Genomic DNA, 144,179 nt, shown 5'->3' with positions numbered 1-144,179 from the left:
CAGGAGGGGCTCATGCCAAACCCAGCCTCCAGTGGGAAAGCTAATCACCATGTTTTTCTGCAACTCTTGCAGAAGCAAATCCAGAGTATCTTTTAATTGGGAGTCTTTCTTTATGGTCTTCAGATGTTTATAAATATGCACAACCTAATCTGATTAGGGCCAGACTCTACATGCTGCCTGCTCTGACAAAAAGGGAGAAAGTTCTTGCCTGCAGCCTGTGAATTCTGTTCCATCCTCATCTCTTCTGGTATTAGAGTGGCTGAGCATTTTTAATAAAGTATTAAACAACAGCCAATTCTTTGTTCCTCCATTTTCTCTTGGAGAAATTAGTGTGTGCAGTAGTAAGTGGGTAAAGCTAATAGGAAAACCTTTGAGGAAACAATTTTTTTTTCCTCTTCAGTTGAAATAAAAATATTTGATGCAATGATATCAACTTTAAGGAGAATATGGAGCAGAAGGAAAGTGTAAGAAGGGATTCTTACAAAGCTAGCAATGCATAAGCTCTCATTTTTGAAGTGGAGACCTTTTAAATTTATGCTGCTTTCAGTATTGCAATAACCAAACCAAAATTTTTCAATGTAGGTGAATATAATATTTCAGTTGGTTAAAGGAAAGTCACGAGGAGCTTCTAATTTTTCTGTGTTTCATCCCACATCTGAATTTAATCATATTTTAAAGTAGCATATTCCTTCATGAAACAGAGTGTCTCTCCTCCACACAGGCTGTGCCTGGGGAATTTCAGTTACTGCTGAGCAGCTCTGGGCGATATTAAAATTACCTGACTAACTTCCACACAGGGCTCAGATCTGCTGCCTGGCTCCCTGCCTGCTGAACTGGCCAGCCAGTAGGAAACAGTAGACTTCGAGTACAAGTTTAAATTCGGGCTGTCTGGATCCATCCCTCCATCCCCTTTGTAAGGTTCGCTCTGTGCTCACTTGCACTGGGTGTTATTAAGTCCTGGAACAGCTTCCAAATGAAACTTGGGCTTGTCTGGTTCAATGGCATCTTGTGGAACAAAAAGGACACGGCTCGAGGTGTCCATGTGCAGTTTGGGATCTCTTTCCACCTCCTCACTTCTCCTCCCCAAGAGGTACATAATATGACCAAGGGTTGGTGTTGAAATCATAAAAATTCATCACTTGTTCACAGCGTGGAAGTCAAGAAAGAATGAATGGTCAGGAAGACAATTTTTTAGTGTAAGGTAATGTTGACCTTTGCAGGAATAATTTGTGCCCTTCAGCATCTGCAGCTGTGTAATAGTCACCGGGGAGCTGTCTGACTCTGAATATATATATATATTTTACAAAGTGTCAGCCAAGTCAGAGCTCCAAATGCAAAATGTATTGCTCAGGAACACTGGGAGGATTTGTCTCTCCCTCTGAAAAGCAGTGGTGCAGAGAGCAGTTACAGCTACAGACACAATTGGAACATTTTCCTAGCCTGATGAGGACAGGCTCTTTGCAATGCTGCTCAAGTTAGGGAAGAGAAAATTGCTCCCTTTTCCTCAGACCTGCATCTGCAATTTCACAGGAAGGAAAGTGTCTCTGAGCAGAAATATTCTGAGCAACTTCTAGAGGAAATACTTCAGTTTTCACCCAAGATAAACCAATTCTGCAAAAATAAATGGTGATACTGCATGATATAAATAGATAATGGTATTGCCTTGTAAAGCTTTATTAGGTTGGATAAAACAGCCTTTAGAGCATTACAAATGAACAGAAATACTTGTCTATAAAATTCAGTAGGGTTTCTACAGACTGAGGCATGTCCAGGGGTGTTATTTTGCTCCTCTGGGGCTTTCAGCTTCCTCACCCCAGAGTTTCTGTGCTGCAGCCCAAATTGGGATTTGATGTGGCACCCCTTGGTGTCCATTGCTGGGTTTGGCACCTGGATACAGAGGAACCACTGGAACTCCAGAACATTCTGCAGTCAGCTGGAGGGACATGGGATGCACCCCCTTTCAAACAGCTTTCTCTCCTGAAACTCACCTGCCTGTGGAAGGCTGACAAAGTCCATGTGTGATCTAAATGCACAATAATCACACAGGCCTGTCTGTACAAAGCTGCCTCTGTCTCAGGAATCACAGTGCAGGTTCAGAGAGAAGAAAGGGGGGAGGATCAGGGCAGAAGTGGCTGGTGCTCATCAAGGGTAAAGCTATGACTCTTGTCCTCTACCCAGAAAAAACAGCGAGACATTGAAGAGTCATTTCTGTCTCACCTGTGCCATCCAGGTTTGTCAGACTTTCTCTTGACTCAGTACTAACAACTTTAGGAGAATTCCAGTTCCAACACCCTGTGTGTAATATCACTCCTTTCTGAAATTCAGTGGCTTTCTTATGGTCTGCCTTTCTGCTTACTCACACTCGTGATCCCTTTCTGATTATTTTTGGCCTGTCCAAGGAAAATTGGTGTGCTACATTAGCACAATCATGAGTTTGTTAAAAGCTGTAGTGTTTCCTGCTTACAAATGTATTCCCTGGCAAAGTTATCCAGGCAGATAATTCTGTACATCCTTACAAAGGCACCACGGTTATTCAAAATCACGGCAGGTCCCAGTCAAGGCTTTTGAAAGAGTGTCAGCCATACATTTAGAGCAGGTCCATAGCTGCTGTATGACTGCCCTGAAACGAAGGAAGAATCATCTCCTGCTTCATTTTGTGGGCATAAAAATATTAATTTCCTTGGGCAAGGCAAAAAGGATCCCTGCATCAAGGGCACAACACCTTCACGAGAAACCCACTCTCCTGGGCTCGCAGGAGGAGCTGTGCACCATGGTAAGGACAGAATTCCTCACAAATTCAGTATAAATACTAAAGCATTGCTTTCCCTTCCCTTGATTGTTCTGGTGAGACCAAAAAATCATCAGAAGGTGTATCACTCTTGCAGCTGATACTTGCCAAGACATGAAAAAATGGGGATGGCCTGTGAAATAAGAGGCAGGGGGAATAAGAGTGAAAACAAAGGAATTGTTCAAAAATACTAGATGCTATTGCATGATAATGGAAAATACCAAAACCTATGAATGTTGCATCTGGATTGCTGTCTGCCCTTGTTTGGAAATTCTTATGTGTGTTTAAAGTGGAAATTAATGAAGATAACATTAAAACACTTGTAATGTAAAATATTACATGCTTTCTCATAGGATTGAGACATAGCACTCAAGAGGATTAGCTTATAAAAAGTCAGATAATCCTCACTGGTGGGATAAATATAACTTATAGAAATTCCTGAAGCATGCTCTCCAGAAGCATTTCACTAAAATTAATTTAGCAAGAATATTATAATTCCTTTAGACATATTTTTCAGAAGTTGTTAAAGATCCATCCAAGTCATACAAAGCATTATTTTCTAATGTACCTAAATGTCTTTACTCACTCAACAGCACCAGGTGCCTGCTTGCAGTTCTGCTCATCCCAGCAGAATTGTGATGGGAGGAGTAAGCAAAAGATTTCATGCCAGAAATCTTCTTGTGACCTATTCAACTGATAGAGCAGAGAGGTAAATATACACATTTCTTGTTTGCTGTGGAGGAAAGAGAGTGCAGCAGGTGGGAAATGGGGTTTGGCTGCAGCTTTCAGTGTGCTCTGCCCCTGGGATGTCTCAGTGGGGAATGGGACAGAGATTCTGAGCTGGAGAAAGAGTGAGGATTCCTGCCTGGGGCTGACAGCTTCTGTCCTGTTACCCATTAAGGATGAGGGAGTGGACAGGCTGATTAGTTTAAAACTGAAGAAGCCCCCAAAGCTGAGTAACTAAGCAGGAAAACATCTGGGGAAACTCATGAGGAACAGAGGGAAATCTTTTTGCCTCCCTTAAAAGCAGTCCTGGGATGTGGATGTGGATGTCGAGCACACACAGCAGCAGAACTGGGTTTGGACAGCAAGAAATAACTTTAATGTTGGCTTAGTGGTACCAGGAATGAACAAAATGAATGCACTTGTTGCAGAACATTCCTGTTTGTGATTCAGCCCAATTGCTCCCTCCTCACAGGCTCAGTGGAAACAAAAAAGTGATTCAGTTTTACAGATGCTTTTGGTAGGTTGAGAGGACTTTGAACAGACTGTGAGAGGGTCAGGAAATAAATGGCAATTCAGTTATTGTGAGTTTATATCACATCTTCATTCAATTGCAGGGTAAAACCTAATGCCAACTTCAGCATTTCTGCTTAATGAAGAGAACATATTTGTAGAGCTGGGATGACTTGAATCCAGTGAAATCTTAATTTTGTGTAAATAAAAGTTAACAAGTGGCTGGAATGTGTGTTTTTAAGTCAAGGGGGAAAATGTCACAGGGAATTGCTCTGGATTTACTTGGTTGGATGATGCATTGTCTGGAAAATATGACTTATATCAGCCAATTTAAAAATATCACACTGCTTAATTTACCCAAAGAAAAATTAAAAGGTGATTTATGAAATGCCTGCATGGGGAAAAAAAGCCCTGCTCTTGAAATCCAGTATTTTAGCAAGTTTCAGAGATATCTCATGTTTAGAAGATGATGCTGAAAAAATCCACGTGAGAATGAATGTGAAACCTCTTAAGCAAGGAAGAAAATAGTTTGAACAAGTGTACTCACACATGAAATTCATGTTTAGAAGCATTATCAACCAAATCATTACTTTTCCATTAAGCAAGGGTCACAGCCATTCCTGGCTTATTATTTGCAAACTTTCTGATTTTCAAATATACTTTATAAAACAATTTGAAATTATAGCATGCAGAAAATGATCTTTTTCTTTTTTAAACATGCTCACAAATTTTTTTCTTTTACATATCCTGAGAAATGGACTCTGTATGGGTGAGATAGGAATGCTTTAGGCAGTCTCAGGACAGAGCAACAGGGTAGGTGTGAGGCTGAGAGTGCAGAAAACCTGGGTGTTAAGGTTGTTGCTTTATATGGCACCAATCTTTGCAGCATATTTATCACTGAAATTCATATTTGTTTAATTCTATCCCATGGCCCAGATTCCTCAGCTGCCAAGTTAATACAGGTATTCCAAACAATGGCAAAATAAAAGTGTTTATAATAACTCCCAGCAGTCCTATACAATTATTTTATTATTTGTCTGTTCACTTACAACATGACAACATTGCCTTTGTGGGGAGTCAGTGGGCTGAAGGAAATCTCTTCCAGAATGTAGAATAATTTCGTGTAGGCAAAGGATTCACATTATTTCCCCAAGCTGTAATGGCACTCTTCTAGGTCTGTAAAAAGCTTTGTCTCTTCTCAGGCAAACCTCTTCCTGAAGCCAAGGAGTGAATCCCACAACTGAGTCAATATTTTATTTTCATATATCACCACTAGCCCTGTAATACAAACTTTTCAAGGTAAATAGCTGCAGAAATTGCAATTGTGATACCTGAATGTGTTGGAGCCAGATTTTGCAGTGCACAATCGAAAGTAAACAGAGAATCCCGAAGTGCTCTGGGTTTTTCCAGCTGCTGTAATTTTGGTCTGACAGCTCTGGGTAAGCAGAAGCCAGAGGTGCCAAGAGGCAGCCTTCCCATGGCACAGAGCTGTGTTCCACAGCCCTCTCAGAGATGCTGAGCCTTGCAAGTGTAGTAGCACTTATTTTCCATGAATTGTTAGGCTTTGAGACTTGTCTGGAGGAGCAGGATAGAGATTCAACCAGCAGCCATATGAGATGGAAGACTTTCTGACTAAAGCCAGGACAAAAGGTGATCCTGTGTTTAGCCTAAAACAACAGCAGATTCCTCCTTTTGCAGTCGGAAGGAGTAAAATCTCAGATATGGTGTTTAAGCACCTTACCCTCATGCAGAGTACTGTGGTATTAGTACAAATCCATCTCTGGCACTTGGATAAATGACTTGATTTTCAGAGAGGTTGGAACACCTCATTTTCCCCCCCTGTGTGTCCAGCACAGGTCAGCGGGTGAAGCAACGGGAGGTGGCTGAGGAGACCTTGCAGGGGGTTCTTTTTGGGAAAGCCCTGCTTGGTGCACAAGCAATCCACACTGCAGCAGGCACAGGGCAGTCAGAGGGGACAGTGCTCCGTGTGCAGGGTGAAGGGGGGTTGAAGGAGGTGGGTTCCCAAGAGAGAAGGGAGGTACAGTGAGTGGTGCCCTGCTGGCTCAGGGGAAGGTACGTGGCATTGTGATGCTGTAAGAGCAGCATCAGCCTGGTTCTCAGAGCCCCACTGCAGCTAATGAAACAGAGAAACACCCCAGTATGCAATGACTAAACCTTTAATTACCTCCCTGAATGACGGAGAGAGGCTAAAATCTGATAAATACGTTTAATTGCTGGCAATTACAAAAAAGAAAGAAAGAAAAAAATCTTTTTGAAACACACCGGGTATTTTGCAATATTGTTTCAACACCGTAATGACAACTACACTCCTCTTAGGAAGTGGTTGACAGGACATTTCTTCCATTCCTTTTAGTGGAGCAGGATGAGCCCAGTGTTGCAAGGAATGGACACCTTCAGCAAGAACACGGCGTGGGATTGGTGAGAGTCCCACGCTCGGGAGCGTTTCTTTCATCTGCCTCTTTGGGTGAGGAGATCCCTGTTTGTCAGACCTGGCTTTTCTCTGGAAACCACTGTGAGCTCTGCACGGAACCATGGCTTGTATTTACAGATAAAAGCAGTCCCCTGAGCTTCAGCAGGGTTTCTTGCAGGTGACTGAATAGCTGGGGTTGTCATGTTGCTCCCCAAACTCTGCAGTCCTCTGCTTCTCTTCACTTAATTTCTTATGAGAAAATTTACGAAAGCTTTTAACAAAGTTGTCTTTGTCAATTATTGGCAAAATTTAGAAAAGGAATAAGGTTGTCACCGATTTCTGTGTTCAGTGAAAGTAATAGCAATAAAAAGGTGGTGTTTCCTATGAAATTGGTGAAAGCAGAAAAAAAAAATCCCCCCAGCTGATTTAATATGTGCTGCTGAGCCATTGGTTCAATGTTCCTAAAGTTTGATTGGTAATCCAACCTACCAAAATCTCATAGTATGCCATCTAAACGTGCATCTAATCTTACTGAAACCAGAAACAATGGTTTAGGACATGGCTGAGAAGTTCAGGGATTACCCAGGAGAGGGAATGAAGCATCAGCTGGTGCCATGACTTTGGGCTGTGCTCGAAAGGAGAGGTTTGTTAGGGACTCAAATCATTCCATGCCTGATTACATGAAAAATAAATTTTGTACTAGACATTACCAGCCTGTCTTAGGTGTTTGCTATATCACCACTCTCCAGCATCATCTGAGAACCTCATCATCTTCTACATATTTAGTATTTCAATGAAGTGAGAAAGAACTGTTATCTCCAGATGAGGCTGGAGGAAAAGGTTCTGAAATGATGAATTTACAGATGGGGAGGAAAGGGATCAAGAGACTAAGTAATATACTGAAATCTGGGGCAGAGGAAAGAAGTGAATCCAGGTGTCCCTGCTCTCTCACCTGTCCTTCCTCTCCCAGCTGCCATTCTGCTGGGAGGGGAAATTCATCCTGCTGCAGCAACAGCACCAAGTATCTGAAACCCCTCAGCTCCTTGGGAATTCAGTCTGCTGGCTCTGCCACTGCCTCCTTCCTCGAGATCAACCCCATCTTCAGTAAAAATGTGACATGCAGCCACAGCAAGGGAAGATTTTTGCAGATACCTTGTCAGATGAGGGCTGGCATTTACAAAGGCACGAGACCCTGCTCCAAAATGCAGTGAGTTGAAGCATCCTGGCTAAGCTGGGTGGGTCACCTGGCCTCTAAAGCCCTTCACCTGGCTGCCAGGTCTTTAAAGAGCAGCAGGACCCTGGTGGCAGGGTACAATTACAGGGAGAGTGGTACTGAAAGCTTGAGTAGGAGAGAACTCAGCTTGTCAGGTGTTACAGTGGAGGGTCTGCAAAGCCCTGGGCAAACAGAGGAAAGGGGATGTGGCTGATAAAGTGAATGTGTGTATTTTGTTCTAGGAAGAAATAAAGCTGGAAGCCTGAAGAGAAAGGGGCTGAGGAGAGCTAGAGCTGGTCCTGAGTGTGTGCCTGCACTGTCTGTGGGGCTGCACCTGTTTGGAGGGAGCTCCCACTGATCCACAGGTGGGGGGAAAAGCACGCTGTGGCTATGGGAAAAATGGCTGGGGCTGCAGTGGGACATTTAGCATGAGGCTGTTACATTTTACTGTGATATATAAACTATTCAGTATGTTATACATTTGGATGTGGTGCTGATAAAATGTCTGTGTTTGCTTGTGCTTTTGTAAGCGAGAAAAAGACTTTGTTAAATTTTACACAATGGATTCCAAGCTCAGTGTCTCCATCTTCCACTGATGAGACGACAATCTGCGTGTGCCACCTCACTTTTAATTAAAAAATCACTCATTAGGAAGCCAAAAGCTTGTCTAGTGAGAGGAGTCTAGTGCAGTATCTTGAGCTGTATTTGCATCTGTTCCCTGGCATGCCATGTACAGAAAGCTTTTAAGTGGTGTGAAGAAGGAGTGCTGGGTAAAACAGTGGGGCTCAGGTTTGATGTGATATCCTGGGCCTTGGCAAAAACATAATTGTTCATCCATACTGAAATATACCAATCTGTGCAATGGGGGGATGAAAACCAAGTCCTCACCTGAGCACCCCCTTAAAACTGGCACACAGGGTGCTAAAACTGCTCAAAGTCTTGAAAACTTCCTGCTTCATTTCTTACTCTGGGTGGCCACTCTGTGAGTGTCTCTTATCTCCAGCCAGTGAAGACAAATGATTTTGTGCCCTGCACGTCTGGATTTGTCTCCTGTTGCAGCAGGAGCAGCTGAGAGCTTGGACTTTTCCTCCCCACTTCTGTTTCCATCTGGGAAGCCAGTGTGCCCCCCAAAGCAAACCTGTGCTCCTTCCCACACTGAAATTACCACTGGGGCTCTCATCCTCCCTGTTTAAGAGGGTGTTTGGTTGGCTGTTTTTCACAGAACTAATATTATGGGGTAGCTGCCTGTGCCTCTCTAAAGTCTTGCTGGAACCATCAGCTCACAGTGCCCCAGGCAGTGCCCTTCCTTTGACAAAGGTGCTGTTCCACGTGTTCTGGGTTGCTCTCTCGTGCCTGCTCAGTCCAGAGGGTGTTTGCCATTGGCTTTTGAGAGAGAGCCACCACTGTTCATTCTCTGCATCATGTACCTGCATGTGGAGCTGTGTATCATTCAGCTGTCTCAGCCATAAGCTCATAAGAGAAGTGATGAAAAGTAACTTCAAAGAGAAGGATGATTTAAAACCAAACAAACCAAACAACAAAAGAAAACATATTTGATTCTGTTTTGATTTAACTGGTTGCTACTGTTTATTTCTAGAGTCTTTCTTACCGTGATAAATATTTACCTGACACCATTGTAGCCCACTCTACACTAGAACCTGTTCAGGATAAACACCAAGTGTCTGGGGTTCAGCCACAGTAAACTCTGCAGCCATGAGACTTTTTTATTTCCTTACATGTTGTGGAAGGTCTTGTATTTCTTTTGGAGCCCTAATGGAAAGAACAGATTCACAGCTTTGGAATCCATTCTTTCTTGTACTGAAACTGCCTGAATTTCATGACATTCAGAAAGTTCACCTTTTCTCCCTCAGGCACTTGAGAATGATGAATAACTGTGGTGGTGGTGGGGAAATCACTCTTTACTGTTATTATTATTACCTGTCTTACCAGTAATGGTTTATATTAAATTCTGCTGCTTTTCTTAAGTTATTACTTGAGATTATGGCTGTGAGAGGAAAAAAATGTCTGAAAATATGGTTTAGATAGAACCAAAAGCATTTAAATGAAAGCCAAGTATTACCAATGCTGGTCAAAGAAAACTTTTTCCTAAGCTGGTAAAAAATTGGTTTCCTTGCATGGCAGGCACATGCAGTGAAAGCAAATCAATGCAAACAGAAGGGCCACAGTCCAGTGCCTTTCCCAGCAGGATGTGACAATGTCTCTCTCCCTGGGACAGCCCAGCTCACCAAGGACATGTCCAGGCATAGGTGGCTTCAACCTGCAGCCTCAGGTCACATTATGTGGATGGTAGGGTGGCTGGAAGTCTCTATGGCCCTCTTTATGGTCCTAATTTGTCCTCTAAAATTTTTTTGGAAAAGATTATGACTTATTTCAGACTGATTGGTATTCTCTAGTAAATATCCTATTTTGTAGGAGAAAAAGTAAAATTTTTAAGGTGGTTCATTTTGAGACTGTGAAAGGACTGGGTCCATATAGTGAGATGTTACCACTGGGTTTTATATCACCCAAATAAAAATTTACAGCTCTGTTGAGAAGTTACCATTAATTATGCAGTAATGGTTAAGAAGTCCCACTTACAGACAGAAATCCGTTGTTCTCAGGACTCTGTAAATATAAACCAAGGACTAAATTCCTGCCCTTAGTCATCTCTAGTCTAAGACAAGAAATAGTAGTAGCAGATATGGTACCACAATAGTGTTAATTGTACCAGACAGACAGGGAAGCACAAGGAAATAATTAGGTAAGAGGAGCCAGAGTAATAAAAAAAAAGTCATTGTGTTCACTATCAAGTGTTTTCTTATGGTGATTCCAGGGAAGGAGACATTTCTAGAGGCATTTGAGGAGAACAATGAGGGTTTGATGCTATTTATGAGAGATTCTCCCATGCATGAAGGCTGGCATGGGAGCAGGGGCAGAAGAGCTCCCTGTGGGCACAGCAAACAGGGGGTGACAGCAGGCATCGCTGCCTGGCCCAGGGAGGGACCTGGCATGCTGATAGCGTGGAAATAAATGGTAGGTGGAGTGTGGATGGGTCAGGAAGGGCCTGTAGAGTGAAGATGGATGGTGTATGCTTGATGCAGTGCCAAGTTCACAGATGATTCACTGTTTTCTTTTTCTGAAAGTCTAAATTTCCACATTATTTTTACTTGATTAATGCTATTGAGTGCTTTTGACTTATTTTCTCATAATAACAAGCATTCCATTCATTTTACAAGGAATCTATTCAAAATAATTGATGGATTCCCTGAGCTTGATGAAGCTGATGTCATGACATGTTGGTACATTTCTATACTATCAGTTACAATGGCTCAGTGCACAGAAAAGGTCACTTCAATTACTTCATATAAATTGCTTGATTGTTCCTGGGTAAAGGGCATCAAGCAGGTTGTGGTAGGCTTGAGATGGGTCACATTAATTGCCTGGAGAAAGACTTTTTAAAAGTATAGTTAAAAACTGAATAATAACCAAAGGGAGCATCTGGTAGCTGGGTTTGTTCAGATGTGTCTGCCTTTTTAACCTGTGATATGACATGAAGATTTCTTTTTATGCCTTTCCAAGAACTGAATTTTGGTGTGCAGACACTGATCTCAAGGTACATTTTCAGTGATGAATGTCCTGAAGAAAACATTGGGCAAGCTTTTTTAGCCTCATGTTAGCTGTTCACCTCCCTTCTCCAAAGGGGAGAACATCCCCATGGTAATGGAGTTATCTTTATTTACCCAACTTTCAGCTAGTGCCTCAGTGTTCAGACTAGCTACTCACATTATGTGGGCACAACTCTACAAGAAAACTGCTTTTCCATCCTTGTTTGGAAGCCAGGGTTGTCTGTGGGTTATCTGTACCTGCAGTCCCTCAGGTAACACACCTTTGGTAAAAGCATCTCCTTGGTACCTGAGAACAAAACCTAAAGCACCCAGGAATCTCAGCTTGACCAAAGGCATCTCCACTTGTATGAGCTGCAAGCAGTGCTCATGAGATAATATCCTCTCTGTTTCAGGAGTGTGTGTGAACGTGAAGAATCAAACCAAGTGTTCCCACAACATTCCTAGAATTGGTGGTTTTGTCTTCAGCTGCTTAGGTTGCTGAAATGACACTAATTTATACAGATGTAAGAAACAGCCCTTTGAAAAGGTGAATTTGTGACCTTTTCTTGAACACTAAATACAGGTTTAAATACTAGAGTGAAAGCATCCTATTTTAACCTACTTCTCTCTGGACTTCCATACCACCCCAAAAGCACAGAAGCTCCTTCAATGAAAGTTTTTGAAATATTGCAAGACTAAGAATCTTTTCTTTTTGATATTTGCTTTTAGAGGGGCTTATATATAATCCCTTTTAAATTACTGTGCCTATGGAAGTTTGCATGATAAGGCACCTTATAAATTAGACTGTATTATGTTGTATTGAAAGTCGGAATATGAAGCTATATTGGCTAGACGATATCTCATAATTAGAGTTTGGTTTCACCACCTAAGTGTAAGTGTTGACTGCTCCTCAGCCTGGAAGTACTGTTCTACTGTTCTCTGCTTAACATACAGCCCTGAACAAACCCCTGTATTTTACAACTCCACATATGTATGGGTAAGGTTTCTAGTATGTAGTACTTGAATTTTTCTCTCTCTCTCTCTGGGTTTTTAGGCAAGTGAAGGCTGAATGTTAAATTAAATGAAAGAGGTTCAGAAACAGAAGCCTAAAGTTAGGAGTTTTTTCAAATATTTGTGCAGGGCCCTCTACAGAAGAGCTGGACACCATATGATGGTGCCTTTAGATACTGTCAAGAGCTACTGACCTCTCAACACTGGGAACCAGGCCGACCTGGTTGCCAAAATATGTAGAAAGCTGACCAATGCTGGTGACCAAATGGTTTATCTGCATCAAAGCGAGGGTTTCTGGTTCAAGTTCAGTCCATGTGCAGGACATTTTGGCACCTTTCTTTCTATAAGATTTCAGTATCATTATATATTTTGCACATAATGGGCCAGGACCAGTTTTAGTATCTGTCCACTTTCAGCTGAGTTTTTATAAGACACAGCTAGAGATCAGCAGCAGTATAAAGGAAGGAAGAATACTTCACAAAGAATGAAAAATAGTAGAGGATTTTGAAGGCCACAGATGTCCATTCTCATGCAAAGTGGAACCAGTTTTGAAATTGGGTTAACTTAATAGGCTGTGAATTATACAAGCTCTTTAAGTTAATCTGATTTCATAGCCACCTTAGCGTATCCACACTTAACTGTCTGAGGACCAGAGCACCAGTCCTTTGAAGTGTCAGATGAGGTGGATATTGCTGCAAAATGTCCGTGCCATCCCAGGGTGTTGCTGGTGGGATCTGCTACTGAAAGGTATTTGAACCTCAGACTATGACACGAATAGGTTGGTTCAGAAAACGTCATTGCCAGCACTCGTTTGCTTGGAGTGATGACAAATGATTATGCTGTTTCTTTCCATTGTGTGCACAGCTCTCTGATGTTATTCCATCCTCTCTGCTCTATCACAAAGATCATTCAGGTTCTGATTGAAGTCCCTGGCATCTCACTTCCAATGCCCCACGGCATTAACACATTGCATGATTCTGTTTCAACATCCTTTGCTTCTTGGCAGAGATTTCCTTCTATATTCCAAGCCTAGACAGTGCATGAAAGGAATTCTGAGCTTTTATACAACAGTCTTGGCTGCCTTTTTTTCCTTTTTTTTTTTTTAAATAGGTAGTGACTAACTAGTCTATCTCCCCTTAGCTGTAATGAAGACATGAATTACACAGAGGTTACCTGAAGGTAAATGTCCCTGTAGGATCCAACAAAAACGTTGCCAAAAAATGAAGCATTTTGGTAACAGATTTTTTTGATAAATGAAAAACCTCTCTCTGATTTCTTTTATCCCAGTTCAACTGAAAGACAATACATACGTGTGTGTGCATATACATATGTGTATCTACATTTGTATTTGCAACCCTCCCTACACTTCTGTGAATCAACTTTTCTGCAAAGCCAAAGCGACTTCTTGAAACAAATATTTTTGTGAAATGGACTTTTCTTTGGGAAAACTCATTCTTAAAATCTTTTTGTACCTATTCCAAGCAGAACAACAGATTGGCTTGAAACTGCCTGGAAGGCATTTTATACCAGCCCATCCAAGAAGTCTGTGTTATAGAGAAGCAGTGTGTTCAATTCCTGTCTAAGGAAAGAGTAATAAATTTACAAGTACTCAAAAATATCTGAAATAACCACTTCTGCCTTCCCCAGCCTAATACAGAGCACATTAGATAATGAAAGTAAACAGAAAATGCACACAGCAATATTTCCTGTAGCACATAACTGCATCCTCACCTAAATGCTAACTCACAAGCTGATACTTGCCTGCATAAATCTAATCAGTTTTTTTCAGAATTGCAGGAGGAGTGATTCCTTTCATCTGCATGGGAAAACATCCAAATGGAGTACCACGTTTGTGTCCTTTAATAGCCCTGTTTTCTCTGAAATACTCAGTAACAGGCTCTCTACCTCTCACAAGTGTCCTGAGAGCAATACACTCGCGCTCGTTTTAATTTCCTCAGCATCCAGCTCTGAAGGCAGAAGGGCTTTTAAGTACCTAGACATATATCCTGCCAGATATTGAGCAATTCAGCTCAAAGGAGGTGTTTTGTCACTGTATGCAGCTGGACTGTGTGTTGGTACGAGGTGTGATGAGATACAGAAGCTGGGCCCTGGGCTGATGTAAACTAGTGTAGCTCCTCTCAGAAGGGATAATTCTGGTCTGCTGAACATCAGCACTGTATTACACTTGTGTTGAATGCTCAGAGATCGCTTTTAATGCAGAAAAGGTAGAGAAAACCTGAGGTCTGAGTTTGATCAGTTGTTTTGTTAAACTTCTGCCCTACTCACACTGCAGCCCCCCGAGGTGAGGGGATGGGGGATATCCCACCCTCTGCTCAGCACAGGCTCGGCTCTGCTTAGCTGCAGCCTTCCCTGCAGCTTCAGATGCCTATTTTCCACGTAGTTCTGTGTGGCAGAGGGCATGGGGAGATGCTCCAGTGACGTTGCCCCCCAGCAGAAGCGCGAGCACCGCGTGGAAAAGGAGCACTTGCAGCCCACGGGCTGTGGAACTGAGCAGAGCCCAGCACTGGGAGCACCCAGCCGTGGGCACGTGGGGATCTGGGGGCTGAACAGCAAACTGTCCGTAGATGTCAGGAAGAGCAACTCTGTTTGTGAACTCCTTTGATCTCAACTGGAGTTCAAGTTCAAAAACTGGACTGCAGAGCCCCTGCTCTGGCCGAGCCCGGCACGCTCTGTCCCCTTCGCGCATCTGGCTCTCAGCGCACCCCTTTCCAAACTGGGAGAACAGCACAGCCCCAGAGGGGGAGTCACTGAGGAAAAATGCTGATTTACTCAGTATCATGGCAGTGGAAGCCATAAAGGGACTACAGAAAACAATGAGGAATATTTTGTTGGGGGGTTTATTTTATATCAACTATTTTTAAACATTCACCTCCTTCAGGCAGACAAAAATAAAACAAGAGTTCAACATTAGGCCCAGGATGAAATTTAGTAGAGAATTAAACCTAAAACAGAAATGAGAAGTGTTCTGTGCATCTTTTGTTTCACAGTTTTTAAAGTTGCATGAATTGGCTGCTGCACGTTTTTTTCCTTGTCAAGCTCCCAAAAAAGCAATTATGTAAGTCCTCATGAGTCACCAACATTGTTTTGTTTTATAAAATGAAAATGTTTTAGCGATGAATTGCCTCTGAGAGTGCAAAAGAGCATATATAAAACTCAGCCTCCTTCTGCTTTACCCCTTCATAACTCAAAAGTGATTAGGTAAATTGTAGCTACTGAGCAGTGGTTTATGTTATTGAAGAAAAGTAAGGTTAAGGCTTATTCACATGTATCTAAAATGGTGCTGCTGAGCAAGCTCTAATAAACCTCTGAAGGCAAGATAAACCTCAACAGAAAACCTGCATTACTTAATATTTACCAGATAATGTTACTCCCAATATCTTTAAAGCTAAAGTGTCTTAAATCTAAACTCCAACTTTCTGCTCTAAGAGAACTTGGAAGAGGTCATGTTTTGAGCATATGTGTAAAACAGTATTCCATAATTGATTTATTAACATATGAGGTCATATTTATGATTTTCTTTTTGAAATATATGAAAGCAAGCTATAACTGTATAATCCTGTATGATCTATTCAACAAAAATCTGCTTCAAAAGTCCAAGAAAAGAGTAAAAGAGGGGGGAGGGAAGCAAGAAAGCCAGTAGAGAGTATTTTGTGATGGTTAAAGGTTATTCTGCAAAGGACAAATTAATGTAATTTGTATTTGGTAAGGATCAGATTGGATGTTTTATTTACATTCTTGTACATCTCAGGAGAGGTGTTGCTAAGTAAGTCCAAATGGGATAAAAAGGATAATTTTTACTTAAATGCAAGCATTGCAGTTTCCAGACTGCAGTGCCCTAGCATGTTTGGGGCTCAAGAGCAATACCTTAAGGAGAGCCTTGATGCCCAGCACTTTTATGTGCTGCTTCCTCCCCCCCCACCCTTTCCTTTCTTTTTTTTTTCATCTGCGGAGTCTTTTTCTGCATACGATTTCTGAAATGTGAAGCACATGCTGGGTTGTTCTGCAGCACAGGTCCCTCCTCAGCAGCCCCTGCTCAGTCTCTATCAAAGTCAGAGCTCCTTTGAAGTGCTGTGTTGGGGCTGAGCCCCGAGAGCTGCAGGGCCGGTGCCTCTCCCAGGGCATCCCAAGGCTGGGGCTGCCTTGGCGTGTGCTGGGATGGGGCCTGGCCACGCTGGGCACTCACCCCTGGGCTGCTCCTGTCGAGGGAGTGTTTAATCACCACAGAAACACACAGCCTGACCCAACAGGTGGTCCTGCTGACTCCCCCGTGTCTGGCTACAATTTAGTTGCCATTCCAGGCTGGGGTCTGAGAGGCACACTTGGGTCCTCCCGAGCCGTGACCCCTCGGATCACCCGGACTCCCACCAGTCCTTTCCATGTGCTTTCCCAGGGCTCCTCAGGGGCTGTGCATCATCTGCTCTTCTGCTTTATTCTGGGATGATGTTACAGGAAAACAATGAACTTAGCATGAGATTTATTTTTTTTTTTAAGCAATGAGCTTTGCACATGACTCGTACCCAGGAGATTCCTCGAAGCTGTTCAAGTGTTAGATGGGGTATCCATCGAATTAGAGATCATGGGAAGTAGACACTGCCACCTAATCAGGGCAGGCCCTACACTAATCTGAGCATCCAAAATTAGCCTGAGTATACCCCTTCACCCTCTGGAAAGGGCATGTGTCCCTTGATCACAGCTCATCCCATCTCCTTGCCACATGCTTCAATACAGCCTGTTCCCCTGCTCAGCATTTTGAGCTCTCACACCTGGGGACTGTTTTCCTCCAGAGGCAGTTCAGCAGCTCAGGGTGGCACAGGGTCACAGACCTGATGGTCTCCACTGGCAGTCCTTCCAGGAAGTGACAAGTGTCTCCCTTGGGCAGAGCTGCTGTCTGGAATGCTGTTTAATAGGCTTATCTTGGGCAAGCTGGGACATGAGTCAAACCTACAATATGAACCAGAGATCGTAATTTCATACAAACAACGCTCTCTCGGTTGTGATCTACTCTCAAAGGCTGGTGGGGGATTGCACGCCACAAAACAAAAGACAGGGGGAAGGACAGCATTAGGGAGAAATCTGATTTTATCAAAAAATGTAACAAAAAAACTATGGAGATCTGATGGAAGCTGTTCCACCAGTTGTACAGTTGGTTAAGAATAAACTGTGGAACTTTCATGGTTTATTTAATTTTTTGAAGAATTAAAAAGAATTATTAGGTATGATTTATTTGCTAGTCAAAGTAAAGATTGTCCCTCAGAAAACTCATTTTAAGTATGAGAAATCTTCTGTTTGACAGCTAATTTTTTTGTGTGTTCTGTTGATTGTGGAATCTTCCGTTGTGGAAACAATCAATTAAATTAATAAAAATCATAACTTTCATTTCTATAGAGATATTCAGTGGCTTAACTTCAAGACTTAGCTGGGTCCTAAAGATGCTCTTTATACTTAATTATCTTATCATTTCTGGAAAATACTCTGCTGGTGCTCTAAGCCCAGCTTGTGTGTTGGCTCCTAAAGAGAATGTTGTAATATTTTAAGATGCTTGTGTGCACTTTGGTTCTTACCTTCCTATCCTCCTACATGCTTTCCTACCTTTTCCTATCTTCTAAGGTGCTGTGATTCGCTGTTTAAATTAATCCCAGCTCTAGACAGAGTAAAGTAAACCTTACATAGTTACAGGTGATGTGTTGATTGCTATAAAATAGGTTCCTAAAACGTGAGCAGCTGGGACCTGACACCCCAGCAGGGGCTGAACCCCTGGGGGGGACCCATGGACCAGACTGGGGATGCTGCAGCCCAAAAACCCACCCTGGCAGCAGCTCCCACCCAAAAATCTGCACCCATTTAAGGAGCTGGGTTTGGAATGGGTGGTGAGTGCTGGGGATCCAGGCGAGGCCTGGGGTGCCCTCAAACTGCAGCACTGTGCACTCACAGCCAGTGACAAAGCTGAACCTCACCCAGAGCGTCTGCAGTTGTTCTTGGGATCACACAGTAATCGTGGGCATCCTCTTGGAAGAAAAAGTGCTGGGTTTTTTAAAGCCGTTTGTTGGCCTGTGGCAAAAAAAGATTGCTATGGGAAAAAGATCCTGACAGACACATGAGAAACATTTCAAGTTGTGTTATACTGTAATTATCCTTCTGGAGTTAGGCATTCATATAATTTTGGTATGACGGCGTGCTAGAAATTTCTTCTTTCCCTGTGATTTTCATAGGGTTCTTACTTTAAAAAGAACCAGCATATATTTATCCCCTGTCCCCAGTCTGTTATTTTTAATCACTGATGCAATGAGTCATTGATGCACTAGAATGGAAATAAGTTTCTTTTGTGGGACCTTGTGCTTTTGAAAATCCTTTAAATGTCTAGAAATTCGTAGGATCATAGAAGGGTTTTGGCTGGAAGGGAACTGAAAGATCATTTTGTGCTGAAGAAGGGCAAATATTGACTGATCTCCATCCACAGTGGTGAAGTCCCTGATTCATTCACACCAGGTAGTGTCTCCTACCTAAGGTGCCTGTTTCATGAGGAAATTTTTTTCTCCTTCTCTTTATTCTTGAATTCCTTCCTAAGTTTTATTTTCATTCTGAACTGAAAACACATCTAATTCTGAAATTTTGAATTTCTCCTTAAATTCAAATGCTGCTTTCCAGTCTTTCCTAACAGGCTTCTGCTCGTGTTACTTTACGGTGTTTGTTACCAGCCACTGTTAAACAAATTCCTAGAGAATATGACTCCACATCTAATGTAGTGTGACACTTCTTGTATGTCTTACTGTGTTTAAGAGACCTTCAGCAAATTAGCAAATACAGAATAGACTTTTTTTTTCCCCCTAGTCTAATGATATAATAATTGGTACTAAAATAATTGAGAGTTTGTATATTACATGGTAATGCCAAGGACAGTTCATGTAATTTTCTATTTTGCAAGGCTGTGCCCTGATAAACTGTTCAGAGCAGCCCCAACAGCATTGTATTTTCAGACAGATCATTTTCAGAAACAAATTTCTGAAAATTTCAGAAATATTTTCCCAGTCACTGGCAGTGCAGGTGATGTCAAACTGGAAAGAAGGAAGAAGGCTGAATCCAGTGCTGTCCTCCTGGGCTGCCTGGAATTTCAGGCAATTCTCTGGAAATAGTTCAGATATTTGTTTGTCTGCTTGTGCATTCTCCTTATCTCCTGAAGTTACAGAATGCTAATGAGTTGTCTTTCTATTTATAGAAAATAAAACATATGGGAAAAGGATTATGTCTGTCACACACTGCCAAGCTGATTTCAGAGACTGACAGCTCTGCAGGGAAAGTTTCACTTCCAGTACTCCCGGGAAGTCGAACTGAGACTACAAGCCAGAAATCCTGGGTTCCCGTCCCTCCATCTGCAAGGCACTTAACCCCCAGTTCCTCCCCTTCATCGGCAGCTTAATTGGTTTAACTGCACTTCCCTGTCCCACTCTGGGTGCTGCTGGGTTAATTAATGTGCAGAAAGTCCTTCAGATTCTTGGGTGTAACTTTTGTTTCTCATAGGTTTTTTCAGAGTAGCTTTAGGAAGGATCTTTACTAAAGTAAAGCCTTGGAGTTTTCTAAGTGGAAGGTCCCCTCTGCTATAATATCTTCTGCTAGATAGGGCTGCAGTGTGCAGCACCAGGTTGGTTCTGAGCAACCATTCAGTCCCAAAAGGCTTTTCATCAGTTGTGTGTCACTCAGGCCCTCCTCAGTGACATCTCAGTCTGATGCAGAGCTGGAGCTGGTGAGAAGGGGCTGTCAGGCCCTTGGTGTGCACAGCCACGTGGAAACTGAGGTGGCCCTCTAGGATACCATGAGAAAATGGAGGAGTGATGAGTGTCCTTGATCTTCTATCAGTGCTTGACAGATAGGTGAATCAGATCCTCAGGTAAGGTGTCAAGATCATGAACAGGGAACTTGGACTTGAATGGCACTGTCAGCCCAAGCAGAGACAAATCATCTGCACGAATGCTGATCATCAGCTGCTAAACTGGGAATGATGCTATTGATTCCTAGAAGATCCAAGCTTAAGTATCTCAATGTTTGTGTTTCTTTCATGCCCATCTTCTCCTTCCCCTTCCTCTCCCTCCACCACCCTCAAGTTGTCAACAAATTAGAAAGAAGCTGGGGCTGAACTCCCATGGATGAGCTCAGTGGGCATGTGGACAGTGTGTGCATGGACGGTGAGATTCTTGTGCCTTGAGTTTGAAATTTGCACTGTTAGTGGATTTGAGCTTGGTGTATAATGAAATAAGTAGCATTTTTCAGAAAGAAATTCACTCCAAGAAGAGCTTTCCTATCAAAGAGCTTTCCTATCATGTGTAATTGCCACTTAATTTGAACTTTTACTCTCTCCTGTGTCGGGCAGCCAAGTCCCAGTCCCTGAGCACAACTGGAACAAACCTATTTTTTCCCAGGAGATCTCTGCAGACTCCAACACAGTTCTGGCTACAACTCACAAGGAGTAGCAAGGATTGCTCCTCCTTCACTCTCCACAGCAGGAGGGTTTTGTCCAGTGGATCTGCCGTGCCCCCACCTGCCTTTTCCCGGGGCTTGCTCATTGTCAGCGCAGGCAGCGGTGCCGGGTGCTGAGTGCTCCTTCCACTGTCTGCAGAGATTTCCTTGCCATACAGACAGCCTGCTCTCGAGTCCCCCCCCTTCCTCTGCCCAATCATTAACATAAATCATAACCTAGCAGATGAAAAGAAATTTCCAGTCTTTGTGATCTGCTGCCAGAGTTCTCCCAGTTTTTCTCGGTTTGGGAAGACAAATGTGCGTTGCAGCATGTCCCGAGGGCTGACAAAACAGGGCTGTTACAGGCTCAGAGGAGGAATTCTGAACAGGGGGTCCCACTGTGGCCCTCAGGTGGAGCTGTGGGGCCTCCAGGCAGAGCTGTGGGGCAGGAAAACCCCTGCCCACCCGGGACACTGCTGGGCTGGCACAGACACGGGAGGGGAGGATGGAGTGGAGTCCCTGGCACAGCTCTCCATGGGCTCCCAACATCACAGCCAGGACCAGAGCCTGCAGGGAGGGCAGAGCATGTCCCCAGCCTCTGGCACCCCCTGGGACAGGGTGAGGAAAGGTGCAATGAGCTTGGTGCACTGAGCTTGTCACCCTGTGGCAGAGCTGGCTCCAGGACAAGGGGCTGCTGTGCTGCCACCTGAGAGTCACTTCACACAAGCTGAATGGGGCTTTTAGGCTCATTTTATTTCAAACAGGGGTTTTGTCCAGATTTTTGGTAATCCTGCCACTGTGTCCATAGGGACACAGCCTGGGCTGTTGCTGTTTTTGTGTTGTGACCGAAACAAGACGTGATTCCAAGTGCAGTAATTTCTTGGAGAGGAGGGTGGCTTTCTAAGAGGGCTTCAAACAAAGAACATATTTCCACTAACCCCCTGAGAAGTGAAATCACTTCTGAAACGCTGTCAGAAGTCAATAAAAAGTTCAGTTACCCTGATAAAAATGAGCAGCTCAAACCAGACTTGCAGGAAACTTCACCTTTCCTCATCACACTCTGTGCCTTGCGTGTGCTGGAAATGCAGTGTCGGACTTTGTTTGCCACAGCCTTTGCCATCGCAGGACTGGGTAAAAACTCACTGTTTGTGAGTTTATATTCTGGAAAATTTGACTTTGGTGCAATGAAATGTTCACACCTCAAATGTCCAAAGGCAGATAACAGCTGAAAAACTGTCCTCATCCCTTCAGCACAGCACACTTTTAATGCATTGATCCAAGGCCATATGGTCTTATTTTATTGTTCCTAGCTGCCTACTATATTGAATTTTGAGGTGGATTTTTGAAATAGATATGGCTTCCAAATTCAATCTCCTCAGGACTTCAGCTTTGCTGTTTGAAATTTCATCTTTATTTGAATTTTTTTTTTTAATGAGCAAAATACATGTCACGTGACACAATTTTTTTGTTTTGCTTTGTTTGCCGAGCAGCCCTCTTTGCAGGACAGGCACTACAGACAGGAGTGACCCTGTGGGGTTCTGAGTTAGAGTTACCCTCTTTTTTTTTTTTTCCCCCAATATATTACTGAGTAGAACCTGACTTAACAAAATGATGCCAGGTTCTGTTCATCTAATGCATGCCTTGAATTGTACAAGTTTCATTAAATTCCTTGGCTCTCCGCTCCCTGTGCTTTCTTTTTGTGCATGGCATAATCCACCAGCAGCAGAGTTTCTCCTTTCCCTCACCTACATGAAGACCTCGACATTTCAAGTCATGGGGTTACTCACAGAAGGCCATTTTACCTGACTTATTTATTATTTATTTATTTATTTATTTATTACTTCATGATGTGAGATTTGAAAGCTAAAGGAAGATTTATGTTGTGCACTGTTTTCTCACTCACAATCTTTGTTGTCTTGTGTCCCCTTCAGCCCAGAGCTGGGAGTGTCACAGAGGCAGCTGATGTCTGCCTGCATGGGGAAGAGCCACACACAGTCCACAGTATCACACACAGGATCAGGGTCCTGGTACAGTTATTGTCATGATGACTTGATCTGCCTTAACAGGGCTCATAACTGGATTGGCAGCTCTGAAGACATCTGTAACATCAATAATGATGATGAAAACACAGACAAAAATTAGTATCCCAGCGTGTTCGCTACAGAAGTGTTCTGTCAGAGCCTCTCAATGAATTTCCAGGAATTCCTTGAGAAAGTAAACACCAAAGGCATTGTGAGCACGGTGGTAAAAAATTCATTTAAGGATTCAGATGACTGTTTGTAGGAAGCACATTGTAGTTTCTCTCAGCTTCACAAACAGGATTACATGAGTAATCTTCAAGTAAAATAAGGATAAATCATTTTTGGAAAAAGCCCCCAGTGGCTGAGGTAGCAGCAGGCTCCCACTTGCTAGCAGGCATGCATGTGCTTCTGGCCCACCTCTCTCACAGCACAAAACACAAGGAAAATCCCCCTCTTTCTTTAGGCCCCAATTTGCTCTAATCCTGATGAATATGCATTTTCCCATGTAATTGCAGAATGTGCTGAGATGCAGGTTTAGATTCCTACCTTTCTAAGCTGAAGCACTGACACTCAGATGTTGTCTCCTGCCTGTATGTGTGTACATGGTTTGTGCTCTCTGAATCCTCCCTTTCCAAGGTGTCTCCAGGACTGAGCTGCTCCTCAAACCTCAGTTCCCCGGGGCTGGCCATGCAATTGTGGACATCCAAGGGATGGATGTTGTACTTGCTGAGTCCTTCAGCTTCTCGTTTGGGGTTCTCAGCATCTCTCATCAGAGCCTGGTACAGTTCCTCCCGTGATTCCTGCTGAAGGCAGTGGGAGGGAATCTCTTCCCAAATTCTTTTGAGGATTTTGAGGTGTGTGAATAGAAATGGATGTGTCCCAAATAGCTCACATCCCGTAAGTGCTGAGGAGGTGGTGACTACCAGGACTGCTGTGGCTGCTTGGCTGTGATTGCCACCACTGCTCCTGTCTGTTCTCAACAGCTTTACTTCAAAATAACCATTCTGGCTGCTGGGCTATTCAATTAACATAAAAATGAAAAACATAACTCAGAGTCAGGGAGGTAAAGTTTCACAGAACTATCATAGTGGTATCACAGCAATGATAATAAATTCTCTTCTTAGGTGCACAGTTAATGAATTGGACAGTTGGAAAGATGTGGGGCCTTGAAACTGCAAGAATCAGGGCTGTCCTAAGATGTAATTAAATATATTCATATATCTGTATCTTAGTCCTGAGTATCATGCCATAATTTGATCAACGATACGATTTTTTAAATTATTTTAAAATTGATTTTTTTAACCAGTTCTTTCAGAAGCTGTCAGATTGATTGAAATTATGTTCCTTGAAAATCAGGGTGCGTTGCTGAGTGCTCCACTTTTATGGAAGTGCATCTAAGACTTTGGTTCAATAAGACATTGAGTCTTTGAGGCACTTACTCAGGTTTGCAAAATAACATTTAAAGAAAAAGTGAGGTAAAAGATAGTCCAGTTCTAGAATAGCTTTTAGCATATGCACCTGCTCTCTACACAAAAAAAATTCTAAATTTTAATTAGTGATTTGGCATGGTCTGCTCTTCTTAACTAGCAGTGTCTTTTATTTCTTCATCTGACAGCCTCCTCACCCCCAGGGTATGGTGGAAAATGACTCATTTTCATATAAGGTAGAGGAGTTTAGTGAATATATGACCTGCAGTTTTTCCTAATTTTTTTTTTATAATATAATGTACTTTGATGCATTTCAAAGATAATCTGCCTGATGCTTTGCATATTCCTACTTAATTACAGTGTATCTCCAGATGATTTACTGCACCCAGATAATTCTGCACTAGTCTTTCTGTGGAGGGCATGCATACCACAGGCAGCTGTACAATTAGCCAGAGTTCATAGGGGAAATTACACGTGTATGTGGAAGTGGGGAGGGTTGGCACAGGAAGAGTTACAAATCAGAAGAGATATATGGCCTCAGCTAATGCTCACTGATGAGGACTTTCTGGGAGTCTCAGAGCATTTTGGCTGAACCCCAAATATTATTTAAGCACGGTCCCACTTCCAGCCTCTCAAAGTAAAGGGTGCTGAGCAGCAGAACATTGATAAAGTGTTCTGAAAAAACTTCCATGCTTACTTATTTCCTCTTCCAGGATTATATCATAATACTCCAGTAAAAAAAAAACAAAAAACACACATCTATTTTGAGGCCAAAGAAGTCTGGAATAGCACTTTGGCTCTTTATCTGACCATATGTGTTAAAGTTCCAGTGATTCCCCCCACACAAAATTAGCCTGGAATGAAGTGATCAGTGCTCGAGAGCATTTCAAAGCCATAGTAACAGATCCAGACTTTTAAGGCCAGATGAGGACTGTGGGATCATCCAGGCTGACCTCCCCTACGACACATGCTGGAGACAACTGGAAATAAATATGCACCTCTTCACCCTTTCAATAAATGCTGCAGCACATCAGCCCAGAGCAGGTGGAGGGTTCCCATGTGCTCGATGGGCTGCCCCTGAGCCACCACACAATCCCAGGGTCTCCGTGCCAAGCCATGCAGGTGTTTCCATCCACAAACATTTGAAGAAAACACCAAGAAATTAAGTAATTTTGGGGGTAGGGAAGCTTTTCGGGAATTTAGGATTCCCTTGGCTGAGATAATGGTCGTATTTACTTATGATTTATTTTTATTTTAGCTAGTACAGTGGTGAAGACTCGATTACCATGACCTATTTATTTTTGGAATGTTTTATTCTCTCTAGGAATTCACTTATTTGCACCTCTCCAATCATGTGTTAGCCTGGCAAAAGAGTCATCTGTAAAACTTGCTGCACATCTGCAAATATCAAATGTCCACGAACAGGCGAGAGACTCCCTCCACTTACTTTTTTTGTCAGATGGTTTCATTTAGAACCCAAAGGGTCAGGAGTCACAGCATGACCTCATCAAATTAGACTCAACTGAGAGAGGTGTTTAGCACAACAAAAAGGAAGTAATCTGAAGGACATTAAATGCAAATGAGACTGCCATGTGCAAACTTCAAAAACACCTGATCCAAATGAACAGTGTTGACGGGGGTCGGAGGGGTGAGAAAGAAGGTTTCATATTTTGGTTAGTTTTTTTTTCAAGGGCTATCAGCAACATTACATCCTGGAGAGCTGGCTGAAAATCTCATAGGTATGTGAATATTTAAGTTAAAAATACCCCCTGTTATTTTTGCCAGGTGAGAATATGTCACTACGTACCGGCAGGAGTTTGGCTGACTTGTAGATCAAACCCGGTAGCAACCCTTTCTTTGGGAGTAACCCTTTCTCTTCTAGTGGATTTATTACTAAACAAGCATTTTTAGAGTGGGTTCATTATTGCTTGAGTCTCGTTTTTGGGAGGCAACAAAAATTAATCTTGAACACTTAATTGAAGAATTACAAGGAAGCTTTGGTTGCTGATCGTTCTTTATACAGAGAAGAAAAGACTTGTTAGAAGGTCTGCACATTTTCCCTTCAGGACATTAATCCATGCCCCCATTGGCTGAGATGTCTTTCAGCCATGAAGGCAGTGGGGCAGTGAAGGTCTTGTTATAATGGAACCAGGCTATTTCCAGATAATGTGAGTCAGATTGACTTCAGGGATAGATCTGCTCTCCAGATGTTGGATGTAGTCAAGTGGAGCAGGGAGACAGAGATGGCAGCTAAGTACAAGGAGAACCTCAGAATGAATACAAAGCCAAAAGTGCTGTGTTTGCAATGATTTTCAACACTGAGCCAGAGAAAAACAAAAAATATTTGTTGTTGACAGACACAGGGACGTCTTAAGTATATTGAGAAATGAGCCAAAAGAAGATCAAAATGGGATCAAAATAGGACTGAAAGCAGTACTTTGTTAGAGCTCATGATCTGAGTACATCCACAGAACTGCAAAGACTGGAAAGTGGTTGAAAGAGTTGGGGAACAGAAAACAAGACCAACTGCACTTGCTCATAGAAAACTAGGACAAAATAATGCAATGAACCCAAGAAGTGAAGTGTGATTCCAAGAACCTTGGGTAATCACAATCCTGAATATCTAACCCAAAGCCTGCAGAAGTCAGTGGAAACTCTGTGGAATGCTGAGGCAGAGGGAGTGGCTTTGTTTCTTTGTGTTTATTCACCTTGCTTGGTCTGCATCCTGACAGCCACGAGACCAAAATGAGCTGCCCAACCAAGCAGCCAAGCTCTAGGCAGATCAGTGCTACATATATCATAAGACAACAGGAGTCTATATGGACAGTCTTTGAGACAGAAAAATATGGGATGATGGGTGAGATGATTGTGAGAAGCTGCCAGGCAGGCTGAGAGATGACTGCCCGTGTAGAAAGAAGATTATTTTATTCAGTGGCAGGCAGATGGGCAGATTGCACTACACAGATCCAGGCTTTCAGGAGTCTCCTCCCATCCTCAGTGCACTGCTCTGTAGCCAGGGCCATCACAAATGCAATCCTGAGCTCCTTTGAGGAACCTGGAGGTTGGAACGGCGCGTGTTCCTCTCGCGGCCTGTGGAAGGTGCTGCTTTTATTTCCCTCAGCCTGGAGCAGTTGTTTCAGGAGGCAACTGAGCCTTCAGAGAGGGTGCAGCTCATGGGAACAAGAGCAGCCCCACGATCAGGTGTCATTTTCTTAACCCGGCCAGTGGGTCTTATCTCCGGCTCAGGCCAGCTGGCAGCAGGCTGAGGGCGGTGCGAGCGCTCAGGGCAGGCAGCAGGAGATTGTACAGTCAGGCACAGACGTGCAGGGTGTGGGGGCTCACATCTGGCTGCAAGATGCTTTCAACAGTTTGTTGGACAAAGGCTCTTGGTCAAAAAAGGTCAGGGCAGGTTCAGTTGTACTGCCAAGGGTGAAAACTGTAGTGAAAGTCAACAAAGGGCTCTCATGGCTCCCAGTTTACCCAAACAAGGGGAGAGAAGAATTGTTAACATAGGGGTTTCACTTACCTTTTCAAGGTCAAAGGAAGGTTAGCTCAGCTTCAAATTGCTGCATAAGCTTGAAAGGAAGAATGACAAAATGTGGATTAGGAAAGTACACGGTCTTGTTTTTAAAAGGTTGTTCAGTGAAAACGTGGAGGATGGTGGTCACCACGAGGGTGAAGTGCAGGCAGGGCGTGAGGAAGGCTCAGAATTTTGTAGCTTGGGCATTTTTCTACATGTTTTGGAAAAGAGTCTAATAAAAAGAAAGGTTTTCATGTTATAGCTGGGTGAACTTAATTTACAGGGAAGACCTTTTTTTCAACAATATTCTTGATTATCTATGGGGAAAAAATGACCAGGAAAACTGGGAGGTCTCTAGCTTGGTTATTTTCTGGAAGCTCTGATTTACAGAAGTAATTCTTCATTGATGAAATCCTGTCATTGAAGATAATCTGGTAGAGTTTTTGATGTAGGAAGCTTTTTTTTAAGCTCCCATTTCTATACAAAGAAAAACAACATGGACATTGACCTGGGCTGTGCAAGCCATCCTGGGGCACTTAAGGTCTGCCTTTAGAGGCAGAGAGCAGAGCTGACTGAAGCAGACTGTGAATGAATTTTCACTGCCAAAGACACTGATTTTACTGTTTACAGGTAGTGTTCAAATGAACAAAAAACCCCTGTGTCTAAATTACTGTTTATGCAACACAGTTTTTCAATACTTCCAAAGACACCTGTAGGGTCTGACACCCAATCCCATGATAAATTAATGGTAGTTGGATGTCCAGCACCAACAAATCATCTTCAGGCAGTTCAGTCATCAAGAAGCTAATGTCAATTTACAATAAAAAATATCTTCCTTCATACAGAAATAGAAATTGTTGTGTGTGGGGGGCAGGGGAGTATCAGAAAAAGATTGTGCAGTCAGTTTATAAATCAAGGATTGTGAGTGACTCAAATGTTCTTCAAATATTACAGCATGGAAAAACATCAGCAAATCTCTGTAATTTTTACCTCTTCCACCTCCAGCTGTGCCAGTTGCTGATGCTGTGTTCCCACTGATTGTATCATTGTTAAAAATAATAATACAAACAGAGATTTCAAAGAAACTCATGAAGAAATACTTTATGGTATTTACAAGGTGCATTTTTTATGGGTTGATTTTTATTCTCTTTAAGCAATGCTTCATCTGTATCTAGTAAAATCCTAGATGAGAAACAGTTTACTAGATATAGTGTATTAAAAACAAATATTGGGCAGTCATAACAGAAAAGTCTGAAATAGGTTTTAAAGGAAACCAAAGAGGACTTCATATAAACAGCTAGAATAAATATATGAAATTTGGGTTCTCTTAATAAAATGTGGTTCATATGTGTGTATTTAAGAAAATGTGGATGTATGTGTGAGAATATATATCTCTGTTTGTGCACTCACATCGCTCAGCTATACATGTATACACACATTTTATATATTTATAACATCTGTTTATCATACTCATATACAGTTTTCAGCACTGCTGCACTGTTTCAGACTGTTCAAACCCAAAGCTGCTTAATGCAAAATTCTAATATTCCAGCTGGAGGTAAACGTCACCCTCCTAAAATAATGAGCTATAAATATAGCTTTTGTTTTTACTGTTTACTCCAGATAAAGGATATTTTTAACTAGTGTGGTATCCTGAGGCCATGGAAGCTTTCCATGCATGTACACAAGGTTTGACCATTATTTAGTGGAAATGAACCACATTACACTGGTGTTGGGAAGGCCCTGAGCAGCCTGAGGCCTGATGCAATGCCTGGATTTAAAAGTCCGGTTCATTTGCAGAGATGTGACTGGTTCCAGCTGTGTCCTCTGAACAGGGGATGGGAGAAAGTGCCTGTCCAGCTGAAAATAGAATGAGCTGCACAGGGCTCTGTGTTCAGACTGAACACACACCAGAAACTAAACAAAGAGCTGCCTAAAATACCCAACATTGACTCAGAGTAAAAGCAGAAATAGCAGTTGAATCATGTCACAATAACCTGAGACACTTTGCACTGGTCCTCCTACATTCTTCCAGGGAACTTCTTCAGGTGACACTTTGTTTAATAATGGAAAATACTCCTATATGTAACCTTTAGAATCTCCCTTAAAGTCTTGACTGATGTATTTTCATCATTTAAATTTATAGTAATATCAGCATCAGTAATTTATGTGTTTTAATTTAAAGCATCTGTTTTTAATTTATGTAGTTCAGGGGTTTTTCAGCAGTTGCCCAGGAGTAAACATTTGATCTTGATACTATCATTTTGAGTCTAAATTTGATGACCATCTTTTCAATGTGTGGGCTTTCATTAAAAGTTAAATAATTTGGTCTCATATCAAAAATCAGTTTTTCATAAGACAAGTGAAATTGGGTTTAAAAAAAAAAAAAAAGACTTCTGTGTTTCAATCAATTTGGACAATGAAAACAGTCCCATTGATTTTGGTCATTCCCACCTTTTCTTTGGGGGGGGTTGTGGTTGTATAGTCATTTAGTACTTCTGTGCTGGATCATACTGAGACATAAAAACCACCATTGTAATAGAGAAGCCCTCCTATTAATTTTCAGAACCAACCAGGCTCAGTTGTTCCATTTCAAAAGCAATGCTCTCTCTCTGTGAGACACATGGCCCTGAGCAGCATTCTCAGCTTCCCCTGTGGTTTTAGGATGACTCATGAATTTTGATGGTTTTCTTGAAGACCCAGTTGCTGAAGTCCTGTAAATGCATTTGAATTTCATTTTATTTTAAAGTGAAGGGAAGAGTTTTCTAGCTACTTGACTTCAAAGAGGTGGTCAAGAATGCAAAGTTCAAGAGCTCAAGCACATTAAGACATTAAGCAAGGAATCTCAACATTTCTTTGTCTGAAAACCCATAAATGAGGAGGGACCTGCAGTCAGTAAAGAAGGAGGCACAGAAGAATGGAATTAGGGAAGTTGACCAGATCCATTTATCATTTAAAATGCATCATCTTTTTTGCTCTTTAATTAATTAATTCATTACAAATTAGCTCCCAGGATTTCATAATAGGAAGCTTTACAATTATCTAATCTTGACTCCAGTGTAAGGTTCCAAAGAACTGTGCCTTAATTCTCTCTCCATAACTGATGGTGGATATAAAGAAGGGATTCAATCAGGAGTATTACTCTATCAGGACTCGTTTCTCTGTGATTCATGATACCATATGGTACATTTATTCAGGAATACAGGAGATTTCCAGAACTGGAAAAATTTTATATCAACACTGGGAGATCTCTAGCTCTCTGCTTTCATTGATATGAAGCACATTAGTCTAATCATAGCCTTGGACTGAATTTTCAGTCAAGGGCCTTTTTGAAGTAAAACTCTGTGATTTCTGTTTTTAAGAAGTTTTGGTTTCCTGCCCAGAAGCCGACCATGCTGGGAAACCTTACTGAAGTCTTTTATGTCTTTAGCGTATTTAGCAGTACCTGAGTGTAATAATATGGCATTTTTATCCTGTGAACACAGCTCTTAGACTTCTGGAGTTCCAAATGGGAATGTCCTGCTTCTCTGAAAGGACAATATATGTCTCTTCAGGAAGTAATCCAAATGATTTGCCTTTGGCTATAAGAGCTGTAGAAGTGTTGGAGGGTCTCAGACCGTAGCCTTGCAGTAAGCCAGTTTAATCAGAGTCATGGTAGCAATTCTACTTGAAGAAATTTAAATTAATCTCTCTAAAGAAATAATAAAAAAAATATTAACAAGTCCAAATCTTAATTAAATGCTATATTTTAAATTCTGTGAATAATATTGTTTAAGAAACATTTAATCATTGTATTTTCTTGTTTAGGATTAGCTGTTTAAAGACAAAAGACTCTAGGCTCCAATTAACTGCTGCCAAAAATTAATTTAAGTAGCCTAATTGACAACTTGCTTTAAGCTACATAAAATCTTGGCATAAAACTTATTGTCATGGGAAAAATATTCCTAATTTGTTACTTTATTATAAATGAAACTATTGACCACGATGCACTTGCTGTACTGCAGCTGTTATGTAAAACAACAATATGTAGATGACGATGATAACGAGTCCTTGTCCTTGTGTGCAAATACAAGTCCCTCTAAAATTGCATGGTTGGTAATGACTGTTTGGAGCCACCAGGCAGGAAAGCAGCTGTGGAACAGGCAGAAATCTTGTGTTCAGGATGCAGTGGGTCCTCTGCGATGCCTTCCCTGCCGTGCCACGCTCGTGCTGGGCTCCTGGTGGCCTCCAGAAAAGCCCATCGTGCTTGGGGTGAGGAGCAGCCCCAGCGCCTCCCACCCCCTGCAAACGAGAAACCTGAACTGTTCCACGTGTGGGAGCAGAACGTGGCCGCTGTGGGGAGAAGGTAGCAGGGCTATTAAATGTAAAACCAGGGCTGAACAATTGAGATGCTTGTCTGCGAGTGTGCGAGATACTCGGATATCTGCGAACAGGGAGGGAAAATTAAAAGCTGTAAGTACAGACTGTAAAGCTCTTTGGTTTCTTGTTTATGGTCGCAACGGGCCAACTTTCAAAGCCACTTCTTGAAATGTTGCCCACGGTTCTCCACCTGCAACTAGTTAGACACAGAAGGCCTGTATTTTCTGCGCTGGCACGGCCCATCTGCACCCCTGCACCCCCGGATGAGCTGCAGAGGCACCGGTGCCTGCCCGGGGCACGGCTGCCTGGCCAGACCCTGTGTGTGCCACGCTGCAGGGGCAGCCCTTTGCCTGCCCCCACACAGCAGTGCAGAGCTCTGCCTTCTGCTGCTTGGCTTTTCCACTCTCTGTCTCTTGCCACCCATCCATCTCAACCTGCTGCAGCAGAAGCCCATCTACCTGATGCATTGTTAGCCACTCTACTGGGCATTTTTCCTCTTAGGGCTGCAGAAAATGACTGCATCACAAAGGTAGCTTACTGGTGTGCAGCTTCTCCAAGGAGTCTCTTTGAGGGCTAAAAAGGTTGCCTGGAAAATATAGTATCTTGGCTCAATTTTCATTGTCTAGGCACATTCCATTTCGGAGAATCACAAGCTACCAACACAACCATGTCATTGCAATTTTTCAAGCATTTTCTTTTTGTGCCTGTGTGCTTTGTATCTGGGTGAAGTCGCATCCCCCCCCAGGCTATTGGAACAAAGCTCAGCTGAGAGCTGAACGTGAGGAACACGAGGAAATGACAAAGCAGAGGGTAATGTCTCAAACCACTGCTATGGGCACTTCTCCCACAGCCTCGGTGAACCCTGGAGCAGCAACCTAAGTTCACTCTGAGAGGTGCCCTGGCTCACATAGGTGCAGAATGGCTGAGAACCTTTGAGAAAGCCCTCCCAGCCAACAGCACAGCATTCATAAAGCCTCAGAGATGCTTTTGCAAAGCTCCCAGGGCACTGTGACCCTTCACACCCCTTCCTCCACCGAACAAACTGTTTAAAGAGCAAGATTTGCTGCAGAGATAACAAGCACTAAAGAATTTACAGCAGGTGCTATTTGAAGAGACCTCGAACAATGCAGAATTACCTGTGCCCATTTAGTCCATTAATCTTCTCTTGTAAAAATAGCAATAAACAATGATTTAGAAGCAGGGAGGAGCTAAGCTGGAAGCCCTGAGGTTAACAGAGAGGAAGATCAGTGCTTGTGGTTAAATTTCTTTCTGTCTGTGCAACAAGTGACTGAACTGATGAAAAATGTAACTGCAGGTACAGCTTGGAAAATACCACATTACAACTCTAGTGGCTGACATTATTTAAAATACATATGATGGGGCTTCCACCAGCTCACACTAGGTGCTGTATAAATCCACCAGTAACTGCATCCAGGGCACAGAAAGGGTTTGCAAACAGCAAATATCCTCAAAACATATGGGTTTGCACTGAGTGCCCAGGGAAGGCACTGCAATAAAGAGGATGTCCCAAAACAGAGAGACTGCCTGGAATCTGGAGGTAAGCAAGAGTGGTTAATCACAATAATTACCACCTGCTGGGCTGTTATCTGGGGCGGCTGCCGATGTGTCCACAGCGTGTCCCCTCAGCCCCAGAACAAAGGCTCAGGGTGATGGATGGGCTCTGCATTTTAAACTGAAAAACACGGAGACCTGACCAAAGATCCCCGGAGCCAAGGGGGATTCTTTTCCCCAGGAACAAGCCCTGTGGCATCAGGAACCCATCAGAAAAGGTGATTTAAAGCCACAGAATAGTTTCTTCCCGAATGAAAACAAATGAGCTGGCAAAGTATTAATTTAAAATACTTGACTTGTTAATGAGCGGTATATATTATAAATGCTGCTTCTGCGAGGACTGTCTGCCTTTCCTTTGCAGGTGGCTGTGTGCCTGCCCTGCTCTGGTATGTGGGTACCTCCCCCAGAGCCTCCTGCCTCTGCCATTCACCGAGGAGAGCGATGTGCTCGTGGCCTTCTGGCTGGGAGCTCGTCTGGAACCAAAGGTGGCTGTGACTCTGGTATGGCTGCTGAAATTTCAGTAGGTTTTAATGCTCTTCAGCAAATTAACACTCATTTAAAACAGCCTCATTTGTCTTCTGCATTTAAAAAAAAAAAGTCTGAAATAATTTTTGAAACTATTTTTATCTTGTTTTTCTTATGAACAAGGGCTCTCTCAATATCACTCTAAAACAATCTAGATGAAAACCATTGTTTCATCACTCTTTTAAAAGCTCACAGAAATAGCTGACCTTTTTAAATCTAGCAAGCTCAAAATAATTATGACAACACTTTTCCTTTGCTTTTTAAAAAGCATTGTATTTCTGGGTTTGATCATATTTATGTAGAAAATTGTAACTTTTTTTTGAATGAGACAGTCAAGTCAACAGCAAATGATAAAAATACATAAAAATCTATGAAAGGAAGGGACCAGCATTATTTAAAACATTTTATAAGGTAATAAATACAATTTCTAGAGTGAAGCAGCTGACTAAATACCAATGTTGTCGATTTAAACTCTAGCTAGTGGAAATATTTCCTTTACAAATTACACCCCTTTCTTCCTCCCTACGTGCTGAGTGTCCTTTATTTCCGGAGAATGGAGAGAAAGCGAGACCTGAGCATCCAGGCAGAAAAGCAGGCGCTGTCCCGGAGCCCGGGGCGGCCGGGATCCCGCAGCACACAATGGCCCTGCATCCTGCTGGGTAATGAACCCCAAGTGGTCCCTTTCAGGTCTGGAGAGCTGCAGCCGGCGGGATGCTGAGCACGCCGCTCCCAGCTCCAGCCTTCAAGTGACTCTCTGGCCCAACAATGCCACTGGGAAAGGCACAAAGCCCTCTGCTGCTGCCTCTGCTTTCGGATGCAAACTGGCCAAATATGTTGGGGTCAGCAGGACCGCGATGCTCTTTGTTGGCAAATCAAACACAGCCAAGGGTAGGGAAGCGGCAAGGACAGTGAAATTTAACAAACCGCGTTTTCGGAACATGCAGGGGAAAGTGGCTTTTTTTTTTTATTTTATTTTATTTTAAATCATCCCTCAAATCCGCAATCAGGATAAGGTTTGCGACAAAGCCAACAGGAATTCTCGAAATGGAGAGGCCTCTCTCTGTACAGCACAGGTTATTTTGCAACTTTGCTGCTGACTTACCTGAAAAGAATTCCTCTCCCCAGGTTCCTGGTCAGGAACTCGGCCCTTCAAATTCCCCACACAGCACAGTGAGCCTGTGGGGGACAAACTGGGTCTCCCCAGTTTCCTACACTTAAGCTTTCATCTGTGAAAAATCCTTTTTATTGAAGGCAAACTGCAGCATAATTGAGCTAAATCTCGGGCCTCTGTTGGGGGTAGCAATGCCACGCACGGTGCCTTGCAATGCCTGCCATCCCAGGGATTTTTATGAGATCATATTTCACAAGGAAATAAATTTCCTCCTCCAGCCTGATGCCATCAGTTTACCAAGTGGTAAATAGCTATGGATACCCTGTGTGCTGTTTTGCAAAGTGTTTGTGGATACTGGAGGATGAAAGTTGCCCAAGATAAGATCTCAATCACTGAAATCTGGAGAGCGATTGAGAAAACAGCCCCATGGGGGTGTCACAGGTTCCCTGGAGGAAGCCCAGGCACCCCCTGCATCCACTCAGCACCAGCACAACCCACAGGAAACTATTTATCACACTGCCTGTCCCGGCACAGCCCTGCTTCCATGACAGTCCTCTCTCTGCCTGCAATTCCCAAGGCACTGACTTGAATTGATTCATCCCTAGACTGGATGGAATTTGGCATCAGATTGTTTAGTGTAAGTCCATCCATGTCACTTCTCTTTCAAGAAGAAAAGGAAGATAATATCTGAGCAAATATAAATTCTCCTCCCTCTACCTACCCAAATTTTCATGGGAAACAACAGATGGGTGCTGCCTTGCACAGTAAAAAAATCAGTGAACTGAGTTTAAGGGAGGTGTTTTTGGAAAGGCTTTCGGGTAGCATGTCCTACGGATGGCTGAGGCATCCATAGGCACTCCCTGATCCTGATGGAAGGGGCACTGTGGGCCCTACAGAGCAGTTAACTCCTCTTAGGCAGCAGCCAGGACAGCTCTATCACCATAAAATCCTGACCATTGTCCATGACCAGCAAGCAGTGCAATGCAACAAGTGTGGTCTTTGTGCCACATTCAGTCCTGAAGCCAAATGAAAGAAGGTCAAAGAAATGTGAAGTCATGCTGGTTTCCATCAAAGGTTTTCCCAAGAAACTATTAATTTTCCCCAGATAAGAAGGCAGAGACAGCTGGATTGCCAGCAAGATTTCTAGCTTTTGGTAGCTCCTTCAGAACTGAATCCTGTGGATTTCTGCTCTGAGAAAAGTGGGAAACTCAAAAATTCAAACTGAAATTTGAATCTCATTCTTGCTAATTTTGGATACATCACTCCAAAAATAAGACAGGATGCCTCCTAGAAATTCTAAGATGTGGACCATCAGCTGCTGACACAATGCAACAGCCCATGGAGAACCCTCCTCCCACCCCTCACACCAGACAGAAGCTCTCAGCACCGAGTGATCTTCCCTTGGGAGTGGACAGTTTCCATGCACTTGGATTTAGAAGAAACATTTCACTGCCAGTTGCTGGAAGCAAAACAGGAGGTGTCAAACACATCATTATACCTCATCCAGGTTCATCACACAGGCCAAGATTTGGCCTCTTCTTCTCTTTACCTCTCCTTTTGATAATCACTCTTTCATCACTTCTCATTGCCGTAAGGAGGTTGATGTAAAAATCTGCTCCATGAGATTTACGCTTTGTTTTAAAACAGGCACTTGCTATTCAGTAATTCCTTAATGTGAGATTGTGAAATACCTAAACCAGGGCCTGATCTGGCAAGATAACGAGCACGTGGATGGCTGCTGAGCTCGGTGGTAATTGCGTGTTAACACAAGCATCAGGAACCAAAAACGTGTGATGAAAAGGGAAGCTATCTCGAGCAGTTTGATATGACATCCAAAGGATTTACCCAGGTCAGAGCAACCTGATGGATTCCCTTGAAAGTGAATCTCCTTGGAAGCTTTCCTTCATCCTGGAGAAAGCACGGGGGATCAGAAAAGGAGTTCTTCACAGATAGTGTGATACTCAGCTCAAGCAATCCTTTAGGTGCACAGGAGAGAAAAAGAGGGTGATGGGCTAAGGGTTAGGAAACACTATTCTCTCCCATGTACATCCCCCATCTTGCAGATGCAAAAAAAAAAGGGCTCAGACAAATAAATCCACAATGCAGTTTGGAAAATGGAGGGTTTTTTAGAACATTGCACAGCACACAAACTCCTGAAATTTGTACTTTCTTTCAAAGAGTTTGAATTATTTTAAAAATAAATATGTATTCACACAATGATGCAGGTTCATCCTCTAGTGCTTCATTTTTTTTTCTTTAGATATTTTTTGTATTAAGTGGTTTCCAAACCCTCTTAGGATGTAAAATACATATAATGAAAAACCTAAAATAAAAAGCACTTGGAAAGTCAGTGAAGTTCATGGGATTTCTAGTAATATTCTTAGTGTATCTGAATTTGAGACCTTTTCCCCATGTTGATTTGATACAAGATTTTAATGTCTTTTGGAAGCTAACAGCAGCTTCTCAACAGAAATATCTATTATTTTCCCCACTCCCCAATCTGCAAAGGATGCCTTTGTAAGATCCTTGGGTAAGAGAAATCGTTCTGGACCGAGGTTTCAGTTCTGTTGGTTTTCTTTAACTTCTGATTCCCCTTTGTGACAGCACCCAACAACATGCTAACACACAGTGCAGTGCCAGCACAGCTCTGCACTGCATCATATTCTTAAAAATCATGAGGTGGGCATGGTGCTTTCCTGTGTGCTGCAAGGAATGGGGTGATAGTATGGAGCAGTCCCAGCTGCACCTTGGAGCTTCAGACCACGTGTTTTCTGCAGCCAGTGCTTGGGTTGCTTTCTGTCTTGGAGGGGAAGAAGGAGCAGCACAGCTCACTGGCGAGGCACAAGCTACTCCTGTTTCTCCTGCAGTCTGGAGGAGCTCAGAAACTCTTTGCCTGTAGGAGTCTGACTCACCGTATACCAAGCAGCCAACATAAAGCCAGTGAGGCTTTTCCTTCAGTGGATGAACTCGGCACTCAGAGATGATTGTAAAGCAATGCTCTCTGTGAATGTTGATCCCGCTGAAAGGCTTTCCCTGCTAATCTCAATAGCCCTAATTTCTTTAGACATTCCAGAAGGATTTTGCATCTCAGTCTAGACACACTTCATCCCTCTGTTTTGAGAGAGAAAGCCTTTTGAAACTGCCAGAGTTCCTTTGTTTTCCTGCTCTGAAGGGCTTTGGTGCCTGTGAACAAAATAGGATAGGCTAGGATGAAGATGAACTCTTCAAAGCACACTGTTTCCCTACACATTATTCAAGGTATAGGGTGTATATCTAGTTTCTAGTCCCTTTCTGCTCCTTGTTTCTTAAAGTTCCCTATTGAAGTCCATAAAAGCATGAGATCAGAGTTCTAGTTGTGCCTCAGCTGCTCTGACATACAGAAAGTCCCCTCATGTTTCGGTTTCCTATAAATATTCTCTTTCTTGTGCAAATTAATCATGCAATGTCTATACAGTGTTTAAAGCATTAGCTGGAGTCGAGACTAGAAAGGCACAATCACGTCTGCTTCCGTTTCCCTGTGTGAACTCCCCTGCTCAAGAATCAATCTCGTAGGGAATAAATACCTTTTGCTGGGATTTCTGAGTATTCTTGATGTCAAATGGAATGAGACCTGACTACATTCATGTTTGAGTTTTTTTGGTCACATGAGTGCTCACATATGGAAGACAAACAATGCTTTTAAAGGCAGAGATCAGTAAGTTATTGCCTGGCCCGGTGAGAAGAGAGAGACATCGAGGCTGGTCCCATCGTTGTGCCAAGGCTTATTTTGCAATAAGTAAGTCAGCAGCATCTTAAATGCAAAAGCAAGGCAATGTATTTTATTATTTCCTTACCTTTTCATGCAGTCCTCCTGAAAAATGTCACAAAGTGTGACTCATCACATCTGCATGAAGTTATGAAAAAAGTAAGCCTTGTTAACCTGCTGTTTGAAAACCAGAACACTTTTATCAGTTCATATAATTGCTAACCCCTTATTCACTGTTCAACACTGAAGGGTTCTTTGCCTCCTAAGATCCCACTAATTGCTGACAGATTTGATTTCTCTGTGACAGCAGGAGTCCTGTTTCTGGCCTTTACATCAAGTAATTGCTTTATTTTTCTCCCTCTGCTCTGAAAAACGGAATTCCCTTCTCCCCTGCTTGAACCTCTGTAATGACTTCTTTCTATGTTATTAAATCCTTGCCATTTAAATCACATTTAGAGATGTTTTGAATAACTGATTCCAATTACTAAGGCTCTTACTAAGGAGCAGCTGAAAACGCAAGTCATTACTTGCCCATACACAAGCAGCTACACCTTGCAGCAAAGTCTCTGGTGGACTGTATTTTATTTCTCCTCAGTAAGGTGCAATTTCTACTCACAGGAGGCGAGTGTTCAACAAATATACAGCTGCTGGAGTCCTCGTGGCTTGTTGCTTGTGCAAAATGGAGATCTGATTTGATATTTATTTTATAAACAGCGCTATTCCTTACAGAAGCCATCCGGCCCTGCCCGTAGCGGCTGGGGAAGCCTGCTTGGAACAGCAGCAGGGATGAGCAGCTGACCCACGAGTGACCCACACAAGGTTACTGTCCCCAGATCTCCTAAAAAGCACGGCAGGGTGAAAGGAAACACGGCTACAGGTCGTACATTCCTTCTGGGAAGCACAACCAACTTCTGCTGTTCCCAGCGTTGCTTTTTTATACAGGTCACGATTCCTTGAATGTACCAAAACTTCCCGGCAATAACAGCTGAGTTCACTTATTAATCATACTTGTGATCATTAGCGCCTTTGCAGGAAGAAAAAAAACGTGCCAGGAGATGATTATTTGACAAATTACTGCAGGGGCTCAGCATAATAGCTTTGCTGATACAATCAACATTGAGCCGTAAAAAAAAAACCAACAAACAAACTAAAAAAGAAAAGAAGAAACTTCCAAACTGTTTATGAAAAACACCACCCTGTCAGCCGAAAGGGACTGACATTTAAATAGCTACCACGCAGCTGATTTCACAGGCACACACAGTTACTATCGAGGCACATGTAAACACCTAATAAATGAAGATAATCCATAAGAATGGAGGAGTTTGCATTTGTCTCCAATTCATGGGTTTATTAGGAGCACGAGTGCTGCCATCTGAACTCTGGCTGAATCTGTACTGGAAGCCAGTGCTGGCTGTACTGGGAGTCTGTGTGCAGCTCCCAGCGTCTGCTGGGACAGGCTGGACTGCTGCCTTGGAGCTGCACAAGAAAGAAATAATCCCTCCTGTATTTGCATAGTAACTTTCTGGCACTTCCTTCACTCAAGCCATGATAATTAGCCCTGCTAATATGCACAAAGGCAGCAGTTCACTTTTGACCAGCAGAGTGAAACTACCACCAAGTGGAATAAAAGGTAGGCTGATAAAAGCACACCCTGACCACTACACTTGGTCAGTGGTCAGGGCTTCTGTCAGCACAGCTGAGCTGCAGTGAGGATCTCGCCCTTCCCCAGCCCTGACAGCCCTGACAGGAACCAGCACAAGCCATTCATTTTTAGACCTTAACCTGTGTAACAAAATTCACCTCTCAAAATGCAATTATTGTTTTCAGGTAACACTATTTTTCTTAATAAGTAGATACAGTAGTGCCTTAATATTTTTGTTCTATTTGTCCTGGAAAGTTATTTGGTGAAGTGTAAGGTGTTCCTATAATTCAGTTGGAAGAAGAGTGCTTCTTCAGATTGCCTGAAAATGTGAACAGACTAATATCTGTACATCTCCTTACAGGCACTGCTGTGTTTTCATGGACAGATAGATAACTATTCACTGAGGCCCAACCTTACTGCCACTGAAATAAATGAACATTTTTCCATTGACTTCCTTAGGCAAAGATATGGATTCAGAACCCAACTGCCAATACTAATATTGCCTCAAAAATACCACTTCATGCATATAAAATTATACTTAATGAGCAAACTAAAGTAGGTGGGTTCATTTGGTATTCAGAGATAAGCTTCCTAAATGTGTAAATTAAAATAAAAATAAAATTTTTATGAGTATAGGGGAGCTGTTTTCTGTTCCTTTGTGCAGATATTATTCACAACTTTTCCTTTCTATGCATAGAAATAAAAGGAGATTGAAAACAGGTATGAAACTGGTTTGAAAAAAAAAAGCAGGACAATATCAAGAAAATGAATAGCTGTGATGCTAATTTTGTTGCTATGAGCACAGACCAATACCCCTGGCGAGGCACATGTGGTGTGCAAGGCCCTGGCCAGGGGCTAATGAAGGGACTCACCTGCACATACCAAGCACAGGCTGAGAAAGAAATGTTGGCTTGGTGCTGAACATCCTGCCTTTCGTGCATTTTAATTAACCCCATTATTGGTTTTAATTAGAGATGCTTAAGAGGGAATAATGGCCGAGTTTTGATCCGCTCCTTCCAGCGCGGCAGCGGAATCCGAGGCAGTCTCAGCCGCTTCCCCCCCAGAAATCACGAGTCAGCATTTCCAGAGGGCTCCCCGTGCCTTTGCTGCCAGTGTGGGAAATACAGAGGGGTGGAATTTCCCTCCCGGGGGTCACAGCCCGGGGCTGGAGCTGCAGCCTGGCAGCATCCCCGCCGTGCCAGCCCAGGGGTGCCCGCCCCGAGCGCCGGCGCTGGAACCACTTACCCAGCTGTACCTCGGGCACCTGAAATTAGGCCCAGAAGGGCAGGCTCTACAGAATGTTTGAGAAAAGAGCAGCAACGTTCTCAAAAGAGCCAGGATGTCAAAATTCACTTTTGAAAATCTCCCCAGGAATCCCATCTATCTGCCTCTTTAGTCACTTTGAAGGTTGGTGATTAAATCCATACTTACAGTGTGATTCTCCCACACATGGGGAGCAATGGGAGCTTTGTCATCACCACTAATGGGGACAGGATTGTGAGGAATGAAATATGCAAGGAGTATGCGAGGGGGAAAAAAAAAGGCTTGAAAATCATCAAATGAAAAGAGCCAGGGGAGTTTTTAATTTTTGTTCATGCTTTAATTACTGAAAATGATATAAGCACTTTGCCATTTTTAAAATGGTTAAGTTCTAAAAGGTTTGGGGTTGTTTGTTTGTTTCTTTTGGGAATGAGTCACAATAACCAAGAGATATAAATCAACCCATGGTTTTGCTTTTCTTTTCTTCTGCAGCCACAGCTTAAACAACCAAACAGCGGGGCAGCTTCTCCACAGCCTGGATCCCCCCCGAGTGCTCTGGGAAGGCTGGTGAGGGGCTGGCAGCACTGCTCAGTGCAAGGCGTGTGCCAGCCCTGCCAGCTTTGCCCTGATGGAGTTGTCTCACCATCTTCTAGACGCCCTCCTGGTTTGGGAGCCCTCCCAAGGAGGCTGGTTCCCCTTTGCTATACTCTTGGGACGTTTTCCTCCTCGGTTCAAAAAGGAGAAATGCTTAAATTTGAAGGACAGCCCAGATTTTGTGATTATTTTGTGTGAGATTCTTACTCCAGTTTAGCAACTCCATAGGGCTTGGCTGAAAAATGTATCAGGTCATGCACCCAAACCTTCTTCCACTTTCATATCTCTCTCTACCTTCCCTCTGCCCCCTACCCTCTCCCATATAAGCACCTGACTTCAATCTGCTCCTCTCTCTCTGGAGGTGAGAGCCCACAGTGTGCCTTGAGTCCACAGGGAAGGAAGCCTGTGGAGCCATCCCAAGCCATCCCAAGGTTTCAGCTTTCTGTTTCACAGAATTGCAGAATTTCTGCAAAATGCAAATAGTAGCTCTCCTGTGTCTCTCAGGCATACTGTGAGGATAAATGCATTAAAGATGTGCAGTAGTCAGAGTCCACATCAGGGCAAAAAATCTTAGGGAAGATAAATACGCCTGTAGACACCAAGTAGTCTCTTTCTTTGATGCTTTAATGCTTTTATGGTCAATAAAGAAACCTTGAGTTTCACAAAGGCTGTCTGACAGTTCCAATATCTGCATCCTCCCCACATCCTCAGCGATGTCTGTTTGGATCTCTGTGTGATGCTGATGTTGTTGGTAACATTTTCACGTATGATAAACCAAACTAGAAACCTGGTTTGTCCTTAGCAGTGGATTGGTTTGCAAAAATGAAGCAAAGCACAGTTCAATCACTTGAGAACACGAGGAGAGAAAGATTACATGAATATTTCTGTGTTACATGAAAAGATGTGGAAGTTGTTTCTTCATAGGAAGAAGAATAACTTGGAAAAGGAGTAAATATAATTTAATAGAAACACCAGTGGACATTTGTATTCCCCTTGGCTTTAGTTCAACCCAGTCAAGAGCTTCCTGTGATAAATTCAGGGAAAGCCATCGCTGGATGAGACCGAGCTGCAGGGACCTCGTTCCAGTGGCTGCAGCCCCAAGGCAGCCCCTGCTGGGAGCTGCTCCCACCCCCACACACACGGGAATGGGAGCACAGCCTCGGTGTGTGGGAGTTACACACCCTCAGCGTGGCCAGATGCACCTGCACTGGACCACGAGGGATGGTGTTATCAACCCCCTGCCCCAGGGACAGTGTCAAACTGCATGTACAGCTTCACTGCTCTCCTCTCCTGTGGAGTGTTACCCACTCAGTCACAGCTGCCTCAAAGGAGAGCTTGTGTGGGTTTTTTTTTTCTTCCCTGGAACATTTGACTAAATCACATTTGCAGATATTTCAAATGTTTCATTCACGTGACACCTGAGCTTTATTTACTTTTGAAATAAGTCATCTCATTAACAGAATTCATTACCCATTATTACTGTCATGTCACTCTCCTAATAAAAGGAATGACTGTAGAAGCATTCAGTGGCTTAGCTGGTAGCATAGTGAGCTATTATGCAGCAAACCTGCATTCATGCTGTACATTGGTATGCCAAGGCTGGCAGAGACTAGGAGCATCAATGAGTAATAGTCTTAATCTCTGAGGGGAGGATTATGTTGTGCTGCACTGCAAATACCTCCTACTGTTAGCAGGATAATACTTCAGATGGAGCTATAAATTGTTCAACAAATAAGGACAGGTGCTGGAAAGAGGGTGGAAAAAAAACACCCTGCAATGTTCCACCATTATCCCCAGATAAGAGGTGGGAAAACTGTTGTTCTCACTGCTAAACTATTATCACTCTTTCTCCATTTAAACCACCAGCATGGCATGGCCAGCCACTTAAAAGTGAAGTGCCTTGATAGCAGTTGGGTCTCTTCTTCCCAGAACTGCTGTTTGCTTTTGTGACTGCACAAATGCTGGCTGTGGATACGTGGGGCATGAAGGGATGGTGGATCACGGACAGGGTGCCCCAGACACACGGTCCCTCCTCCCTGGGTGAGCTCTCTGCTCCAGAGAGTCCAGTGGCACATCTGACCTGGGCAGACCATGCTCCTCACCGTTTGCCTGCTCTGAGGAGCAGTTGGCATTCATTCCTGTCCACAGCATGACAACAGGCAACAGGCCCTGCTAAAAAGTCCTATAATGAGAAAGAAATTTCTCATTTACTAAAAGGGAAAAAGGAAAAAAAAAACCTGGCTCACTTTTCAGACCATCTTTTGCCACAATATGTCAGTGAATATCACAAAGCTAAGCAAATGGTATTATTCCCACTTTACAGAGGACAGATAGGAGATAAACATTAAAAAGTATTGAAGCAGTGCTTGTGCTGGGATAAACTTTGTCCAGTGGCCTCTGGAAGATGTTGCTCTATCACAAGGCAGCAGAAGAGAGGGCATTAAATAGCAGTGTACAGACCACCAGCTCAGGCTAAAATATAACCCAGAATTCACTCCTAAACACAGGTTGCATTTCACAGGTAACAGTGATTTACCATGGTCCCAGCACTTATCTCTACCATTACCCCCCTGTTCTTCCCTCTGCTGGGATTTGCACTTCATCCAAAGCCACATCCAGCCACACAACAAACCAGCAGTGGATTTTGAGTGGGAAGCAACACTTTCGGTCTCACAGGTTAATTCTGGAGTCTAGCTGAGGAGCTTTGCCTTGGACCAAGGCAGCAGTTAATTTAATTTACCCAGTTTACTTCTCAAGGAACAGAGTTAAATTCTCCTGCTTGTCCAGCTGTAACTCAGGGCCATGTTCTTTGCCCAGACCACGGCTCATGATGCACTGAGGGCCTGTTTCTCACCATGTGAAACAACACCTTTTGATTAGAAGTGCCCAAAGGAACATTTCCAGGTCTCTGAATTAGCAATTTTTAAATGCTTTTGCTCATGGAATATTTCCACAATTGCAAACCCTGTTCTGTTCTGGGATTGCAGCAAATGCTGAAATATTGACCTCGCCCATCAGTTTGAAACTTCTTTAAAAATTTTATCTAAGCTCAAACTTGTTCATCCATGAAAAGCGGGAAGAGAGACCTCTTTTGGGCAAACTCTTAGCAACATGTGATTTAAATGATATTGTGGGTCTGATTGCACTCCCAGCCATGCACATGGGGGCAGTCAGTAATTCCCCCATATCAGTCATCTTTCCAGTCTGTTGAAGGCTAGTGGAGAATCAAGGACATAAAGCAGCAGAGGATAGAACTAAACAGATTTTTCTGCAAGAAGCAATGGAACAAATGAAAATGGTGATGCACTGGTTTAATTTTTGATTTTTGTGTTGATCCCTCTTTTATGGGAGGTGTGTGCAGCCCTGCAGAGCAGCAAGGAGCCACTGCTTTTCCTTGCAGAAGGCTTGACCTGCTGTTCACTGAAAACAGATTTCATCATTTTACCATGTCTGCATCTTTCTTTCCATAAATTAATAACTGTTTTCTCTCAATTTCCCCACTTTCACCACTGAAATGCCTGGTTACATTTGTTAGAAAGTTAAACTGATCATAATTGCAAAGACTGGGATAAAAGAAGTGTGTCCCTCCTTCAGACCAAGTTCTGGGTCTGAAGATTTGCTTTAATACCTCTTCCCCCAGTCCCAGCCCCTTGTCACAACAGACCAAACCCAAGTGTTTTCTTCAAGAGAGAGCTTTGGTTGGAAATGGTGGCACTTTGTGGCTGGAAAAACATCCACCCCAGCATGGGAATTCTGACTTCACAGCTTCTGCGGGAGCTGGGGCCTTTTTTGACACAAAAGGGAACTTTTCAGAGTCAGGGCTGCACCCTACTTGCACTCACACCAGATCAACCACTGCTGCAAGCGGTGTAAAGGGTCTTTATGGGGATTGCAAATTTAAAGCCATGGGACAGTTAAACTCTGAAAATGCATTAGCACAAAAAATCCCAGTATCAAAATCCAAACACACTCTGTTTCACCAGCATTGCTGCAAACTACCCAGTGCATCCCAGTACTCTGGTTGGTTATCAGCAGTCTTTGGAAGAGTTTTTATCTTTCTGATTTAAGATACAGTGTTACTTGAAACCCCCTAACAGTAAATCAAACGTCAAAAGATGGAAAAAAAAATTTCCATCACCCTCTGCTTTTTATAAAAATATATCAATTTAATAACTTGGTTTAAAGAAAAACAGAATGATCATGTTAAAATACTGCCAAATTTATAAACTTTGACAGTCCCACATACTGAGATGAACAGGCAAATTTATTTAATAAGAAATAAAATACATTTTCTCCCTGCATTCATTGAAATAATAAGACAGACACATCTGTCCCAAATTTCTTTTAAGGAACAGAATGGCTGCTACTAACTAGAAAATAGTGCCTTTCTGCTGGCTTACCTCAAGATAAATTTACAGCTTCACTGTAATGGTATCAGAATTCAAAATGTAATAAGTTCAAGTAGAAGGAGATCAAACATTTCTGTCCACATTAACTCTTTGATGTCACCATTCAATATCCCACAGTGAAAGACGGGGGTGTAAAATGCAAGAAAGTTTATGCAAGTTCTTGCTGCTCTCAAAGTCGAAATATCTGCAGGGTCTGCTACGTGGGGTTTGCACATTCCCCTGGGAATGTGTGTGGGGCACGGTAGAAGGTTACACTGCCCCAGGAATTACAGACTCACATGCTTTTTGAGAGGTGCTGGCCTTGTTGTAGGCAAGACCTCAGAACCTCATGGTCCAGCAGCTGCTTCGACACCTAAACCAGCTCTTGGAGCTAAAAACTGTCCCAGGAATACCTCAGTGCAGTCAGAGTGATAAACCATTTCAAAAGGGTGTCAGGAAAGGGATGATCCATCTGCCACCTGGCCTCAGAGGAGGGATAGACCACTCTCACCCCAAAACAGTGCAGAAAATGGGAAACAATGACTGCAGCTGTACCAAAGAAAAATGGCACAGTTTTCCAGCCAAAGAATGGCTGCTTTCTCTCTCACAGCAGGTAGAGATGTTACAGCATGTCTCCCTGCATCTCCACAGCAAGGGATTTAGAAATGTCCCACATCAAATGGAAACCCTTCTTTATGGATTTCTGCTGTCCTCCCAGACCAGACATTTCTCCTTCATCTAAATCCTTTGGCCCTCTCTGCTTCCTTTGTGCTTCTCAGGTGGCACCAAGGAGATACCAGGAAAAAACAGCAAGGAATTTCCTTATTTATGAAGCTAGAATCAGGTCATGCAGGATAAACAGGCACAATTGTTTGGTTTCATGTGGTATGCCCAATGTTGGGAAAGAGCAGACACTGGTGCCCCATTTTGGGGAGCTGTGCTAGGAAACCGAACTTTAGGGAAAGTTTTAAAAACAGAAGGCAGGGCAAGTGTGCCAACAGCAAGCTCTGATGGTGAACCTTCCTAATGAGAAGCAAGCAGGGGTTTACTGGGGGTAAACAGGAGTCAGCTAAAGGGGCTACAGCTGCCCATCGGTGCTGCCTGAGAAAGCCCTGGTTTGAGGGCTGATGTGACAGCACTGCAGCTGCCCAGCACGCTCTGTGTGCCCTGGCACACCTTCAGCCTGTGCTGGCCAGGGAGGGCTTTTCTGGCCCAGCCTGAACAGCTCTGCAAACAAGGCAAGCTGTATGAGCAAAAATCACTTGATGCCAGTATAAGCTGGGTTTCCCTGAAAGCCTTTGCCAGTGTGAAGTGTTCTTAAAAACTGTAAAAACAAAACCCCCAGAATGTCACAGCCTTGGCTGGCATTGGCATGTGTGCAGAAGTTTTAAAGATACATTTGGCTCAGGTTTGCTTTTGCTGGATAAGGCTGCACCAATGTAATTGAAGAATGTTATGATAATAATAAATGTCATGTTTATTAACGTATTTAACAACATTAATAAATGGGAAGCTGTCAGACTGGTGTTACCCTGAGCAAAGACCATAATAACACTAAGTGGTAACTCTGGGGGACGAAGTGAAAACAAAACTCTTTCTTCTGATGGAGCTGTAAAATCTGTAACTGAAAACTCAAGCAGAATCTCTCCCACCTTTGTGAAGAGGAACTTTCAGACAGGGAAGGTTACTTAGCAGGGTCTAGAACATACAATGAAAGCAGGAAAGGAAAAAGAAATGAGCTTGTGCTATGACAGGTCAAGACCTCTGGTTCCCAAAGGCTATTCCTTTGCTAACAAAAGTGTTTTGCTGTCTATGAAACAGGAAGTTAACATCCTTGTCTATGAGAAGCAGCTAAAGTGACTTAACCTGCCACAGTAAAATGAAACCTTCCATGAGAGAGTCCCAGAGGAAAAATTATGGCCCTGAATGTAACTGCCTGGGACAAAGCACGTGTTCTCCAAGGGACAGATGGGCCAGACTCTGCCTCAGAATAAAAATCCTTGCAAACTAAAATTAAAAAGTAATTACCTGATTAAGGGTCACAGAATTCATTACTTTGTAGATAGGGCTTATTAGAACAAGAGAATATCAGATGGACACAACAAGTATGACCTGCCACAAACCAGCTAAACCAAGTCTGCACATAAAAATGTACCATTTCATTCTGTGGAGCTGTCTGTTTTTCAGAGCTCTGTTAGTGCTGGGCTACAGCTCTGCTCAGTGGCAAACAGGTGATGGCCCACCTTCTGCACAACTGGCCCACAGTGGGGACTGTAAATGGGGAGACTAAAGAGCTGGGGGTCAGAAGGGTCCATGTGCCCCTCTGCACTTGCCAACTGGACTTTGGAGAGGGGAGGTTTTAAACACATATTTTAGCACATTTTTTCCTATTCAACCAGCACTTTTCCCATAAATGCTTGCAGGTTAGGAGGGCATTTGGACCCTGACCAGACAAAGCTCTTGAGCATTTCCAAGTAAAGAGCTTGGAAGTCAACAGGATTACTCACCTATCTGAGAGCTCGAAGGAGCAAGGGAGGCAGAGTGTGTAGGGAGAGGTAATGTGTTTTATGAGGAAAACTGATATAACTGCAAAAAATGGACGAGCTCCCATGGACACAATTTTTAAGTGCAAGGTTTTAGTTTCTAGTGCAGATGAATTATTTGGTTTACACCTTCTGTTGCTTTGAAACACCTCGGGGCCACTTTCCTCCCTTTTTCAGCCACTTGGCTGAGGTGCCTTTTCCCACAGCCTCGTCAATGAGATGTGAACTGCTCTCTAGACGTGCCTATCCTTCTTTCACAGGGCACCTGAGGCATCTCCTGAATTATATGCCTATAATTCAAGGGGATTTAGGACACCTGACGTGTCATGTAATGCTACACAATTACACCCCAGATCCCAGCTTTCAGCATCTGAAATCCAGCAAACCCAGATGAGGTGATTTCAGGCTGAGTTTCTTCGTGGTTCCATTATGGATTACTTTTTTTGGACAAAGATTAGCTGCAACACAAAGCAAATCTAAAAAAATCTGGCTCTGAATTCCTTATATACTCAACCCTCTAATCCACCCTCACATAATCTGTTCTATCACACAGCCCTTGGTGTAGGTGTGGAGCTCAGATCTGATGACTGAACGCTATTGTGTGAACACCCCCACGGCCCTGGCAGACGGAGCTGTTGCTGCAGCTCTTCCTTCTGCACAGCAGCCAGGCCTGAGCACCCCTGCTCCCCACCCACCCCTCCACCCCATCTGTGCTCCCTTCTTCAGCACACTCCAGTGCCAGGGAATTCCACAGACCAGGCTGGTGTCTGAGCTTCACCCCCTGCTCCGAGTCTGCCTGGGCTGGATGGAGAAAGGTGCAGTCCTCACCTGTGCTTGACACCACCAGAGCAGCAGCATCCCAGCTCCACAGGTGAGGTGGAAAATGGGATGGACTGCGCTTCCTACTGCACAAACCTGTGAGCTGACAGGTCAGTTTGTGAAGATGTCTGCCCTCTGACAGTTTGAAGCCATCCCCCCTTGTCCTGTCACTACCTGGCCTGTCAGAACTGCCTCTCCAGCTCTCTTGGAGCTCCTTTAGGTTTGGAAGGGGCTCTAAGGTCTCCCACAGCTTTCTCTTCTCCAGCCTCAGCCTGTCTTCTTAGGAGCATCTTTGTGGCTCCTTCCTATTTTGGAGCCCCAGCCCTGGATCCACACTCCAGGCAGGATCTCACTGGAGCAGAGCAGAGGGGCACAGTCACCTCCCTCCACCTGCCAGTCACTGTCCTTTTGATGCAGCAGCTACATGAGTTATTTCCATTTCTTGCTCTCAAGAGACAATCATGCCTTTCACTTCCATATAGCACCATTCTTAGTTCCTTCCTCCCTTCATATATATTATTTATGCCAGTACTGCAACTTCACAATCAAACAACTTCCTCATTTATATTTGTCAGCCTTCACAGTATGTGCAGAACGCAGAGTTCATGAAAAACAGAGGAAGTTCATGAAAAACTGGTGAGCAAGTGCTGCTGCCTGCCAATGAAATAAACTGTGCTACAGAAACTCGAATAGGATGTGTGTCGAATGGTTAAAGAGAAACCAACAAAACAACAAAACAACTTCCACTCACCAAAATACTAATTGCACAGATTGGCCAAAAGCCTCATATTCTTACATGAGTCTACTTCATTATTAAGAAAAAATGTACTAAGAAAGATTGAGTCCCTAGCAAAAGGGAGCTTAGAAAAAGCAATGTCAGGGGGATACAGGACAATGGCAGCATATCCCTTATATTTGCCTAAAGGAAACCCTTCTAATTTGAAACCTAACTCAAAGCTGTTGTCAAATATCCCATTGGCTGATTCCAAAATCTGTTTCAACAGCTCAACCCTTTTCCATATCACTGGAACTGCACAGGTGCCTACAAAGGTATAATTTGACTTTTTTTCTTATAAAACAGCTCATAAGTAAAAAATACCCTGTTCTAGCTATTATCAGACATATTTTTCTAGGTGGCCATAATGACAAAAGCAGTGTAAGCCACTCCCATCATTAAAGCTTTGGGAGTGACCAGCCTGGGTACACGGGCTCTGTGAGATCAGACAGAAAATGCCTGCCAGCAAATTCCTATCCAGAAGGAATCAGAACTCTGGGTAAAAGGTGATTTCAGCATCTCTGGCCTAGCAAAGTAATGCCAGTTCAGGTATATGGGATTGGTTGCTTTCCACTCTTGGCCAGCTCAGTCAGTGTGAATTTTTAGGCAGGACAGGAGGACTCAGAGCAGGAGTCTATCTTAGGGAAAGAACAAAACACCCTGTGCCATAAATCTGCTTCTTTTTTGTTACAAAAGCCAACCTCAAAGGTTCCTTTGTGAGCTCTGGAGGTTAAACCAAGGCAGTCAAGCTCTTGTTTAGGCAGTTCTTGTCCAGCCACACACCACTGACCCAGAATCCCAGGCAAATGGCAAAAGCCCTTGAGAGCATTCCCAAGCAGAAAAAAACAAATAGTTGAAGTTGTAGAAAACCTAGGTGGGTATTAGTCCTCCTTGTGCTTGCTTTTTAAAAAAAACAACCTTGTAACACACCCTCATTTTCAAATTCACAATCACATCTTTTAATGGTTGTGGCTTATGCCAGCTCTCTGGATTAGTAAACTGAAATAATGAAATCGGGAAATATCTTCCTACCATCAAGAAAATAATAATAAAAAAAATAGTTTTAGGGCTTTCCCAAGCATTTGCAGTGATGATCTTGCCAATCAATTCTCAGTGTGTAGTGAGCAGAAAAGAACTAATTATATGACTTTTTTTATTTTTAATTTCAGAACAAAGAACATATAATAATTATTGGTCCTGGAAACTTAAATATAGAATATGCTATAATCCAGAGTTCACTATGACTTGAGGAACTGGTAATAATAATAAGGCATTATGCAGCCCTAAGGAGCTTCATATCTAGAAGGTAAATACTTAAAAGCCATGGTACATCAGCAAATCCAGAGGCAGGAATAGAGATTATTATGGTTTTAGGTGAGGGTACATTATAATTCTTGTTTTTAAATCAGCTTTAAATCTGGTTGCAGGAGAGCTGGAATTCAGAAGAGAGATTTGGTGTGCAACAACATGGGAAGGACCTGCATTTCACTTTCTATACTCCTTGTCTGGTGGTACTATGAAGTAAACAAAAGAGGCTGAAAATCATTAAGAATTAAACAAACTGAAGTTAAAGGCTTTGATCATGGAGTGGAAATAGGAAGCAGATAAGTATGTCGTGTTCTCCTTCATTGTTTTGCCCCCAGACCGGGATGTTTGGAATTTAAAGTCATTGTTTGCTGATTTTTGAAGCTGTTTACCTTTTCTACCTATAATGTTTTGATCTTCTCGGTTCGGTTTGCCATACAGAAGGACTTTCACTGTAAAACAGTAGCCACAAAACTGCCCTTGTTTTTGACAAGCTAAAACCCCTGTGTGGTTACAGTTATTAAATGACCTCTTTATCCTTAAAACACTGAATAGCACCTAAGGCAGAACCCTCCATCAGAAATAACATATGAGCTATTTTATATAACCCGAGAGTCTAACTGCAGTTCCTCTATAACTAAGGGTAGAAAAGTCAAGAAGAGGAGAAAAGCACCCCAAAGAACTGAGGGAAAGGTAACAACTGGATTAATGTTCAACTGCTTCATTTTGGGGTTTGCCATGAATAATTAAGTGTAATTAATAAATAGTGCCCTGAAGATAGGATCAAACAGACTTTGGGTGTGGTGTTTAATCCTTCCTGAGTTGGAGAGTAAGGCCAGCAGCCTATAATGGATTTAACTAATTCTCTTAATTGCAGCTTCATTTGCCTGATCTTTCTAAATGGTATTAATCTAGTGATTTGCAGAATAAGCACTTGGAAAAGACTTACAAAAATCACGGTAGGATCTCAAAGATGTATTTCTCTTCCTAGATTTTTTCAGTGGGAAAAGAGATTTCATTGTCAATGCAAATTCTATTAATTTGGCTAAGTGTTCAGAGTCTTTCCTGGTATAAAATAAGAATTTAAAATGCCATTAACAAATTCAACCCTTAGAATCAACATTGGTAATGACAAATTCTGCAAGACTCCTAATTAGTTATTTATAGATTAAATATTTTTCAAAGGCAAAACTGCAGCGTTTCACTCTCATTTCCATGCTGGGTACTGAAGCACTGCCCAGATTTCTGTGTCTCACAAAAGCATTCAGCAGAAACACGTCCCATGTGTTGACAACCACACTGGGAGACAAGAAAATAATCACATTTCTTTATCACCCTTTGCCTGGACAACAACGAATCTGCACAAGAAGCCTCTAGCTCTGAGCAAATTCCAGCTAAAAGGAGTTACAGATCATACCCTCAGGTCTGCCAGATCAGATCTGCCCTCTGCTCCCACCACACAGCACCACTCAGGTGTTCAGTTCCCTTCTCTACCGAGCTTGCTGAGCCCAGCAGAGTCAAAGCAATTAAGAAAACCTCGAGATGCAGAGGTTAAACCTGCTGCCAGCAGTTCCCTCCCTGGGCACAATGGAAAATCTCTCCTCTGACTGCACTTTGTTGGAGAAAAAGGGACTGAAGTGCAGCTCAGGGGGAAAGGAGTGAAGCTGAGGGGCTGCCTTTGACTTGCCCTGGTGACTGGCTGTGCCAGCTTTGACTCCTGAGCCATCCTGAGCTTGGTCCTGCACATCAGCACTGCACAGGGACCTGCTGAGCTGCCTGCCCGAAGCTCAGCAGCACCCTTTGTGCTGTCACCCTGCAAGGAAAGGGCAGGATTCCCGCTGGCCCAGGGGTGCTGCACCCACCAGCTGAGCCCAGCTCTGCCCTGCCTTCAGCTCGTGGGAAGGACTCTCCCATCTTTTAATTACAAGCTGTGAATAAGATACATAAAAATCTTAATCAAGTACCATGGGCTGTCCAACCATGCACGTGGCTGTGCTGGCCTCATGAAGGTTCACACCACTCACACCTTCCTATTGTTTGCTGCCTCCATTGCTGTATTTTGCCTTCAGTTGGGCTGTAAATTATTAGGAAAATGTGAGGGTTTTTTCTGTGTTTGTACAGCATTGAACATTGAGGATCCAAGGGCCTGTCACCCTACTCTGCTATTAAAAATTAGCAACAGTAATTATTTTATCATAAAATCAAAGAAATAAGGCTGCTTCGAAGCTGCACGTGCTGTTGCAAGTAGCAAAGTGCACATGAAATCCATGGCCCTTTTGCTGCTCTGAGCTAGCCACTAACTCACTTAATTTTGTGTAGTTTAGCACATTACAAGATTGTTCAGGAGTGCCATAAATGATGTCAGGCACCATCAGAAACCACTTCAGAAAATCATTGCCTGTAGCCAGATCAAAAGGTGAACACCTGGAAACTTGCAGTTCTGGGAAAGCAGAATAAATCTTTTTTTTTTTCTCTCTCTCTTCCCCCGCTTTCTCTTCCTCTTGGAGATTTGTTTCTTTTTGCCTTAAAGAATTTGAAAGGTTTATTTACAGCTTTTCAAATGACCCCTAATCTATTTAGAAAAACATAGCATGGCAAATTCATCTCGGGTGTAACTCCATTTGTTGACTTAAGCAGACTTGTGCCAGAAGGGAGCCTGGCCCAGGAGTTTCTCTGCAGAGAAAAACAGCATTTGAATACAAGGATTAATTGGCTTGTTGAGTCCCATCACAGACTGTCCTGGAATATATTTATTAAAGGTAATTCTTTTATTTTGGTAAGATTGTATCAGTAACTGAAACTCATGGCATTAGCTTTAAACCTTGTCTTGTTCCCCAGGCTTTGCTGCTTGAGGCTGATAATTTTCACAGCACCTGACAACGTTTAAAGAGACATTGTATTATGTAGTTGAGTGAAATCTAAGACCATAAATAACTGGGAAAGTTGCTTATTTTGTCAGTTATCAGCAATATAATTAATTACAATCCATCAGGGTCAACTTTCAGGAAGTAATATAAAAAGTTGTTTACTGTGGAAGTGCAGAATTTAAAGATGTGCTGGGAGCCTCTTGCAAAGACACATAGACTCCATAAGTAATATCAAATTTTTTTCTGCTACAGATAACTTAATCAAAAGATAATTGGTTTGTTTAAACTTACAAATTGCTGGCATTCTTCTCTTGACCAGGTTTATATAGTGATTTACTATTTTTATAGGGATTCATTATTTTTCTCAGCAAGTACCAAAAAAATTAATACTTCTAGGAACAAATAAACCCCAGAGAAAGAGTCTGGGGCCCAAACAGCCCTATCAAAAATAGTGTCTGCCTTTCTTCACATGATACAGAGCATGAGTTTGGTGTAAGAGCTCTCCCCACATGCTGTCTGTGGAGCAGGAGCTGGGGGGAGTGCAAGGACACGGGGGAAAGGGCTGGCAAAAAGGATAAGGAAAAGAGACAAAGCAGAGAGCAGGGGGGAAATCAGGGAGGGGCAAATCCAGAGCTGTTCTGACAGCAGAATACAGCAAGTGCAGTTGGGAGGTCGAGACAGGGCCAGGCCATCACCAGACAGGTGACCCTGTTCCCTGCACAGCTGGTGGGTGATGCAATGGTTATGGGGTGAGTCCTCCCCGTCCTGCCCCGAGAAACAAACCCTGCGAAAAACCCCAGTGATGAAGTCAGCAGAAAACTGGTGAATAGCTGATGCATATTTCGGAAGAAGCAGTTGCTTTGCCTTCCTTTGGGTGTTAATGATGTTGTGATTGCGTTGAGTTTTTGGTTTCCTCACCTACAAAAAAATATCTGCGCAGTTTTAATCATTTTAATTATTTTACCGTAAATGAGCTCACCTTAAAGAGCAGCACTTTGTGCAGGCTGTAGAAGGTTTCCATCCCTTTTTTCTGACTTTAACACACAAATGTGAGACTTGTGCTCACTGTACTGTTCTGGCCTCACACTGTGACTTTGGTCACTGCAGTTTAACAATCTGTAAGAAAATCCCGAGGCCACAGGGCACCTGCAAACACTCACCGAGCTGCCCTGATGGGAACAGCACTACAGGGAAATTCGTTTCAAGAATGCAAATGACCTTCCATGTGCAAGAAAGCTGATTTTCAGGAGAAGAATTTATAAAACAGAACCTTTAATGAGGCATCCAAGCAATACTTTTACAAACCAACTTGTTGCTAAAGAAGCTGTCTGGTGTATGCATTGCTGCTAAAACTAATTAGTTTACTACATATGCTAATAAATATGTATTATTAGCAACCAGACATGCTAATAGTTAAGCCAGGACAAAAATACTGAAGTTAAAAAAATAAAAAACAAAAGAATAGTATTCTGTCTGTAGAATCCTGGTTTCAATTACTCAAGCAACTTGAGTTTACACACTATGAGGGAGAAAAAAATATTTATTTTCCTCATACAAAACAACAGCAGGTAATTTAAAAGCAACAAATATAGACAGTGTCAAACCCCAAGCAATTATTTGAGATCAAGTAAATGAAATTCCCAAATTATTTCTCTCCATATATCTGATCCAGTGTCACTGGGATTTTAAAACTGACTTCATGAGAGCATTGTCTGTAGTAACAGTGATATCATAGACACTGTTTTGTGCTGAAATTACCATGTTTGATAACTTTTGTTTTCACTCTGGTGAGCTCTCCAGTATGAATCACACTTACAATCCTTCCTCTGGTTCCAGGTTACAAATGAGAAACTTAAAACTTAAGCTGAAGAGAAACATTTATGTGTTTGATGCTAACTGTAATAACAACTCTATTCAGTTAGAGTTCTTAAACCTTTTAACAAAGCAGGTACTTGACACAAAGTTTTTATTTTATTTTCATAATATTTGCATCTCCCAAAAGTTTGAAGTGATAAACCTGAATGTAGAGTAATATTTCTCAGGATTTGCCATGCAGTTTGCACTTATTAATGTTGCATAATAAATAGATGTTTTAAATATTTGTTCGTAGAGGTCTTTCCTTGAACTTAAGCGTAAGTTATCTAAACAGTTGAAAAAAGATTTATAGTTATGAAGAGGCCTATATGTCAAGCAAAGTTTTATGATATGTTCCATAATAAATTAGCAATAAATGGATACAGGTGACTGTGGAATTTATGGCCTTTAATGTTTTAATGCTTCACTAAAGAAAAACCTATTATTAAGGTCCTAAAGGGTAATACAGGAATACCATCTACAAATTGTCAAATTAAATAGTTGTTGCCAGGTATTTGAACAGTGGAATGTTTTGGCTTGACCAGCAGCAGGGGTGGACAGCAAAGAAAGCAAGAGCAGATCATTTCAGCAGCACAGCTGAAGATTTGGTCCTGCAAAGCTCACACTCTGATCCTCAACCAGCTCTCTCTCAAACACCTGCAATCACCAGGCAACCTGAGTGTCCTGTAGGTCCCCAACTACTCAAACAGGTAAAGGCTGGAGGATTCACCCCTGTTTAAAAGGTGGCCAAAGCCAATGAGGGGAGCTTTGCTTGGCAGAGACCTTTTCAAATGTTTCTGTCCACATGAAAACTACTGTTTGAATCCAAGAAATAACACACTGTGCAAAAGAAAAGGATTTCAGTGTCCTAACACTGTGACCTCAGGTAGTACTGTAGAGTGCCCTAAAACACACTGGGCCAAATGCCAATCTGCTGCTGCAGATGCCTCTGAACCTTTTCTACCAACATCTCTTGAGTGATTAAACCCCCAACAAATGATAAAAAATGTGGGTAAAGCTGATGAGAATCCAACCAGAAGACAAACCAAACCTTTGTGTCAAAACAGGGATGGTATTTGGGGAGGCAAAGGGAGAGAGATCTGCCTTTGAAGGGAAAGCAGACCTGGCAGTAAGGAGTTAAGATCCCAAAGCCATTTGGCAGTGCTGCCCGAGAAACAGCCCCCCCAGGGATGTAGCAGAGACCCAAACCCCCTCAAAATAACTTTTTAAGATGAAGCATATCCAAGCCATTAGCAGGATGTCTGCACGTTAACACATCAGCACAGAGATGGGGCAAGGGGGAGGGGGAAGGAGTTATGCAAAAGTGCTCTCTGGCTGCCATTGGGGCAGTTCATCTCTAAAAGGAAACACATGTTATACAATCCTCTGCCTAATAGGGTTTGGACAGTAATTAAAAAATATCTTTTATTTGGAGAGCTGGGTCTTGAAACTACCAGCTTGCATCATTAATCTTTTTGATGTACTGCGAAGATCTGCAGCAAAGGTCAGCGAGCAGGAGCTCTGCCGGTTGTGGAGGGACAAGCACACTGATGGGACAGTGACCTGCACACCAGACAGAGTGGTTACACACAGTCATCGATCAGCTGTGCTTTGGAAATGGACTGCAGGGTGACCATTACCTGTTCACATCAGCATCTGCTCTCATATCCCTGGGCCACTGGTAAATCACCTCCAAACTACCACCAGCTCCTCAGGAAAAATATCAGGTGAGGCAATTGCCTGGTGAAACTGTTTGAATTGAATGGGAAGCAGGAAGAGGGCTGAGGGAAAGGTATCATGGCCCTCAGGCTGCTTTGTTCTGCTCCTCAGAGATGGCTCCTCAGAGCAAAACCTACTGTAAAATGAGGTGTCTCAGCTTCAAGCTATCCATGTTGACTGTGCCATAACAGTTAGAGCAGCAAACCCAGTGCTACACTCTATCCCCTCAGCATTAACACTGCTCTGCCCCACCAGGGCTTTCATCAGTCCCCTTTGCTCCGGCTGGGGAATCATCTGGTCTAAAGCACCCTGATATCCTCTACCAGTAAAATGAAATCCACAGTGGCTCCTACTAATATAACCAAGCAGAGTTCGTGCTCAGGGGAAATCTATCCATCACCAGAACAGTCACCAAATAACTGTTCCATAGCAGAGAAGGGAGCAGGGACTTTGCCAGCCTCCAACCCTGTCTTGGAAGGTGTGTCAGATTGAGCCCTGTTGTCATTCAGTTGTCCTCCAGCATGGCTTCAGTGAAGAGAGCAGCTCTCCTCTGCAGATAGCTGGGATAATCATTAATTAACCCATCAGTCTTGCTCACTTCACAGTGCCCTTCTGTCATGCTTTACTGCCATGACATCACTAGATGGTTTTCCTTATTTTGACAGTGCTAAGAATCTCTCTTTTGGACTTTTTTTTAGATTTGGGGTGTTTTCAGAAAGAATTTGATGACCACCTGTGATTTCATCTGGAAGTTGTTTTTTACCCTCGTGCTGTGAAGAACCAACTTCCAGATCACCCCCTGTCCATGTGTCTGTCAGATGTGTTCATCTCCTGCTGGGTTGGGCAGGGGGGTTGGGGTTTTTTTCCCCACTATGGGCTTACCTGGCCCTGAGCAGTGACTGCTGCAGGTGAGTTGCAAAGCTCTCTGCTGTTCAGGTGGAGCTCAGATACCACCTACAGGGATGACCTCTGTTTCCAAGAGCCTCCTCTCCAGAGGGCCACCAGCTTGTGCTTCCCAGGGAATGTTCCTTTGCCCCCAGGGAGCATTAATGGCTACAGCAGAGACCAATGTTATAGAAACTCTAAATAATTGTTGATTCCTTGTGCTTTTATTTGCTATTCAACACTTGCCCTAGAAATCCTGTATCACTGTAAAAGATGAATTATTGAGTAAAGATCCCATGATTACCTCTTTGAATTCTTTCTCCCTCAGGCCAGAACAAACTGAGATGATTGTGTGAGCAAAGGATTAATTCAGCTTGACATGTGTCCCCAGATCTGGCTCTAGGGTGTAATATCACCTTTCTATTGTCTCTGAAGCTCTTCCACTCAGGAAACACAGGGGAAAGGTGTCCTCAGATACTTATTATTTATCCTTGGATGGCACAAGTTAGCAGACTGAGATCTTTGTATCCCTCTTAGGTTAACAGTGGTTTTTTATGCCTGACTTCAGTAGCTGTGATGAAGAGTCTAAATAGAGAAATACTCTGGAAAGGTCAGTCCACAAGAACACTCAGCTCCTGGGGACAGGACAAACAAAACAGCTCTTGTGCAAAGACAGTTGATATCTTCTAAACAAAAGGATAATAAAAAATAGGACAGGTGTGCTGGTTCAAACCAACTTGGATTTAATTTACATAGTTAGCTAACTTATTTGTGTAAATGAGATAAAAAACTGCACTACTACTTCACCACAGGTAAAGTTCTTCATTATGACTACAGACTTTTAAATAATGATTTGCAGGTTTTTCTGCCTCTATCTACTATTCCAATATGATAAATCTTTAAACATATTATACAGCTATGTTTCTAAGTTTCAAATGTATGGATATTTTAATGGCATCTACAGTAGTGTTTAAATGAGTATAAAGAAATATAATTTATGGATTTCAGATGCTTCTTCGTTTAAAAGCAGGCTGAAAAAAAAAAAGAAAGTGAGGAAGTGATAGGTACAATGCACCACAATTGCTTTGCATTTGGGATTTTCAAACATGTTTAAACCATTGGAATCTATTTATGCATTCAGATGTATTTCAAAGAGCTTTAAAGAACCTTTCTTCATACAGATGCTGTGCATTGGGAATGGGTGTGAACCAAAGCCCTGCTCTGGATGCTCCTCTTCCAGTCTGTGGCTCTGCATCACAACCTGAATTTTGCAGCTGAGGTCCCTCCCTGTTATGTCCAGGATTGATTATTCTTGTAACACATGTAAGGCATCATTTAAAGTATTCAATTTATATAAAAGGAAAGATGGAGAAACTAAGATGGGGATTTTCCTCTTAGAGACAAGACAAGACTACACAAAATCAGAAATATATTGTGAGAAGAGGTTAAGCCTACTAAAGGGACAGGGGTGCTGTTAGAAAGATGAGGAGGAAGATGCTGAGATCATTGTTTGAAAGAGTTGCTGTAAGAGCTGGTCCTTATACCATACTGATGAAGAAGAAACAAAAGAAAAAAAAAGGAGGTGTCAGTTTGTATGAGTTTAGACATTTCAGGAGTTTCTGGAGAGTCTGCACAGCAAAAAAAAAAAAAGAGTCAACACTGTTGGAAAAAAGAAAACTAAAACAAGACAGAAAAGTGAACAGATCAGCTTCAAGATCTGTGAAGTTGGTGATACTTTCCACATGCTAAGAAGGGCTTCCTGAAAAACTAGAGTGTCCTCTGATGTTGAAAGAGAAACACAACAGAAAAGCACCAGTGGTGTGCAGGTACATTTGCACACACCGTTTCAATACAAAGCAACAGTTTAAGATGCCTGGGTTACTGTCTGACTTCCTGGGTTAATTTATTTAAAGTCTGTTGTTCCATGTTAAGTATTTCCATAACAGTAATGGAGTGTGATGCTTGGGGGTTTTTTCTTCTTCTGTCCTAAAGGTGTGCAGCAAGCTGAGTTTTGTATCCAAATATATGTGTCTCATTTGATATTGGTTTAGTGGCTACTTTTCCAAATACAACAAGGCCCAGCTCAACAGCAATTCTACTGTGATTGATGTAACAGCCAAGTTCAGAGCCATTTCTCCTTTTTTTTTCTTTCTCTGACATATTTTCTTGTCTTTTTTTTTTTTTAATTATTTTTTATTTATTTATTTTAACTAAAGAGGCTCTTGGGGAAAAAGAAAAAAAAAGAAAAGGAAGTTATGCTAATGAAATCCTCTGATTGCCTTTTAAAGATACAGGCATAATCTTTTGCTTACATGCCTGCTGCCAATTCAGGCATGCAGAATCAAAATTCAAAATCATTATCACTTTCAAAATTAAAAAAAAAATATGTAAAAATCTCTAGAACACAGATTTAAGTCAAAGCAGAGAACAGCTCACCTTGGAACCAATAGCTGAGTTCATACAGCGCTGAAATTCCACCTCTAAAGACTGTGTGGTCAAACTAGCTCGAGTTTTTTCTGTAAATTCACTTTATCAAACATCCCCACCTGGGGACTGGAAGAATGAAGCGATAGCAGAAAGTCACCTCTCCAGGAACCAAACTGACTGCACCTCGTCTGGTGTCTGGTTTTACTTCTCTGAGACTGAAGTTAGACTATATATTCTTGCCCTCTGTCATTTGACAGAGGAATGTGCTCAGCCCACTAACATTTGCACTGCCTGTCTCGCTGACATCGTTAAGAGAACCTACTGCCTTGTAAAAATGTAACTACACGTGTTTCATAAAAACCGATATAAAAATAACAACACCGGGGTACTTACATCTTTCTGGAACAATTGAATTCTGAAACAAGCATCTCTGGTTCTTCCTCCTGCAAATGGATCAAATTACATTTCACTAGGTAATAAAGTGTGGTACAATAGCCTGCCCAATCTGTTTTCATCTTGTCTTGTACAAAGTTTCAGATATGCTCACTCATTATTCAACCTAATGGGCCTGTGTTTGGCATATATTGAACGTTAGCGCTCTCCCTGGAAGCTGCAGAGGTTAACTGCTCCTAACAGTCTCTTTCCTTCCTTTCTGGGCATGTTTTCCCCATGAATAATAGAAAAACCAGAACTGAATGTCACAACAGCCCAGAATGAAGGTGCTGGTACAGACCACAGCAGTGAATAATGGTAGCAATTTTTTTGTCCTAGTCCTTGATCATCCCAATGGAACCTACTCCATAGCTGGAAGTGTTTTGAAATGTATCGGGGAAGGAATCTGCTTTGGCCAAAATGCTTGCAGAATCGAAGGTCCACATCATTAAACACTATTATCATTCCTTATTCACTTTACTGATAGTGTTTGCAGGATTGTGGCTCTCCAGGAGAAACAAAACTGCTGTCAGTCTGAACTGGAGATGTTACACCCTTCACTCAATTACCATTTCAGAGGAGAAAAAAAAAAAATCTTTCTAAATACAAATGAACTAATTTAATGTTAACTGTGAGCTAAATAATGGTCATTGTAGCCCTGCAAGTGATTCTGCTGCAGGAAGTTAAAAACAAACTTACTTTTAAAAACAGAAGCCTGAAAAACATATGTCTATAATTTCTAGGCTCTCCAGCCAAGAATTACACAAATTGCTAATCAGGCACCAAAACGAATACACTGTTGATACAGTTGAAATGTTTTCTTTGCTCTCGTTTGGTGCCACAATATTTTTCTGGTCCCTGCACTCAAAGCAGATACATCACATTTTGATGTAGTCAGGCTCTTTTCAAGGTGTGAAATTGGTAAGTACCAACACCAAAGGATAAAAGTTCTTTTAATACTGCGCTGTGCCACTTGAAGGAGTATTACCCTCTGGCTTTGAGCCAGCAAACTCCAGTGAGAACTATTTTATAGCACATGACTATAATAAAAGATATTTAAACATGGCCTAACAATGGATTAAACTAGTAAGACATAGTTTGTGTTAGATCCCAAGGATGAATATCAAAAATAGAGGCAATAGTTTTGAAACAACAGCCAGCAGTGAAAAGTTTACTTCTAATACAAACCAGACAGTGCCCAAAATAATTTGTGGTTTATTTAATTCTTACCGTTCATCTTGTGCTCTTTTGAGTAAGCTAAAGTAAGACACCCGCGTAAAAACACCAGCTGGTTTAGATTTTGGTTCTGGATCTCTAGTGAGCTGAAAAACTGTAATCTGCATCTGCAAGGGCGGGGAGGCACTTTTGTAAACAGGAAAAATAAGGATTTGCTGCAGGGGGGAAGGGCAGCTTATGAGAAGGTGTGTTTTGGGAGAGGAGAGAAAAAAACCAACCTCGTTAATATATTATAATAAATTACTGTTTTGTCATTATCTGGTTACATTTGCACAAACATCAATTGCATGTGAGCCCTGAAAAAGAATGTTTCATTGCCTTTAATACGCACTGCAGTGTGCACCCATACAAAATCATTACTGCAACAAAACCAGCTGCGTGTAATAGAAAGCAAATGATTTACAATGTTACTATAAGAAACTACTTTATTTCATATTATCATAAAAAGAACAGCACTGAAAATTTGCATGACAAACACAAGAATCCAGGAAATTCCAAATCTAATTCATTTTTAGGTTTTAATAGGTATTAACTTACGGAGGTGAATTGTTAAGAACATTTCTTGAACAATATTTCCAGAGGGTTTAGCTGCAATATTGGAACTTATATTTAGTGAAATGTGAACCAGCCCAGTAGATGAAGAAAATGCATAAGCCTTAAATTCACTGCTGGACCTAAAAAAAAAAAGCATATTTATTTTTATCACCATGCTGTGGCTGAAGGTTTGGGTCTATCAAGGATCTCTCAAGTCATTAGGTCTTCAGTCCTCTGAACAAAGATTCAGTTCTAAGATTTCAGTTCTGTTACCAACCTGCACAGTCACCATTTTCAACTGTTGTGAAATTTTAACAAATGAACACGAGCAGTTTCAAACCCCTATTCTGCCTGGTCATTCGAGCAGTTGGGATACTCTGCTGATCTAGCAGGCTAGGAAGGATCAGATCCCACCTGTGCTTCACACAAGCCACGAACCAAGGTTGTGCTGTGTCCTGGAAGGTAAGCCCATTGTATCCAACCATCGAAGGAGATAACAGCTGCTACCAGAAAGGTGGCAGGCACGTAGAGCAAAAACTGAAGTCTTGAACAAATGGAGCTTTATAAGACCCAGGCAGAACTCAAACAAATGTTCAATGAAAGTCACTTTTATGGCTTTACTTTGGTTTATCGCAAGGCAGTAATAAATGTGTCTCATTAAAAGCCAGTAAAAGAACACCACCTACACCACCAACTGCTGCAACTGCAGATATAGCAGATCTGGAATAGTTACCTAAAGACCCTCATTTCCTAGCATTTAATGCTTCCCTGTCCATATAAACTAGCCTTCTCTGGATTTAAAGACTGTTGGATGCCGAAAGCAGCAGCTGTTCCTGGGAAAACGACACTTTCCAAAGCCCTGTTTCTTTCTCAAGGTGAAGTTGGAGGAAGGTCGAATGAACACGGAACTCTCCCTGGCAGGAAAAAAAAAAAATTGCCAGAGGAGAACATGCCAACAGAAAAACAAGCAATGCCCCCACCCTGGCTATGGTGTAAGTGCTTCGCCTCAGCTTTATTGCCCAGCGGGTCGGATTCATTCCTGGTGGAACGGCAGTTCCCATGGTGAAGCCACAAGGAAATTCTGAAACCTCCTGGCACCTGTCAAGAAATGGGGATGTGAAAGTGGGGGGAGGAACTGGCATGTAGGAGCTGGGATTAAGGGTGGGAGCCACCACATAAAAGGTTATTCTTGTTCTAGTTGTTAGAACTTTTTTATTGCCCAGAATTTACATACATGCTTATTAAGTGGTTTAAAAAAGAAGCCTGACAGATATTAAACAGCATGCCACACTCTTTATGCTGCTGCCATACAGATGTGTCCAAAGCATAAACAGACTTACAGTGAGCACTTGATTGCTCTATGGGAGAGTATCTCTGTAGTAAATGTCTCCAAACTTTTCAGGACAATTAACTTGGGAATTTGAAACTTTTTTTATTTTTTTTCACTCCCAGATTTGATCCTTTGCTTGATCTCTCACTGCTTTCCAATTACGCAGAAAAAATATATAGCAAGTTTTTAATACCCTAGATTGAATTTCCTAAACCTAAGCTAGCAGCAGAATTACTGGGCCGGGGATTCTGGCACAAGAAGTACAGCTGTGTGTGAGCTGGTGGGAAAACTACTGGAATATCATGACTAGTCTTGGTGTTCACACTTCAAAGAAGCCATAGAAAATTGAAAATAGATCAGAAAATAATGATTTCAAGATCTGGAGTATCTGCCTTTTAGGGATAGGTGTTTGCAACCTAATCTGTTTACTTTATCAAAAGAAAGCTTAAGAGACTTGATCGACATATTAATACCTACATGTGGAGAAGATCTGTAATGGCTCTGTAATTTAGCATATAAAAATTAATCAAGACAGAGAAGCTGGAAATGGTCAAGTTCTGATTATAAATAAAGAAGATAGAATTATTAACAGTGAGGTTAATTAGTCATCAGGAAAACTTCTACAAAAGGATTGTGGGTTACCCACCCCAGAAGCTTTTCAGTCAAGACTGGATGGCTCTTGGACATAGGGAGAGCTGTGAACTGGGCTGGGTGCAGGTTTCCCAGGCAAGGCATCCCAGCCAGGGCAGATATGTAAGCCATGGGCATCCCTATGGCCATGGGTGTGCTGGGGCAGGTCTGATTCAGCTGAGCTAGCTGGCAAAATCCACATCGGTACATGAACCACAGTAAGACCTACCTGAAGAGTCCTGCCTTCACACCAACACCGATATCTGGGAAGCCCTGCCATCTGCACCTAGCTTGGTGAACAGCTCCCTCTTTCCTGAAACCCTCCATGCCCATGCTTTCCTGCAGAAAATACAGCAATGCAGCCAGGTAATCTGCTTTGTCCCATTCCACTAGTGCTATGTACAAACCAACTGCTCTCATCTTTCTTCTACCTCTTTACCTCTTCTATTTCTCATGGACACCTAAAATTTCAGACTTGCTACTGAATAGAAAAGTCTGAAATATTGTCTTCTTTGGGAACATATACTGGATACTTAAATGTTGAAGTGAATCTCTGTTTCTGCAACTTAAGTAATTCCAGTGATGACCCTGAGAAGTTGTGTCTTGGCTGGGGTGATATTTAAGTTGGTACCTACAACTGCCTGTGAGTTTTGCAGTAAAGATTATTTTCACAGCAATGTTACTCTTGTGCCTGTTTAGTCAGCACTCTCCAGGCATTACCAGGCTGTTCAAACTCAGCAACGGTGCAATTATTAATTTCTGTGATATCCTGATATTGTCACTAGCAATGGAAGGGCTCAGGTAGTGGCAGGACATTGCACAAAAAACCCTTATATAAATAAATAGCAAGAATATCTGATGCCAAAGTGAAGCATTCAATCACACAGCCTTTTCTATCACTGGAAATGAAAGTGGACATGCTGTTCCAGTAACAGGGGGAGAGAAAAAATCAGACTGAGCAGCAGCGAAGCAACAAAGGACAAGCTGAAGGAAAACAAAATATGGAGATGATTTAAAATCACTTGTGAGACCTGTGCCTGCTAATGCATTTTTTCAAATGATTATGACTTACAGAAAATACATTCAGACATCTTCTTCTCATTAGAAATACTGAGTTGAAAAAGATATAACCAGTATCCCAGTGTGCTCCTCTAACATGAGCTTTTGAACCGCAGCTCCGAAGCTGCATCCAGCACTGCTATGCCTTAATATCACATGTTGTGGGTGAGGAGACATCTGTGTTCTTACATGGACAATCCCATTCACCCCAACATCAGCGAGAGTGTTTCTAGAGAACAATTGCTGATGTGCTAGCATGGTTTCTATTTTTCTACTCAGGCTAGTATGCTCCATCTTTGATTTCTTAATTTTCCAGCAGATGGGAGTTTCAAAAGATCTGCTGTAGAGAGCTTTTACTGTAATTTACTGCTTTTTCACAGTTAGATAGACAATGCTGTCAAACATCAATGGAAAAAGAGGGAGGGACATTGGTTTAAGCCCTGAAGATACTGTAGACACCCTAAGGTAAGGACAAATCACTTTTTTTAAAACTAGGTCCATTTGAAATGGTGGGTGAAGAAGCTCAGAGGGTGATTTCTACATTCTAACACTGTCAGTGTTGACTTTTTTAGTGAGGCTTAAAAACTTCTGCAAGCAAAGACAAAGGAGCATGAAAAACAAAGCAAAAAGAGGTTGTGACACCAGGTAACTGTTGTCATTTTTATTTACTCAGACTCCAAACGCACCAAAGTCTGACCGCCTTACTTTGCTTTCATGTGCACTTTATGAGCACAATTCTAAAGCAAGAGTGGACAAAGTGACAGAAAAGCCTCAGTAATTTACTATTGTAGGGAGAAGGCCTTCAGAGCTGCAAATAACAATCAGAGACTAAATTCTGCTCTCTGTCACACTGGAGGAAATTCAAAGTAATTACCCCACTGTCTGCAGTGGAGTGATCCTAGATTTAGATTACTGTAAATGACAGCAAAAATTGGACCCAACATAGAAATAATTTATCTAAGGCCCTAAGTATAGTTAGTTGCACAATTCAATCTGTAAATAATGACTCTAATGCACATATGGCTAATTTACATCCAGAGTATGAGAACATATCCAGTGCTGATTTCCAGGATGCTTGAAGCACTAGGCAGTGCCAAAATAAATCTGCAGTATTCCCATAGCCCTAACAATCCTTCCAACTTATGGTGCTGGGAAGAAGATGCACTACAGATATTTTGGAAAAGTGAAATTCTATCTGCTATATTACTAGTTATTGGATAATTCTTACCAAAAGGCCATAGAAGGCTGTCAAGCAGCACTCCATGTCTACTTGCTCTGCAAGCTCTCTCCTCTCAAGAAGTTGTTTTTATCCAATTTGTCTCTTACTGGGAGCAGAATTCTAGGAGCAGCTTGAGTTTTCTAAGAATAAACCACACTTCAAAGAAAGGAGGGGTTTAAGTAACATTGGAGAAGAGTTCTTGGAGTACATACATTTAACACACATAAAACTTAACTACAGCAATTTAATTTAGATTCCTTCACTAATCACATATTTATCTTAAGACCTTGATGAAGCCAAATTCGAATTTATATTGCTAGGAGGCAAATATGGTATGAAAATCCAAACTATTCATCAACTTGGCAAGAGAAAAAAATTCTGCCAAAATACCAAATATTGTTCTGGGGCTTTATATCAGCTTTGCAATGTGGGGTGAAGAGTCAGAAAATCCATGTCTTGGTTTATCAGGGCTTGAAAGGAGACATGTTAATTCTAAGTGTAACAAACACATCAATCCTTCTTCCTTCATTCATTAAATATTTTACTTTATGTTATTGAATTGGTTGGTTGGTGTTTTTCTCTGTATCATCAGGGAAGAAGAGTTCTTCTGTTCCAAACAGGCAGGAGGTGTTGAGACCCTGCAGTTAACTGCAGATTAATCACGGCTGGCTCAGTGCTGCAGGTGGATTCCATTAGACCCTTCAACAACAGAAGAGACACGGGGTACTCCTCTGGTAGGAGAAAAATCCCTGGGAATAAATTCTGGGGGCAGCTATGCCTGGGAAAAAGTCTTGGGAATGAGCAGGAAGTTTAAGGGTGTTGTTTTAGTTAAGAAGACCAAACCTCAGCGAGGACTTGTGGCTCATTTAAAGGCGTACACTGTGCTGGAAAGTGGGTAGGTATTTTACCCCCTTGCTGCTAACTTATTACATAAACAAATTATATAAATATAACAATTTGGTATTTTTAAAAATAATTCCCTTCTGTCTGTCCTCACAGGCAGCCTACTGATGTTGAATGTGTAGGTCCTGTAAAGCCCTTGGAGGTCCCAGAGAGGGAGAACCAGCAGAGAGGTTCAGAACTTCCATTGAAAGAACTTCTTTTAGGACATAATTTTCTGGTATATGCTGAGATTCTCCTTAAGAGAGTTGGTAACTTTGGAGAATTTGTGAGGTAATGGTCTCTGAGATCCTTGGAGACCCCATCAAGAATAAATGACCTAGAGAATAAATTCAGGAGTTATACAAAACCAGAAAAAATACCCCTGAAGAAGCCTTAGACACTGATAAAAATCTCTATTTTTATCCCTCCTGGTTCATTAGGGAACCAGAAAGAAGGTCAACATTTTGAAAATGTTTGTTTCTATTGTTAATGTCTCTTAGGTTCTGTCAAGCACAAAAAAATATCATTCTCTGCAGAGATGACAAAGTTATCCTCAACTCTCCCTATATTATTATGTCCATTTCCAATGCACAAAAATTATTTGTGACCTTCAGGCATTGGACATGTACTGAAAACAAGAAGAGAATGTGCATATTTTAAGTCTAAAAATAGATGCCATATAGCCAATTTACACTTCAGTGTAACTCTGCAGTTTGAGCCCCAGTTTGTGCTCCTGTGATTTTTGGATGGGTACTTCTCTGTGGGTCAACCTGGAGGTTCCCACACAGTTTTAGGAGAGCCAAGGGCAAATCTGGATCTAGCCCTTAGGGGTTAGTTTTGGAAGAGTTTGGTGTGACTGGTGCTGTCCCCTGGGGAGGTGTTGCTGAAGAGCCTGAATCCTGCAGGTGTAGGGCAGGGCGATGGCCTCTCAGTGTGCTGAGGTATGGCCACGTCAGCTTAGAGGGACTCTGCACGATGGGGGGCTTTGACAGAAGAGCACAACGATTTGCCTGCTTGCAATTTTTGCAAAAGATGCTGAGAACTAGGTGTTTTCATGTTCTTAAAAGATGGAACTGAAATCTAACCCAGACAGCTGACTAACATCTTGAGACACAGGCAGTTTGGGTCAAATCTGGATGACTGGCAAGTTTAATTATAGCATTTGATGACTGTTTTACAGCATTTAAGCCTCTTTGAACTTCACAATGGATGAGGGTGTTGAAAGGCTGTGAAACACGTTCAGCTAAAAATGAACAAAAAAGATGATGCTTCCAACACTCTTAGTGGTACCTGGCATTTATTTGAAGTCTGATATTGCACACAGCACTGCCATATCTTTGACTCCAGGTTTCCTGTTGAAAAGTACTGGATTTCTACTAGAACAATGGATAATTCTGTGGGTGTTTGCCTGATTTCAAGCCCCCACTCTGCTCTTCAAAGACATATTTCCTTCGCTGTTTCTTGTCTGACCCTGTTCTTTGCAGTAATGCAAGAAAGACAGGTGAAGAGTGAGGCAGGAGACACAAAAATTGCATGCTAAGCAGAGGGTGGGACAATCCCATAGCTGGCCAGAGAGAACAGTGGCACACACACAAATGATCACTGGCAGTACCTGAGAGCTCAGGAGCACTGAGGTGTGTGCAGGACTTTCAAAAGCTATCAGAGAAAATTCAGCCCTAGTGATGAGGCCAAAGGTCTCCTCCCTCCGAGGAGATGTTGCATAAGAGTGAATGTGAAAGGTAAAAAGAAGCACTCAGAGCAGGACAGTGGCCTAACTCACCCAGCCTCAGAAAACTTTGAACATTCTGAGATGCAAAACTTGGGTTCAGAACACCAATTTAATGAATATTAATCTAGCTTTTTACATCCAAATGCTTCCAGCCTAATGAGTGTTTCTCCAACCAAGAGAGCAGACAAAAACAGTAGCATGGGAAAAACTTCCTAATTCACAGTGGTGGGTTTGAGCCCAGCTATTTGATTTCTGCAGTCAATTAATTCTGGTGAATTCCTGAAGAAATCACTAATTGAAAAAATAACAACAGCTGAGATAACGCTAACAGGCAACAACGTGCAGTGTCAAAAATAGTCTTTCTGGAAAACATGCAGCCTGGACAGTTGCAACAGCTACTGAAAGTTAGTCAGCAAGGCAGAAAGCAGAAGTTTGTCACATGCCTAGACAACACCAGCCTGTTCCTCACAACGATGTAATGTTCAAAGCAAACACATCGCCCAAGATCTGCCAACAAAGAATTATTCAGCAAATAATTTCAAAGAAGAGATAGCATTTTCATTAAAAAAAAAATAACAAAATGTTTCCTACTTGATAAACAGAAATCAGGGAATAATTAAATCACGAAATTATCTGCTAGAGTTTGCCACTGAAAGAACAACTGCTCTGATCCTCTTTAGCAAGTACACAACTGGAAGTGAGAAGTAGAATGTGGAACAAAAATATTTTCTTGCATTTTCTTTCATAAGGGCAGGCAGAGTATCAAGGCCTATCAGATGTACTGGGGGCTCAGGAGGGAGAACTGAGACGTTATTACAAATTACTGAAATTGAAAAAAATCCACCATAATTCTTGGAATTCCCTCTTTTAAAAACAATGTTGATCTCCTGGGTCAGAACTGACTGCAAGAACATGTAATAGAGATCGACAGCACACATGAGGTTTAAGGCTTCGTATCAAACATACACCATAGACATACCATAAATATCCACTGTTCTGCAATAAACAATCATTTTTTAAGCCCACTCTCATCATTACCTGCAAGTAGGTAAGTAGATGATGTGCTGGAGTAGCCACCAGCAGCATAGGACAGGTATTGCAAATCAGAAATGCAGAAACAGTGTTCCTAGGCTGGAAACTCCAGCTTTGATGGCTCTCTCTTCATCAGCAGGAATTCTGGGCTTGCTTGTCTCACCTGGCTTTCTCCAGGTAGTGGCAGAACAAAGAAAAGGGACAAGGCAGAGAACAACACAGGAGCTACCAACCACCCACAGGGAGAAATCCTTTTCACCACAATAGAGCGTTCAAGGGAGATGCACAAGTGCAAACTCCAAATGTAATGTTTTGAGCTCAAAATCCTCTAGAAGAAACCAAGGACTAGAAAATTCGTGACAGGACATCCCCAGAGTGAGTGGACTTGGACAGAAAACATGATACAGCAACAAGAGTGAGTTTAAAAGATTATTATTGCAGAACAACAGTGGATATCTATGGTGTACTGAAGGAATGGTGCAGTCTTGTAACCAAAATGGTGCAGAGAAATTAAAATGGATTTTCTAATGTGATATTCCCTAAATCATGGACAGTGATGAGCAAAACCTACAGTGCATACAGGCACTGAGCAGTGCTGGTGGCTTAGTAAATGGGAGTCTGAGTCATTTCTGGATTAATGCTCTGACACAGTGCCAGGGGACACTGTGTTGCTGGAGATATCATTATTTCTCCAAGATATTTTCTCATTTGTATTGCATGTTTCATTCCAGAAGATGACAATTACTCTATTCTAAAGAGGACAAAATCAAAAGGCCAGCTTACAGCTTGACCCTGGAGGGGAATAAGAGGGAATAAAATATATCTGGTGCACCTTTGGGCAGAATTTTTTATGAAGCACAGCGGTGGAGGAGTTGAGAGGGCATCTCCCCAGTGCCTGCTCCACCAGCTGAGCAGAAAGGAGAGACATGAGAAAGGCTCCACGTTCCTCTTCTCACATGCCAGATTGCACATAAGGGGTAGGGAACTATTAATCTGTTTATTTTTGAAAGCAGCAAAGGAAGATTGGGTCTTGTATTGACATATTGTCTGCAGAGGTGCAAAAGTTCTTCCACCTTCCCTTCTTCAGCTGCCTGCATATGTATTGCAGTCAGCTCCTGTTTAGGAATCATAAGAAATTAGAGAACACTAATAAAGCACAAATCCTGCCTGTTATAAAAACTCATAAAACTTTTCCTAAGACACAGCATGCAAGACATGATGTTTGACTTAAATTTCTGATTAAATAAATACATTCTGTGTACCTAAAATTCATTTCTTGGTTTGATGAGTGCATCATGCTTGGTTTCTATTTAGTGCAATGAAGAATATTGTACTAAAGCAGAACTTGTATGTGGTAAGATTCATTTAAGAAATATTCTGATGTACTTATGTCTCTCTGGTTTCCAACAAGAACCCTGTGGCTTTCCCCCACGGCTTAGGTCTCCTGCAGAGCACTGTCACCATAATCCCTTCTGGCTCTTCCACCCTGAAATGCTGCTACCCTCTTCCCAAGCACAGCAGCTCGCCCTGGAAGCTTTGCAGGGAAACATTTGGGAAAGAGACCGGAGGATGTGGGAGAGTGACAGCCGCAGAGTAGGGGAAGGGATTTTCAGGTGAGGAGGATGGTGATTTATCCTAGAGAACTGATGTGCTGCCTTAATTGACAGTTTATAACCCTTTCAGAAATTACTACCCCAGATAATCCATTTACATGCTTTTGTCTAAATACGGCCCCAAGACATGTTCTGAAGTTTCTATTTCCAACTGGACCATCTATTTTCCAATATCTACAGAAATCAACATGGAAGAGAATTGCCAGCACTGCATTAGGTGCCACAGTGTGCACAGCTGTCATTCCCAGTCAAAATCTGAGGGTCAGTGAAGTAGTTATAGAAGTTGTGTACAGAGGTATTGTGAGCTGGGACCCAGGCTGATGACTCTGTGTTGACTGGTGATCCCCTACCTTTTCTGACCTTGGACAATAACTCACTCACTGTCAAGAACCACGGGCAGTATCATACTTTACCCTCTCTAATGGCCTTCAGCTTTAACTGTTTAATTTCCTGTAGGTCTCAGCAGTACAAGGTGGTCTCCCAAGCTTTTTGTTGCTTACTAACCTATGAGCTGGGGACTCATGAGCGAGGGGTGGCAGATGAAGTATCATCTGACTTGCCTGCTGGTTTCCCCTCTTGTTACAGTTTGCAGGGTGGGATACATAGCCTTGCAACCCTAATGCTCTTTTTTGTTTGGGTTTTTTTGTTTGTTTGGGGCTTTTTTGGTTTTTGTTTGTTTGTTTTGCTTTGTTTTGTTTGTTTTGTTTTGGTTTTGGTTTGGTATTTTGTTTGGTTGATTTTGGGGGGTTTTTGTTTGTTTGTTTTGTTAATACCAGTGACTGCAGTTTCAGGTGAGCGCGTAAACACACAGTCTCCATGGTCTCCCACAACAAAATCATGTGTTCTCAGAACACCTTTTATCGGTTTTTTACCTTTTATTGCTGTATTTTTAATCTTTTATTATTTATTTCTTGTCTTTTATTATTTATTTATCTTTTATTATTGTATTTTACATTAATCTTCATTAATATATTTTTGCACTTTATTACTTTCACTTTCTCACTGAAATCCATCAGAATTGCCAGGGTGGGTGGACGGGGTGGAAAACGAAGCCGTTCCCGGAGCAGGAGGATCCCCAGCCCATGGCCGCCCCGAGCCGCCGGCATTAATGACAAAAACCGGTGTCTTCATTCAGGCTTCCTCCCCTGCACCGCTCCCGCAGGGCTCTCTGCCCGCTCCAGAAACAGAAACAGCGACGAGTTAATTACCGGGCCGGGGCTGAGCCGGGAGGGCCCCCGAGCCCAGCGCTCCCTGCGGCCCGGGGAGCCCGGCCCAGCCCGGCCCGGCGCGGCACTGCCGCGGGCGCTGCTCGGTGCTCGCTGCTCGGTGCTCGGTGCTCGGTGCCCGGCGGGGAGCGGAGCGGAGCGGAGGGAGGGAGGGGGCGAACCCTGCCCTCTGCCCTCCGACCGCCGCCGGCAGCATGGGGAAGGCGGAAGCGGCGGAGCCGGCCCGTCAGGCCGGGCGGCGGCGGGGGGGCAGCGCGGCGAGCGGCTGAGCCACGGACGGACGGACGGACGGGCAGGAGGGAGGGAGGGCAGCCCGGCACAGAGCCCGCCGGCAGCGAGCCCCGCCGGGCACGGGAGCGGCCCGGGGGATGCCCGGGGGGCGGCGCGGGCCGGGCCGGCGGGCAGGGCGAGGCCGCGGGCGGGCCGGGAGCGGCGCTGCGGGGGCAGCCCCGGCCATGGGGCCGCGGCGGGGGCTGCGGGGCGCGGCCGGGACCCGCGGGCTGGGCACGGACACCCGCGGCCCGCGGCGCTAGGGCGGGCACCGGCCCGACCCCGGCAGGTGTGTGCGCCCTAAGTGCCCTCAGGCGGCCCCCGCGGGGCTGACAGACCCTGTGCCCGCTGTCGCTGCTGCGATCCGCAAAGATGATGCTGGCAGAGCAAGCCCAGAAGTGGTTCCCAACTCACGTGCAAGTTACGGTCCTTCAAGCCAAAGGTCTGAAGCCAAAAGGTAAAAATGGCAGTAACGATGCCTACACCATCATCCAGCTGGGCAAGGAGAAGTACTCCACCTCGGTGGCAGAGAAGACCCTGGATCCCATCTGGAAGGAAGAGGCCTCCTTCGAGCTCCCTGGATTACTCATGCAGGAGAATCCAGAAAAATACATCCTGTACCTGATTGTCATGCACAGGTCGCTGGTGGGGCTGGACAGGTTTTTGGGACAGGTGGCCATAAGCCTGAATGATGTATTTGAAGACAAGCAAAGGCGGAAAACAGAGTAAGTGATGGTTGGCTTTCTTTCATTGTAATTTGTATCCCTTGTACAGTTGGGGAGGGTGGGAAATAGTAGCTTTACTATCAATGTACTTTGAAATTAAATCAGAACAGTTCTCTCTTCAACGCTGTGGTCAAACCCCTTAACGTACACAGTTATGTCATAGTGGCCTGACCTCTTCCAGAGGAGTTTACTGTAATCACAGTGGTTTCCTTGCACAGGGAAGGAGAGTTAACAACATTAACTTTTTCAACAAATTCTTGTGTGTAACATGAATTCATCATGGTCTGTTTTTCTAAGGATTTTCCTTTGTTCTGCACAGGGCCATATCCCCATTGAACTCCTACCTCAGTTTGGGCCATGCATGAGACACAGATGCCCTCGAAGCCTGGTGTTGTTCTCTTTAAATTGTTTTCCTTCAGTTGCTGCAACCAAGCGTCTTTATAAATATTTTATATTTATGTTTTAGTGGTCAATGACCTGTGACTTAATGAAGTCTTACCACAACAGTGCAGTGCTTTCCTGATCCCGATTAATCTTAAGCCATGATTGTGCAGGCTGCACTGTACAGCAGGCCTCAACAGAGAAGACAGAAGAGAAATATCAGCTGTTGTGGTAGCTTCCATCAGTATCTACATAAGCCTTTGTCAAATAAACTTGCTGTTTACCAGCAAATTCAGGCACTGGAACGTAAAAAAAAGGAATTTTTTTAAAAAAGCGTCATAGTTTATTAAGCTGATCTGTAAACTTATCTAATTCTCTGGGTTTTTCAGCTGAATAGGAAAGTTGTTATAATTCCTAGTTAGGACACAGTTGCACAAAGATGTCTGGTACCTGTGTAATTTATCCTCCAGAGTGTATGGGGATAAACTGCAGGTATGAGTGTCCTGCAGGCATGGCTGGGACTGCACGGTTTGGGTTTGTTTGAGTTACGCCTGTCCCACAGAAGTTGTTTAGGAACTCATGGAGACCTCCAGGCGAGGTCTGTGTAGGCAGTGGTGTATGGACACTGACAGATCTTTCTAACAGGGATTAAGAAGTTCTGCTCCAGGTGCTTTTCCTTCTCCAGTGTACCTTCAGTAGAGTAGAAGAGTCTCGTCTGTTCAAGTCTGGTGTCCACAGTGGTGGTGGGTCTGCGGTGAGGTGCTGGACTTTGCATCACAGTGACTAAAAGACTGGCAGCACTTGTCTGGCACTGACTGCTGGGCTGTGAACTTCCAGGAAGAGGGAAAGGTGGAAATCCATACAGCAGCGCCATCCAGGTCTTGTTCATCAGACAACTGCTTCTGCAGAAACCACCTCAAAACCTGGTCCTGCTTCTGTGCAGTGACCGAGGTTGAAGGAGCAGCAGAGACAAGTCAAAGCTATCTTTGCCGTGGTGTTTGTTTGTTTGCATTTGTAAACTACATATTTAGCAAAACAGGGTGTTCACAAACCATGTAATAAGAAAGAAGAGGCCCACGCTGAATATCGTGTGACTTCATTGTTTGGAGTATTATGCTTTTTAGTTGCTTACCATTTTAGGGACAAAATAGTTATCTTGATGCAATACATAGGTAATACCTGTAGCCTTAGGGCCTTAATTTCTATTTACACTTGATTCAGGAAGTTTCAGTGCTTTTTAGACATGCATCTTAAAAATTCCTGTAGTCATTAGTTGTAATTATCTTGCAAGTTAGTAGGTGACTACCTTAGTTGCAACACCTAGATGCTCTACAGAAAAAAAGGGGAGTGGATGAGGAAGGAATGCTACTAAATGTAAAGACTATAAATATAGGTAGAAATATATATTCAGAAATTGGAGGAAAATATGTAATTATTCATGTATTACTGTGAGTAACAAAACCTAGAAAAAGAACCATAGGCTCTTGAACCAATTTTAGCAAAAATGGGATTGGAGACTTACAAAACTATTCCAGAAATTTTTAAGTGGGGTAATTAACACAGTCCTTGTGATAGTTAAACATTCAGATCTCTGCTCTACTTATACATGAAGCTATGCTTAGCAGGGCTTCATCAGTGTTCTTTATTTTTTCATTTCTAAGTGTGAGAGAGGAACTGGTGCTCTGTGAACATGAGAGAGTTCTCCCCAGAGCTGAAACCTCCGGGGCTCCCTGGGAAACCCACGCCTCGCCCACGAGCTGGGCTGCGCAACCTGGGGGCCTGCGGGGAGCTCTTACCAACAGCCCAGGTCCGTCCTTCAGAAGTTACTTGGGCATTTAAGATTGCAAATCTCATTAAAAGTTGATGGGTGTTAGGCTTCTAGAGCCCAACAGCCGTACTTGTAAAAGTCTTATGTAAGTGTAAAAGTGCGGCTTGTGGGGTTTTTGGCAGCACGCACTCACTTAAAGCCGATTTAAATTCTTATGAGGAAGGAGCCACTGAAAGTCCAGTTTTCCCGTTGGTGTCTTTAGGTGCTTAGAAACCTCAAAAATGTCCTTTCTGAAACTCGCTTTTGAAAAAGCAGTAACTCTGAGCCCTTAAGTGTGTAGATGTTTTTGGAAGTTTCCGTGCCATGTGCTTGTGCTGTTGCTGTCGCCTTCAAGCGTTACTTGGAGATGCGGGTGCAGTGTTGGGACGGGTGTGCAGGAGGGCAGACTTAGAGGAATGTATTTGCAAATGTGGTCTCAAACAAAGCACTCTTTTTTGTTTTCCTTTTATTAAATCCTTTTTGATACAAAATATTCTTAGTCCTGTGTTGGCAGTAAACTGAGGGTAATATACGAGGACCTGAAGGCCTTCTAGCTGTGACTGTGGTGTGGGAACTGAGACACCCAGTGCCTTTCACGACCACGTCCAGTGCCTTTGTTACCAAAGTTTTCTGATGGTTGAAAGCTATATTCATTGTTTCAGAAACACTAATCTGTTTTATTAAGCAATGTTTTTACTTTCAAATATGTTCAACAGGCTTGTGCTGTTATTAAATCCAGAGTTATTTTCTTATGTTGATGTAACCTTAACATTTCTTGCTTTGTTTGGGGATGAATGAGATCCAGTTATTTGATGAAGTGTCTATTGGTAATATTTCTACTTTTTAATATATTTAATAGCTTCCTCTTTCCAACACAGCTGTACATATGGTGCTGTAGGAGACAGACTCAAGAGTCACCAGGGTATTGCAAAAAAGATATTTAATATTCTGCACAATGCTGAACCCTGTCAGCAATTCCCTAGTGCTTTTTTAGTAAGGAGGTATGAGAAGTGAAGGCTACCAGCTGATTTCAGATTCCTAGGAAGACCATGGGCTGTGTGACATTTGGCTTTTTGTGTATTTTTTTGATTTAATATTTTATAATTTGGAAGAAATAAATTTCAAAAGTCACTGTGGATTCAGGAACATTATGTTAGGGAAAAATAATCCTTTTTTTTTTTTTTCCTGTGTAGCTTTTTTTGTTATTCGTCACATCTCAGGAAAAATACTCGCTGCAGTGAAGTTTTCAGGCAGAGGCCTCACGATAGGATTTGCACATCTTGTGTCCTAATAAACTTGCCCTGGCTCAAGGCTCAATGAAACAAAGCAGTCTATTTACTACAGTCGATAGTGAAAGTTCTGTGGGCGCCATGGGGCAGTGTCCTTTTCCTGGCTGAAACTGGCGGGGTTTGGAAGTACTGAAAATGAAAATTCCTGGGACAGTTAGATCCAGATGCGGCTCAGATGGTCCCTGGCCAGGGCTGTTCCCGAGACTTCACCCAAAGCATCTGCAGGATCCCAGGTCATTTTCTTTCTGCCTTAGCGCGAGGATGCCCCTCACCCTATGCAAGGTCGTGAATTGTCGCTGGACATGGACAGGGACTTCCTCCTTCTGCTCTTTTCTCAGAGTTAAGAACTAGGCCCCAGGTGTGGAGAGATTTTACTGAGGTTTTCCAGCAGTTCAGAAAGCTTGGGAGATGCTGCTGACCTGGAAGCATATTTAGCATAAGTTTTCGAATGTTAAATTTCTGACGTGGCTTTTATTTCCTGCAGTAGCGTCGTGTGAGTTTTTTAATCCATCCTGAGAAATACATGACAGGTTTTGTGGTCTGCTCTTGCAAAATAAATATACCTCTTCTGCTCTCGCATTTGAAATGTAAATTATGAGCAACAAAGGTACTGTTTTAAAGCATATGTGCTTTTTTTGTAGTGATTTCAGTTCAGTTATAATTCGTAGCTGCCTTAATGCTGCTGATAATCTGCATAGCATCAGAACAAATTTTTGAATTACCGTGGAATAAAAAAATACTCATTTACTGACATGTCTTAATTTACTGAAGTATTTTCCAGTCGTTTTTCATAATGACTGTGCTTAGGTTTTTTTTCACCTGTGGGCTAAAAGAACACAGCAATAGAGGAACAAATTTCTGTTAGCTTTCACCATGATGTTACTTATTTCATCAGCTTTTGCTTCATCCTTGTTACTAATTCCACTCTGTTTATTGTCAATTGCTTTATTAGCTTTCCTGGACAGCTAATTTTATTGTATGTTCAGCTGATTTAAGATGCAACACTTGTCTGGAATGTTATAAATTTGAGGAGGCAGGAGATGTAGAGTTACTGTTTCTTATGGAAATGTCGGAGGAGACATCTTTTGTTTGTGATTTAGTTCCTCTTCTCCCTGGGGTCTGTAATACCTCAGCAACTCCCCCCTACACACACACATGCACAAATTGCAGCACTCCTGTGAAAAAAAATGCTTATTTGAGCATAATACAGTGGAGGAATCTTGGCCTCATCTGAGATACTTCTCTACTTATATTGATCATAAAAAATAGTCAAAGCCAGCTTCTCAGCAAGCAAACAGAAAGAACTTATGATTGACCGTGATCAATACCCCAGTGCTGTGGGCACTTACTCTGTGGTGCTGCTGAGCCTCCTGAAAGATGTGCAGATTGTGTGTCTTCCTCCAGACTAATGTCAGTGCTTTCTTGGCAGCCTCCTGCTTGGATATGAACAGGTTCCATCTTCTGTGCCTCTGCTCTGTCCTCTCTCTCACCTGTAGCAGCACAAGCGAGAGGAGGCACTCGAGTAGGTGCCTTCAAATACAGCTTGAATTATGAACAAGCAGACTGGGAAATAGTTAGTATGTTATGGGCTCAGAGCTTGTTAATGAGTAGTGCCTTTTTAATAATGTTTCTACAAAACATAGCACACTATTATGTACTAAGTTTTAGTCTTAAATTTAAGCTAAACCAGAAAAATACATTTTAAGTGATAAATCTCAGTAGCAGTGGAAATAGCAGGCTGTAACAGAACATGTCAAAATGTTATGCTTAAAGCAAGAGAAGAATCTTGTTCCACTCAAGTCAAAAGTGGGAGAAAGACTCGAGTCAGAGGTGGGAAAAGTAGTGACTGAGAAATTTGTTAAAGGCACAGAAATAAAGAGGAGCCTGGAGATGCCATAGGAGTTGTTTGTGGCAACAGTCAGTAAATGTAAAAAAATTAAGGAAGCTTAGTAGTGAGGAACAGAGGAGAAAGCTGGTTATGGGAGAAAAGAAAAACTTCTGATATTTTCAAATTATCTAGTAATATTCCCAGCATTTACATTTTGACAACAAATGCGTGCACATCCTCTGAGTAAGTCATAATTCTGAGTCACTGTAAGTGCCATCTGGATTGAAACGCTTCCCCATTGTCTGTGCACACACACGCACTTGCACACACACACAAGTAAAATAACTGGCCTTAACTCTCATGCCTTCAGTTATTTTGTTTCTAAAATAAAAATATTTGCACATGGCCTTTAGCCAAAATAAGAATTAAACTAAGACCACTTTAGTTACGTTGATTCCAGTCGCTGTTGGCCAGCTCCATAGTGAGGGAGTTGTGATGTCTGTCAGTTCCCATATGTCTTGTGGTGTTACCATGTCACTCTGCAATATTTAACTCTTACTTTGAATATGTCATTTCAGTTGGCTTCCAGAAAGCAATAGTATTCATCTTTGTGAGTGTCATCACTTATTTTAATAAATAATCTGTTTTCTTCCTAATTTCCCCTCATGCACGATGTAGTCTGTGCTCAGCCCCTTGCCTTAGTTTTCCTACTTGCTGACTTTTGGGGCTGTCTCTCAGTTTGGTATCAGAATGATTTATCACAACACATACTTCTGCATTTTTCAAAGTGCATATGCTGCTAATGAAAATGTCAGTTCTGGGCTGTGGGTGTTGTTTTTTATCAATTAGCTGTGGACATTTGTGTCAGTGGGGTTTTCTGAAGCAAGTTTCTTCAGTGTATCTAGGTTGATAGTAGTCATCTTAGATGAGGAAGTACTTCTTGCCTGTGACAGCTGATGGACGTGTTCTGTCACTGCCATTCTGATGATCTTTTATAGGTTTAGAAGTATTTGCTGGTATAGAAAATACCCCTTATTCCTGTGTAGCAGATTAAAGGTGTTTAGATCAGGATGCTGATTTTTACGTGTAACATCAAGGTTAGAAGCCTTGCAGGTGCTGTGATGATTATGGGGCTTTTTGAAATATTCCTTCAATAATTTGTGAATTAAAGTACTTTGCAAAATTCTTTGGGTGCAAACAAAACAAAACTACATCAGCTCAATAGATAATTATTGAGTAGAGTGAAGGCAGAGCAGTGTATTTGAGAAGCAGGAAAATGAGTGGGAAAATTCCTTCCATACTTTCCAGCTTTGGCACTGGCAAGAAGACGGAGTCAGGAGATCATCTGTCATGCACAGGTTGAATGTTCTGGCTGGAAGACTTATGGTTCCTGTTGAAATTGGTAGACAAGTTACCCAGTGGTTTTGGAGGCAGTTAAACTGTATAATTAAAATGTAATTGAAATTATGTAGTGGTTTTTCTTACCCATGCTGTTACTAGTTTTCCTTGCCCATCCTGTCAGCCTGTCCTGGTCCCTGTTACATGGTGAGCAGAATAGGCTGAGTGATGCTTCTTCAAAGAAAGGAGAGGGATATGACTTGGAACTGTCAAATTCCATGGCAGATTTGGAGGACAAATTCAATTAAAAGGGAGGAGGCAAAAAAACATTTGAAGAAAATGTGGTGGAAATGTCAGCACACTTGTAGATCACTAGCTATTTAAATGGAATAGGCCAAGATTTTGTAACTTGCTCATTTATAGTAGCTTATTGCAGTTTTCTCCTTCACTCTTCCTGCCTGTCTTTACTAAGGTAAAGGGTTCACAGCTGCTAACACTGCACAGTTTACTTCATGGTATGCAGAATATGGTTATTGTCTTTGCTAGAAAAAAAAGAGACTTTGCTTTTCCACCCCTAATTGTAGATATGGCCAAGCCCAGGGGATTTTATCATGGTTAGAAAGTAGCCGTGTTCCTTCAGATAGAGGTTTAGCTTCTCAGGACTGCCTGGTCAGCAGGATTTTTCCTATTCAGCCTTGAATGTTGATCATCTCTTTGCATGTTCAAAAATTGTCAGCATACAGAGTATGGCAATTATGTAAAAGTAAAAAATTATCAGAACCCCGTGCAAGGCAGGCAAAGCCCATCAGCACACTCAAAAACAGATGAGAGAAAGAAGCAAGGGTTGTTCTGATGGAAGCCATAGGGAAAATTCGAAATTGGAGGGTGTATGGAGAACATTGCCCTACAGAACACTGGAAGGTGAGAGCAAGAAGTATGAATGTGATTCAGAAGGCAATAGGGCTTCCTTTGAAGTTGGGAAAATTTGCCAGACTTTGTACAAGGTCTGTTTAAATAAAGACTGTCTGCAAGACTGGATGTAATATTTGGTTATTAAATAAAAGGGCATCTGCTCTCATAAAAGCCACCCTGTTTTGTTCATGTGTGTTATTGGCTATTTTCCTACTTTGTACAGACTTTCTATAGAATAAGCTCGTGGCAGCCTGACAAATGGAGCATTTATTGTGGCTAAAAGTACTGTAAACAAAACCAAAATAGCAAGTTTTATTGGCTTTTATAATACATTACAATTTCTTAAATTGGCAGCGGTGTAGTGGAATTTAGTATTTTAGGACCGAAATGTTGTTATCTGCAAACAGTGGACTTCATTTTCCAGTTCTTTTTTCTATTACACACAGCGCTGTTTTTTCTATTTGTTGCCCACGCCCATGTGTTGTCAAAACAGATTCTAATAAGAAACATTTACAGACTCAGTTGCTCCTTCACGTGCAGCTCCACACAAATGCATTGCCTGCATTTGTTCTCATCTGTTTAGAAAAGTAATTAGTTGCCTTTGAATTTGAAGGAAATCATGATTCGAGTCTGCTTCTCATATTGTCTTGTTATGAGCTGAAGCATATGGAACCGTCATTATAGCTGAAACAAGATAAACTCTCCAAGGTAACAAAGAAACCTCCTTGAAATGCCTATGAAAATTAAATATCTGTCTTTTATACAGTGATTTGATCCAGCAATCATTATTCAAATAGAAATTCCACTGAAGTCCAGAGGAATTTTGCTGGAGTAAAAGAGTTTATGATTAAATTCTGTTGGAGTCAGCAGTGGTGTTGAACCTGGTCCCAGCAGGTACGAGGCTCAGTCCTTTACGCCGTTCTCTTGTCTGCTGTGAGTCAGGAGAGTTTCACTGTTTTCCCAGCTGAGCTTATTTGTAGTGGTGAAGAAGAGGTGAATTTCAAAATATGAAGTGGAGGTATTGCTGTCAGCCAGGTGAGCACCGGCAGTGACACAGAGTGTTTGGTGACTGATGATAAGAATGCCAATAATTGAGTTAAATTAATTTTAAAAATAAATATTGCTTTCTTCCACACAGCAAAAACTTTAGAATTTGTGTCTTGATATTGTCCTAAAACAAGTTAACAAGTGCCATACACCAGTTTAAAGTTTTGGTAGTTCCTAAGTAAGAACATAAGAAAATTCAGCAGTCTTATCAGAGATACAGTATTAAATGTTTAGGACCTGTGAGGAGAGGGAAAGAGGGGAAAAGGGAATGTTTTGTTACAGTGTAGGCCGAGCTATTAAATTTTAAATGTCAAAAAGTGAGGTCCTCTCTGCCTACTAAGCCTCTTGAAACACTCACGAGCCTTATTTGTAGTTATGTGTATGTTTAGTGTCTGTCTAAGGAATCGTGGGAGCACTTTCTCAGTTTCAGGGTGATTTCTGGTTCGAGCTTTTATCTGCACAGGCAGGATCTCTCTGAGCAAGGGCTTGCCCATTATGGCTGGGTATTTTTGTATTTTTTTTTTAAGAAAAGATGTGAACAGATTTTCTTTTAAATAAGAGTTTTAAAGAAAGTATGCTGTCTTGTCTTCCCATTTCTGCAGTGTTATATAGCACACAAAAAACTTACTTGTGGTTCTGTTGTGTTTCCTGTAACGAGTCTATGGGTGACTTAAAGTGTTTCTGGAATCAGTTACCAAAGAAGTGAAACGTTATTAACTAAAAGGAAAAACGATCCATCTTCTTCAGACGCATATTTCAGGTTTTGCATTTCATTTAAAATACATAAATGCAGTTACCTCACAACAGAAGAAAAACTTTCTTCCTAAAGGTTTAATTATCCTCCTACTGGTTCAGACTTCTGGGTCTGCTGGTCTGCATTCATGTTGTTCAGTGCCAGGACAGAGGAGGTCTGATATATCTTAATTATTCTGGTTCAATATGAAACATAAAATCTTGTGAACGTCACAAAGCCACAAAAAACCCACTTAATACTCTCCTTTTGTCATTTCTTTAGTGTGAAGTATTTTCTCAACTCAAATAACAGTATCTCTGCCTGAAAATTTGATTTCAGCTGTCCCCTTTAAAAATATTTATGAAATCTGAAAGGAAATTGAGGGTTATTTTTCTCCTTTCCTGACCTTGTTTTCTATATTTGACAGGATTGAATAATGTATGAATAACTCTGCAATCAGTTTTGCATCTGTACCGATAGGCAATTTAATTTCTTGGTCTCCAATTCAAAAGTTGCTTCCTCGTGGTGATGAGCTGCTCTGTTAATCTGTGTGCATGCAATTCTCCTGGCAGTGGGTTTAGAGCATTCCTTTGGAGCTGCTGGATCTGAAATATGCCCTTGTGCTCCTTTTGAAATAGGGAAGGGCTGTTGGTGATGGTTGTGGAGAAGGGACCATCTGGGTCATTCATTTGGGTGAAGCTGTGGAGGGGAGATTGAGCCATAATTCTGCAGATGCTTCCGTGGGACAATGGAGCACAATAGGGAATGAATAAGACACTTGGATAATGATAAAGCTTTAGTTGGACCTGGCAAGGAAGCACACTTGGCTTTTTGAAGCAGCTGATCACACCTTTGATCTCTTTTCAAGGAGTGGGGATTTACATCACGGTTCCAAAGCCTGTGGAAATATTTCTGAAGTTAATCCTGCTGGTGACCTGCAAAGGAAAGGATGGCTGTAGGTGCACCTCTGTGCTCGCAGTTCTGCACCTCATGCTCCTGGAGTTGCTGTCAGCATCCAGAGGGATGCAGTTGCAGAACTGAAATGGTAGTTGGCTGTTCAGAGGTCTCAGGCATTTTTGTGCTGGTGCAGTTGACAGGAATCTTAACCAGAGGCTAGAAGGAAGAGATAGAGGGGAAAATGTTTGCTGGTGTATAAAACTGAGCAAAACCAAAGGAGAAAAGGTTACCAGATGAGGTAGTTGCCACATAATATACATTAATATACATCACTGCTAAATATAGAACACTTGAACACTATCAAGTGTTGCTTTAAACAGCATAATAAAATGTATCTGTATTTATCATTAACATTAGGTACAAATTCTCCTTCATAAGCAGATGTGAGCCCATTAGCTTTGATGAAGGTTAGTAAGCTTCCAGAGGTGGTGTTGGATTTCAAAACAGGTGAACACTAAAGAGCTCCCTACTTGCTTAGTTATTTTCTCCTCAAAACCAAATGTAAACAAAGAAGCCTTTCAGTGCAGGAATAATTGAATCTTTGATACAGGATTTGGGTTTTCATATTTCAAGTTGTACTGACCCAATGCATTAACCCACTAACCAGAGTTTATCGAGTAGCCTCCAGAAAACACAACTGAATTTGCTCTTTTTCTCCTTTAAGGTGGTTTCCCCTGGAGTCCAGACAAGGGAAGAGAACTAAAGACAGAGGAGAAATAAAGGTCAATATTCAGTTTATGAGGAATAACATGACAGCAAGTATGTTTGATTTGTCAATGAAGGACAAAACCAAATCCCCTTTTGCTAAGCTAAAAGACAAAATGAAGGGCCGAAAAAACGACGGGACGTTTTCGGATACATCCTCTGCAATCATCCCAAGCACTCACATACCTGATGCAAACGTAGAGGTGTGCAGTGGTGAAGTACAGATGAAATCCAAACCAAAAAAACCTTTCCTTTTGGGACCTCAGAGGTTGTCCTCAGCCCATTCGATGTCAGATTTGACGGGACCACACGTCTCCTCGGAGAAGATGAAATCCGGCACCGTCGGCTACTCCCACCTCTTCAGGCGCCAGCTGGAGTCCTTTGGGTCGGTTGATGAAGGTGGTAAGTAAAACTCATGACCATTACAATCACAGTTCCCTGCTGTTAGAGCATTCAAAATCTGTTTCTTCAGTTTATGATGTAATTACAAGACCAAAAAGTAAATAAATATTGCTGAGCTGGTTTTTTTTTTACTTCCTTTAGTTGGTGGTACCTCGTCATTCCTATTTCTGAGCATAAGAAATAACTTATTTTGGTGAAAATATATGATAATTTAGGGGGGGGGTTTCTTATGTTCTCATTTGAGAGTATATTGTAGTGAAGCATTGCATTCTAGAGGGGACTGTAGGCAAAATAGCACCTTGTGAGAAATAAGTTTAATTAAAAAAGTTGAAAGCTATCACCGATCTTTAAGCGTGATTTATACAAAGAACTGAAAATACTTTGCTGTGTTCCAAGTTATTATGCAGCAATAGACTGCTGTCTCTTTCTGGAATGGCACAGTAGTCATAGCTGTCTTCTCTGTACAACTTAGTTTTCACACAGGAAACAAAAATTTCCTGTAGTGTCTATCTATAAACATTTCTGAACCACCAAGTCAAGCTGTTAATTTTATTTTTTTTTTTTTTAAACAGCTTAGTTGCTCATCAGAATTTTGAACTGACACTCCATTGCAGAGCTTCTAGATCTAAGCTAAAATGGGTTTTCTGCATGTCATAAACTGTGATATTGTGTCTATTGATAACATACTAATGACAGATTGTTTGCAGGGAGTCTAAAATCTCCACACAGAAGGACATTAAGTGTTGATACTTCTAAAATGAACCAGCTTGACAGCACAGTTGATGAAGCTGCACTTGAAGCACAAAATGACCCATTTACCAACGTGAGTGCTTCGTTACCCCAAAAATTTGCCACACTGCCAAGACAGAGGAACCCGTTTGAAGAGAGCCCAGCCACGTGGGATCAGAACATAACTCTGTTTTCCAAGCCCGTGGAAATCAGGAAAGAACTTAAAAAAGAGAAAAAGGAGAAAGTTAGTCTGTTTGAAAGAGTGACTGGAAAAAAAGATAGCAAGAGGTCAGATAAACTCAGCAATGGGGGATCAGACGGTTCCGCTGACCCGAAATCGCCCGGTGCGTTCGGGGAAGCTCATCAGGAGAGTTTTGATTATGAGCCGACTAATCCGTTTATGACGAACTTCAGGCCCACGAGCATGTTGCCATCTTCAAGGTAGGCTTTTGCTGCATTTCAATCTGATATCTTGAACATGTTATATAAATGAAAATGTGAAGCGTTGAGGAACACCATCTTCGTGCTTCATATACCTTTCTATCATTGCTTGTCTGTTTTCTAAGTAGAAGTTACAAATTTTTTTAATGTAATTTGATATTTTCTTCATTTTGAAGTGACTTTTTTATTACTAATATGTACTGTGAATGATCTTGGGTACTTGCATCTGTGGAAGACCTTGTTTGTGCTTCAGAATGGATTCTTCCTGAAAGTCTTCTGCGTTCTTCGCTGAACACTTACTGCTAATTATTGCATTGCCCTAAGTCAGGCTTTTAGAAAAATTTCAAGCCTAAGGGAAGGATGAAGTGAATTCTGTTTCTGTTTGTGAATGGGGACATGTCCATGGCCACTCACCTCTCTTGAATTCGTTTGGCTCCCTGTGGCTTTGCCGGGTTCTGTGCTGAAGTCATTGCACAAGGCAGCAGTTTGGGGGTTGAGCAGAATGAATTAATTACCAGGGCTGATAAGAAACTTTGGTTTAAATAATCCATTGTAATCTTTGTTTGTCTATCAATGCTTTACTTGTTGCCCTTAAGAAAAAAAAAAGTGTAACCCACAGTTAGATTTCTCTGTGGCTTTTGTTTGCTAGTGAGGAAGGTACACTGTCTGTCTCCCCGTACACCCACCCTCACATATACCATTCCCAATAGATAACTGTTTAAGAAGTTAAATAATTAACTTTTATTCATTTGCATTCAGGGTTTTTTTATTGTTTTATGTATATTAATGTCCTTGTTTTTTTCAAGGTAATGATTAATTTCTATTTAAGGACTTAAATTTGATAGAAAATGCATTTAAAATTAAAGTGCTCCAAACTGGAATCTTAAGACTGGAAAATAAATCACTGTTTTAATGGTAAACATGGTTCTAACAAATTTTCCTTTTCCTGTGTATTAACTCCTTAATTAATTACATGGGAGTAGTTCCTTAAAAAGAAATGAAAAATTGTTTCTTGTTATCTTCTTCTTCAAGATTTTAGAACAGGGTGATCTTATTGTATCTGAACTCAGTTTTAGGATGCATGCACTCCTGATTTAATCCTGGAATCATTTTCTTAACAGAACTAATCATGGATGTGAATTAGATCAATGGACTGAAATGGAACTACTATAGAAAAGATTTGGTTGCTCGAAGCTCCCACAGACTTCAATAAATTATCTTCTTAGTGTCTTCTATGAGTGAAGTCAGTTCCTAGTGTCTTAAATAACATGTTTACAGGCAGTCCTGGAGTACTGTTTATTTAATAAAGGATTTCTCTGGATTAGAGGAAGGTTATGTTGTAGCTTGGTTTGTCAGAAGTTAAACTTCCATTTAAATAAGCTCCTTTAAAGAGAAATAATTTAAATAACAATTAAAACTACATAGCATCTAATTTTTTAAAAATGGAACACTGTATTCAGGCAGATGCTAGATATAAGTAGTGAAATCTTTTGAAGTTCTTGAATGCAGCAGATCTTGATAAATATAAATCTTTAATGGTAATCAAGATGGACTTCTTTTTCTTTATTTTGTAATTGAAAAGCTCATCACAGTGCCCATTCAGAAGGACTGTAGTCATTTGTTTCCCTCTTTGTATGAGAGTCTCTTTTACTAGTTCTTGACTTTTATGTAAACATAAACTTTTGATAAAAAAAAATAGATTTATTTTATTTTCAAAAAGAAAAAATAAAATAAACATTTTGACCTTAAAAGACAGCTCTTATGGAATAGTATCTAGCATGCAATAAGTTCAGTTAGAAGCTCTTGATTTTTATGTGCTCCATTATTATGTTCTGTGCAAACCTTTTAGACTTAGTTTACTTTCTTTCAAATGTGTCTTGTACAATTATTTTCTTTTGAAGTAGAAACTAATACAAAATGTGCATATTTAATAAGTTTACAGTTTGAGTTTACCTTTTATCTGTGGAGGATTTGTCGAAGAGAGTCCCGTTTTTAATTTTTTGAACTAGTGCTACTGTAAGAAAGAAGTGTATGAATCTGTGGGCACAGAATAAATGAGGTTGGGTAAGGAATTCACCACGCAGAAAGCAGGGACAGGGAGTTTAGGCACCGAGTTGGTTGTTATTTACTCTACATGCTCTTAAGCTCTTTTGGATGGATACCATTTCTGCAGCAAATCAGGCAGGGTATTTTTATGAAGGTGTGTCCCAAACCAGTGTTCTGCTGTGGTGAGGTGGATCTCCCAGTTAACCCCACTTAGCTAAGCCTTGGTTTGAGTGATGGAGCAGTCCTGGGGATGTGAACTGGTTCCTGTCTGATGGAATTCAGCTCAAGGTGTATCCCGGGCTCAACTCCATCCTCATTAATTGTGGTTGGTCATGTTGACTGAGCAGTAACTGTGGAGAACAGAACTGCTGGGTGGGTGAGCTGCAGAACAGAGCTGCTGCACAGCCCTTCACCCAGCCCATCCTTCGTGCTGGCTGGCTGTGTGACTGCTCTGCCTCTAATTATTCTGATTTATTCATGAGAAGAATGAAGATTGGTACGTCTTCCACAAGACTCTCAGCTGATGATACAGAAAATGTAGAAGTGGTTCAGCAACAGTTACAGGATTTATTTTTTTCTAAAAGCAAGTATTATTTGAAAACCATTGTTTATTTTTGTTACTATTATTTATTATTTTCGTTTCAAGAAGGTTTAAGAAGTATTTTGGAAAAGCAAAGCAAAAGCTGCTTGGTTTGTATATAATACTAGTTATCAGGAAATCACAAAATATGGAACCCTAATTTCTATTAATCTCTCACCTGGCAAAGGCTTTTTCTTAGTCTTTGGCTTGACCACTTAAATCTGTAAAATGGGGGTGATATTTTGTTACCTCCTGCAAATGCTGAGTGGATAAATTAGTATTTTTTCCCATTTCTATAGATATTGTATTGCAGTATTAGATAAGTGTTAAGGTTGGAGGGTTTATTGTTGTGTGTAGGCGTAATACAGATATTTATGAGCTGACTTCCTGACAATTTTAAAATGTAGGAGTTTCACAGTGAAACAAAAAATGCTATTTTAGCAACTATTACAAAATCTGCTAGTTCCAGAGGTTTTATATCATGAAGAATTCTTAAGCAAATAGTATCTCTAGTGTTCTTCAGGCCAGCATTTACCAAGGATAGCTTTATCTTCCTACTTCTTAATCCACTGCTTTGAAACTTTGACCTAATATTGCCTTAAATTGAATGCACTCTTACAATCACTGCCATTGTCATGGCTCTCAAGAGGTTAATTTGCAGTCAGAAGCCACGTGGATTTTGCATTGAACACAGTTAAAGAAACTGAGGTCCTCCTGGAAAACAAAGATTGTTTTGTGCCATGACCAAACCTTGTGCATCGTTTTTCTGAAATTGTTTTTGTTTAGGACAACACATGACACACACTACAGGCTAATAAACTGATGTGAAAATTTCTCAATTTACACCACTTGACAAGTGCTAAAAGAAAAGCATCTTTAATTTTAATGTGTTATTAGGACCTTTTTAGAGAGACTGAACAAGTTATTAACAAGGTCCTGTGAGACAGGAGACGGGTAATTAACAAGAGCTACAGAAAGGGAGTTTAGGTAATTACCGAGATCTTACGCACTGGACACAGGGACACAAACAGTCCAATATTTAAAGCTGACAGGTTGTTACTCATCTGATCCAACTCCAGATCTGGGAAACGGAACTGAAAGGTGCTTGGGAGCTTTCCACTAAACATTGTATATAATGTTATATAGAATTATGTACATAAAATACGTCCACATTCACAAACCGGGTAAGCGTGTGTCTGTGTATACGTATATGTGTATGCACTTACAGGGAGAGGCATTAAAAAAAAACCTTTTAAAATATTACTTTGTTAAACTTCAGAGAAAAGATAAAGCTTGTGCCTGCATACCAGTTACATATTATCTCAAGTTCTGACAATAGGTATGCTACATTCTAACCAGTGTGGAAGATGGAATAGCAGAGGAGAAAGAAATGTGTGTCTTACTGGGATTCAGTGTAACAATTATGAACAATGCTCATATTTGTAGTAGTCACTCGTCAATTGGCGCATAAATTATAAAAATATTACTTGGGGTTTTTTCTGTGTTTTCTTACTGCTTGAGCGTTTTTTAAAATTTGCAGCTCAAAGAGAAGAGAACCAGCAACCCAACCCTTAAACTCTTTTGCATCCTTCTGCTTTGTCATTTCTGGAGTTTGGTTATTTTCTGCAGCCTCTCTGCCCTGTACTCTCCTCACACGTGGCTGGTAGAGCTGCCTGCCTCTCCAGTGTCAGCTGTTCCAAACAGTTTCAATGTCGCTGCACTGCGATAAGTTCATTATTAGATTTGCTAAGAAACGAATGAGGTGCCATGAAAACATGAGGCTCTTGATAAGAGCGTAGTGTTTGGATCATGGTAAGTTTGAAGAGCAGCTGATGCCTGCTCCATTCCCACAGACATTCACATCCTGTGTGTGGTGGTCAGCCAGCTGAGGAAGCTTGGCCAGCTCGTGGTGTTGCCCTGCCCAGGTCCCGGCGTGTGGGTTGTGCTGTGTTAGCAGAGCAGGTGCCTGTCCCCAGTCAGCTGCAGCTGTGCAGTAAAACCTGTTCCCTTAAACCACACTGAAGGTAAGTTATTAGTGCAGTAGCTCCACCATCATCAAAGATAAGTGACTGTTGAATGGTTTCAATCCTGTACAGTTTCTGGCCACAGCTCCACTGGAACAACCCCCAAAAGCTGCCTGACCAGAGCAAAGGGTTGTAATGGCTGTATATTTATTTGCCAAATGGGTCATCCAGTGTACAGTACAGTTCACTAGTTCTAATTTTCACATGCCTTTTTCAGAAATGTTCTTCTCTAACAAGTTTATTACTGTGCTTGCTGGAGTAATAAAGTCTGTTCTGACATTTTGGCATATTTATGTCTCTGTTGGTCAAGAAACGACATCAGGTGATTTATGCTATTTTCAGAATTTGGTTTCCTCTGTAGGTGTTAGCATGCCTTATTTTAAGAATAATGCACCTCTGCATTGCTTTTCTTGAAATGAATGTATTTTTTCAGTTCTCAACTGAAATTTGACTAGACTTTAGTCAGTGTGATCTCTAGTCAAGGTAGAATATATGGACCATGCCAGTGCTTTACCTCTACTGTAGACTGGTAATATTTGTTAATTCAGTGTGGTAAAGCTGTCAGTAGAGTGTTATTTCAACAGCTGGTACATGAGAGGTAAAGGGATATTACAAAGCAAGCAGAAGTCATGCAGGGATTCTCAGTCTGTCCTGCCAGGTCTGTCACCATCTGATTTAGAGAGATCCCTGCGTGGGATGAGAGAATAGTGAAATCTTCTGCAGAGCTCCTACAAAGCAATGGTCACAGCATTTGGGGCGTTACTAAGGGGGTTGGAGCAATCAGTTCTTACAGAAATATTGTAGAAATACTTACTATTAATCTTGACTTTTCAGAGGCTTCACCAGAAATCACTCCTAATTGGTTGACTGTTTTAGGAGTACTCACAGGAAAGTTCATCCTGCTGGCTGCATGACAAGATGTTTTCAAGCTTTTACTGTCTGTTGGTGCCCATTAGGGCACATGAAATCTTTTTAGAGAGCATGCACGAGGCACATTATGTTTCCCAAGGGAAAATGCATGGTCTGTTCTATCTTATTTTAAAAAAGAATAATCTAACAGTTATATCCAGTTTCTTTATAAATATGTGCAAAAGCTATGTAAACATGAGGAACAATTTTTTATTCTGTTTTGTTGTAAGAGCTAAAAATGAGTTCTATTTTTTTAATCACTCAAAAATGGTTCTGGAAGTTTCAGCATAAAATTTTACTTTAGGATTGTTTGGTTTTTTTGTGGGTTTTCGTTTGGTTGACTTACATATCTCCAATAATAGGGTCTTCTAGTGGAGATGCTGGCACAACTTTTAGTATGACAGTTCTTTGGTGGTCTCTAGAGAATAAAACTTGTGTCTTACAAGCAGAGTTCAGGCTTTTTGGTCCATTTTCTTCACTCTTGGCATCAGGCTTAAAAATAATATTAAGAAAACTGAGTGATAGCAACAAAACCTGATACTCTTCTTGTGTCCCCCAAGGACACAAGCTCCAAAAGGCCGTGGAACATGGCTTGACAGCAGAACAGTTTATGTGGTGAGGTGTCTTAAGTGATGTTCCCCAGGATCTAATTGCAGAAGAAGTGGTAATATGCTTATTCTGTACTTACTTAGCTGCCAGACATGACAGTCATTCCATCTCAGAATATGAAGTGAGGTCTGCAGTGCCAGGCACAGCAGGCCAACAATATTCTGTGGAAGGCTAAGTTTCTGAATTTCATTAACTGTAGCTGATTTTATTCGTTTCTTTCGGGTTTGGTTGGTTTGGTTTTTTTCTAGTGCATTGGTAATAACTTAAATGGCATCCTAATAATTTAGGGTTTTGATATATGTTGTGAGAATCCAAAGAAAAATGCATAAGCACTGTAGCAAGAATCAGTCCAAAGACCAAGAAGTAAGAATAGGAACATATTTCAACTCTAGTGGAAAATTAATATGGTAGAGCTTTGTTAATTACCTGTGTGCAGACATTCCATATTAAAGGAAAAAACTGAAACAGCAGCTTATTGGTATTATGGGTATTTCACAGAATATTCACACAGATTTCAATGCTTTGAATAGTGATGATTAATGTAAATATCCTAATTTTAATTTCTAATAGTATACAGTGCAGTGATCACAAAACTAATACGAATAGCAAAAGATAAGTAAAAAGCTTTTGCTCCTTAAGAAAATACACTTTCCATGGAGCATAATTTAGGAGTCTGATTCCCATTCATTATGTTGTCAGAGTAAATGATTCAGGCACTAAAATGTTTAAATCAGTTATAGGAAAGATTTCATAAAGATTGTTTTAATCTCCAGGCATTCAGAAGCTAAATATTTAAGCAGCCACTAGACCTAATGTTTGAATTTTCAACTACCATTAAACTTCAAAAGGCAAAATTACAAGCTGCACTCATAAACTTGAACTTGTGATACATCCCAAACTCAACTCCACAGAGTTGCAGTTTCTGTACAAACTGTAAGTTATCAACATGCAGTGTAAGTCTTTAACTACCATCAAAAATAGGTGTTGTTAAAAAAAGTAAATTTCCATGTAATTCTAGTGAAATGTATTTAAATAGGGAAAATAGCAAGAAAGTATAAAACAATATTCTTGCTATGGTTATGAAAGAGTAATCCAAAACACTCTGCAGAATCAGCACTGCAGTATGTCTGTCTCCATTATTAGCTTATACTATTTTTATCTCTCATTGCTTTCAACCCTCAGGAACATGGTGATAGGAAAGGGTTCTCATCTCAGATGGGCTAAAATTGACATCCAAGCTAATAAAACCCTAGAAATTCAAACAAACTTTACTGTTCGGGGAAAAAATGTAAAGAAAAAGTTATATCCAAAGCAATAAAATAATGGATATGATTTAATCTGGTAAAAATATATGTTTTAAAATAACTTTCGGAAAGGAATTAAGGAAATTAGTTGAATTCCTAGATGAGTGAGATGGAACTAATTGCTGTGCTAGACTGGAGAAGTCTCTTCTACCTATAGTGGGGTAAGCCAGTGTGGATGTTGGGTGGCTTGCTTGGTCACTGTCACTTCCATGATCCTACTGCAGCTGATTTGTAACCTGTGCCGGCGTGATTTACATCCCTTTTTGTACTTCCTAATTGTCTTGAGGGTGATCCAAGTGAAAGAAGGTTTATTACTTGCAAGAGACAAACTGTTAGAAATCGTTCTGGGACCTGGGCCATCACCTTGAGGCGCGTGAGACTCCCCGGTGGTGGAGAGGGGGAGTTCATGGCTGGGTCTGGGGAGGTGGAGGAGGTGGAAAATTCCCTGATTCCCTGATGAGGGCTACAGGAGGATGAGCCAGGGAAACCCAGGCTGACTGGAGTTCTCAGAGTGAGCTGGCAGAAGGGCCATTTCTTAGGAAAGAAACATTATTTAACTTGTAAACCGGGCAAATTTAGTTTGGGCATAATTGAGAAAAAATAATTACAGAATCCCACAATGCTAGATTTTTACAATCACTGCTCACAGTAAGCTGCACTCAAAAAACCTCCAAAAAACAAAACGATACCGTTTCCCAAGCTGTGAACATATGAACTTCTTCCACAGCAGAAGTTCCCTGCCAGTTTATCACCCCCTGGGGAAGAAAAAAATGGGACTATAACCAGTACTATCACTATGAACTAGGGCTGTAACACAGGGAAAAACAGCGTTATTTTTTATAATTGCTTAGATCAGTGATTTCAGAATGCTCTTAGGAAGTCAAGATAATGGCTGCTTGGAGGAGGCTTGTGATGGTGGTACAGCATGTGGGCTGTAGTCCTACAGGCATGTTTTCTGTAATTATTGCCAGTAATCAAGTGAGAATGGTAACTTCAGGGGTGTGTTATTAGGATGAAATTTAAATTAAAAAATAAATGCTCTCATTAATTTCAGTGCACCAAACAGACAACTCCCCTGACTTTAACGCACTCGTAATTTTACAGTATTTTCTTTTGGGGGGACAGTGAAATATGGGTGCAGAGGGGGGAGTCTGCATCTGCTCACGCTCACCTCGGGCAGGGAGCACTGGCAGGAAACCCCACAGGGCTCAGCGGGGCCAGCGAGCTCCCACCTTACTTAACAGACACTTTGATTTAAAAAAACGTTCTGTGCAATCTCAGCACCTGTTCCTTCCTTGAGAAGCACTATATTTTCCACATATCTCTTTAAAATATGAGTAAGAGTATTCATGGGGTTTGGGGTTTTTATTGGGGAATATTTTAATAGTTTTTCATTTTTTGCAAGTGTATTCAAATTTCTTCATGTAAAATACGCAGATGTGCTCTCTTGGAACTGCAGTTGTGATGTCCACAATGTTACAGAAACGATTGCAGGTTTTTTACTGCTTTAAAAAAAAAAAAAAAAATTTAGTCCATATTGCCAGTGATTTATATTTGTAATTTTCCAACAGAAACTTTTCATAGTCAGAACCAGTGCTTTCCTTTCAAGCTGCTGCTGTGCAAAAGTGTCTTAGGACTTATTTCACAGAAACTATAAAGTCATTCAAGGCAAGGAAAGATCTTGCTGTTTTGACCTTTCAGAAAGTCACTCAGTTGAGCAGCCAGGCCGGATTATTCTCTATCTTGTCTAACACGAGGAAACAGCCCCGAAAGAAAGATATCCCAAAGGAAGGCCACCCTTGGTTAAACAGAGCCATTCTTGGTGTTCAGCAGGCTCATTCACGGCAGGTCAGTTCACTGGCTGCTTTGTGCCGGGATCACCCAGGCAGCCCCAGAGAGGGGAGTTCATCCCCTGTGTGACAGTGAAAAAGAGTGTACAGAATAAAAGAAAGGTAAAAAAAAAAAAAATTAACTCATAATATAAACAAAAATTCTTCACGGAAAAAAATCATGGTTTATATTTTACATCATTTCCAATTGTAAATTTATGTCCCTTCCACTTTTACACCATGAAATACATGGCTTATAAATTCGGATAACAAAGAGCGATGAGCAGTCACAAAATTCATGTTCTGTACTTTAACCTAGCTTTAAAATTTGTTTTTAAAAAGTCTGGATGTATTTTTGTAGCTCTCAGTCAATAAATATCACCCTCACAGCCAGCACATGCAGTCTAAAGAAATGATATCTATATATCTAATTCAGTACTGTCTTCTAGTAGGTGTTTTGGTCAAATAAGTGTGCACTGCTAATATTTGTTTGTTTTGGTTTTTTTCCTACAGTTTTCATATGAATCCTTCTGGCATTGAGGATCTCAGGAAAAAATCGGTGAGTTATGCAATGTTATGGAAAACCATCAGTAAATGCCAACTGGTGTTTGACACAATATAGCCTTATATTCTTTTTTAACTTCCTGTAAGGAAATGCTGGGATTTTTTTTTCTTTTTCTTCTGACATACCCAGAAAATCTAATTAGAAAATCACAGGCTTAATGCAGATTTGGGAATAAAGAAGAATTTTACACTCAATACACAGTTTACCTGTGATGTGAGGATGAGGCAGGAAAAATTTAGATCTTTGCACAAAAAGTAGGAAAAAGAAGAACCAAACTGTTCCTTTGGGGGTGTTTTAGATGACTAACCTAGAGAAGTAATGGTCAGGTGAGGAACTCTGTGTTAGGCAGTGGTGTGTTAATTGACCAAACAGGAATTTGCTGTTACTTTGATCAGAGACTTGAGGACAGTCTGTAGACAGCAAATCAAAATGGAAATAATGAACTGATATATCACAGGATTAATAATACACATAATAAATGAACAGCCTCTCAGAAAACACTGAAAAATAGAAATACTAAAAGATATTATTCAAAATGCTCTTCATTCTCAAAGTACCAAGAATAAATTGTGTGCGAAGAAAAGACAAAAAAAAAATCCGAGGCGGCGTCTTTGTTTGAAGGAAAATGTGGTCTTACTAGGGTTTGTTCTGTGCATAGATGAAATCTTTATAAGTGGGTTTGTTTTCAGTATTTAAAATATATAGAAAACAAGGTTCACAAGCAAATATGGCTTTGTACTGTTTGTTTTTCGCTGGTTTATGTAAATGATTTGTAATAACAATTGATGTTATTGTAAATGCCCAAGTTTTTATAATGTGAGTTACTGGTGGGAGATGTCAGAGTATTTGAAGGCTGCCTTTGATCAGATAGTAAACTGAATTCTACCAGGCAGTTACTTAATCTCTGACAAAAAGCAACATCAAAAAAACTGATTTAACTTAGCAGCCATTGTCTGTAAAGTAACCATAATTACACTTTCTATGTGCTTGCAAATGTACCACTGCAAATCATGTAATTTATTGCTGGTAAAAGCATCAGTTTAATTCTTTTAAGAAATAAGATGTGAATTGTTTTATTTAAAGGATTTAAAGGTGATAAAAGAAATCCTTGATGATTTTTCCTTTGGAACACCAGCTATCCTAAATGTCAGTTGCAGGATTATGAGGTGGTGCTCATTTAGTACAAAATACAAATTAGGGGGGGAAGAAACTACATCTCAACCCTAGTTTTGAATGAAACCATTTGGTTTTTTAAAAATATTCAAGATTGCTTTCTAAGGCATTTGAAGTAATTTATTATTAGGTTCTGCAATAATAGCCCTCACCAAGTTATTATTTTTCTTCCTTGTGCATATTATTTAGTAATTATGTTTGTATGTCTTCCACTCTGATGCCAACACCTGTCTCTGAAAGCAGTGTTTAAATGGGAGCAGTAGCCAGTTGAAAGGGCAGCTGAGCTCTTTAAGGCCTAATTAAGAACTGAAAGGAAGATGAAGCAAGCAGGACAAAAGATGTGAAAGTAGCTTAGATGATATTCCCAGAGCAGAATTCCTCATTAGAACAATGAAGAGATGATCAGAGATTGCCAGGCCTTCATTTTATCTCGTGCCGTTTCCTCTGCCTGTCAGTGTGTACCCCAGGAGCACTTTGTGGATGAGACAATAACTTGCATATCTTGTTCTTCAGAATCCTTTTTTTTCTTAATAATTCATTATAAGATTAATGTTTTGCATTAAAATTGGGTTTTTGTAAGGACATAGGTGTTCCTTATACATTTAAATATAATCTATTGGCTCAAATTGAACATTTAAAACCTTCTTAATTTTAACAATAATTTATTTCTAAGTACTACTGTACTTTAAATAGAATTTTCTTGCATAATTAATGTGATAAATTATTCCCACCAAAAGATGCACATGGAGAAGGAATATGATAAAACATCTTTAAAACATATGTATTACACAGACTTGAATAGGATATGGCTTTAGTATGCTCTGTGCTTCTTAGCTGTGCAAGATTATATTTTTTAATGCATGCTTCTACTGTAAATAAAAGCTGCCTTGTGTTCTTCTGCCCCGTTAGAGGTGCAGGGCTTTTTAGGTTCCATGTCTTCTGAATGTTTTCATCTATTCCTGGATGAGACAAAACTTGCAGCTTAGCATGTCTAGCAGTGCTAATACATGTATAAACCAGCTCTCACAGTCTTTTCTAGTTATACATTTCAAAATTTTTCATTGTCTGGTTACTTAAGGCCACAGCTAATTCTTGACACAGAAAAAGACATTCAAGTTTATAGTGGTTTGGATCACATGTTGCCCTTTGTTAAGAGGACTAACTTGTCCATCTCTGTTAATACCTGCACTTACTGAGTCATCAGAAATCATTACAGAAATAATGTTCCCTGCTGCTTAATTCTGGGCTCCTCCTGCTTTATAGCAAGCAAGGTCTTTTATAAGCACACATTTCTGGTTTTAGTGCTTGGGTGAAAATAAGATGCAGCCTTTTACCTTTACCTGAAATTTAAAATTGGAAGTTTTATTATGTGATTCAGAAGCCAAGGCCTGGAAAACCACTGATGACTAAAAATAGAATATGAAAGACAGATGAGGACTGATGCCATTTAGAGCTGAGTACACGCTTTGCTGTGATGTGCTCCAAAAGTGAGAATCACGGAAGTTACAGTAGGGCTTGAATTCTCAGGGCTCTTCTCTTGTTCTTCAGTAATAAAGGTTACCACATAGTTGGTTTCCCAAAATGGACCTGCCATTTTTGTGGTTGCTGCTCATATGGTCATTAACTGTGTGTACACCTCACTGAGCAGAGTATTTTTTTCAGAGATGACAGTGTGGGAATTGTACATCAAACTGTGCAACCTGTCTCTGCTCCGGGGTGGGAATTGGAGGGAAAAGATCTAGAGCAAATGGATGTGTGTTGTCTGAAAGAAGTTGCTTCTGTCAAGAGATGCACGTGAGAAACATATGCAAAGCAATAACCCCTCAATTTGCTGAAGTATTTACTAAAATGTGGTGTTTTTTCTGAACTGGCCTGCAGGAAGGAAACCCTTTCGACGCCACTGCTGGATACCGTAACCTTACCTACGAAGAGGTTTTGCAGGAGCTGGTGAAGCATAAAGAGCAACTTAAGAAGAAGGACACCCATATTCGTGAACTTGAGGATTACATTGACAATCTTCTTGTCCGAGTAATGGAGGAAACACCCAGTATTCTCAGAGTGCCATATGAACCTTCTCGGAAAGCGGGAAAATTTTCCAAAAGCTGAGATAGCGGTACTTGATGGTACTTCCTGCTGAATACTTTGGTGGAAGGAAATCACACTTTAATATTTTGACTTCTCTTCATCCTTTTTCTCCTAAGAAATTCCAGGAATCACCTTCCAGGGAGAAGGGACAGTGGCGTAGGGGTTTTCTTTTTTTTTTTTTACTCAAACACTAGCAGGGACTGCCAAAAGTAATACTCTGTTAAATTACCTAAGTAACTTTTTTTTTTCTTTTCGAAAACACCTTTAGGTACAGAATACTTAAAATGGAGTTAATAATACACATTAAATATGTCCTTGCAGTTTATATAATAGCTTAGCGTGCTCCATGTGGCAGTTTCAGCTGGGAAGCCTGTGCTGTTACGGATGTTTTCTTGAATGATTATTGGTGTATCAGTTCTTTTATTACAGCATGCCATCAAGACCACTGTTTTCAAGCCAGTGTAATATTCTACTAAAGCTAAGTGTGGTTTATTGCAATGGAGTGCAGTTCTACACATATTAGAGGGGAACAGTGATGCACAATCTTTGCAGAGTAAATGCTGTATTCTATACAATGTGCTTTTTATATAACAGTGTAAAAGAACCCGTGCCATTTCTGTAATGGCATATGCTGGAACCAGTTATTTTACACTTAAATGCTGAATTTTGTGTATGGTGAGTGAACTTTGGTAGTGAGCTCATGACATAAGGTTGTTCCGAGGATCTTTTTGTATGAAGTTACTGCATGCCTTTTTATGTGTTAAAGTCCTTTGAACAGTGTTAATAGAGTCAGAGGTAGGACTGGAGAGAAGTATGGAATGAAAACATGAATACTTTTGTTCAGTCAAAGTCTACTGCAATGAAAATGTGGCAGAAATGGAGAGGCTGACTTAAATAGACACGATAATTCAAAAAATGTAGAACTGACTCAATGTAAAGTTGAGTTTTACATGATATATGTCTTAACTTTTTAAATCTTATGACAACAAAGTATATGCCTTTAGAAATAGGCCATGTTGCTTAAACACGTATAGAGTACTTAGACTTTTCATTAAAATATCTGTATCCATGTAAATAGTTCTAAAAGTCAGTTTTCATTGAGGCAAATGAAAGAAGAATGTAGTAAAGATCTTCTTGATCATTTAATAATTGTTTATGGAATGACATATGAAAACAGTATCTGTTATCCAATGAATTGGCAAACTACAGTGATGTTTGTGCAATGGGATAATACTGTAGGAGAAGAATCCTCAAAATATCATCATAAGGAGATTTTAATTTCCTTAATAAGAATCTCAGTTGGATTGTCTGTTGCTGTGAAACAGTAAGATAATATTAACAAGTACAGAGAATATTTTAGGTTTGGTTTTAAGAAAGCTGTCTTTTCCTTTTCTTTTTCTTTTCTTGATCCGTTGGTTTTTTTCTTACAGCACCATGAAATGGCTGTTGATGAGGTGGCAGAAAAGCTTGAAATGAAATTCCAATTTTTTGTTGTCGTTGTAAAAGACTTAAATATATGTTCATTTTTAAAACTGCATAAATTGGTAATATCTTGAATAATTTTAAGTGAAGAAGTTGTATCTGAATGCCTTGGACGCCGTTAGTATTGTATGGCAGCACAGAATCATTCCTGTTAGAAAAAAAGCTGCTTTGTACAAATGTTCTCAGATTTCATTTACCTATTTTGGGCTTTTTCTCCTTTATTTCCTTCTTTTATTTAGCAGGTACCTCCCATCCCCCTAGTGCTGTCCCCAGAATGTGTCAGCCTGAGTGTTCCCAGCCCGCCCTGGGATCCCTCAGCGCAGATCCCGGTGCCTGGAGGGGCCTGAGAGATCCCAGCCCTGCCCTGCAGAGCTCTGCACTCCAGGGCTGTGCACAGAACCCCCTCACTCATCACGCTGTGTCCCTCTCAGCCCAAGGATTTATCAAGTTCAGTACCTCATCAACCACTGAATGTTCTTTCTGACCCCCTTCAGCTCTAAATGACTGTAAATTTGTTGTGATGTATTCCAAGTGCCAAAGGTTGTGTACTGGGGTACGGTACATTTACTGGTGGAAGTTAGGTTTTGCACTCAATTAGATTTTAATTTCCTAATTACACCAAGATGTATTTCAGTTACTCAGTATTTCCATAAAAATTCTTAAACATTTTCAAATGTTGGCCGAAGCAAGTGGTTTTCTCATGTTAATGGGGAGTGTTTGTGCAATTGTTTGGAATTCCACAGTCATTTTCAGCTAACTGGTATGAGACCATCTCTAGTATCTACACTGCTTAAATCATAGACACCAGTGGGGATTAACAAGTAAACTAACCAGAGAATATGCTCCAACGACTTTTCACATGCAAGCCAACTTATAATTATTAAAATGAAACTCTACTATATTTAGCACCTCTGAAATCACTTCTTTTAGAATGTAAATGTAGAATATCAAACTGCATAATTGACTAAAAGCAGATCGTTTGACATATTTGCATACCAAGAACGATAAGCAGATTAAAGGTAGCGAAAAGATCAATTTTTGTGCATTAGTGAAGAAATTTAGTGAAGCTTTGAATGTACTATCTAGTCTTTATCTGATCTGTATGTTAAATAAAAGCACCTTTTGTTTCTAACAGTTTGTCAAGAAAGAGGGGAGAATGACAAATGCAATTTAGGAAAAGGTAAAGGTAAAGTTATTTAGGGAGGCAGAATGGGACATTTACAACTATGAAGACATTTTTGTAGGGTTCTTTTAGGTAAAGATATAGGCTGCTTTTGGAGCAGTTCCTGAAAGACTACAGACACGTTTTCTGTTTAGGTTCTATATTTTGAGATCATTTTTGAAAAGCATCTTCACCCCACATGTGTTTTTTGAATCATGCAGCTTTCAAATTAAACCATTTCATGCAGAGTAATTTATATGTTGAAAACAAAGAAAGTTCTGTTTCTCCCATAGAATAAAATTGTAAACTTTCTTGCACATCGTTTTAAAACCATAATAACTTGCTACTTACAGTCAGTTTTTCTTACCCTTTAAAACGTAGGAATGAAAATTTTGAACATCTCCATATTATTTTGATTTTTTCTCTCAAAAATTAGCATAGGAGTTCATCCATGCATGCACTGTACTTTGAAATTATCCTTTGAAACAGCTCTGCTCATAGCCATGTGTTTGCTTACTTTAAAGGACAAATATGAAGGCCATACTTTATTGTTGTAAGCAAGAAATTTAAACTTTTTGCCATTCAAGAAGGATGTTTAATATTTATATATGTTACCTCTTGCTGCTGTATTTTATGTTTAGCTTGGTTTTCCACCTACTAATGAATGTAGCATTCTCCCTAGATCATCCATAACTCCATTTATTGCTGTTGGCTCTGTGTCAAGAACTATTTGTAGTTTTCCAGCTGTGAAAAACGTTGCCTTGCATTTAGAAAGGTTTCATGATTTGGGGACCTAATGAAAATCATGCTGATTAGCTACTAGTCTGCATTTCCTTCTGTAGAGGATGCCCTTTCCTAGATGCATCCTGAAGCAAACAGAACTGCTGTCTTAACGTGTTTACTGCTGCACTGGAGGTTTATTGACACTTCCAGCTTTACAGACAGGTTACTGTCCCGCATCAGCTGTGTAAAGTGAGCTGGTGCTTTCCCCTCTTTCTGTAGCTGTTGCTGCTGTGGGGCTGCTGGAGGCGTTGGCTGGGGCTCCTGCAGGGATGGGGAGCAGCTTGCTCTCTCCCAGGTTCCTGGTGAAGGATCAGAGTGCAGCTTGCTCTCTCCCAGGTTCCTGGTGAAGGATCAGAGTGCAGCTTGCTCTCTCCCAGGTTCTCCGTGAAGGATCAGAGTGCAGCTTGCTCTCTCCCAGGTTCCTGGTGAAGGATCAGAGTGCTGCTTGCTCTCTCCCAGGTTCCTGGTGAAGGATCAGGGTGCTGCTTGCTCTCTCCCAGGTTCCTGGTGAAGGATCAGGGTGCTGCTTGCTCTCTCCCAGGTTCCTGGTGAAGGATCAGAGTGCTGCTGTGTAGAGGATGCTGGATTTGAGGGTCTGTTGGCACTTTGGGTAGGAAACCCTGTTTTCAGGGGTTTGTAACTGAAAAATGTAGATACAGTCACAGGAAGTATTTAATATGCAATGGGCAGCACTTTAATGTGTTTGTGAAGGGTTTTGAGATTTGTTTCCCATGAAGGAATCCCTGAAGCACGGTGGGCATTTGCTGTATCTTTTATAATTTCTATGCTGAAGAAGCCACTGTATGTTACGAGTGGTAGAGCCATTCCTGTTCATCTTAGAAGCTTCCAGGTGTCCTGTATTACAGTGTGCTGTAAAAAGCTGAAGATCCAGGTTATATAGCAAGTCTGTGAAAGATACGAACATTACTTATAACTGAAGGGTTTATTTTGTCTCGTGCAATCAGTGGTAGTTTGTCTACATTTAATAATGGTACAGAATCATAACTATGTGCACTTACGAGAACTATGAACTTAGAATGCATGAAAAACTTTATTTTTGTTTCATTATTGCGAGTTCAGATCCTTTTAATTTGATTAAAATGTTATCTTAATATTTTAATTTTTGTTCATCAAATAAATATCTGCATGTCTAACACTAATAAAGCACCACAATGCACTACCACAGTACTCCTTGAATTGTGATATTAATCTGTGTTATGCCAAGCATGTAACTCCTAAGCTGTGCTGAAGTATGTGTTTGTAAGAGCCATGCTGTTAAGGCTCTCACACCACAGAGAGGAGTGTTTCCTTAAGGACAGCTCCAAATGAGTATCCCAGCTGTTTGCAGGGTAGCCACTAAAAAAATGCCATATTCTTAAACGTACTAATCTGTATTATCTTTTTTCATATTGTGTCTGCAATCCCTTTAAATGCACTATTCCCGTGATTCCCTGGGCGTGTAAGTATTACCCGGACCTCTTTGGCACTGCAGGCTAGAACTGCATTTAGCATGAGGACAAGCACTTCAAATTTTGATATGGAAAACATGACACATTTCTCTTCATACTCGACAGACAAAACCCGGCCAGACTGACGGAAAACTTGAGCCTCCTCCCCACCGCCCTGCCCCACAGGTGTTTTTTTCAATGCGCCCACAAGTTTTTCAACACACTTTTCCCAGAAAAAAAATAGGCTTTTGCCTGTCTTCTTTTCCTCTTCCATGAAGGAGCAAAACAGCAAAGTCTGTCCCCTGACAAAAGCAAGTTTTCTGGATGGGAAAGGAGGTATGGAGAGTAGTCCTGGCTCGGGACGAGAACGCTGTGAGTAGCTCACCCGGTTACTGGGAGCCTTGAATTCCACAGGGATGTGTTCCTTTCCCTGCAGTTACCTTGCTGTGTGAGTAGCTCCTTTGTCATGCAGCTGTGGGCTTGGGGTTTTTCTCTTGGAGGTGTCCATGGCAGTTGTGGTTTCGGGAGATCACAGGCGGTGTCTGAGGTGCAGGTGTCCTTCCACCCGTGTTGTTCCGCAGGTTTCCATCAGCTCTCTCACCCCACGGCTCCCGGGCTTTGCAGCTGTCCTGCTGTGTGAGAGGGGAGCAGTGAGGGCAGAGGAGGAAGGCAGGTTTGTGACAGCACACCGGTTTCCATCCCTAACTCACATCTCAGTCCCTGTGCCCACCTGCAAATGGAGCTGGCACAGTTTCCCTGCCTCAAGGCATAATGTTGGTTAGTTGATACCAACCGTGGTTCTATCAACAGGATAAGAGCCCAGCTTGATTAAATGGCCTCCAGTTTCCCCAGCATGGAGTTGGTTTTTGAGTTTTTATTATTAACCATCCTGACCCCCAATAAAGGTTTTCAAGGGTATTTTAAATACAGGTTAGCTGTTAAAAACTCTTGATATTAGATGTATCATTAAGGACAATTCTCTCTCCAGTTGCATTTATAAAAATATTTTTTTATGAGCCGTAAATATTTACTCTAAAAATCAGGATTTCATTTCTATATTTTAGGTTGTTTAATTTGTTTTTATGGGAGTGTTGTGCAAGTTCTGACTGCAGCTCACTTGGGATACGTTGCCCTTTTGTGTAACACTGGGCATGTTTGCTAAGTTATAAATAATGATGATGAAAAACAAATCCCATCTCTTATTCTGCATTAATGAATTAAATGTTGCCTTATTTCATTGGATTGTTTTGTAATAGTGCCATTTTATGAGAGATGGGAATAAGACTATCTGCTAAAGTAAGCTGTTTTCTCTTGTCTGAACTCCTTATTGAGTAATGACAATAGAAGGCTGAGTACAGCCCAACCTGGAAACTGTGTGGCACTGATTGTGTAATGCTTATATAAATATCAGTATATTCAGTGCTAGAAGCCAGTGGCTATTACATGGGGATTATTGCAGTGTATTTATAATGTGTTTTAACAGCATTTAGTAATGTAGATCAGTCTGATAAATGGATGATGGTTTAGGACAGAAAAGTACCCTCTGTGGCTAAACACTGACATGTTTATACTTTAAAAGTAAGCTGCTTATGAAGGTTTTAGGGGCATGAAACATTTAAATGAAGCTGAATATTAAAAAGGGGGGAAACTTTGTGGGATGTTTTTTTGTTTCAGCCTAAACAGTATCTACTGTGTGACATACAGGGAATGAGTAGAAGCAGCACTGGGGAGATTCCACTGTTGAGAACCAAAAAACCCACCATCAATGAAAAGTTACTGGGTCTAGAAGTCTGGTTTTAGGGGATCTCTTTGCCCAGCATGTGCCAGGTTCATTTTTTAACAGGAGGACTTAACCCAGCATGCTTTACTAGCAAGATCAGTGGTGGGGTGAAACCCCCCCAAAAGGAGGTAGTTCACCAGAAGGGTGAGTTCCCAACGTGTCAGGGATGGGGAGCAGGTGCCAGGCAGAAGCACAAGGCTTCAACCACCTGTCACTTCTGCTTTTGTGGCCCCCTGACATCAGTATTAACTCCAGGGATTAACAAACCACTCTCCTAGCGAAGTCAGGGAGTGTCTGAGGAAATCTGGAGCATGCAGCACGTGGCTGGCCAGATTGCCTCTGCTGTTCCTCGAAGTAGGTGTCGGTCTCAGGAGTCACCAAACTGTGTCACATCCCCTCCTTCCCTGAATCATTCATTTGGGGCCCTCTTAGGCGGTGGATGTCTCCTTCTCCGGTAACTCACTGCGTGCATTATGAATTCCTTGGAAACTGACTCCCTGAGACACCTTTACAGGAGACATCAAGGGTCTCCATTGAAATTTAATGAATATTATGGAATTTGCCAAGGACTCCTACAATGCAGTAAGAAAATCTGCCTCTCTGAGACCAGAGGTTTGCCAAAATAATGGCAGCTTAATGGCATCCTTTAGAAGCAACTGCTGACTCTCAGTCTATGAGTATTTTCCATTTCCTAATAAAATGTTTTCCTATTAAAGCAGCTTAGTTCATTAGCTTATAATTCATAGCTTAAACATGCTTATATTTTGCTAATTGTAGATTACTTAGTGCTTATTTTTAGGGAACACTGAAGCACAAAATACAAAATGTCAGGGTTTTTTTTAAATTAAAAGTCTTGTCTTGTGCATAGCAATTGCATTTGGATAAGCATTTTTAAATATGCTGTTTTTAAGGAGTTTTTACATGCTATTTTAAACTAAATAATTAAACATCTATAACAAGAAACAATTTGAAGTGTTCATGCAATTTATAGCTTTAATTCCTTTATAGATATGTGCTCCAATATTTTATAGTTATGATTCAAAAGCTACCACAGTTACATATTTTAAATTGCAATCATGCGATTCCAAATTATTCTTTTCCAAAGTACACAAAGCCAAAGTATCTGATTCACTCTTTTGTGTTTTGTAAAAGTTAAAAGTGAGCTCTGGGAGAAGTGAGGTTTTCCTAAAAAGTTGTACAAAGCCTTTGTGTTGGACTGCAGTGCAGATAACTTTGGCTGTGCAGCCTCAGGCACTCCTTTATCCAACAGCCTAACATCAAATCTTCCTGATTTCTTTCTAGCTGGGGGACAAGAGAATAGGAATCAGTTTGCAGCAGGTGCTGGGTACTGCTTGTAAGGACCAAGTTAAAAGATGTTGCTGCTTTGTGAGATGTGGTCTTGGCTTTTTGGTTTTTTGTGAAGTATACTGCAAGTGAATACCAGGCTCATGTGTTTCCAGGGTCAGATATAGAAAACGTCCTACTGTCTTATATTTTCACATTAAAAAAACTTGTGTAAATTTTATTGATGGTGGCCAGATTATATCTGGCTACAATACATGTAACATTTCACTTGATTAATGTTGCTGCTGTTTGAGACCCTCATGTAATTGGCCTCATAATCCTCACACAGAATACTGTGAAATAGTGTGAATTTGAAGCTGAAAAACCAGTTAAAGGAACGTCCATCATCAGTGGGGAGAAATAAAATAATCCTAATTAAACCCAAAAGAACTGTGTGATCTGAATTCAGATTCAGCTGGTGGATACCTAATCTGTATTTTTTTCTGGTAAGTATTTTTATTGTAACTGTCCAGTATAATTGCTTTGGAAAAAACCTCCTGCTCTGTGTTTCATGGTCTAAACTTTACTGGCTCTCTCTAAACCAAATCCTGAATTAAGGACTTGGCCTTAACCTTTGTTTCATTGGACGTGACTTCAGAGGGTTTAAGCAGCATTTTACTGCTGGAGCTGATGACGACAGTTCTATTTGCTAACAGGGTCATAGCTATTCTTTTATCTGTTTCAGGGTTTTCCGTGTAGTTTTGAGTTCTGAACATTTCACCACAGTCTATTTAGAGCGTTATTTGAAACTCGTTCCAGTTCCCTTGGTTCTTACGCAGGCCGATGTGTTGAACTGCTCCAGAGACCGGCTGTGCTCTCACCATATTTGGAGGCTGCTCCTCTGCTGGGCTCTGGGGCTGTTTTGGACGGGGCCTTACGCCTAAAGTAACAACTGAAATATGTGATGGGAGCTGACTGCCAAAACCGGCATCAAAGCCAGTTTCTGAAGAGCTCACTGGAAAACTATCCTGAACTTTGGGAGGAGGACTCAAAGCCACACTCCAAACAGAGAAACCACGGCAAGAGGAACGCCGAGGTGAGAACGGATCTCCTGAATGAGCTGTGTGTCCCCCTAAGACCAGACGGTCACTTTGGTCTTTGGGGAAAGGATGACTTTCCAGGTGCAAATCAATCAGAGTGGGTTGGTCAGCATGTTCTGTGTCTCTGCAGACTCACAAACCTTTGCAGTTCCTGTTTGGGCTTATTACCCAGAAGTGTGTTAGTCAAAGAGCATTCAGACTAAAAGGTAACAGTTGTTGATCATGTTGTGTGGGGCATCATTAAGTTGTTTGAAAAGTTGCCAGGTTTGAGGACATGTTCTGTTAAATACACTCAGTGTCTTCCTCATCTCACTTAAAACAATGAGAACATTCAGCCTCGATTCATTAGTTTTGGGCAGTTCACCTGAGTAAAGAGACCACATTTTTCCCTGAATCCTTCAGAGAAATGTGCAGACTTGCAGAAGGCAGCTGCTGTCACTGAGGGGACAGCTGTACTTTGTGGTTGAGTGTGTGTTAAAAAAAAGCTGGCATTGGAGAAAAGAGAGTTCTGTAAGAAACCAAAGCCTCTCTCACACTCACAGTATCTCTCAAGCTCACAAGGTTTTAAGCTGTTCAGCAATAGCTGGAGAAAAGCATTCAGCAGTGATGGTCTTTAGCAATTGGGAGTTGTAAAGAGAAACATTAATTTTAGAAGGAGAGGAGGTAAACCAGCTTGTAGGCAGTTGCTGTGTTGAAGGTGATCAAATGCTGATACGTGAGGCAGCTGTAGAAGGGAACAGCAGCTCTCTCAGAATATGAAAGGTGCAGAATGAGCCTGTGGAGTTTTCCAGTGGAAGACATGAGAAGCAATAACTGGTTCCATACAGGAGGCAGTAACTGCCTGGCCATGGTGAGCATCACACATGAGGAGTGTGTTGGATGCTGTGAACACAAACAGCAACAGATTTATCGGGTTTTCCTAGTGCCTGGAAAACAGCACACAAATTGCCCTCCAGAGTAAATTGCTTGAAGTACAAGCTCTTGATTTTATTTATTTATTTGTTACCCAAAGGGCAATGGGAGATACACAAAATATTAAATTTTTTACTTCTCTATTTGATTCTACCTTTGACTTGTCTTGGAAAGAAAAATTGTGGATTTTAGTCTGACTAAAGGGTAACAGAGTCGGTGGCTTGTTCAGACTGACACATAAGCACAGTGATGCAGTTATACAGGGGAGGTGTCAGGCTGGTGGAGTTATTTTTACAATTAAAATCTTCCAGTGAAATGTTGGTGTTCTGCCAGGAGCGCTTTTGGCCCTGTCCTGGGACAACGCTTCCCTCCTTAAATCCCAGTACAAAGCAGCTGACAGTCCAGCTTGGGAAGTGTCACTGGCCAGCTGAAATAACCACTGACTGCATCCCAGATACAAAGTGGTGCTTTTTCTGACGTGTATGAGAAGGCAATGCTTTCTCCTTAGAGCAAGGAGGAAGATACCAATTCCAAAGATGCTGAGGGATAAGGTCACCCCATTCTAAATTTGCAGCATCTCGTCCTTTTCTCACTGCTGACCTAGGACTGGTACTTGGACAGCCTGACAACCCTCGAGCAATGAGTTTGTAGCCCTTGCAGTTTGCACAGTAGCAGATCTCAGCATGGCATTTGGGTGGTTGTTACCCTTTTCCTGCAGTCCCCAGTGGCACCACTGTGTGCTGTAGCAGCTTGTATCACAGAAACACAGTGGGTTGGGTTGGAAGGGACCTCAGACATCACCCAGTTCCAACTTTCCACCAGCCCAGGTTGCTCCAAGCCCCATCCAGCCTGGCCTTGGGCACTCCCAGGGATGGGGCAGCCACAGCTTCTCTGGGCACCCTGTGCCAGGGCCTGCCCACCCTCACAGGGGAGAATTCCTTCCTAATACCTAATCTACCAACTCTCTCAGCTGCTGGATATTAATTATTTAGGCTACTGGAAAACTGAACCCCCCTGCTTCCCACAGGTATAAAACATGTTCATTTTGATGTGGCCCTGGAGTTTACACTGCCTATTGCTTTCTGTGAGAAAAGCTGGCAGCATATCTGGTAAAAAACATGAATCTCTTTTTCTCAGACCATTTCTCATGAGCAGAAAAACTCAGGAGGCTCAGTCTTGTTCAAATTTATTTTTTTTTCTTTTGTCTCTGGACCCTTACTAAGTATCAAGTGGTGGAATTCCTAATAAGTGTAATTATTTTTTTCAAACTTTGAAATTAATGCAAAAATTTGGCATTATACCAGGTCAAAATGAGCTTAAAAGGCTACTAAATCCCAATATTAACAGCTAGTCCCAGTTTGCCCCTGTTTTAATGACTATCTTAGATCCAGGGCAGTGGACCCTTATCCCACCTGTTTTCAAAGTAGCAATTCGATTTGCTGACATAGAGGGAAATTTAGGACTAAATATAAATCCCAGTCCTTGGGAATTAAATATTTTGGCTTGTCTGATGTTAAAAGTTGCACAAAAAGTAATGTGTTTGTAGCCCAGGATTTTGGGGAGCTGGCCATGGCATCAGTCTGTTCCTTTCTGAGCCTTTTTCTTCTGGCACACAGCTGAGCAATTGAGGACATTGATTTGCACAGCTTCAGTTCTGGATATAAGCTTTTTCTTCAGCTATTGAAATACTTTCTTACCTATTGGTGCACCTGTACTTAAAATTTGGCTTCAAATAATAAACAGAGCGTGCACTTTGGCAAGTTGTAAAAATTAGTTGTAGAATAATAACAAGTGAAATGGCATCCTGCCCAAGCGTGTTGTATTTTCATTACTAACATAATAGCTCATTGAAATTATTTTCCAGATACAGTTCTGTATATTTAAGTCTGTATTTGAATAACTGCACTTTTAAATCAAGAGTCAAGTAGCTACTTTGTATGCTCTGCTTATCTTAAATAGAGTTTGATTTAAAACATTTATCTTCCCCCGTATCATCTCCCATGTCAAAGCACATTTAAATCATGCTCTGTTCCTAATATCACTTGTGTTCAAAATGGTATCCAAGTACAGAAAAGTTTGCTGATGGCTCTGTTGTTTGCCCACTTTGTAGTTTTTAGCTGCTCTCTCATTGTTTTGAATATCACTGAAGCTGAGAAGGAGAAGCTTCAGCAAAGTAAACTTTTAAAAATTAAAGCCAAGGTCAGACTGCAGGGTTAGCAACACAAGAAGACTGCAATTTAAGATGAGCCCAATTATGCAAAATCATGTGTTGAGTTACAGCCTCGAGTCTCCGTTGGGATCTGGGGGCTTGCCTGGGTAAAAATATCAGGAATTTCAGGAGGGGTTTTCTTTTGTTTCTGCCTTTATCTCCATAGAGAATGATGCAATTCTGGCAGTGCTCATGGTTCTTAGGTTAGTAACTCAAAAGGAAAACTGTTATTCCAGGAATGTTTAGTCAGTGCATTTCTGTGAAGGCAGCAGACAGAGATATTGGAGATATTGGGCACCTGGCTGCATTTTATTGCTTTGCACAGGTAGAACATTTAAACAACACCTCTGAATCCAGAAATAAATCAGTTGAGGCACAGCAAGTGACCCATGAAAGCAGAGCAGATTTTACTGTTTATGCTTTTAGTATTTAAACCAAACCCCATCACAGCTAGGTGGTTTGTAATTAGATCTTAACTTTCCCTCATTTTTTTCTTTATCTTTTCCTTCAAATAATTGGAAAGCACAGGCATGCAGTGGTGCCAAACGTTGACTCCCAGAAAGGCTGCAATGAAGAGATCAGACTCGGTTTGCTTGGATGATTTGTGTGGAAGTCAGGATAATTATTTTGCCAAAAAAAAGTCTATTTTACTTCTCTTTTTCTGGGCAAAAGAACATAATGTGCTTTGCTTTTAAAGTACTTATCCCCAAGCCAAAACAGAGATAGAGATATTTTGTAGTCTTCCTACTTCAGAAAACATCAAAAGTTACCACCATTACATTTTCTCAAATTCTGTGTAAATCTGAGGTGTAAGGTTTCATCATTTTGATCATTTGTATGAAAGCATTCTTAATAAGAGAAACAGAGAGATTATGTTCAGTAAAAACAGAAACACAATTCTGAATATGTTTAAACAAGTTTTTGCATTGATAAACAAAACTACTGGGTATTTTTTTCAATCACTCAGACACAAAAAAAGCACTTACTAAAGAATTTGTACAGTGCTCAGGGCAAGTTACAGCTGGATCCTCTTAAAAACCTCAATCTTTTCTAATAAATTACACATAAAACTAGTGTAGCTATGAAGTTTTTCAGAAAATACATGCAATTAAAAGGGATTTTCACCATTTGAACAAATAGTAAGTTATTGTAAATATCTTCTTTAAATATGAGGAGAAAACCCACGTGTTGCTTTTGCAGAGCATTTCTCCTTCAAGCAGCCCAGAAACTGAGTTCCAAACCTGACAAATGTGCTGCAGGAATTGTTCAAATGTGTTTGACAGTGATGCTTCCTCCTGAACGGGGCCGAGGCACCTGGAAGGAATGTCTTGTGCATCTGTGTAATCAGCCAAATCCATGGCACTTTGCTGTCCAGTTCATTCTGCAGGAATTCTGTGAGCCCTGCTGAGCCAAACAGCCCCAGCTTTTCTGATGCAAGGTGAGTGTGTGTGTTTGTAAACATTACTGCAATGCCAGGGAGTCACTGGCAAAGGAAGTCAATTCAAACCCAGACTCCTTCTGTCACCCTCCAGGATCTCTCTCATCTTTAGATGCTGTTTAGACCCCAAGGCATCTCTTCTGCCTTCCACAGCTTGAGGGTGAACTGGTTTAAGCTTTTCCTCGCATCAGGAGCTTCTCCTTCCCCTCCAGGACCTGCCACTCTGGAAGCACTTTCCTCTGCTGCCTGTGCATCCCTCTGGAGTCAGGCACTGTGCTGGGGCAGCAGGAAAAGCTTCTCAAAAACTGAGAAGATAATGGCACGGCCTTAGAGGGGAGAAAAAGCTGAATTTAGGCATCTTGTCTTCTTTATGTCCATTCTAGAAGAAACAGTGTGTGCAATAATGGCATTGGCAAGTCTAACCAAGAAAGCTGAATTATTTCTTCACAACCAAAGCACTGGGGGGAAAGAAATTCCCAGTCAATTTTCAAAATACCTAGTGACTCACTGGGATGGGATGTCTCTTTATCATGGAATAATTCAGGATTGGAAGGGACCTCAGATTGGATCATCTAGTCCAGCTTCCAACACCTTCAGGCAACATCACCTTTCCAGGAAATCTGTGTAATTAAATAGTTTCTTCACAGGAATGTAACCAGCTCTCGTGGTTTTGTATCTCAAAAGGCAGAGCTGCACTGGGTAACCTCTTTTGAGATGTAAAACCAAACAAACAGGTAAAAGCCCCTTGTAATCCATAATTCTTCTACATTGCCCTGTTTATGTTAACAGGACTATGTTTGTCCATAATGGGAATGGGATTAGGTCTTCCAGTCAGCTGATTGATCTGATAATACTGAATTTAAACTGACATCTCAGAACCCCCCAGGGATGTGTAAAAGGAAGTATTGCCTCTCTGCTGATGTTAAAAGTGGCTCCTCCTTCTAGAAATCTAAATGCAAACTTTAATAAAAACTAATATGGACTATAATAACAAGTAATATTAAGATTTATGGTTTTATTCTGATGAAAAATAGTCAAGCAAAATTAGCAGCAAAATTATTATTGTAGCAATAAGGACAACCACAAGCTTTATGGAAAATTATTATAATACTGTATAATTATGTGTTCTTCAAGGGTCATGTTAGAAGGGGCCAGCTTGTAAGAAGGATAAAATTCTATCTAAATATCCTGTCAAATAAAGTTCTCATAGATAATAAGGGGAAAAAAGTCACCTAGATCTTATAAATAGATTTAGCTGTAGAACACAACATGGGATAGTCAGTCTATTGTTTTACCTACTGATATTAGAGAAATAAAAATTAGACTAGTTTGGGGAACAATTTCAAATGTTGTGAGGTTACCACAGCATTGCTGTTTACCCAGAAGTCGGAGGAGGTAAAGGGAGCTGAGCTGACAGAACTGAAATAACGTGTATTTGAGCCAAAGTGAATGAGTGAGTTCAAGGAGCAAGTTGGACAATCATATTCTGGCTTCCACAAAGCTCTGGATGCAGTGGGAGTTTAGCAGTGCATTCCTTAAGCTGGCAAGAACCAGAGTCATGTAAAACCTAGACCAGAATAACATTATTGAACTTCCATGACCCAACCCCAAATACTGATAACAGGGTGAGTGTGGCACGGTCAGGGTATGGTTGCTGATGAGCTGGAGGAGCTGAAATGGAAAATCCTGCAGCAGCTCCAGAAATGAAAGCCTGGGAGCTCTGCACACTGGGAGGACTGAGGTTTCTCCAGCCCAGTCCTCTGGTAAAATGGAGATGTGCCATTAGAGGTTTGCAATAAAGCCAAGAGAGACCAAGCCATGTTGAGCTGATTTAAGCCCAAATATAAATATTTAATTTAACTGATATTAATAAGCAAGGAGAACAACTTTAAGGCTGCCAAAACTTTGTCTTAAATTTGCTTACATATAGGGCACACTTTATCTTGTATCTATTATTTAAGATCTTGTATAGATTTGTTTCTATTTGCATTTATTATGGGTTGGATTATGATTGTATCCTCATTTGTGTAGAAATTATAATTCCAATGGATAAAAATCTAGGAATTAATCTTGATGCTACTGAAATAAATTATCTTGAGTAGGCTAGATGCATAAGAAAACAACATAAATTCATCTAAATTCGATTACTAAACAAAGGGAATATTGTATTTAATTAGAAAATTGAATCGATTTACTTACATTCATCCTTATCCTTCATAATTTTAGAGATGATAAATTTCTCCCTCTTACTCTGTATTGTTATACAGAGGCAGAAAGAAGAAAATATGGTCTCTTCCATTTTTCAATTCCTGTTTGATTTTTTTCAGGATGGACTAATTGCTAATCAGAACCAGTGGCCTTCAAAACTCTCCCCTGAAGTAAACTGAGACAGGGTTAGGCTGGAACTTGTAACCTACCTTTGAAATCCCAAATCACTGGACTGAAGCAAAACTCCTGGTTCAGAAAGGCATATTTACACACAAAAAAGCAAAACTAAAAAGAAAATAACAAATTTTTTTAAAAGGACCTAATTATTTGTTTGTTTATTTATTTATTTATTCATTGTTTGGGTTTGATGGACTTAGCTCTTTTTTTCTAAGGAAGGCTTAGGGCACTTAATGTACAGTAATTAAAACCTGGAGGATTTCTGGTGATACTGCAAGGTGTTGTAAAGCAGAGTTCCAGCTGCAGTGGGTCTGGTTCCCTGGGGCTGTTGGAGTCGGGAAGAACTCCCAAGTTTCACAGTCTGGGTTTTTGTGAAGCGAATTATCCCAAATGGGTCAATCTGAAAGTCACCACAGTAAGATCTTGTTGTGTTTGGCTGGGATCTGCAATTGTCAGGAGTCAGCCCAGCATTCAGTGAAGTCCTGGATTTCCATCAAGCCAGTACAAATTAATATGGACTAGATCTGTCACACTCCAGCTAACAATGGCCTTTCTCTGCGTGGATGTGCCTTCCCTTTCTGAATTTGATTACCAAGATATCTATTTCTTAAGCCCTAGAAAGTACTTTTCTTGGGGAAAATCCCTTGGCCTGTCAATTTTTCAACCAGTGATTATAAGTAGTCATGGTAAATCCTGCAAACTACAGTGAGACTAATCCTGGGAGAGAAAGACCTGTGCAAGTGTCAAGAGCACAGGTACCCAGTTTTTCCAAAGAAATGAAAGTCTATTTAAGTATTTAAATAATACATGGATATTGAAAAAGGGGCACCAGTAAGTTTAGAGAGTTTCTTTGCATTACATTTCCTGAGAAACTATTGGGCAGATTTCCATCCGAATTTATCATCACGTACAGAATTACTGCAGTGAAGAAAACTGCTGTTTGGTGTATAAAGGGGTGAATTGTTCTTTTGAAAGCAAGATATTTTAGGGCTTGGCAGTTGTTATATTAGGGTTTATGAACTGTGAATGTTCTACAATGTTCTCCTGAACCAGGACTCGAACTGTTGATACATCTCTGAATGAATCTTGTAAACAGTGGTCCCAGGGGTGCACTCCAATTTTGGAGCCTTTGTTACAGCAAATGGAGTGAAGGTTTTGATAATCAAGTAACATAAATGCAGTCTGTAGCGTGAAAATTACACCACTTCTGTTTCTCTAGACTCACTCTGGTGTTGCCACACACTCTGTATATGGTTCTAGAGATTTTTACATTCACTGACATTTGTGGAAAGGCTTTTTTGCAACACACTGCAGGCTATACATTGATGCAAGTGAATTTAAGAACAGTATGAAATATTTAGGCTGGTATTTTAATTTATTGGGCCAAAATAACATGTAGACTCCACTCAGCTAGTGCCTATTCTGTAATTAAGATGCTTCTGTAGTTCCTTTTAAAAATGGAAGTGATACTGGCCTTTTTAAAATTTTATTTTAATGAAGGGAAAGAGGAATGTGAGGAGGATAAACAGCACATTATTGGTTAGAAGCTTTGGCCAAGCCATAATAAATTCAGGTTGTCTGTCCTGTTCTGCATGACTGTGTTGGGGTCCAAACCATCTGTTTCCCAGGAAGGTGCTTTTGCCGCTGGCTGTCGTAGTGCTGGGCACAAGGACACTCCACTCGTGGAGCTGAAGCTTTGCCAGCACTGCAAAAGCACCCAAGGGACAGGGCTGGTAAAGGCAGGAGGCACAATCTCAGCTCTCTGACTCAGTGGTGATGGCACTGGATGCCACAAAGCTGCAGGAGCTGCTGGTGAATGCTCAGTGCTGAAGGCAGTGCCACCCTTGTTCAGGCAGAATATTAGAGCTGGGCAAAGCCCTCAGGGGATGGGGGTGCTGGGCTGCAGACTTTGAGGGAGTTTTGCTGTTGAAGATATAAGTGCACGTGTGACCTGGGCAGTCACACAGCTGCACCTGAGTGCCTGCATTTTCTTCTTTCCTTCCTTTTTGTGCTTGCATCCTTTGGCAGGTGATGGCTCTGGCCATTTGCCACAAATCATGCAGAAAGCTGTAATGAGGAGGGAAACTGAACCAGAGCCACTGTCTTTCAGGCTGGGGACATAATTAGCAAATCATCCCCTGGCCCTGCTGTTCTGTTCTGGATGATCCCTGTGAAGAGGATCAGGTTTGTTTGTAAGTTATCCCTTCCATGACAGATCACGGGGACTCTGCAATGGAGAAGTCTAAAAGGCTTAATTAGGACCCACTGGTGTGACCAAGCAGCTATTTACCAATAGGTGTGGTAAAAATCTGCAAGCCCAGCAGGGCACAGAAGCCTGTGGGGACATTGACAGCTGTCTTGGAGTGGTTACAGCCATGTGGACTGGGAGAAGTGAAAAAAACCCCAAATGTGCTCCTCAGTCTGAGTCACCTGCCTCGAGAGTCGTGCTCTGTCAGTGTGACAGTCCCCAAATTACACATCACACATTTTTCCTTCTCCTGCAAAATCCTTCTTTGTGCATCCATCGGTCCAAACTGGCCATGGGCTCTGAGCTCCACATCCTCTGCTGAGGCCCTGGCACCAGTTCATGTTGCTCGGAGGTTGTAAAATAGTTAACAAGTAAAAAACAGTGAGCCAGTTGGGGGCCTGTAAATGTCTCTGAGAAATGAGTCTTTAAAGCTCATCTCCTCCTGCCAACTGAGAAGGGCAGGGCAAGAACAAGAAGTATAATTTCAGCTCTTAATGTGAGCACAGTACATCCTCTGGGAAAAATCAGATGAGAATAATAAGGCAACCCTAATTTTGTTATTTTTCAGCTTTGAAACACTTGACTTTATAAACTTATACTCTTAACGTTTCCTAATCCCTAATTTGATGTAATTTTACCATAAGGCTATTTTCTACTGGCACGGGGAGAAGTTCTGGGCTCACTCTAATGCAGGTGGATAATCTTACACCTTTGCAGAGTCACACGAGAGTGAGCAACCTTATTAACGAATTTAGGAGTAATGATGCTGCTCATTGGTGTTCCAACAGGCATCGAGGTGTCAGCAAGGTTGGGAATCTCATGATATATGCTCTGGAACAGCTTGTTCTTGCAGTCTTTAGAGGCATGAGCTGGCAAGCATGTATTTGCCTCCGGTGCTTTCTGCTGGAGGGATGCGCTTTGTCAGGCCCTCCCCAAACCTTTGGGTGCTGCTCCTGGGAGACTCTTCCCTGCTTGGAGTGAAGGTGCAGCACCCAGTCATGCTCTGCTGCATTCCAGGAGCGCTGCCCCAGCCCAAAATAGAAAGCCCTAACAACCGAGGGTGAGAGCTGTGTTTTGTAAATCAAAGTGTTAGTTACAAAGCTGGGGGAAGTCACAGAAAAATAGTTATTTAGCAGTGGGTCTATCCTGGATCATAACAAAATCACACACACAGTTCACAGAGTGCAGATTATAAATAGGCAAGTTTTAGATCAGATTATGTTCTTCACATCAAGACATTCAGTGCAAGCCCAAGCAACGCTGACAAAAGCACTATTGCTCTGTAGTTCCTCTGATTAAAGGAGTCAGAATTTGGACTCCATTACCTATAGCTAAGCATGGATCTAAACTACATTCTTGGAGCTGACCCTCCTCATATTTGCAAAAAGTTCAGATGAGCTCTGGCTGTCAATGTGGCCCCAGCTCCCATCCCACTCTCTAACTGCAGTGAACACACCTTTTGAGTTTGCCTTTGCAGTTGGAGAACTTCAGAAGAGAAAAAGTTAATACGAGACAAATTTAGGGCCACATGCTCGCACTGTGAAGGCAGGTTAATCTGCCTCCTAACATCCTGTATTTCCCCTGGCAAGTAAAGACATTATGCTTCAATCACATCAACTTTTTTTACACTGCCCTCCAGAAAGATTTGGAAAAGATAAACATTTCCCATAACACTCCCCCCCCCCGGACTTGCATCAGCTATATATGATTTATCTTTTAATGTGTTAAGGCCAGCTCAGTACTCCTTGCCCAAGATAATCTCTCATTGACTCCACTGGGAGGTTTTCTCATGGCAAGAACACTAAACAGAACACAGATTTTATTTTATTTTATTTTTAATGTGCTCCTGACAAAATTTTAATTTTTTATCTCTTTTCTTCATTTTCATTTCTGTCTCAATGATGCAGTGGAGACAATTTACTGGGATATATTTTCCACACTATTGTTTCAACTTTAACCTGCCATGGATGATAAACAGATAGCCTGGCTACTGGTGTAAATTATGGAAGTGCAAGTATTGCACTAGACTGCCTAAAACATTGTCAGCCACTAATTGCTTAATGGTACCCAAAGTTAACAGGACATTACCAGCATTGCTGTGGACAGCAGGGAATGTGCAGTTGGGTGTGGGGCAGTGTTTGCAGCACAGGTGTGCAGTATGCCATGCACTGCTCTGTCATGCGATGTGATTCTTTCTGCTGTGCTTTGATTGAGACTTCATTCTTTTTATGGTGGTCTCTGTGCACAGGGACTGAGTTCAGTAATTTTTGGTTGGCAGCATTGCTGTTACCAGTGATTTTCTCTTCATTCACTTCGGCACTTAAAATATTTTCTTCAAATCCACCCTTTTTTTGCTACAAAGGCCCTATGACAGTGACTTGGTTTAAGGAACTGAAAACCTACATAAACCTTGCCTTAATACTGTGGACTTGGAAGGTAAAAAGCTTTACACTCTTCTTTTTGTACTGTGGAGAGAGCCCTAAATTTTATCATGTATTTGCTGACTTAAGTTCTGCTCTTGAAAAGGCTCACGTTTATGAGTACCTTTAGTAACAACAAAAGGAACATATGAAATTGATGCTGCTATTTTGCTATTAAACAGGCTTGGAAAATGAGGTCCTGGAATTAAGATACCATAGAGAAAATAGATTTTCATTGGCAATGTTCTTTTATTCTACTCATCATGCTAACTGCCATAATTAAATGCTTTATTGGAAAATATTTTTTGATTACTTCTTGAAATTAAGTTTTGATTTTTTTTCTTTGTATGACATGATCAACTTAAAACAGTTCCCCTAATGATTTTATGAGGCTTCTGAATCTTTTTTCTTCATTCTGTGCAGTTGCTGACATGTAACCAACTGCAGGATCAAGAGATAGTTTGGCTTATGGCACGTGTTAGGAAGCACAGTGACATTGTCCTCCCCATGTTCTCACTGGGGTGCTCAGAACTTGCATCTCCCAACTTATGGCAGTCCCAGTGTGAGCTTTGCCACCCAGTGATATTTATTATGAGGAATGGGGTGACTGGTTTTGTTCTCCTATGGGCTAAACAGGGAAGCAGGGAGGTGTGTGACTGAAGGAGGGAAGGTATAGGAGCAGTTATGTCATTGCTGCCTGCCTCAGTTTGCTCTGGTGTCCCTGAGTGGGAAGAGTTGTGGGCAGCAGGACAACACATGGAGAGGTCGTGGCATCATTGCTGTTTGCCAGGGGGGCAGTCACGCTGATGGGACTCGTTTTTCAGCCTCAGTGTCAGCTGAACCCCAAGGTAATGCCGTGTCTTATTTGTCCTTGTGTGGTTCTGTGTGCCAGAGCCATCCTGGGCATGCACAGAGGGCTGGAAGGTGTCTCACCACCCTGCTGCAGCCCCTGTGCTGCACTGATGTTTGGCACAGGCTGTGATGGTGCTGAAGTCACTTGACAGGCCTGTTGCTTCATTACTTTCAAAGCTGCAGAGAATGTTTCAGGGTGGGCTTCCACTCCTGCTTTCATAAATTAGGATGTCTCAAACTCTGAGTTCCAGTGCCACAGCTGAGTCTGAATCTCCATCCAGACTGGCCAGGTTGCAAAGCCCTGCTGTGGAACCAACCCTGCATCACTGCACAGCTCCAAAGCACAAAGTCCAGGGTCTCCCTTGGCTCCATCTGCTCCACTTGTGTTTTATTTGTATTTTCATTATCCCCATATCCCACTTTCTTAGGAGCACAAATGATTACCCTGCCTTAAAAACTGTGGGGCCAGATGTAGTTTCTGAAGAATAGCCAGGGAAAGCAAAGTAGGCCAATCCTTAGCATTGTCTGCCACAGTAAGAGACCTTGGTAATAGAAATAAGGTAACGAGCAAAACCAGATTCATATCTACTGGCTTCAAATTCAAAACAATAAATTTGTTTCCAGGCATCTCAGGCTAGAGTGTGTTTTTCCACAGTTGGGTACCTCCACAGATGTGGGGGGCTCATCCACAAACTGGTTGTATTTCTGACCTGCTTAGTAAGAGTTCCTCTCCCTGGTTTTGTGTCAGCCCTGAGTACACTCGAGTGTTACGAACACAGGCAGTGCAAAGTGGCAGAAGGTTTTAAAATCGTGCTTCAAATTGCTGCCACCACATTCCCTTCATTCACAGTCGTTCCCATGAAGGGGGTGGTTTCTGGAAACATTTCTCCTCTGTGCCTGCACTCATTGCAATGCAGACTGAATGCCCCTGCATAAACAATCCACCTGACTCCTTTGCATCAGGCACCCTTTTGATAAATACTGCTGCTGCAACTTGTTTGCACAAGGTGAAGACCTATCACTTAGAAACATTTACTTGATATATTTACATATAATTCTGCATTCTCCCAAGACCTGTTGGCAGCATTAAGTTATTCTACAATGTCAGCTGTTACAAGGTTGTGGGTTTCTTGGCTCTCCAGTGTTGCACAGGAACAAAGCCCTTGCAGATGCTTTGCCATTTGGCTGTAAAGTCGCTTTGCACTCAACAAAAAAAGCATTTCTGGGATGTCATGTGAGCACCAGCGTCAGATTTCGGGGCGATTAGACCCGTGGTACAGGCAGATCTAAAACTGTTGCCACCTCCGGTGTGTGCTAAACCTTTAGTGAGGTCTTTGATGTTCTACCTGGGTGCTTACAAACTGCTGCCACCTTAGTCTGTCAGCATTTCTGATGTTCCAAAATGTGAAAATGATAACTGCACATCATTAACAACCTGTTGCTGTTCAGAGATAAAAGCCAGTGGTGGCAGAAGCAATGCTAAGAGCCACACAGTTATCTTAGAGACATCTATCTGCTTTGTCCTGTGCACAAGGATTTGTCTTACCATCCATTAAAATAATTAATCAGCAAAATGGCATGTTAATGAGAGCTCTAGAGATGCCCAGATGGGTCCATAAAAATGATCCTTTTTATCTGAGGCCAGATTCTGTTCTCCAAAGAAATTCTGTTGGCTTCAGTTGCATTATTCTTAACAGCAGCGTGTGAATACAATCAGCAGCAAATCCATGAAACTGAGGGGAAGTATGATATGAATGAATGATTTGTAGAATGATTGTTAGACTAATCTGAGGGCGAAAACAATATGGAAACTGCAAAATATTGCAAAAATTAGCTGTGTCACTAAGAACTAACTTAGGGCAGCGATTGCAACGAAATCATCTGTCACTGAAATGTATGCAGGCCTGGATGATAGCTGGGGAAAGAAAAACCCCCTAAATGTTGATAGGAAAGTGCTTGGAAGCAAAGTGCTTAGTAACAATCAGAAGAGATGACAGATTGTATTATTGCACAACAATAAGTCTTCAAGGTATTAGAGGTATCAATTTACAGTGCTTTCTATACCATCATTACCTGCCACAGTCTGACTCTAATCACAGCAATAGAAACCAGGGTAGCTCCATGGGTGTTTGTGACTTTCTCTGAATATTTATGAAGGTTATAAATGAAATCAGAATCTTGCTCTCTGTTCTTAGCCCATCTGTATAACCATGAAGGCCAAATGAAGCTTTTAGTCATTATACTTAATTGGATGAATGGCCTTCAAAGCTGTCAATAAGTGGTGTGTTCACAGTAAGGTAATTAATAACGCTATTTCCTTTTGGAAGACATATCATTAGCCATTATTTCTCGAGATACAACACTGATGTCTTTATTCAAAGAGGTAATTGCAGGTTACCCACCAATTCCCCACCAGTGACATCATCTTTGCAAACTGAATCTCACAATCTGTCACTTCTGAATTCATAATTAGGATATTTTTCTAATGACAAGTGAATGTTATTGAAAGAAATACCTACTTTGTCGTTACAGGAGTGAGCACAGCCGTACTGAAGAGTGGGGGGCTTGTAACACAAATAAGGCCTGTGAGTTGTTAGACTGAACATCTGGGGCCTTCAGAATGACTGTATTGAAGGAACCAGCAAAAGTCACAAAGGCAAACCATCAGCTGTACCACAGCCAGTGTGTCACCAGCAATTTTGATGGTGTACTTTAACAGACATGACAAAAAACATTCTCTGCTACAGAATTTATTGGCTAATTCAGACTATTTTATAATAACAGATAAAGAGATTTGATTGCCCCTGCTCAGAAAACATGTACTATACAGAATAAATGTCCCTTCCACCTCTTAATTAGCTAATATCTTATGCAGTGTACCTGATTTCTGACCCTGTTCAGGAGGTCAGAAACATGGGTAGCAATGGGATACTTTTACTTGTCAATCCTATTTTAAAATGTAAGTGTACTAATAGCAATAATCCTTCACCAAGAGGTGAACAGCTCTTGATAGTGTTGTAAAGCTATACAGGTAAGTTACTATCTATTTATGTCAGTGTGAAATCCTTAAGTTTTCAGCTATTACTAATCCATAGTTTTCAGCTATTTCAGAGAATTACTTCTCTTCCTCTAGACATTTGGGATTTTTAGTATCTTGGGAATTTTGGGAAGGTGTGAATGACAGCATGGTTTATGCACTGGCTTTGATCTGAAGCCTTCAAACAAATACACTCTGCAAGTGTTTGTCACAGACCCAGAATTCCGGCAGGAGCTGGAACCCGTTCTGCACCCAAACCCAGGTACTTTGATTCTGGCTTTCTATCCACACCTCACCAATAGCAGGAACATCTTTTACATGGCTTCTGCTTCTCTGGTCCTTGTTGTCTGTTTGACCTGACGTCTCTTGGCCCTTCCCCTCCCGGAGCCACCCTTTGCTGTGACGGGACAGAGGTGAGGTGCCCGTGGCTGACTCCAGGGACCTGCCCCAGTGATCACACTGGCTGCTGCAGAGCCACAGAGCAAGAAAACGAGGAGAGCCACTCTGCAGGTTGTGTTTGCCACCCTACAGGTTGTGTTTGCCACCCTACAGGTTGTGTTTGCCATCCCCCTGTCCCCTGAGCTGCTGCTGCGCTGGGCTGAGCAGGCAGGCACGCCCTGGGGCTGCACGGCAACAACAACATCCCCAGCACTGTTCCAGCTGCAGGGCAGTGCCACGAGCTGTTTCATACTGCCCTGTGGCTCTAAATTCTGCTCCCAAGCTGGTTCTCTGTCTGCACCCACCTGTAGATGTGTTTTGGAAGGGAGCTGGCCTTCAGCTGACCCTGGTTCAGCCCGTGTGCTCCCAAATATTCATGATGCAGATGGAGGGTTGCAAAGGAGTTCACACAGAGGGCTACTAGAATGGCTAACCACCAAGCAGATTCAGAAGAAATCATTTGGAATATGTCCTGAGCAAAACCAGCGTTGATGGCCTTGGTATTCTTGACCCAGGGTGGGAAGATTATTCCTTATTTTACCCGTATTGCTTTGCAACACCAACAAGAGCTGTCAGAAGGCTGTAATGTAGTGAAAACCCTGCAGTTTCTTTCTTGGTGGTTTAAAGATATGGTGTTAAGCAGTTTCTTCTGGTAAAATATTTTAACTAGTGACATAATTTCCTTCAAATAACTATCATTTTCAAACCCAATAAAAGTGAGAGCTTTATGGCCTGTATTAACTCGAACAGCCCTTTGGAGAATGTCTGACATTTTATGAATACTTATTGTCTGGCTTTTCTACCTGCTCTTAAATAATGAAAAATCTAACACCTGGAAACATGTAACTGTGTTGAGAAGGAAGATCTAACACCTAGTGCTGCCTGGCATATCAGGCACCAGAATTTCTCATTTGTAAACAATATTATTCTTACAGGGCTTGCAGGTATCAGGAAATCTTTATCTCAAAGGTGCTGCAGGAAATGTTCAGGCTTCAGTGGGTGGGTGCACTATGACTGATGACATACTGAAAAAATTTACCTTCCTATGTTGGAAATTTAGGTCTTGAAAAGCCATAGGCAGCATGGTTGCAAATGGTTCTTGCAGAAGTACAGTGTGAAAGATTGCATGAAATTCTCTCATGGGAATGAAGTGGTACTTCAAATATAATACAATAAAAATTGAGTTCAGTGTCTGATCTCCTTTTCCTTAGGTGACTATATTTGCTATCTAACTTGCTATGTGGAAAAGTTGACACTTTTCTTTCCCCAAACAATCTCATCTGTCTTTAATCTTTTCTTTTCTTTTTTTTTTTTTTTTTTTTTTTTTTTTTTTCCCTTGCAAACATGCCAGTGTAGTATTTACCTATTTAAAAATCTAGGGAGAATTCCAGAGCATGACTACATTTCAAAAGCAGCGTTTAGAATACAACTTCTCAATTTATTAAGCAGAAGGAAGGTGGGTTTTTTCCTATGCTAATTACTCCAGTGTATGACAAATTTTAACACACACTTGCAGAACAATTAAGACATAATTATTGAGAAGTGAAAGTCTAGCAATGAAACTTCTTTGAATTTTGCATTTTAAATACACGGAGTTGAATCCTGGAAATCTTTCTTTGGTAGAAATACTTGTGTGATAAAAGACAGTTCAATAAATGTCCCTTTATCCAAAAGCATTTCCCAGATGACAGGGCAGATAAAATGATTGAGCCCAGAAGTGTTTTATTTGCAAGGCTCAAGTGACTGCTGAACGAGGGTGGGTTTCCACAGCTGTGCTGACTGGGGGAGTTGGGACATGAAGCACACAACACCTCTGGGGTCAGGGAGAGGGGGATGTGCTCCTTGCAGTCGTGCCCCAGCACTCCTGGAGGCACAGCCAGCACTGCAGGACGTGTTCTTCCATTTCTGCACTGGGACCAGTGTCCATCACAGACAGAAGGAGGGACCAAGGCTCTCATGACACCTTACTCGTGTTTTTGCCCAGCTGAATGAGCAGGATCACAGCAGGATTTTGGTGCCTTCCCTAAAGAAGGCTTGGCATTTGGGGCAGCTCTGGAAGCCCTTCCAGATCCCTGAAACAGAGCTTGTATGGGGCAGCAGAGCACTGCCATGATGCACTGCTGAGTTATTCTGGCATGATGCAATTTATTCTTGTTGTAGAACCTCAAGGACTGCCTTAAAAGCAAGGTACAGTAACATAGAAGAAAGCCTTTTACTTGTCAAAGACTTCTTACAAGACTAAATATTAGGGAGCATGCCCTACCCTCCAATCTACAAACATCTTTGTCCTCATCCTGTGCCTTGGCCAAAGCTGTGCTTCAGCCCTGCTTCTGTGGCCATTAAATCAGTAAGGAAATCTCCCTGGGCCTCACAGGAGAGGATCTGGGCATCATTGCTCAACAGCACACACAGCTGAAAACACTGGCCCCAGGCGCTGGCGTGAAGCAACTGGGTGGCTGTTTTGCACAACTCGCTGTGTGCTTGCAGATGGCTGGCCCAGGACAGCAGGCATGATTTGTGCCTGATATGGCTCTAAACATATCAGTAGAAGGAGTTATTAATGATCACAACCCGTAATTATCAGCAATCTGCTGGATGCTCAGTCCACTGGTTGTATTCAGGAACCTCTTGGGAAGGTGTAAAGCATGGGCACAGCCACTGTTGCATAATGAAATCATTATGTAATGAACATGTAATTATGTAATGCATAAATAACATTAAATATTGCCAAATGTTAACTGTATGAAGCACTAGAGGGCAGATTATAATCCCTGCTGGGTACTTTCCTGCTGGCTGCCCGTGTCACAGGGAGGCAACAACTCTCAGCAGCGTCCCTGCTGTCCTGCAGGCAGGTGGGGAGCAGAGGGGGACAACCCTCAGCCCTCCCCAGCACAGCCAGCAGCAAACAGAGAGGGGGGACACAGAGACACAGTCCAAGGTCAGCAAGTCATGTAGACATCGCATGCTTTTGTTGAAACAAAGGGGACCACACTGACTTTGAGCAGAGATCTACTTTATTGCTGCTTTTGGAATTACATGGAGGTGAATTTTCACCTTGTTTCTAATTTATGGCAAAACCAAAGCTCCAATTGAATAGTAAGAGTATTTGTGATAGTATGGCTAGTTGTATGCCAAAATGTTTGCAGGATCAAGGCACTTATTTTTATTTTATAAGCTCACTGGTATTCCATATGCATCATATGCCCTCCTTTATGTTTTCTTTTGTCCTTTCAGAGTTTATGCAGATGTGTATATTAGTGTAAATTTCCCCCAGTAGCAAGTTATAAGATACCACATATCTAGACTTGGTTTTAGTGTTGTCACAAAGCCATCCTACCTAACCATACCCAGGACAAGGAGGGGGGATCTGCTGTGTGCTGCTTCACTTACACAAACCAAAATAAGAGTTGAATGAAGCTGGAGATCAAGACAGTTCCCGTCTTTTCCTCCAGACTGTGGCACACTGATAAAATCAGTAATGTTTCAATCCTTTGGATTTTTAAAGTAGAGAAAGACTAAATATAGACATGGAGGCCTCTGGCTCAACCTGCTGACCCTGAACCAAGCGACTGCAGGTTACACTGACAAGAGCCCCATTGTCCTTTTCATTAACCAAACCCACTGAGCCAGGTAAATCTTTAAACAAGATGAATGGGCAGCATTTTGGAAAAGTAAAATAATTCACCAGGCTTTGGATGTGTTTCTCTTTAATTAGTTTGATGAGCACAAAGTCTGAAGCCTTGTCAGACACCCAGTATTAACTTCTGATGCTGACCTAGAAAAGGAGGATTGCAGAGGTAGGAGAATGGGCAGGTGAAACTAAACTAACTGAATAAGAGATCTTTTTTGTTAAGGCCTCTTGCCAGATGAAAAGAATCATTACCACAATGATACTTCTAATTATGCTGTCATTAGGGTACTAGTGCAGGTTCCTCTGGTGCATGAAGCTTTCCCTCTTTCAACAACTTGATCCAAAAAGGGTAAAATACAGGTATTAACCCTTTCACTGGAAATAAAGCTGAATATTTAGGCAAGCTAAAAGAACACATTTTGTTTTACAGTCAAGTCATAATATCTCAGAGGTTTCAGGAAAAATCACAAGGGTTTGATTTTGGTTTTTTTAAATTTAAATAGTAAACAATATTGTAGAGTAAATTACCTGGCCACTGTGCATTCCTGCCAGAGGCCAGAGATGCAGAAACGATGATATGTGTTTCTCAAGGTAGCCAAAAGGGAAAGGAAATGTCCTTTATTGTTGATCTAATTGTCATGTCTGAGTGGAAAATGTGAGGTGAAGTTTCTGGCATTAAGTTGTTGTCCAAACCCTTGAAAAGGAGCCAAGTGCAGATAATGCACTGGGCTGCAGACAACAGTGCTGCTCAAGGCCACTTTCGACTCAAGAAGCAGCTGTTTAATCTATGAAGTGAAAAATACTTGCATTTTTTCATTGCTTGTAAGCTGACTGGACATTCAACTCTCGTATCCGAAATGGATGCAGGATCACAGCCATGCCTGCAGCTACAGCCCAAGGTCTAAAAACGGTGTTTTATGAGATGTTCTCACAAGAAACCTCCTGTGTAGTGCCTAAACGGTCCTAGACACTGGATCACAGGTGTGAGAATCCACAACAGCAAACACCCAAAGGCAGAAGGAGAAGGGGCAGCTAGGAAGGGAGATAAATTCCCACAGGGTGGGGTAAAAGCACTATTCATGTATGTCTGTGTGCTGAAGGACTGGCTTTCTGTGATGCTCAGCCAGTGACGCTGCAGTGCCACGACACAGCTCATGGCAGCTTGAAGGGAGGATGTGGCTGGGGAGGTTTTGTGAAGCCCAGAAGCTTTTCTTTGATGACTAAGTAGTTATTAGCTCCTTTGAGACCATTTGGATAATTGGTGAGTGGACTGTGACCTGAAGTACTGATAAACTGGAGGGAAATAATTCAGAATTCTTTTCAGTTTTACTCCATACTGCTTTTGTTTCATGTTCACACAACCCAATCTAAAACATGAATCACTATTTTCACAAGAGAAGTCATAATTGGCATAATTTGAAGGAAAAAAGTAGTAATACTTGCTAATATGGGCAGAATTCAATTAATAAAACACCAAACCACATACTGTGCCTGATTTGTTTCTAAAATATTCTCTCTTCTACTTTAATAGGCAAATATATTGTCTGTTGTGGTCAGTCTTTTAAAAGACAGCAAGATTTATCCCTTCTGCCCCATTTTTTTTAATCTTTGCCATTATCCACAATTTGAAAACAGAGGGCCCTTTATGCCTGAAGCTGGTGGGGGTTCTGTCTAAAATCATGTGTGACTTTGTGGATGGTCACAGAGTAGAACTGATCCAATGGATGCTACAGCACTGCATGGCACGTGCAGAAAAGAGACCTCTTCACAGGATGGTAAAAGAAAAGAAGCCACTAAACTTGCTCCAGCCTTCAACATGATGAGGAACACTTCCAGTTAGCGAGGGAGGCAGCTGGATCTGTCACTGCCATTGCTGAGCAGATTTTTGGAGCCTGCAGAGCTCACAGCTCCTATCCTGCAAATGCTGACCCTCTGGGTTTCCCATGAGGGTGTAGCTACACATCCTTCTCAACCCCATCAGCTGCTCTGTCCATAGCAATGGTCCCTACCCTCTCAGGGAAAACAGCTGCATCGACAAGGGGCTGGGCAGGTGCAGGAGAGCAGAGCTCACCCCCTCTGGGCTGGCAGAGGAACCCTAATGGCCAGTGGGTCTGTGAGCAGCACGAGGCAGTGCAGCTGGGAGACAACACACTGCAATCAAACATACCTGTTCTTTTACCATGAGACACAGGGTTTATTTTAGTATTATTTGTTTGTGAAGTGAAATCACACGATGAAATAAAGTTGCAGTTCACTTTGAATATATCCTCACTGGAGGAGTGCCTCACCCTTAACTTAAGGCATGATAAAACAGCTTAGTCCACATCTCCTGAAAAATCTCTTCTTATCCATTTTTTAGATCACGTTGGGGTACAAAGAAAATTTTTTTTCTGGTATGTATCTTATGCTCTCACCAGTTCTAGCCTTCAGTAAACTGATTTCCAAGTGCAGGAGTCGTAATACTGCATTCACCATGAACTGCAAAATGACCTCAGTTATTACCTGTCCAGTCATTTGTTCCTGTTTAGTTAGTAAGTGGAAAATGTTTTCAAATTTCTTAGACAACGTCCCTCCTTTTCAACATTTAGAGGGCCTCTATTGTATATAATCTCTCCAGAAGAGTTTAACAAAGAGCACTCAGATTTTTTTGATTTCTATATAACACCTATTTTGCCAATGCTTATAGATTTTTAGGTGATTTTATGAGTGAAAAGGAGATATGAAACTCATTTCTGATATAATTAGAAACCTAAAATGTAAGTTTGCTCACTGAAGAATAGATCCTGGAGTTCTTTTGCAATACAAGTTAATTAACTGGATTTAGATATTTGCAAGATGATATATTTAATGGGATTACTGCTCATATAATGTTCTCAGTGACTGATTTGGAATCTAAGCTCAGGGAACAGAATACCGAATTTCCAGCTCTTTGAGAGTTAATGTTGTGTTAAAGAAAAGTACAATTTGAACCTCACTGTTGATGAATAGCGAAGTTATTCTGGTGAAATGGAGCCGGTCCCTACAAGGGCTGCACGAGGCAGATGCATGAGCAGGAGCGCAGGGAACGACATTCCTGCAGGCGCTCGGGGGACAGGGATACCCACACCTGAACTCCTGGCAAGTTCAAGGCAATTGCATATCTCATCAAAACATAATGGCCCTTTATTCAGCCCCTGTCTCCCAGCTAGGAGCAATCAGAAGCGTTGGGCTGCGGGCTTAAAAGTAAACACTCATGTTTTTATTTATGTTTAGAATGAAAATGAAGACATCTGCCTCTTCTGCCGGCTCCTGTCCTGGTTTGAAACTGCTGTTACTTCAGTCTTACAAAATACTGTCTTTTGGGAAAAAAAAAAAAGGGGGGGGGTAGGGGGAAGGTTGAATGATAACTTGCTCTGGGAAAAAAATACAGCAGCCCTGACAAAGGATATTTCCTTGTGCCAATATATCCCACATTAGTGTCTATCTTCTTTTTAAGGCAAATACATTTCTGTGTGTCAATTCGGTTCAACACAATGTTAGAGTTTCTCTCCCAGCACAGGATTTCTCTAATGAATATGATAATTTAAATCTCATGATCAGAATACTACTTTTAAAAGAAATTTGAACATTTTTTGTTTAAATGCTATTAAGTGTTTCAATATTAGCTCAGCCAAATAACTATTAGATTGGGGAATTTATATTCTCACTTTAGTGGATTGCTGTGTAGTTCTACAGTTCTTCTATATTGTAATATTTTTAAAAAGTAATACATAAGTGAAATGATAATTCATGTTTAACCAGCATAGATTTTAAAATTTAACCAGTGTTCAAAGCTCCACTGAATTCAAATATCTCAACATTTTTATTGGTGAGACTAATTTTAATTTTAAGCTTTGCTAAAATGAAGTCTAAAAAAAAAATCAACTGGATAAGATTACTCAGCTCACAGTGGTTCACCAGCACACATGCTGGAATGCAGGCGAAAATCCCATGAAGAGAAGGAGATACATACCTGCATGCATCTTCCCAAAATCAGAGCTAAAATTCCACTGCAAAGGATAATACTGTTGTTTGGTTGTTTTTTGTTTGGTTGGTTTGTTTCCACCAGTTTTAGTTTATTTACTTTATATACTTTGCCTTCAACATAAAAGCCTTGGTTTGGATGGCATTACGTGCTCTGGTCAGAGGGTTTCAGTGACACAGATGGGAAACACAGTGAGTTTCCCAGCATGAGAAAAGTCAAAAGTGAGCTCTCAGAGTTGTGCCAAGGCAACCTTGAATTCTAGTGTTTTACATGATTGTTACAAATATTTCACTCTAAGTATTTTAGTACTTGAATAAACAGCTCTTATTAAGCTAAATTTAGAACTGTTCTGTTTATGAATGCACAAAAATATCCCTGTTTATTTTTCATGATTTGTCTGTAGTCAAGACAACTGTAAAATGTGCCCTACAGTACAGGGCAATCACTAAATAAACCACAATAGATTAATAACTTACAGAAACCTCATAAAATATTCCCAGCTCATACATTTGTGAAGAGTTTGTGATCTTAAAATACGATATTCTGTGATTTACCAGCAAAGGAATTTGAATTGTGCCTTTATATCCTTGTCCTGCAGCATGATGTTCTTATTGCTAGCTGGGGTTTTCGTAGATGCAAACTCAGATACTGTTTTTCCTGGACTGAACAGCAATGCCACTGGCTGAGGAGGAATTCCAGAGCTCAGAGAGGGGGTTTTCTCCGTTCTTCAATTTATCTTCAATTCATGCCGTGCACATCATCCCTGCAGCACCACAGGAAAGAGCTGGTCACTCCACAGCTCTCTGCCAAGCCTCAGAGTGACTCTGGGAGGTCACCAAGCCAGGTTTCTGTAACGCTGGGCTCTCACCTTCAGGGTTCTTCAAAACCCAGCTGGCAGTGGGAACAGCAGACACACTCACAGCAATCTTGCACATCCAGGAACGCCCTGCAGGGACAACGGGAAGCACGAGGAGAGTCCAGGCAGGCTGGGATCGGTGGAGCAGCTGCCCTTTGCCAGGGGCTCTGAACCAGCTACCATGGGGCTTTTCCTGCTCTCAGTGGTGGAATTGGTGTTCTCCAGGGTGAAGCTACAGGCCCAGGCACAGCCAGCAGGGAGACAGCAAACTAAGGCTTGGAAAAGGAGGCGGATTGATCGAGGCGTGCGAGTGAACAAGGCCGAGGACGGCAGGGCTGATTTAACAGCGTTGATGCTGGATGTGCCTGGGGAGCTTCCATCAGCTGAGACTGATACGGCTGTTTGTGCAGTTACAACAGCAGCAAAAAACACATTACAATTAAGTCACATTAAGTTGAATAGTCTGTTGTTAAAGAGAAATGTAAAATGACATCAGGCTGCAGGAACGCTGAAGAGACCCTGCACGAGATACGCTCCATCAGACACACCATTTGTCAGAACTGAAATACTTTGAAAAGTCAGGTGTTGCCAGAATGTCTGAAAATGTTTTGACAGTATGAAAATATATCTTTTGGAATGAACTGATGATGCAGTTTTGGCTTTTCAATCCAGCTTTTTTTTTTTCAGTATTCTGTTCAACAGCAAGTTGAACTGAAGGTAAGTGTAGCAAAACATCTGTATCTAAATTAGTCTAATTTTTCTCCAGTTACAGAAAGAACAGTAGTTTCAAGCTTATCTTGACAGATGTATTTTACAACTTTCTTCTATCTTACATCTTCTATCCACAGATAAGTGAGAAAAATGCAGACCTATACTATTGCAAAGGCAATATCTGAAAGCACACAAGAAATTGTGCTCCTTTATTAATCAAAGAATAATTTAATTCTGTACTAATAGCAGTTTAGAAAACACAAAACGAAGCTGGAGCATTTGTTAAATTATCATCCATTACACATATTAATTGTCAGTACACTCCAGGAATTAATTGATATGAGCATGGGATCTGGCAGGTATGGCAGAGAGCAGTGCTCTTCTCTGAGCAGAGGGAACATGCAGTGCTGGTGCAAGCTGGCAGCATTCTCGGGCTCCTCGGTGAGTGGTATGAATTGTTTTTCATATGTATCATTTACTCTCATAAAGAGCTACTGGAGATCCTTGGATCAGGCCTGACAGCGTTCAGGTATTCGCTGTCTCAGTTTCAGCCCAAATATAACATGCAAATGGAGGAGTTCATTATTAGGGATGCGTTTGGCAGCCCTGGGCAACCAGCTTTTCCCAAAATGAGAGCCTGTGGAAAGCTGTTTTCATCTTCCCAAGCCACTGGCCTTATGGACTTCAGCACAAAAAAGTTTCCAAATAATGAATCTGCAGTTCAGTTTCTGGCCAAAGCAAACGAGCACACGTTAACTCATTCAGAAAGGAGATGAAAAGCTCACATTCAGGATGCATTAATCTGAAAACAAGTGTACTTTTGTGTCTAGGGAGTATTATTTTCATTGCCATCAATTTAGAACATAGATAGACTGTGATTCTAGCTTCACTATCAGGTTGCCCCGCAGGCTGAGACCCCTCCCCAGGCCACTCTATTTAATTTAGACTAATCTAAAGCTAAGTGAAACTTTGTACCCTCTCTGATTTCTCCCTATGATGGGGAACACTCTGATTTCCCCTTCCCCAGTGACCTGCTCGGAGTGGCTGGGGAAAAGGGGGAAGGAGAAGCACTCAGGAAAGTGCCCCCCAGGTAAGAGGAATTGTTATTTGTGGCAGCTGACAGCCTATTAACTGATGGATGGCAAAAGTGTTCAACCACTTCTTTCCCTAGGAGTTGTTTCTAGTTTGAATTTTCCTTCTCTTTCACACTCTCCTTTTGAAGGCAGCCTTTAGCAGATGAATTTTTCAATGCATTGCACGTACAGACAGAGATAAATCTCCCACGGAGCAGGATGAAATCCGGTACTTACGCTGCTCTTACACATTTCTTGTGCTCCTACATTTGCAGTGAAATTTGATGTGGCAGGAATTGGGCCCTGCATTTTTCATGTTGGTTTCTTGTGGATTTCTTTTTTTTTCCCCCGAAATAAAATTCTCAGCGAACTGAAGGAAGCAGTCAGTAAGTGAGGTCCCTGATTCTCCCAGGCAGATGCACTGACACTGTGCACCCCTTCTCAGCCTGTTTTTAGAAGGTTGTAATGCTGAAAGGGGAGAAGGGGTCTCTGTGTCTGTGTGTGACTCTGCATGGTACCGAGCTGAGCCTTCACGTTCACCGCTACGTTCACGACACACAGTGTGAGTTCAGTGAGCAGGACACGGGGACGTCTCACAGTTGTGGAGACAGAGTCTGATGTAATAACACATTTTACACCGCTTGCAATCTTTTTATACAGAAAACTTTCATTTACCACAGCTGCACAACTCCTTGTTAGATTTAGTGACACCAAAATCTACGTGAGAACCTGTCTGGGGCAGCATCTGATGTCAAGAAGAATTCACCCAGAATTCATCCAGAAAAGTCTCCCTGACAAGAGTCTTGCAATAATTTTTGATAACTGGGGTTGGTTTGCTTACTCTTTTGTTTGGTTGGGGGTATTTGTTTGGTGACCTGCCACAATTACTATCTATGGATAGGCTGAGGGAAGAAAAGAGATTCTGCCCAGTAATGCTTCTCAACTGGCAGGTGCTCACTCAGCAAGCAACACATAAAGAATCAGGCTGTCACTCGGTCTGGGCTCTCAACTTCTTATTCAAAGAAGTAAGGAGGTGCAACTGCCTGTGGCTCTTCATCTTTTACAAAGCCAAATTTTGGGAATCTGCTCACAGGCAAGAAAAAATGATCTGCAGCAGCATTAATTTTAAATGTGCTAATTAGTAAATCTTAATTACTTGGTCAATAACCAATGAATAAAATATAATGAACAAGAAATTAAGGCTAGCCTGAGCAGTGCTTGAAAAATATCTTAAAACTTAAATGTTTAATACTTAAAATGGAACAGTGTGAAACTATTCAGCAAGTCTTAAAAGGTACTGTAAAGTATCAAAATTTTCCTGAAGCCTTTGGCTTCAGTGTTTCCATGAAAAAGCTGTTAGATGCGATAAAGTTATTAAACTTATTAGTCATAACTGACCTTAGGTCTAGAGGGGGAGATATGTTAAAGAAAGAGAGGTCCTAAATTTACCTCCTGGGTGCTGCTGGGCTTGATTATGTTCCTCATAAACAATTGTGGTTTTCTGATTTAGAGTTGCAACGCAAAAAAAAAAAAAAAAAAAAGCCAGAAAAAAAAGAAACCTTATTTTTGTCTGGTGGCTCACTAAACTTGCACGAACAAGACTTTTATGTGTGTGAAACTGCCAAACTGGAGCCAGGGTTGGAACTCTCAAGGGGCTGAATATTGAGCAAAAGAGAGAAATGAAACAGCTGAGTTACTACACTGAGGAACATATGTGCTGCATTTACACATTTACCAACATTCAGAAGATTTTCTGATACGTAGCTGCTCTCTTGAAAATTCTGTCCGTGGCTGTCTGGAGTTGTACCATATCTGCAAGAGCCATTCTGGCTTCTCAGGTAAATTATACAGAGTTGCAAAGAACTTTATAAATTTATCCCTTACATGGAAACCTCTTTGGAGGAACTTTACCAGCCTAATGGGTGAATAACAAGCTGTTTGAAAACTGTTTGCATGTATATACTCAGGACAGCAAGCAGCCTTTCTGAAGTAGAGTGCTTTTTTATTATCCTTTATATTAAAATTCCACGAAATTAGCTTGAAACAACACCAATGTTGTTGCACCCATTAAAGCCAAGAAATTCAAAGTTATGGCTGACACTGATCCTAACTGATAGAGCTGACAGCTCTTACTCCAACCAATCACTTCACCACTACCACCTCAATTGTTTGAAATCTTTTAATTCAGTGAATAATGTGTGCTTAAATTAATCAGGTATGATTAACAGACAGACATCAAACAGCCCTTCTGCCTTTCTCATGGCAGAAACCATAAATAACTTCTCCAAATTCAAGAGAATGAGCTGGGTTTAACAGTGGGGTATTTGAAGGGATTTGGGCCCTTTATCCTTTGTATGGAGAGTTCTGCATGGTGGTTGGAAGTAACTAGGATTGCTCAATTCTTCACCCATTTTACTTTCCCAGGTATCTCTATTTGATCAGTTTTTCATATTTAAATATGCAGCATATGTTTTATGTTGAGGGAAAACTGCATTATTAAATGATGGCAGAAAAGTAGAATAAAAGGCAAACAAATCTATTTGAATTGTGCTGCAGAGAGTATGAAGGAGATGCCTATGTATGCCTATAAATACACTCAGAAATGAGTCTGTCTAAAAAGTGCATGGGGGGTGATGAAAACATGGCTGATATCAAAGGAAATTGTTCACGTTGACTTTGGACAAACACAGGTACCACCAGCACCACCCCCAGCTCCCACCTTTCTGTGCCTCCACCCTATTTCCCTGTCCCTCCTCTGTCACTGACTTCTCTCTGCGGGTCAAGGTGACAGAGAAACCTTCTCTAATCGTGGCCCATCTCATTCCAAGTGGACAGTTGTGTGTTGTTCCTGTATTCTTCCTATCTATCCTTTCTACTTTTCTTTCAGGTAGCTCCATTTGTTGCTATCACGTGTTTTTTTCCCATAAATATTCTCTTTCAGCTCTTGATACCTCTTTTTGTTCCCAGAGTCACACATTGTGCCCCTTCTCACAGTAATCTGCTGACCTTCAGGTAATATCCAGTACTAAAATAGGTGAAGTGCTTTCTCTCCCCTCAGCCAGCACCCAGTTTCCAGCCCTGCTAATGTTGTGTGCCTGGGGTCAAGTTGAGATGAGTCCCACAGAAGAGATATTTCTTTCTCTTTGGTAATTTAAGAATAGAAATAGAGAGCCAAGGGTGCAATAATTGAAGAATTGAAGCTCTTCATGTAACAAACCCAGTCTGACTGCCAGGAGCACAGGGTAACCTTCCTGCATTTTGTCAGAGATTCAGAAGTATACTGCAAGGTTGGAAACTGTGCTTCTACAGAATCTAAAAAGACAAGCAGCTGATTTTTTTTCTTATTTTTTTTCTTTACTTTGCTGTCTGTGTGGCATGCAAGGGTGCAAACAAATGGAAACTGAGCTTGAGGGCTGAATGGCATGACACTACCTCTTGCTTTTAATACTATTGAAATTAAAAACCAGGAACAAGCTGCAGGAGAAAGGTCTGAAGCTCACCATTTCATGCCTACAAACACAGAGCTCCCTTGAGGACGGAATTTTCATCACATGAGAAATCCTGGAATCTCAAAACTCAGACTCTTTGCCACTGAAACACTGGCTGGTGAGAGCCCCCTCTGCCCAGGGCCCTCTGGCACAGATGCCTGTACTGGCACTGCTGACCTCCACCCAGGTGTGTGGCTGTACCTGCTTCCAGCCAAACTTCATGCCCAAAGCCATTTTCTTTCACCATGAAACAAAAATTGTGCTCCGTGCAGACTAAAGGGCTTCTGCCAGTTCTATCACCGGAGGATCAGGCCCTCATGTATCTGCATCTCCTTTACCATTTTAAATAATTCAAAAGTTTAGACCTATCCATGGGAAAATTTCATTTTAAAAGTCTGACAACAGCCTGACATCATTTTGTTTACTTGAACAGATTTTTTTAAAGTCAATAATATGTTTTAGCATTTTAGATGAAATTCCAGCTGCTGTGACGAGACAGGACAGTGACAGTCACATCAGGAAGAGCCTCTTTCTTGGCTGCCTTGCTCATCAAGCTGTTACACAATGATAGCAAGTACCATCATGACAGCTCCAAGGGGAAGATGTATCCATGTGTCACAACTGGTGGTGTGTTAGTAAATACCACATGCATGTTATTTTTTATTTCCTAAGAAGGTCTAAGGGGAAGGAAAGTATTTGATGGAAATGATGTTTAGTCCTGAACTTAGCCTCACATCGTGGAAGAAAGAAAATTAAAGCTCACCTAAACATAGAGGAAATGCAGCCAATCACAGCTGAAGGATTAGTAAAAAGTGTTAAAAATATTATATGAAAGTTTTAATTACACAGAAAAATTATAAAATGCCCAGTAATTACAGTATATTGATTCCATTTTTTTTTCTTGAAATGCTAAAACTATTTCAACACACACAGAATCAATAAACATAATTAAAATATGAGCTCATCAAAACAGTAATTAAATGTACTTAACAGCTTTTGTGGCTTTTCTCCATATGGTTACTGTGGGAGTGTGAATCTGGCTTGCTAGATAAATGTAACAAAATAAAGTGAAAGCCTGGGAAAAGATTACTGTGGTATCATAAGCAAATACAATAAAGTCTAGCTCTATAATAAGTTCCAATAAATCACAAAGTTGACAAAGGAAGCAGTGTTTACAATTATTAGAGAGAAATTCTGGATGTTTTATATTTTTATGGGATTAACACTATCATGGACTTAATATAGAAGCCAAATCAAATCTTGTCTTCCATCATCAAAGCTGCTCTACTGGAAGACTTTCTGTTCAATGAGAGGTGTTTGGGAGCGTTCTGGGCTCGCTGGTGTTGGTGACAAATCACTTGACAGCTGTCACTCAGGGGGCAGTGCAGCTCCAGGACCTAATACAGCTGCTTGGAGTTGCCCTTTGGAGCAGCAAATCCCTCTCCAGTGATTAGATAAAGCAGCGTGACTGCCAAGCAGAAAGTAAATGAGGTGCTTAAAGTGGAGTGTGTGAATGCTCCTCCACCCTTCTCCCTTCCTCCTCCCTGGGCACACACAAATAATCCAGGGGCAGTGCTTTAAAAACAAGATGATGCCCAACTGTGGAGTGAATTCCTGCAGAAAGCAGCACGGGCACCCACCCGTGGGCTCTGCAGCTCCTCCTCCTCCTGCTGCCTTTCGTGGAGTCCTCCCACCCCTCTCTGCCACGTCCTCTGGGACCCCGGGGGATTTCGGCATTTCAGTGCCCCCCCTGCATCCCTGCTGTGCCAGGCACATGCAGAGCACATGCAGTGCATGTGTCTGACGTGCTGTCTCACAGGAAAACCTTTGCAGAGGCGCTGGGGAAACCCTCACCACCACCTAGGTACTGTGCAGCAAAAAGAATACTGTGATGATGTGGGCACACCCTGAGACTGTGCATTTAAACAAGTCAGACAGATGGATTTTTCTACTGCCCAATGCACAGCCAGTATTGATGACACTACCTGTATAAATAAAGTTAATTCTGCCCCTTGTTTCCCCAGCCATCTCGTGACCTGCACAAACAAGAGCATTTCAAACTGTGGGGCGTAGCAGGGCACTGCAGGTAGCCACGATTTCCTCGATAGCTTATGGCCACCACCAGACCTCACAGCTCAGTGTTTTAAAAACTGAACATTCATTTTAAAAACCTTGTTTAAATCCACTCCCAAATCCCTAAAGCCAGCTAAACTCGGTGGAAGGAATAAGACAATGTGTTACAATTTCTTGTATTTTTTTCCAAAAATGATCACTAGGGCTTTTTCTGAGGCCTCACCATACAAGGTGTGCACTTCCCTGTCACCCCATGGGCTAAGAAAAGAAAATGTTTTAAAACTGTGAAGCACAGCAAAAAGGTTAATAACTCTTTTTAAGTCAGTAATTCCTTTAAGATATGGCAAGATTTGGTAGCTAAATAGGTATTGTCAGGGAGGGAATCCTATTACAGCTGTAAATACCCTGTCTCCATCTTCCTCCTAGAACAAGACACAGGGAACAGCAACCTGGGACACAGCAGATCTCAATCCCCACCCCATTTCTAAGTGTTAGCACACTTCAGGAGGGCAGGAAGATATGACTGCTGGTATTTTTGTTGCCATCAGTCCTCTCTCACAAGATTTCTTTCCCTCTTTGTCACTATTTACAGATGTTAAGGCAAAAATATTTATTTTTTTTTAATGATTCATCATTTTTTTTCCTTGCTACTGAAAGCAAGTAATCTTTCTATAAATAGGACATGGGCCATAACTCATTAAATTCCAGTTCCACTAACCTTTTTAACGCTGCACATAGGATTTGGATTGTGGGAATTGAATTAGTGGTATTCTCTAACTAGAGAATTATATTAAATTCCTTTACTTTCTTCATATGAGCTAATGAAAAGGCCATCTTTTTTTTTTTCCAAGGTAGTTAGTTAGCTAATTGCTCTAAAGATGCAGATGGAAGCATACAGCTCTCACCAGACAAGTATTTACATAAACCCTAAATCCTTCAAAATCCTATTTTCAAAATAAAGCACCAGGTCTATTGACTGCTGTTTAAAAATTAGTCAATATGCTTCTGCCTTTAGCCAACTTCAGAAAATCTGAGCTACTGCTTTTATACCTGAAAAATAGGCTACAATAATCTGTTACTGGGCCTTCATATAAATAGTTTCCTACTTTTAACTGAATGTAACATCCTATTGCCTCTTCTGGATGGTGCTACAAATTTATTAGACTCTGCATCCAGTTTCCTCATCTTGTATTATGTTGCCAAGTAGGAGACAAAATGTCTAGTAATTAAGGCTGCTTTTAAAGTTTAAGATGGCCTTTTAAAAGGCCAAGATTGAAATGGAAGATTGAAGACAAAAATATCTTTTAAGAAAATGATTAAAAGAAAAAAGAAAAGGTTTATTTTAGACTTGGCCTGAATATTGGATTACAATGGATTTAAAATATTCAGCAGGCAATAATAGCTAGGAAACAAATATCTGGCAAATTAGGCACTGCAATCCATAGCAGGGAGCTTCATCACCCTTAGAAATAAGTTTTGTAGGCACATTGATTTTATTTTGGTCCTGAATCAGCCAGCTGGATATAAGAATAATGCATTTCAGAAATATATATTGTCATAGGAAAATCGGTTCAGTGCTTTGTGCTCTTCGAGTGTGTATGAACTGGCAGTAATTTTCGATGTAGGAACTAAAAAGTTAAACTAA

The 144,179-nt window shown here is 41.5% G+C and overlaps 1 protein-coding gene across 25 annotated transcripts; it reads left to right on the top strand.

The window, feature by feature from the left end:
- Window positions 1-75,512: 75,512 nt before the first annotated feature.
- On the top strand, window positions 75,513-106,336 carry RAB11FIP2 (RAB11 family interacting protein 2). Of its 25 annotated transcripts, none has more exons than XM_050338331.1 (7): window positions 75,513-76,028; window positions 86,985-87,427; window positions 88,135-88,597; window positions 98,412-98,457; window positions 101,515-105,443; window positions 105,567-105,607; window positions 105,690-106,336. In XM_050338331.1, exons 1-5 carry the CDS (start codon window positions 75,676-75,678, stop codon window positions 101,740-101,742), a joined length of 1,533 nt encoding a protein of 510 aa, XP_050194288.1. In that variant the 5' UTR covers window positions 75,513-75,675; the 3' UTR covers window positions 101,743-105,443; window positions 105,567-105,607; window positions 105,690-106,336. The 25 variants fall into 25 exon arrangements, with proteins under 25 accessions (XP_050194288.1, XP_050194281.1, XP_050194290.1 ...); XM_050338324.1 differs by having other exon boundaries at window positions 105,649-106,336; XM_050338333.1 differs by lacking the exon at window positions 105,567-105,607 and adding an exon at window positions 105,526-105,566.
- The last annotated feature ends 37,843 nt before the right edge of the window (window positions 106,337-144,179 follow it).

This window comes from Myiozetetes cayanensis, unplaced genomic scaffold, assembly GCF_022539395.1.
Source record: "Myiozetetes cayanensis isolate MyiCay16 unplaced genomic scaffold, myiCay2020 scf10, whole genome shotgun sequence".
In the NCBI taxonomy this organism is placed as follows: Eukaryota; Metazoa; Chordata; class Aves; order Passeriformes; family Tyrannidae; genus Myiozetetes; species Myiozetetes cayanensis.
This window is presented reverse-complemented; position numbering and strand designations above follow the sequence as displayed.

Coding starts and splice junctions, on each gene's coding strand:
- RAB11FIP2 (XM_050338315.1), top strand. CDS start 75,676: ATGATGCTGGCAGAGCAAGCCCAGAAGTGGTTCCCAACTCACGTGCAA. Junction 76,029..86,984: donor AAGCAAAGGCGGAAAACAGA/GTAAGTGATGGT, acceptor TTCTCCTTTAAG/GTGGTTTCCCCTGGAGTCCA. Junction 98,458..101,514: donor AGGATCTCAGGAAAAAATCG/GTGAGTTATGCA, acceptor ACTGGCCTGCAG/GAAGGAAACCCTTTCGACGC.